This window comes from Scophthalmus maximus, chromosome 18 (genome assembly GCF_022379125.1).
Source record: "Scophthalmus maximus strain ysfricsl-2021 chromosome 18, ASM2237912v1, whole genome shotgun sequence".
Lineage (NCBI taxonomy): Eukaryota > Metazoa > Chordata > Actinopteri > Pleuronectiformes > Scophthalmidae > Scophthalmus > Scophthalmus maximus.
Genome location: NC_061532.1, coordinates 10,940,661 through 11,084,839, shown reverse-complemented (window position 1 = coordinate 11,084,839; position 144,179 = coordinate 10,940,661). Strand labels below are relative to the sequence as shown.

At 41.7% G+C, this 144,179-nt stretch overlaps 5 protein-coding genes across 13 annotated transcripts; 2 read left to right on the top strand and 3 right to left on the bottom strand.

Annotated features, from left to right (window-relative positions):
* Window positions 1–3,714: 3,714 nt before the first annotated feature.
* Window positions 3,715–10,277, bottom strand: LOC118290483 (dihydrolipoyllysine-residue succinyltransferase component of 2-oxoglutarate dehydrogenase complex, mitochondrial). Of its 2 annotated transcripts, none has more exons than XM_035618190.2 (15): window positions 10,067–10,277; window positions 9,195–9,228; window positions 8,831–8,873; window positions 8,322–8,386; window positions 8,152–8,226; window positions 7,968–8,023; window positions 7,762–7,870; window positions 7,047–7,199; window positions 6,525–6,598; window positions 6,333–6,430; window positions 5,976–6,106; window positions 5,762–5,835; window positions 5,582–5,665; window positions 5,286–5,453; window positions 3,715–5,130 (listed from the first exon to the last, which is right to left on the bottom strand). In XM_035618190.2, the coding sequence occupies exons 1-15, from the start codon at window positions 10,127–10,129 to the stop codon at window positions 4,996–4,998; spliced, it is 1,362 nt and encodes a 453-aa protein (XP_035474083.2). In that variant the 5' UTR covers window positions 10,130–10,277; the 3' UTR covers window positions 3,715–4,995. The 2 variants fall into 2 exon arrangements, with proteins under 2 accessions (XP_035474083.2, XP_035474085.2); XM_035618192.2 differs by having other exon boundaries at window positions 7,047–7,196.
* A 261-nt stretch (window positions 10,278–10,538) lies between these two features.
* Window positions 10,539–17,323, top strand: LOC118290482 (prospero homeobox protein 1-like). Its single transcript, XM_035618188.1, has 5 exons — window positions 10,539–10,728; window positions 11,065–12,367; window positions 12,761–12,862; window positions 13,325–13,519; window positions 16,199–17,323. Exons 2-5 carry the CDS (start codon window positions 11,069–11,071, stop codon window positions 16,364–16,366), a joined length of 1,764 nt encoding a protein of 587 aa, XP_035474081.1. The 5' UTR covers window positions 10,539–10,728; window positions 11,065–11,068; the 3' UTR covers window positions 16,367–17,323.
* Window positions 17,324–18,431: 1,108 nt separating this feature from the next.
* ylpm1 (YLP motif containing 1) lies at window positions 18,432–37,116 on the bottom strand. Of its 5 annotated transcripts, none has more exons than XR_004786422.2 (23): window positions 36,308–37,116; window positions 35,395–35,613; window positions 34,958–34,987; window positions 34,384–34,572; window positions 33,604–34,118; window positions 30,489–33,155; window positions 30,279–30,402; window positions 29,887–30,028; window positions 29,703–29,792; window positions 29,425–29,605; window positions 29,303–29,326; window positions 28,986–29,191; window positions 28,642–28,796; window positions 28,502–28,564; window positions 28,191–28,310; window positions 27,907–28,083; window positions 27,735–27,818; window positions 27,552–27,635; window positions 27,390–27,464; window positions 21,037–21,088; window positions 19,831–19,958; window positions 19,237–19,615; window positions 18,432–18,749 (listed from the first exon to the last, which is right to left on the bottom strand). XR_004786422.2 is itself a non-coding variant. In XM_035618185.2 (23 exons), the coding sequence occupies exons 1-22, from the start codon at window positions 36,836–36,838 to the stop codon at window positions 19,469–19,471; spliced, it is 6,003 nt and encodes a 2,000-aa protein (XP_035474078.2). In that variant the 5' UTR covers window positions 36,839–37,116; the 3' UTR covers window positions 18,432–18,749; window positions 19,434–19,468. The 5 variants fall into 5 exon arrangements, 4 of the variants coding, with proteins under 4 accessions (XP_035474078.2, XP_035474079.2, XP_035474080.2 ...); XM_035618185.2 differs by having other exon boundaries at window positions 19,434–19,615; XM_035618186.2 differs by lacking the exon at window positions 29,303–29,326 and having other exon boundaries at window positions 19,434–19,615.
* A 12,701-nt stretch (window positions 37,117–49,817) lies between these two features.
* On the bottom strand, window positions 49,818–143,834 carry LOC118289916 (steroid hormone receptor ERR2-like). Of its 4 annotated transcripts, XM_035617154.2 has the most exons (9): window positions 143,576–143,708; window positions 122,687–122,864; window positions 89,066–89,176; window positions 75,553–75,968; window positions 72,095–72,211; window positions 63,020–63,130; window positions 62,489–62,650; window positions 56,508–56,777; window positions 49,818–53,965 (listed from the first exon to the last, which is right to left on the bottom strand). In XM_035617154.2, exons 3-9 carry the CDS (start codon window positions 89,095–89,097, stop codon window positions 53,721–53,723), a joined length of 1,353 nt encoding a protein of 450 aa, XP_035473047.1. In that variant the 5' UTR covers window positions 89,098–89,176; window positions 122,687–122,864; window positions 143,576–143,708; the 3' UTR covers window positions 49,818–53,720. The 4 variants fall into 4 exon arrangements, with proteins under 4 accessions (XP_035473047.1, XP_035473050.1, XP_035473044.2 ...); XM_035617157.2 differs by lacking the exon at window positions 89,066–89,176; XM_035617151.2 differs by lacking the exons at window positions 89,066–89,176; window positions 122,687–122,864 and having other exon boundaries at window positions 143,576–143,834.
* Window positions 121,172–132,405, top strand: LOC118289917 (transforming growth factor beta-3 proprotein). Its single transcript, XM_035617160.2, has 7 exons — window positions 121,172–122,163; window positions 126,482–126,645; window positions 128,422–128,551; window positions 128,685–128,792; window positions 129,182–129,338; window positions 129,570–129,723; window positions 130,526–132,405. Exons 1-7 carry the CDS (start codon window positions 121,818–121,820, stop codon window positions 130,682–130,684), a joined length of 1,218 nt encoding a protein of 405 aa, XP_035473053.1. The 5' UTR covers window positions 121,172–121,817; the 3' UTR covers window positions 130,685–132,405.
* Window positions 143,835–144,179: the final 345 nt, after the last annotated feature.

The window sequence follows — 144,179 nt, the reverse complement described above, 5'->3', positions numbered from 1 at the left end:
TAGAGATACTGGAAATTTAAACAGTTGCCTCCTTCGATAAATTGGTGGAAAATCTGACTGTGATATAATTAACTTTAGTCCTAAAATGTCTGACTGAACCTTGACACTTACAGAGCTTATTTGAGCTGCTTCATATTACATTCTGTATTTTCACCATGTCAACACAACTCACCTCTGTCCTCCTGTGTACAGACTGAGTGAAGGTCTCTGCTCCCCCTCATTGTGATTGATCCCCTTGAGGACAGTGCAGAGGACCACCAGCAGCAGCAGCAGTCGTCCATTCAGTATCCCCCGCTCACAGGAGGTCCACCCAGGGTCAAGAGCAGGACAGTGGTGAAGAGTGAGACAAGGATCTGGAGACGGACGGTCGGTTAAAATCACCACAGTTCAATAACAATCGAAGTGAGCATCATGGATTTCTTCCAGGCTTTGGATAAAGAGGGAACCACGAAGGTTTCCACCGCTGCCTTCAGAAAGGCTGTAAAGGTCACACTGCACCAATAACATCATATATCAAAATCAAATCTAACAGCAAATTACTTACGCTGCACTGTTCAGTTTCTCTCTCGTGTCTGGATATTCATTAGAGAAGATACAGTTGTCGTGCTTGCAGGCAGCTAACGTACCTGTGGATCAGCGACAGCTTGATTGGAGCCAATATTTACCACGCAGAAAATATTAAAGGCATTGGTTTATTAAAAAACTAATTGAGGGTCAGGACATTCACAGATGAGACAATCTTAAAATAAACGTTCAAGGTTGTTATTTTGATGTTGTTCTTCATAAGGTAGACAATTACGTTTCCAAAACCAGTATTCTTAACAGCACAATTTTAAAATGTTGCATAATATAGCAGTACTTATGAGGAAGAGGAGGAACTGACGTCACAAACCCCTCCTCTTCCCTATGTAGTTCTTTACCCCGTCCCACTCTGGTGTGAATACTTGAACCTCTGACACCAACCAGCTGCACCCACCTCCATACCACCAGGTGTGTTTCTGCCGGCTGGGCCACAGGGTCCACGGCCTTGTTCGCTCAGTCCGAAAATAATCTTCTGGTATGACAACAGAACAAGAGGAAGAAAAAGAGAGCCGGCATCCATATCAAAGGGCCGAGAGGAGAGAAAGAATAGGGCCAGATGCGAGCTAGTTGTTTCGCCACCATCGGTTAGCGTTGAATGAAATGGGCCTGTAAAGGAAACGGTGCACTTATTAATATGCATGAGAAGCATTACTTATGCAGGCCCTGCAGAGTAGGATCATTAAGGGTGCACTGATGAATTGTCTCAAGGTGTGATGTCCAACAGCGCCACCAATCGGACAATGACATGATGCACACCCTCACCTACATATATTCTGTGCATCATGTCCCCTGTGATTATTAAAGGACAGCAATATTCAGATATAAACCTGATTAAGACGATAATCTGAATAAGGAATAAGAATACAGCATTTTCTGATTACTTGAACCAGAATAAGATCATACTCGGAATAAGCAATAATTGAATTCCGATAGGTTGAGTTTTCGGATCATAGTCCATGTATACATCTTTATGACATTATAACGTCCTATTGGACTTTTCACAGCATTTACCAGATGCTTGACGTCACAATCAGATTTTGTTCTTTAACATGTAATTGGGAATATGAATGGAATATTCTATATATAGTCAATAGTCTGAATATTCCTCTCCATGTAGCATGAGCTGTTTTCAGACATTAACTCCGAAATTTCATCCAGACATTTTTAGTTTTCAATTATTTCCGTTTCCAGAACATTCAGGAAAATCTCCGTAAGATTCACAGCGAGCGAGTTGGCGCTCTGCGCTTTTTCAGTGATCAGGCAACATTTGAACACAACATATCTGTAAGATAATAACATTAATTATTAGAAGAATGTTTGATTAGAAGTGTTAATGTATAATATTTCAATACTGTATATTATTTATTGTACATAACCATGTAAACTTACCTTATTGAATGTTGCTAGTCTGAAAGAAGTGAAAGTATTTCTCAGTGGAACTGCAGAAGCTCCAATGTGTTAATGGTATCAGGTTTACATTGTGGTTACAACGTGCGAGTGAACGGATTCGTTCTCATAACCATCAGTAATGTATAAATGAGAATTCACGGACGGGGAAATGGTGCTTTACTTGTTCGGCAGCTTCTATTAAAAGGAAACTAATGAAGTGTTTTCTGTCCAGTTCAAAACAATACACCCTCCCCAGTTGTGCTTTGGCCCATGTGTTGCTGGAAAGCTGTTATGTTTTTAACATGTAACTAAAATGATAAATTTTTGTCTCTGTGTGCATTCATAGGGGATGCATACGCACGAAAAAGATAGAATCTTCCAATACACCATTAACCACAACATGTTCCTAAAAGAAAAGTAACATTTTCAAACTCTTCATAAACTTCATGGGCGGTACTTGACAATTTAAAAGTAAAACTCTTTGATAGTAAAAGTCTAAAAGGAGAATTCTGGCTACTAGTTGTAGTATCATATTTTTCAAAACACATTTCCCCCCCAATTATACTGAAATACAATGCTTTATAAAATGGCATTGATATAATTACCTTATTTAACACATAACAGAATAATTTAGGTAAATGATCTCTCTGATGTGGCTTAATGAAAACAAACAGCTAGCTGCCAATTTCTAATAAGCCATCTTTCATGTGAATGGACACAAAGACTTAAAAACCCACATCTTGTTGAGCGGTCCAATTGGAAATTCACGGATTTGGCCAAATTTTGAAGACGAAACAAAAACCTGCCAACAAGCCCTTCAGATATCTATGCACCCACTGGCACACGCTGCCAATTAACATGATCTGGAAAGCGCTAATGGAATCTTAAGCAGTAATAAAAGTAAATAATTAAATTAGAGGAACCCTTGTATCATTGTTTGCTGTATTCAGGCGCATTAGGACCTCCAGTATTCTCATGGTAATATAACGTGTTGTTTTGTGTGTTCTCCTAATGAATTCTGTGTTTTTCCTCCAAACAGTGTCGCTCAGACATTTGTGTAGGTGCTGGCAGAAAAACAAAGACGTACATTAGGACCCATTGTCCCCTGTGATTATTAAAGTAAACAGAGATACTGAAGGGGGTATCATACACAGCTGCACACACTCGAGCCTGTGTCTGTGAAGTGGCGTAAAGGGCCAAGCAACCCTCAAGACTCTGTCAGAGATGATAACATTATTTGGAGCTTCTCGGGAGCCGAGCGGGAGGCCGGCTAATGAAGCTTTGAAGATCGCTCTCTGGCAAAGGATTCATCTGCAGCAGAGGATTCAGGAGCAAAACAGATTTGGCACGAGATAAAATGCTTCGGCCAAGATCGACCATGAAGAGGTTCCCTCCCTCAGCCTGGTGCTTTTATTCTGCCGTCGTCATATTTCTCGGTTCTTTTCGAAAAGACGAAGTCAGATTTTATAGATGAAAGTTGAGTTGAAATGTGCAGTCAACAGTTTCTCTTGTGCAGTGCATGTTTGGCATTGCATAAACCCTCATCGGGCTACACATCTATTATGGTCATAATGAAATAATGCGTAATCAGATAACAAATTGATTGGTAAAAAATACCGATCACAAGTTCCCAGAGGCCGATGTAACGTAACGTATTTTGTCTTGTTTCCCCGTTCGACAGTTGAAAACTCAAAGCGATTCAATTTACGATTATACAGTACAAAACAAACTAAAGCAGGAGAATGTGATTGAACATTTTAGAGTATGAAAACAAAAGATAACTTAAACAATTAATTATCTAAGTTGTTGCCAATTAACGGATTTATAAATTGACCAAAATCTAATCAAATAATCGTTTCATTGCCAGATAATCACTGTCGGACTAATGGTAAACAATGTTTGTGAAGGAAATGTGCAAGAGAAGTTTTATTGCTTTAAACTCTTGAGATGTTTAATGTTTTGAATTGTTTCTTTAAATAGATACAAGTGTTTTATGTAAAGGATAGCACATTGAAAGGAGTTTAACATAAAAACCTGCAAAGAAATTGTGCGTCTTGAGCTGATAAAGTAACAACATACTATATATACGTATATGTTTAAAAACAAAAAGGGTCTGGTTTGTGTTTTGGAGAGTTTCTGCTCATGAACAGTGAATTAATTTATCTATTTAACATCTTAAAGCTTATGATCAACATGTTTAGATGTCGGTGGCCAGACAACAGCAGGAAAAGTTTAAAACAGAAATAAATGCCATGTAGAATATGAATGACTGTGCGAAGCAGGAATAAAACTGAACTCGGTCGCCTCTAAACACGTGCTCATGGCACAATTGACAGGGATTTGGAGGCATGGCACTGACTGTTTCATACACAAACACAGTTTTCTGGTTTGCTGATCCTTTTTTTTTTCTTTCAGACTGCAGCTAGTGACGACAACTAGCAGCAAACCAAGGAAATCTTTCGTTCTGGTGTTAACATTAAAACATCTTGACCTCGTTTTGAGTGAGCTCTGCTTGGCCCAGCTGTGGAAAAAGCTGCTCAGGAGAGCACCGGCTAATAAGCAGGGGAGAAAGTCTTGCAGCCGACTGTTGCCGGGAGAAAAGCTACTTGTATTTTATGAGTACTGTGACAAGGATTCAGCGAATGTCTATCCACTGGTTCATGTGTCCATCTGAAGACCACATGGACACAGTGTTGTGGACAACAATTCTCTACCCTAGAATGCCAGTTTTTCTCCACTCATCTTTTTTGCTAAATCTAAATGTAGCAAAACAATTAGTCAAAAGATGATAAGAACACTTCCTGACTTTCTGCTTTGTTGACCTAGCGGAGGCGGATACCTGAACTGAATCTCTCCAGATAATACAGCGTGTTTCATGAGTGTAGTGTTGGAACACACAACCTCAGTATGACCCTGCCGTGTGACTTAACCGTAGTTGTGTAAGGGATTTTGTGCGACTTGTGTGTGTTTTTGTGACGGGGGGAGTTCATTTTATGCAGCCGAGTAATGTGGTGGAATAAAACATCACATGTCCAGAAGCAGCACTCGTGGATCTTCCACCACCGCTTTGATCTTGCGCAAGAAAGTGACAGCTTCTCTGCCGTCGACGAGTCTGTGGTCGTACGTCAGCGCCACGTACATCATGGGCCGGATCTCAACCTGCCAAAAGTACAAAGCAGTTTTATTATAAACTCATTATTTAGGAAAGCCAACACGCAAAACGTATACTTAATATCTCACCTTGGCCTTTTGTACCAGTTAAACTTCTACTAATCCCATAGATGAACTTAAGTCAGTCTTCAATGTTTTCTTACCTGGCCGTTTATGGCGACTGGTCGGTCGAAGATGCCGTGCATGCCCAGGATGGCAGACTGGGGAGGGTTGATGATGGGCGTCCCGAACATGGAGCCAAACACACCGCCGTTACTGATTGTGAAAGTTCCTCCGTCCATGTCTTCAACAGCGAGCTCATTGTGACGAGCCTGAGGGGCACAGCACAAATTATCATCATAAAAATTATTTGATGGTTTTAAATCAAAAAGCAACAATTTCAAAGTCTAAAAGATATAAAAAGAATACAATAATTTTAGGGTGATGGTTATCATCTTACCTTTTCTCCCAGCGCATTAATGGCTTTTTCAATGTCAGTGAAGTTCATGGTCTCAACGTTACGGATCACTGGTACAACAAGCCCCTGAAGGTGACATCAAGTGTTACCCAGCATTTATAGGCAACAGGTTCGACACCAAAAAATGAATAAATGTAGAGTTTGAGAGTAAAAACAATGTACCTTTGGCGTTGCCACGGCGACACTTATGTCCACATAATCCCTGTAGACGATCTCTTTAGTTGCATCATCAATGACTGGAGTAAAAAACATGTAGGAACATAATTTAGATTTAAAACAACAGCAAATTCAAAAATTATAACACCTGGATATATATAAACAGTTATACTAATATGTTAAATTTAAAGCTAAAGAACAAACATGGGCGTTGTCTCACCGCCATTGACAGCAGGTTGGTCCATCAGAGCGTGTGCGGCAGCCTTCACGAACGCTGACATGAAACCCAGTTTGACGTTGTGCTTCTTTAAGAAAGCATCCTTATGGACTTTTCTCATCTCCTGAATGTTGCTGAAACAAAAGGAATGAAATATTAGAGAACTTGCTTAGTGATGAAACATGTCAATAAAGAACCTTCAGTCAAATATCTTCTTTAATCACGTGACATTGGTGTGCACACGCATCTGAACACGCTTTATCGGGTTCTATTGGATTGAGCTTGTTATGCTGACTTGCCAAGCTTCAGACAAATGTAAATACTGTTAAATGAATAATCTCTTGTGCTGCTGTGTCTCACCTCATGTCCACCTCGTTGAAGGTGGTCAGCATGGCGCAGGTGCTCTGAGCCTCCTTCAGCCTCTGGGCGATCCTCAACCTCATACGGTTCATCTTCACCTGGACAGCAGGAGAACGAAAAGATCTGTGAAGCATCTTTTTCACAGCGTTGGTGAGTCGTGACACAAACTTCATCACTTCTAATGTGTGTTACCCTGTTTTCTCCTCGGCCTCCTGCTGCTGCAGGAGAAGGTGCTGGAGGTGCAGCAGTGGGCTTGACGGCAGAAACTAAACAGAGAGCAAAAGAGGGCAAAAATTTTAGTGACTAGGGATGGGTGGCATTAGGATCTTCACAGTAAAGAAAAGGGTTTGGGTTAAAAAAAGATAAAAGAAAACTGGAGCTCTTCAAGAATAGGCCAAGAAAAAAAACAAAAAACTATCCCGCTTACGTTTTTAAGTAAGCGGGATTAAAGGGAATATCAGGTACTCTGACTAAGTTAAAAACCTTTATTCAGACATTATATAAATCCTCTTCATCAGAGGCAAATTTGAAGATAAAATGAGCAAGATAACTTCTATGTAGCTATAATGAATAAAAAAAAAAAAAAGTCAAAATTATTCTCATTTTTAATTACTTAAAACGCCATTTGGGTATGGATGAGAGGCCCAAACGTTAATTTAGCAAAATATCTGCAGTAGTGTGGAAGGTAGTTTAATGATACACAAGGAAACAAACCAGGTTTTGCTTGGAGAGCATGTGGTGGCACTGGGGGCACTGTAGGCATGGCTGTGGGGGTTGAAGCTGGAGGAGATGGTGGTGGAGGAGGGGCTGCAGCTTGTGCCTCTGCAGCTGGGGAGGGGGCCGCTTTGGCGGCAGCAGCAGCAGCTGAAGAGACAAGAAGTAAAGACGGACAAATGTAGCAAGAGTCTAATGATTCACAAAATACACAATTTGCTTCAGTGTGTTCACTGTGCTGTCGTTGAACACTATTTTCGATGTTTCACCTCTATGTCGATTTAGATTAGGTTTTAAATCACGACTACAACTGGAGTTCAAAATGAACCGTGTGATGAAAAGCACATCCCGTCTTTGCTTCACAACTAAAGCACTGCTAATGACATTATTTTAAAGTCACAACTAATTTGATTTTTTGGCACCAACATTAAAAATTTGATCTGATATGCAGATATTTTAAATCATAACAATGTTAATTTTATATCGCATTTTATTGAGGCAAAACTGTTTGTAAAAAACAACAACAAAATGCCTGTCTACTTTACACATTGAATTATCACAAATGTTTTGTGTAATTGTGTTGTTAATTGTACTGACCGACAAAAACAAACCTATTCAAAGTGGCACCAGCAAAGAGAAATATTAACTAGTGCCCAGTTCTTCTGGTTGATTTACTTTAGTGAGAAAATCATAACTAATGTCCAGCTAATCATACCTCCTTTCCTGAGTTTGAAGAGGGGCGTTCCTCCTTCTACCTTCCCTCCGTCGGGCACCAGCAGTTCCTCAATGACACCGGCTGCTGGAGCAGGGACTTGTACTGACGTCTGGAAGAACAAAAGATATCATTTTTTTCTTACCCTGCTATAGTAAAAAAAAAAATCAATCAGATAATGTGAGGTTGATGTTCTTTCTTGTTCTTACCTTGTCAGTCTCAATTTCACACACCACCTCATCTTCTGCGACTGAGTCGCCCACAGCTGAAACATAAACATGAAATAATTAATGTTTTTCATATGCATAAATGTGAACTGTCATCATCTGGCTCAGTCATGATATAATACAGGAGACACTGTGACAGAATTTAACACCTCATACAAATACCAACCTTTCTCCCACCTCACGTCTCCCTCTGAAACAGATTCCGCAAATGCAGGAGTTTTGACTGTGACAACTTCATCTCCTGTGAAAAGACAACAACAACAACTGTTACTGTAAGTTTTAAACTTAACAGAGCTGAGTTTAGTAAAAAATGCAGAGGGCTGTTGCTCTACATACTGCGAACAGCAGATGTCTTGAAGTATCTGATGTGGAAGATGTTTGCTGATGATGGAAATTCACATCTACAAGTGAAGAAAAAAAGAAATTACTTACATTTTTACAAAAATGCAATTTTTACACAAATTACTTGAAGGGTGAAACTTATGATAATGTTTATTGCTAATTCGTTTTATTTTACTTTTTAGTTATGTTTACAAAAAGTCATAAAAAAATGTGGTTCTGGTTTTGTAAAAAAACAAAGATAATAAATTTCAGATTACATAAAATAGAAAAGAGCATCAAATAATCAAAGTAGAACAATTAATTGACTAACTGTTTCAGCACTGAATTACTTTTTTAAGTACACACGCTGCAGGCTGATATGCAGATGAAGATTAATCGCTCAATTATGAAACATGAATTTTAAAAAAACCTTTCACTGACAATGCATCATTGTGCTGAAGGTTTTCTACAGATTAAGTGATTTAATGCAGGACAAAACCCTCAAAATGGTAAGAAGCACTTACGGCAGAGAATTCCTGGAAACTATCCTGCTGCAGACAGAGACACCTTCAGGAGAAAAAATTAAGAAAACAGAGAAAGAAGAAAGAAAATCAACACGACCTTGAACTACTGCTCCTGCTCAGGCCCTAATGTGAGATATGACTGTGGTTCTCCGGCAGCTGCCGTCATTAACCACTCATGGGCTCCTCAGGCATCTCATGCCACTCATAAGCATTACTGATTGTGCTTTGGATGGCCCACTCACAGAGCTTGTCTATTCATGAGACACAGAATAAAGACAGTAGTCTTAGATGTGGCGTTACTGCCGAGGTTCTGGAAATCCAGCTGAAGGACTGGTCTACGTAGTCGGTGTAGAAGCACACTCACCAGATGCACCTTGTCGGAGCAGCACATAATTGGCCTGGACAGATGACAAAGGGAGAAAAATCAGTTAAGCATTTATTTTTCGTACGTGTGACTTTGAATTCTGGCTTTGTACTGACTTATATTAGTGTCATTTAGATGAACCGCCTTCCCCCAACTGTGATTGTAAACACGTTACAGGTGAGCATCAAACCATGACCTGCTGCTCTCCTAAACTGAACCTTCTCTTCTTCCTGCAATCCATAATCAGCGGACAACAGTGTCACCATGAAGCAGGCAGGAGGACAGAGCCACCCTGACACAGGTTGTTACTCTGGTGTTCATGTTTCAGCTCAGTTCACCTGCTCACAGCAGTGAAAAGAAAACGAAAAGAAAAAGACAGCTGAACTTGTGTTGTCGTCCCCTCACTGCGCGCGCGCGCGCACGCACGCACACGCACGCGCCTCACATGTCAGAACCACCCACAACATGCTAACTTTAGCCTGTCACGACCGGGCGTGCGGTGTCAGGTCCGAGGAGTAAAACAACTAGAACAACTGTGGCTCCGAAGACATGCGTGTTAGCTAGGAGTGCCTCGCTAGCTAAAGCTAACATTAAAAACGTTTATTTTTTTATTTTGTATATAATTATGTAGCCGTTCAACAGTCAAACAGTCATCGTGCTAAACGTGTGCTCGGCGTCCCGACGGAGCGGAGCTGCCGGTGGGCGCTGTCAGTGTCCGTGTCCTTGGTGGCCGAGGCCCTGCTCCACAACAGGCTAACCTCGGCGGTGCGCTCACTTCACAGCCGGTTGTGTCTTGTCGTGAATCGAGAGAAGCCGTTTTAAAGTGAACACACACAAATGCCAGTCTCGGCGCCATGTTGTTTTGTTCCTACCTGCTTCGCCGCGGACAGGGACCGGCCAAGCGTCCGGGACACGCATCGGGACCGTGATAGCATGATGCTAGCTGGCGGCTACAGCCCGTGTGGTTTGACAGCAGCCGTTGAAGGAGCGGTGTGCAGCGGCGAAGGCGGCTCGCGCCACTCCCAGGTGCTGGGGCGGTCCCGCCGCTGGGAGGAACCACTGCGGCCGGCTGGAGGAGGGGTGGGCCGGGGAACCAGGCGGCGGGAACCGGGGCTGGATACACACCAACACTGACCAGCAGGGACTTAGAACCCGACGAACATCGTGACCGGGTTGAATTTAAAGCGAAAGTCCACACGACAAAGTGATAAGAGTAATTTGAAAGAAATCAGGACTGTACCATTCCCTGCACCGGCGATGTAGTGACACTTTCAAAGTTACTTTTACAACAACCACAAGCACACTCATTAAAAACAGACAATGTCATTTTATTATGCATGTATTCCTCACACAGTTCAATGCTAGTGGGCTGTCAGATTGAAATAATGTGATTATCACGAGGCAGGTAGGGATGGGATAGGTTGGCAGGCTTGTTTGACCACGCCCCCCGGAGAGGGTCTCCACAAATAACTGGGTCCTTCTCCCTCCTGCAACTTGCAGACCTGCAGCCTCCTCTGGTCCTTCTCCACAACAGGTAGGTTGTTTCTCACGCTGCACGTCTTTAATATCTCTCAGTATGAATTATGTTTTCACTTGAGAGAATAATTTCAACATTTTGGATTGAATTCTGAATTGAAATTCAGGTATACGTCTGAAATTCTAATATAACAAAAAAAAAAACTAAACAAAAAGAAGAAAATATCCAAGAAGCGAGAAACTTCCAAGGCATTTACTTTCAAAAAAAAATAAAAATTTTGCAAGCTGTTGAAACCCGTTCAATCACTTTAACACTAATAATAAATAGACAGAAGAAAAATATTTTTATTATTATTTTTTATACATGCAACATGATGGTTTTTTTTTAATCCAGGAGCATGGATCCAAATGTTTGGAGTGAAGGCATGTATTCTTCCAGCAACATCTGCCTTGACGGCTGCACTGTAGAGCATCTCTCCTCTTTTCAACCCGACCCTGTGCCTTCCTCCGATTCAGATGCATCGGGTGTTTCTTTGACTTTTCACCGAGACAGCGAGAACACGGCGATGCTACCTGAGAGTTATTACAGGGGGGCCGGCGCAAGTTTGATCTGCTCGAGCCCACTGGAGCTCAATCTACCCAGAGACAGCTCCACGAGAAGGCACCCATCTCCAGCATCCAGTTCTTGTGGTCACAATGACTGGAATCTAAGCAGTGGCCATCAAGCAAAGCGTGCCAGAGTAGAAAATATCATCAAAGGCATGACCTGCTCTCCTGATGTGACCACAAATCAGCATGAGCAGACAGACGGCTCGCATGAAAGTGAAAGGATTCGAGAGCTGTCTTTACATCAGGAGCACATGGAAGGAAGTGGATCTGGCAGCTTGAGTCACAGCCAGACAACAAGAAAGCAGCTTGACAGTGAGGAGGAGAAAACCTGGAGCAATTCTCCCAACACATCCCCAAGGGACACGTTCGAAGATTCACACAGGGAGTTTGAGAGCAGCTCAGGTCGAAAACATCAAGGCTGGAAGAAGGTGAAGCTGCTGAGCTACTTCCAATCCAGACCTGAGAGAATTAAGCTAATGGCAGATGTTTTAAAGTATGAACTGTCCAGAGCCGTCAGCAGGAGTGTTGACTCGGTTTTTAAAAGCATGCAGCTTCTACAGGCATCGCCAGACAACGAGAGTGTGGAGACTGAAGTGCCTCTTCAGTCATCAGGGTCTAACGAGAAAAAAATAAGACTTTCATTTGGCGGGAATGCAGAGGTGCAAGTCCCAGATGTCCAAACCGAAGCACTGTCTCTGGTTGTACAAAAGCCTCGGCTGGAAAGATCCGACAAGCTCATCCTCCAGCCCAGGTCGAGAGCTCACCATCGTCCGAAACCCCCGGCGTCCTTCAGTCATGACCCAGCTCTATGCAACGATCAGCCGTCACAGAAGACTGACAACCCTGCCCGTCAACATGCCCTTAGGTGGTTGCGAGACGGAGGCTCTGAAGCTGGCCAAGCAAAGTTTGAGATGTTCGACGCACATTGGACTTCTGTCAAAGTGAGATCCAAGGTCAACTCCCGATCTGCGAGGAGCCCACTGCCTCGGTCTGCGTCTGTGGATCCGAGGCTTGTAGAAAGCCTGCGCTTTCCTCACGTCAAGATCGAGTCTGACAGCCTGGTCAAGAACAACCTGTACATGCTGAATGTATCCTTTGCAAGTTTTTTGATAGTGTAGTCTAACATTTGATCTTTTATTATACTCTTTCAAACCTTCAAGTAGCAATCAGCAGTGACAGAAAATATTTATTTTCCCCTTTGTATATTCTGAAACAAATTACTTTAGATACAAGTAATAATTTTTCTTCCTATTAGAGGTCCAAATAACAAACCTTGTTTGTGCTATAAATCCAGTCTGTTCGTCAACACCAATCATCTAGAGTTAAAAGAAAACTGCAGTCTCTCCTTCTGACCTGATCTGTTGTGATTTCTAGTGGAGAAACATGTTTGCAGGCTCATTAACAAAGAAAAGGTGAGACTGTTAAATTATGTGTGGGATGTGTGTGCTTGTGTTTTTTTCCTTAACAGTGGTGCATTACAGGAGGGTCTCACTACAAACCACCTGAAGAAAGCAAAGCTCATGTTCTTCTACACTCGCTACCCGAGCTCACTGGTACTGAAGATGTGTTTCCATGATGTGCAGGTGAGACAAGATTTGCAATATTGATAAATGGTTCAACTTTGCTGTAAAAAGACAGATTCATAGCATTCATTGTTATCTGGGAAAGTTGCAGCATTTTAGCAGTCTTATTTTTTGCTGTTTCTGGGGGGGGCTCAAATGTATATATTTTTTTAATGTGAATGCCATTTCTAACCAGTCAGTACAGTCACTACAGAATAAAAAAAATCAAGAGACAAGTTCAGCACTTTTGTATTTTATTTGTCAAACAGCATTTTAAACGCAGTTAATATAATTACATCACTAATGAATTTATGTAAAACACAATGTGTAAAAATGAAAAGACAGCAAAATTATTTTTATTTTAGCTGCATTACATCTTGTCCCACAAAGACTAAGACTGTCAGTCTTAAATTACAAAACAGTAATGTGATTTTCATAATAATCTATACATTTTACCTGCTCACTTACCTGTTTCATCCTCAGTTCACGCGCTGCATCACTTCCCAGCTCATCAAGTGGTTCAGCAACTTCAGAGAGTTCTACTACATCCAGATAGAAAAGTTTGCCCGCCATGCCCTCGCGGAAGGAGTGGCCGATGTGAGGGGTCTGACTGTGGGGAGAGAATCAGAACTTTTCAGATCTCTCAACATGCACTACAACAAAGCCAATGACTTCCAGGTGAGCTATACCTGAAACTAAACAGTGAGTATTAGTTGTATCAGAGGTATTCAAATGATCGTGTCATATTGCTGCCGTGCATAACATTCATAGTCTGATGAAGAGCAGGGATCCTGAAAGAGTCGCAATGTATTTGCAGTATTTGTTTTACTTTGGAGCTTTCAGTGAGGTCGTTTTACTATCACAAGCGCAGTTTAACAGAATTTACTTTTGTTGAATTTTTTAAATCCTCATTCTAAAGGTTAGCATAATTTTCTAATAAGTCTACTTCACTGCATCTCATTTATAATTGGTATAGATTTTTGAAGAAATCAATGGGGACAGTGGCAATACATTACAGGATTCATGTAATATATTGCAAGTTATGCAGAATAATAAACCCAAAAGATAGTACACAGAATTGCTGGAGTAATTTATTTGTTCCCAGTACAGAGTTAAAAAAATCAAAAAGAATTTGAATGCATGCCTCATCATAGCCAGAGTTCTTGCATGTTTCAATACATTGTTATTGACATTATTTTATTCATATTTTTAATGGGTTTACATGTGGAGATAATTCCAAGATGTTGATTAAACCATGGAAATGTATTTGTGCTAGGTGGGTTATTTTAATCAAATTATAACTCCAGTGGTTGAGTATTTACAGTACTCAACCACGTAAACTAAATATATCAAAAACACATATACTCAAACAATTTAGGGGGAAAAAAGTCAAAATCTGCTCATATACATTTAGTTTTCTGCTTCATTAAAAACTTTAAGAAGCCCTTGAGATGAATGAACAGCGACAAACACACATATGCACAGACACATCGTGTGATTAAATGATTGTGACAATGTGATTAACATTTTCTCTGTAATCTATGATTTTAATGCAGTTAGACAGTGTTCATGTTGTACAAAGTCCCCTGCTGGACAGCCAACATCTTACACATCTAATATATCGTAATACAAACCTAGTATCCATAAAATCTATTTTTATGATTCCCATATGTTAAGTTTTTGTTTGACTCTGTCATCGATTGACATATTCTTAATGAATGGAATAAAATTTGCCAATGAGCCTCTTGAGTATAGAAGCATACTTTGAGGTTTATGTCATAATGAGGATTCAGCTAAATAGGGGTGTCTACAATTTACACTGTTGAAGATGAAGAATAAAAGTAAGGCAGTGTCTCTGCGATATTTTATTACCTTTTATTACCATGCAAATTTTAATCAGTGTCATTGGAGTATGTGAATGCAATTAAAAAATACCCTCTTTTAAAAATTATTAATTAACAATGGAATCCCCATTTTAAAAAAAAAGGAAAGGCTTCACATTTAGGAAGGATTCCGTGTGGCATAAACATAGTTTCAGCAAGGTTCACCAGCTTAATTTAAGAACTTTTAATATTCTTTTAAACAAAAGGATAAATCATTTTGATAGTATGAATATAGTTTATACCTATGTTATGATCATACTGTATAGAAGTACAATGAAAAATGATGACGTACCTGCAAATTATATTGTATTAAATTACTTTTTCAATTGTTCCCTGCCATAATCGCAGTAATGAGTAATGATATAATTACTTATGTGTTCATTAAACTGGACCCAAATGAATATAAGTTTTTACTAATGACTAATTATGATTCACAGAGTTTGAGTTAGGAGAGACGGGCTGAACAGCCCTTCTGCTCGCGGTCCACTGTGACAACAATTAAACAACACATCTAATGATTTTTTTTATCATCTCCAGACAGCCTGCAAGTATGATATGGCTGCATGTGAAACTTTCTTTTTAAAACAGGCCCGAACATAGTTAGTGGTTAGTGCACCAGTTTGGCTGTATTGGATTTTGTTTCTTTTTCCTCAGTAAACCTTAAAGCTGTTTAATCTGTTTTCATTAAAGTTTTCTTTCTTTTTGAAACTACAATTTTATGTTTCTAACACTCTTCCACAACTCCTTGTTGCAAGTTTTCCTGCAGCATAAGATACATTAGTATTACATTATTTTATATTTCTTTCCAATGCACAACTGTTGCACAAATATGCCAACATCAACAGACCAACAATTCCAGTGGTTCGGACAATTTTTAACCGGTTCTTGTTTCCCAAACCAGGTCGTTTCTTGGTCAGAAAGAAAATAAACAAAAATCAATGCTGCATTATTGAATTGGCATGTGTCTCAAAATCCAGTATCTGTTGAGCTATAGTTTTCAGTGGAAGATATACGATATCATAAAAAGGAATATTTTCAGAATTTGCATCTCATAAAATAGCAAAATAAAACTAATTCTAGGCCATCTTACTCTACCACAAAATATGCCCTACTCCCTGGAAAATGGGCATACCGGTGATTTCAGCAAAGCATTACTATTCTACTGTAGGAAGGTTGTATCCAGCATGTTGGGATAAGAAGAGTAAGGTATAGGCAGCTTTTTATATTGTAGCTTGTCTAACTTGTTAATATTTCTTCTCAATTAATCATTGTCACTTAGTTTTTACTTTTTACTTACCTTAATAACACAGGCCTGATTCTGATTATCTCAAAAATAATGCAAATTATACAATACTTGACACAATAAAAACACAGACAATGATTGTGAACGGTATGTGTAAGGTTGAAATCTTTAAAAAAATAAAACATATATATATATATATATATAAATATATCTTCTCCTGTGAATTCACAGGTCCCTGACAGATTCCTTGAGGTTGCCGAGGTTACACAGAGAGAATTTTACATTGCCATTTCAATGGGCAAAGATCGTGATCCATCCTGGAAGAAAGCGATCTACAAGGTGATCTGTAAACTGGACAGTGACATGCCGACAGAATTCAAAAGTCATCACTCTGGATGAGCGCCAACAAGAACCTGGACTTACTCATGCCTTAATGATCAAGCCATGTTGTTTCCAATGATTGAGCACACTATATTGTAAATCAGACAAGGGTAAGTGAAGTAACCGTGGCAGACCAGCTGCGTTTATTTTAACAATTGGCTCCTTTTGTTGCATCATGAGCTAGTTTGAAATATGTATTTTTGCTATATCAGTCATATTCTATAGCAATGATACAAATTTTGTACAATCGTGAATTTGTTTTATCAAAATGCTACAGAAAACATGTTCTCAGGTTTTTTTTCTTAAATAATCACAAAATAAGGTCCACACCACATCAGAGAAAAGATATTTAATATTCAGCAGAACTCATTGTCCTTATATGTATTTACAAGATATGTAAAATGGAAATTACACAAATTTCAGAATGACTGAATCATTTAATACCTCACCCAGTCCTTATGAACTGTGAAAGTACTTCTTTCGCTCTTCTATACTTACCAAATGGCTCCATTCACCCACTTTCCCAATCATAATGTGGTTGTCTGTCCATAGAATATTAATGATCATCTTCATCAGCAGCGCAGTGTTTTCACTGGTAACTGATCCTTGCTTTGTCTTCAGTGTTGATTCTCCAGATCAAAATTTCTGATGTGTGAAAATTCAGGATTTTCTGGTGCAAAATTTTGCAGACGTTTAATTAATGAAGTAGAAAAAAGTAAATCTACTCATATTGCCATTTATGAACCTCGATAATGACACTAAATGAGACTGAATAGGATTCTTTCTAATATTTTTATGCAATGTGCACATAGGCATTTGCACTGACCACTTTTGTTTGAAATGGAAAACTAACAATAATGTGCCACTGTGTGATTAATGTTAAATAGGGTTCAAAGATAAATTTATCGTGTTGTTTTCTGCTCGATTAAAGGTGTAACCGACACTTTGGTCATATGTATGTCAACGAAAACAAAATCAATTTGTTCATTCAAAATTTGATTTAAAAAGGGGACATTTGCCCATGAAAATGAAAATACAAATCTTGTGATGAAAAGCGGCTCTGGCCAGACTTTAACCACATTTACTTCCTTTTCATTTACCAACAGACGATCTCCGTATCTTGGAAACCGACAATCCCATTAACCTTGAAAAAGTGCGCTTGCCCTCTGGGAATGTGTAGTGTCTGGAGTTATTTTGTATTTAATATAGTTTACTATTTTATTTGCAGTTCTTAAACATAAGAGTGAGGTAGTTTTGGAATAAAGTTCTTGTGTCACACCGTCGTGACACACAAACCCATTCAAGCAACAAGCTGATCCAAAGAAAATACAACAAGCACAAACTGGCTTCAAATTATTATGATGTAAACATTGCTGCAGTCTTCTTAACTCTAGTCACATATCATTTTTGTTCACAATAAACTGAAAATTATTTGAAATCTAAAAAATGAACATAAGGAATTATATAATTATATTGGACTGGGGGGAAGCAATCCACAGAGAGAAACTGTACATTTTTCTTGTTTATATATATATATATATATATATATATATATAAAAAATAGCTGCTTTCAGACAAGCACTGAAGTCTGGAAATTTTCCTGAACTTCTCCGGAGGGTCTGTATGTGTGAACACAAACGTTTGCATATATTACAGGCAGTTTCCGCAAATGTCAGAGTGAGCTCATGTGAGAATACAGCAGGAAAATTTTCAGAAAATTCACAGTGAGCGAGTGGGCGTGTTGATTACTGTGAACAAAAAAACACATTATCGCCATGTCCTGCCTCGTGCATGCTCTACACAGATGCCACAGAATATTGAACATGTTGAAATCGGACAATCTCCTGCTGTGGTCCAGAAAAAATCCAGACCCAATTATTGGGACTTTTCCCGGTCTAAATACAGCTCTTGTAAGAAAGAATCATCCAAACCAATGTAGACGTGACTGGACATTTTACATATAAATGAGCCACATCTCAGTTTTTCGTATCCGATCTGTGCTGTCCCTTTAATTCAAACAAACACTTATAGGGCTTCTTGTTGAGGGACAGATGACAACCTCTAGGACGACTCCCCCAGTTGGTGATTTTAAGAAATTTTTATTGAACTTTTTCCAAGTATGCATGGACCAGGAAACAGTGCTACAGGCATACAGTAAATAATACATGAACAGTATAAAAAACGTAAACGATTACAGGACACATGATCAGAAGTAGCACAGAAACCGAAACTACAAATTAATTGGTGAAAAGCAAGTGTCTTTAAAATAATGGAAAAAACTATACCAGTATCCATTTCCATAAATAACTGAGAATTTGATATCTACTGGTGATTATCACCTTGATGAGTCTCATGTTTCACCAGGATTCAGCATCATCGACACATTCCACATTCTGGACACCTGCAGAGGGAAAAAGAAATCACTGATGATTTGGCCAAAGACAGATGTATGTCTTATCAATATTACATTACATTCATTTAGCTGACGCTTTTGTCTTAAGTGACTTACAATAAGTGCACTCAACCACGAAGATATTCCCAAAAAGTGCAAGAATCATGCGAGTACCATTACGTTGATCTTAATCTGCTTCATTTTACAATTAAAAGTTGCAATTCATCTAAAATTCAAGTATATTCGGAAAATTCTACTAACCATACAGCGCGAGGGACTGTTACGTATAAAAGTTACTAAATCAGTAAAAATGTATCCTTCAATTCAAACTTTCTCAAGTTACTTTGACAAAAGGTCCTGGCATTTACTGCACTTAAGCTTGGAAATGTTAAAACATGTATTTCGAGGAAATGGCTTGCTAAACATTTGCCAGATGAAAAGGGACAAACCAAATGTTTTGCAAAATGTTTTATCATGGATCTTAACTTCATCTAACCTTTTCAGTCGAGGGCGTGTCATAAGAAAAGGTCTCAAACGTGTCCTCATCACATCATTTGAAGTGTATTGTTAAGATAATATTTCAAATTGTACAACTGAGATATTGATGATTGCTTGACATCAATTGGATTACTCTTCCAATCATCAGTAACATTACAGCCGTTCTAATGCTAAAGAAAAGAGTAAGAAACCTACCTTTCAGTGAAGGAAAAAAGGACAACATTTTCTTCTTAGAAATACTTGGTACGGTTGAGAGCTCTTTGTGCCAGCTTGCCACTCCCATCCGTTATTCTCTCCCAGTCCGTTTGACCCACCACAAAGCCGATAGCACGCTTTCTATCTGCTTCCTTCTGCTCTTCAAGATCAGCCCAACGAACCTAAACAAAAAGGAGAACAACCAAGGTGTAGGTGTTACGAGCAGAAAATGGATGAATGGGTATATTTCAGGTAAATCTGTTACAACACTAAGCAAATAGCATACTTCCAATCCCAAAACAACCCTGGAGAACCTGGATTTTTACATTAGAAAAAACCTTTTTGGCCTGACAAAGAAATTCACAAGAAACATCTGTAGCACAACTTGTCAAATTACCCGTTTCTTCCCTGGTTCGGACATGCGTGTGGCATAGTCGTCTGGCAGCTGAAGGTAGTCCTCCAGGTCTTCCGAGTGCTCCCCTTCACGTTTCCTCTTCCCACTGCTCCCCAGACCGTCCAACTTGTCTGTTTAAGTGGAAGATTACTGCTCAGGATCATTTGTCCTCTTTACGTTTACCTCATTTTAACTCTTAATAATCCACAAGAAGCCAAAATCAGATGATCAGAATGATCTGTTTCAACAGGTTCTCCATCAATGTCATATCATCTAAAACTATGTCCTCCTTTTTGGCATTATGTGCACAACCTGAGCTTTTCATTCTCACAGTACACCCAACCATGTATTATGACACGTTTTCTTAAAAGTAAATAAAGGTGTGTTTTATATAAGCATGTTAAAATAATTTAAAGTATCTTTTAATCTACAACAGCAACTTGAACAGTGTGTCAGCAAAGTCTGGCAACAGATAACTGTGTGATTCACTGACAATCTCCTAATTAGGGATGGGTATCGTTAAGATATTAAAGGGGCAGTAAGCAATTTAACTCAATACACGTTTTGTAAAATCAGCGACTATTTCCTAACAGTCCGCTAGCTGTCGGTTGATGATGTAGTCTGTTGAGTGATGGGACTAACATAAAGCCTGTCAACGGAAAAACGTAACACAACTCAATATGTACAGAGACTGTTGCCTACAGCCCTTGGACTCAACTGTTGTCAAGGGCTGTATGTCTTTCACTATGAACCGGGTCACAGCGAGTTGGCATCACCCTCTCCTCAGTCATCCTCCCACTAGCCGAACCTGTGAAGGGGCTTTGGGCTTGTCTATGATTGGACCCGCAGAAGTAGAATGTACTTTCACTAAATGTTTCGACAGATTGCTCTTGTTACCGCCTTTACTTGCAAAACATTTGTTGCACTTGTGGCAACAAGTTAGCTGCACTGATAATGACAGAGCTGATCAATACCACAGTATTTCACAATTTAGCCCCAGGGCGCGTTTGATTCCCTGTTTCGGTACCCATCCCTACTCCTAATGGCCCATTGGTGAATCACACAGAACATAATTCACATACATAATAAGTTAAAAAGATCCAATTATAAAACATCAGACCAATATCATTAGGCCTTGAATGCATTGTACCTGTATAATACAGAGGTGAACAAGAGTAATCGGTCAAAAAGATAGACGGAAATACCCACCAAGTTTGGCCTCAGACGTGTCCATCTCCCATTTGCTTTTTGGAATGTAGCCCTATATTATATAAAGAAACACTGCAATGGTTAAACATTTGGGTGATAAGGGGAGAAGGGGAGGAGAGAGAGAGCAAGGAAAAGAGAGGAGATGGGTTTATCAAGAAGTAAAACGACAAACAAAGACAACTGGAGAATGAGTCTAGATGAGACATTATCTAGTCAAGACAACGTAACACTGCCATTAAAAAACATCTTCATCTTTGCAAGTTGAGAAAAAGTAATGTGTTCAGACTAAGCCTTTGTTCTTGGTCACATACAAAAGGAAAGTAAGAATGGACAACAGCAACAACAAAAATTCCTCTCCCTCTTAAAAAAAAAGCATTTGTCTGCACTCAAGTCAAAAAAGACAAACTACTTGTTTTATCTCTAGGCCTGTAGTTTGCATGTGTGAGATGATGATCATGTGATCAGCCCATTTTACATTCTTTCTCACACCCAAATCTTCTCAAGTAAGGCTCCATCCACATTACTACATTTTCATTTTAAAACGCATCACTGCTGCTACACCACCTGTTGAACACACTACTCCGGAGATTTTGACCGCCTTAAAAGGACGAGTTGGGAAATGATGACACGGTCACCCGGATTCAGTCCCTGATTGGTTCTTATCCATCATGACTCTACAAACAGGAGCGAAAGCAAAACGTTGTAAACCCTTTCCATACTAGTTCCACCTGGTCATCGGCGCAATAAAAGAAACCCCAGCTCTTACTTTTCAGCATTGTTGTTTCTCGTTCGTAGCATTTTCTGTAACCAAGCAACCAACTGCTGAGAAGAAAATCTGTTTCCTTTTCAAACCGGTATGTATGAACGGGGAGTAATACTGATACGGACCTAAAACGCTTGTGTGGATGGAGATTGTTTAAGTTTTAAAACGAATATGTATTAGAATGGATGTAGCCCAACAGTACTAAGAACATTGCCCCTGAACCTGCAGTGCTGCTGCTGCTCAAATGTTCACAGGCAAAAAGTACAACATTTATTTTTGCGACATATCATGCCTTTTTTCTATCCAATCCTCAGCTGACAAGTTGCATTAATTTGTCTGGCTAGCTAACAGAAAAAAATCACTGACAAGCCACGATCTGCACTGGCCAGTTCCTAAGTAAGAACACATTCTTTGGAAACATTTTTATCAACTATCAACTATATTCAAATAACTGCATAATAGTTTATTAATCTTGAAGGTCATTTCAGATAACTGCAAACTCAAATGTTGAGAGAAAACCAATGTAAAAGTAAACATTATGATGAGCCCGCAGGCATTTTAAGAGTTTTCACCTTTCTATTGTTCCTTTAATAAGGAAACAGGTCAATTATTCAAAGGCAGCCTGAGCTCAGAACCTTTGCAAGTCATAACACATGTTTGCTGGTTTAAAAGGACATAACAAATCATAACAAAACCCACATTTAGGTAAATTCATCATTTCGTTTTACTGTAACAACATTAATATCTTCCTACCTCTCGGAGAAAACAAACTCTGAATTCTAAAAAAGAAATGATAGGGTGAACAGGGTGGACCCCTGCTTTGAATGATCTGACACTTTGGCAGAGTTAATCATTAAACATTAGAGTATCATGTAAGTGATGGCAAATTAATTTAATTAAATATACTATAATAAGATACTGTGTATTCTAAACTATATTCATGCATTCATTTTATTTTTTTAATGTAACTACATTTTTGTGCAAAAGTTCTATACACCCACACAGGTGTTTTCAGTATTTGTTCTGGTTTGACCTCTGCTAAGGTTTAAGATGGATGAAGCGTTGGTGTAACATGCACAAGTCGCTAAGATAAAACCAGTTTCAAGTCCACTAAATTCTAACAAAAGTTTAATCTGACGTCCAACTTTACAAAGATGAATCTCTGTGTCTCTATTTTGATTTTCCCCACAACCGCTCATCCAATCCATGTCAAACTTTTATTGTTGAGAACCCAATAATGTGCAGTGTCCACTGCTTTTTTTAGATAAGCAGTTCTTGAGAATCCCTTTTCCACAGGTTACTTGAACTTCACTACGAGGGCAGTGTAGCACCAGGACAATTCACAGTACGCAGTCACCAAGAAGGTGCAATGTTTAGTGTGAAGTTGATTAGATGATGCTCTCAAGAAAAGTGCAACCTGGATTAATGCAGGCTGAGTGAATAGCCTTTACATGTTTGATGTTTATTGGGCTTTATTTTATTTAAAGGCATATTGTGTATTTTTTAGAACCTCCCACAGGCGGCCAGAGGGAGATTGTAGTTTGCATGGTCCTGTAAAACACAATTCTTAGAGCATTAATTCTTTTTTTGCGGCACAAAGCCAAGGCCTCTGTCATCTGCTTTATCACTCTTCATTACATGAAATGCAATACATGTTGAGATTGCGCGTTGGCGCCAGAGAGTGGCGGGAGAGGAGCAGAGAAGAATGGGTATATCTAAAGAACAAAAAATGTACATAGTTCAAATAACTTAGTGTTAAGAAAGATTTTGTTCACATTTCTATAATTATAAATATTGAGGATCAATGTTTAATGTGTTTATTTGGCAACATTTTATGAAAACCTTTTATATTTTTCAGTACTTTTATCATTTACTATGGTTTATTGACTTACATAACCTTTTGGCTTAGGTTGTAGAGATATGAAGATACTCCAAGAAATCACATCACAAGGGTAAAAATAGCCACAGGGGGACAGTTTCTATTGCAGTGTTCAAAGGGTTTAAGTGGCTAAACCCCTCCTGAATATACCGGTATTATGGAAGACACTTTCTTACTGCAGATTGCAGACTTTCAATTGGATGAAAAAAAACCTATATATCTTGCTTGTTGTGCCAAGTAGCAGCTGCTGTGTGCTCTGTCCACACCCTGAGCAGTAAAGCAGTTCACTATACACTGCTGCGGTGCAATACTATATCACCATGATGTGGTCACAAGTGCAACAGACCACGTCTGACCACATCAAACTGTACTGCAGTGCGTGGTGAATTAAATTAACTACAATATACAACTGATTAACAATCTGCTTAGAGAGGAATGATGGTGCTACAGCAAAGTAACATGGTATAGCACCACCAACCCTTTCTTTCAAGAAAAACATTTTTAAAAAGTTATGTTTTTGATACAATCGTACCCATTTCTAGTAAAAACCTTTCCTGAAGTAACGTTTAGTATTTGTGAATTATATTTACCTCCAGACAGAAGGATTTTTGGTTAAAAACAATTAGCTTGAAGCCAACATATAGCGGCTTAAACAGAGTTGTAAGTTTAACAAAAGTTACATTTTTTGTGTTGTTTTATCCTGGAGCAATCAAACATGCACCACATTAGGGTACCTTGCATCAAGGGCACAGAAGGACCCATTAAGTGTTTCATGTCTGTTGCCCCTTGAAAGACTTGATGTTTATGATGTAAAAGTAAAGTTTTCAATTACAGCCTGTATTTTCTTGCTTCATTTGATTTGATTTTGCTCATCTGAAGCAACAACTTTAAATTTCAGTCATTTCAAACAGCCTTTCTATATTTTTTTATGCAATATATATATTTTTTTATAAATGAAGCAGAAAATGTGTCTACCTTTTTTTCCAATGCCCCCCACACCCATACCCACAGAGGCTGAGTTGCTAAGATATTACATCTTGATGTAAGATTGTATATGAGAAATTTTGACCATGTGTTTGTACCTTTCTTTTGTTGTAAATGGGTTAACAAAAACAGATTTTGTATAAGGGGAACTAAATAGGCTAATATATGTAATTTTAAAAAGATAAAAAGAAAAATAATTTCAAACATAAAATGGTAAAACAGTCATTTCGTTAGGACACTCCTTTTTTAAAATCAGCTCAAGTTTGAGTGTTTTTACATGATTCACTGCCAACCCTAGTTGTGATGTATAGGTTGTACTGTCATGTGGGAAATTCATTCCCACTATTTAAGTGTTAAATTTGCACTTCGATTTGAAGAACATTAAACAAGAGCCTTTCTCAATAACATCAAGCAAGTATAACATTTAAGGACCATGTTTATCTTGTTTAACACATTTGTTGAAACAAAAATGACAATTCCTTCAGTAAAAGTGCAAAGTTGAAGGAAAAGCAGATGTATTTTGTTTGTGTTTGGTTATTATGAAGCAACAGCACACAAGGTCGATGGCTGGTTGTTTTTGCCCTTTTCCTTTCTTTTTGCTAAAAAAATACTTGCCATTGAAACATGTGGCCCAGCAGCCCAGTTTGGGCACAAGGCTTGTAAATGTCTCTTGATTTAGATTACAGCAAAAGAAGGCGTAACACTCTTTATACAATATAAAACAGTTCATCACCACTACGTGGCATGTTGTATAATTACACTTTAAATTAAATTAGAAATATGTCAAAATATGGAGTAATATAGTTTTTGAGCAATTCAAGTATTATCAAACAAAGTTTTAAATGTTTGGCTTGATAAAAGATAGTTTTGACTCTGGGGTGTCACAGCAGCTATGAGCTAACGACAAACTAACATGTTTACAGTTCATTTGTCAACTTCCTCTTGACTCTTTTTTGGTGATTGCTGTGTTCTTATTTGGGATTCAAACATTGGAGATGCTAGAAACCCTCATAATGTTTTTGGAGGCAGTACTAAAACAGTATCTGGGTTTTAGAAGCTGCAATGGCTTCAGCAATCAAACCTGTAAGACTTCAAAACCATGCAATGTTATTCATCTAACAGATCCACAATGCAGCACTATCAAACAATATTCAATAAATAACCATTACCATCAATCATTACCTAAATCTCTAAAATCTCAATTTTAATCTTTATGTATATTAAGAGTTTTCTTTGAGCTTAGCTACATGGGTGCACTCACCTCCATCACTTGGGGATAACAAAAAAAACACTGATGTTTATGACTGTGGTTATGTTTTTTTTTTTAAATAAGGCATTTAATGAACATAAGAGACAAGTATGTACCTTGAGTGCAACGGTCAAGTATGTGATTTTAAAGCGACGATGGTCTACAAAGAAACGTTATAATTTCCATAGTGTAGTACCATATTGACAGAAGTATGGTGCCATGAGGCACTGCTGCAACTGCAATGGGATGAATCTCTGCCTTTATAGTTCACAAAACTAATGCAAATTATAAAGAGCAAAAGCATGGGCAAATGTTTTTTTTATGGATGGTCATTTGATATGAAAAACAAAGCCTACAAATGTTTTTGTTCTTTCACCTCACTGAAACCAATAATAGTTATTTTAAAATGCTGTTTTTGGTCTATGGATAAATAATTTTTAAATATTTGGTTGTTCATTCTTAACCACACATTAGTAGTGCTTGAAAGGGTGTTTTGCCCTGTTTCTGTGAAATTCATTTGTCAGACATTTTCTAATGATTTCAAAGTGAAAATTATTGAGCAGTTGATAACACATAAGAATGTTAGGCGCAACAACAATGCATAAAGGATTCAACCCTTTTTTTTCAATCTTTATATTTTGATTTTTGATATTTTATATAGTTAAAATCTCTTTCATTTGTTCGAAATGTGACTTAAGAGTAAAGAAAATGTAAACTGAGTAGAGTGGTCCTGCCTCATTCAAGTTGATGTATACTGGAATTTTGGAACTACAGCATCCAAATGAACTAACAAACCATCTAAAAAAAAATAATAAAATGTATTCGTTGTGTGATCTAATGAAATCCAACAAAAACAAACCAAGATAAACAGGAACACATTGATCGTCTCACCCCAACCGGTTGCGGATGATGGCCGCCCACAACTAGGTCCGTTTCTACTAGTGATTTCTTCCTGTTAAAAGGGAGTTTTTTCTTCTCCACAGTCGCCAAGTGCTGCTCATTGTGGGAACTGTTGGGTTTCTCTGTAAATATTATGAGGTCCTGACCTTGTAGTGCCTGGAGATAATGTATATCGTGATTTGGCGCTATACAATAAAATTTAATTGATACTGCTTCTTAAGTTAATGGACTACTGTAGCTGTAATTTGATTTTCTGATTCATTAGTGTGTTTTGACCCTCTCCACCTTGTTGTCTTCTATTTTTGATGTTCTCTTCCTCTTTGTAAACCTCATATTTACTACATATTCATATAACTAAATAAATAAAATAAAAACAACTAACCAATGAATGTTTTTTTTTTTTTTTAACCAGAGTTTTTTTTTGGTTTTAAATACACCTGGTCAATAAAACAAAAAAATTTGATTAAAAGGCTAATGTGTTATACTCAATCACTGTATAATGGGACGGATGGGAATACAAATAAGTGGAGATGATTCTGACAAATGTGGTAATGAATTTAAAGCTTTTCATGTCCTACCAGATCACCCTCTTCTTCCTCTTCTCTCTTGGGTTCCTTGGGCTCGTCATCAGGATTGAAGTCTTCCATTTCAACCTAATAACACAGGCACAGGTTAGTTTGGTTCAATTAATGATACAGCGCAAAAATAATTTGAAAACTGCCAAATCTTGATGACCTCACCTCCTCTATAGCAGCATCCTGAAGCAGGGACCGGACATCTAGGCGCACCATATGACGTGGTGAAGACTCCCAGTTGTTGGACATCTGTGTATAAGATGCTCCATTAATATGTGTTCATTATATATACAGTATATGTATGAGCTTTTGTGGACATTCATAAATGTATAAACTGATCTTGCAGACCTTCATTATATCCTTAAGCAAGCGTCCATGGACATTTCTCTTTGAACACGTCTGTGTGTCTGCAGTGATTTCAGCCAGATATACCTTTTAAATTAAATAGAAACCAAAACACTTTTTTAGCACAGAGTTGACTAGAACCACATTTTCTGACTCATTCATGAACACAACTCACCTCAAAGCCTTTAGTTTTGGCTGCACTCCAAAACTGATCAAAATGTTTAACCCTGTCATTAACAGTGTCTAAAATGATGAAGGGGAAAAAGCCATCATCCAGAGTTTTCTTAAATGTTTTAAGCATGCTGCTCCGGTAGGTATCCTCCATCTCAGGCTCGTACTCGTACTCGAGAACCTGCAAACAGATTTTAGAGTTACATTGTTCATAATATTCACTTAAGAAATACATTTGATGTAATTTTTTCATCAAATTGAATACTTCAGAACCACTTTTTTATTTACCTTGGTTTTGACCCTCCTGCCCGTGTCTGGGTCTTTCTCAACTTTTTCAACCTCCGTCATGAAATAGTCGTCCAAAACAAGAACTCTCGGTGGGGCACCACCACAATCGACTTCCTTGTCCTTAATATTGTCAATGAGATTGAAAAGGTAGGTTTTCATATTTTTCTAGTTGCTTTGTTACAAAAGGAAATACCAACTTATTAACATTTCAGGAGGACATATTAACTGGCTCTATGACTATTGTTCTTGTTGTTTTTTGGGGTTTAAAGTTCATAATAATGTTACTGATTTGCTGGTATAACTCCACTCACCCGTATGAGTTTTGCAACATGGCTTTTTCCACTTCCTGGAAGCCCTCTCATTATGATGACAATCTGTTAAAGACAAAATGCATTAATAATATTGTACTAACAATATGATATAGTTACAACCCTGCAGCAGTTATTTGTACCCTTTCAGGTCGAGATGATCTGCCAGGTGGTTTGAGGATATCGTCAATGTTCTTGATTTCTGGCTTCTTCTCGACTCGTGGGGGTGGCTGTGGTGGAGGTGGTAGGGGTGGTGCAATGGGAGGCCCTCGATCCTCTGGATAACTTCTTCTGTCCACTGTATGATATTATTTGCAGTTCAAGTTTTTCTCTAAATGTCCTTCCACACATAGTATCTTCTATCATGCAACAAAGCTCATTTTATTTAGTGCGAAAAAAACTTGTGACTTAACTGCAATGAAATCCTACCAAACGCAGTGGTTGTGTTTGAATACACGTCTGTTAAAAGATGTAGGGTGGGACTTACCGTACGGTGAGGAGCTATGGCCGTAACGCTCAGGCCCACTACGGTCAAGTCCAGCGCGCTCGTAGGGAGGTCTGTCGTAGGAAGGTCTGTCGTAGCCAGGTCTTCCATAATGTTCTTCTCGATCACGACTGCCACTTCGGTCACGATCTCGAAGATCCCAATCTCGGTCCCTGTATCCTGAGCGTAGAGATGGTGCCAGTGGAGATCTGCACAGAGGAGAAATGTCATTAAGTGTAATTTCCTCAACAGAATTTTCTGTTTTAAATTGTCACACACTAATTACCAATCACAATGTATAACACAATGTGATATAGTACCTTTCGTCAACCATGGACTGTGTGCTTGAATCAGAAATGGACAAACAGAAAAGAATATTACATATGTATGTAAGCGGCAAACTTCCCCATAGTTTGGGGAAAGATGGAAGGAAACATTTTACCTGTCGTCTCTTTCTCTTGGAGGATAGCGCTCCCTCTCAAATCTTTCTCTTTCATATTCAGGTGGAGGCTTATCTCTGTACAACTCCCTGTCTCTACTGTACTCCCGGCGGTCCATGTAAGGGTCTGAACGTCTTTCATAATATTGATCTCTGCCATAAGGATCTCTGGGACCAAGAGGTTCTAGGAAGAGAATGATAGTTAACCAATGAACAATGGTAAGAAAATTGCAGGAGGCTCTATTTGAGAAGAAAAAAAGTTTTAGAGCATTGAAACTCACCTTTTTCATAACCCCTGTCTGATGGCACTGGGTCAGGCCTCAGCACAATTCTTTCACCATAAGCTATCCGCTCAACAGTGGCACCTGGCTCTGAAATGAGTGTAAATATCAGCAACAATGTCTGGAAACTTAACTGGCTTCATCTGTTAAAATGAATAAATGGGTTCCTCTTTGCTGCTCATACCATGTCCATGCCCATAATCCACAGTCTTTGGAATCACTGATGCTGAGGGAGCAGCAGGGAGGACTGGTTGGTAATCTGTTGCAGTCTTAGTATCCCAAGACACTGGTTCAGTTGTGGCTGTCTGTGCTGCTGCAGTCATACCCTGAGGATCAATATTTGATTGTATATAGGTCTAACATTTAATTATGAAATTGGCAAAGTAGAAATTAAAATCAAAATAGAATCAGTGAAGACAAACATTAAGTAAAGTCTATTGGTCATGGTGATCTTTACATGCAATGTGGTTGATTTGTTTTGAATAAACTTGCATTACCAAAGTTCGTAGAATTCTTACAGCAATGCACTCATTAGAATGAGGCTAAGATAGTTAAGTGTTAGTAAATATGATTTACCTTCAAAACATTCCTGACGTCAGGTGGGATCTCCAAACCAAGAAGACCAGCAGGAAGCTCAGGCAAGATGTCAGCTGGTGCAGGCTGAGGTTCAGGACCAGTGTTCTTTCCCTCCTGCAGTTCCCTGTAAAGCCAAAATAGAGGTCAAAATGTAATTTGTGGCAGCCTAGCATATAAGGTATTAATCAATGGTAAAAATCTAGAAATCACCTTATAAATTTAAGCTCTTGAGCAGCTTTCAAGATGATCTCATGCTGACGTTGGGAGAGAGCAAGTACATTTGCTCCGCTTGGTGATGGTTCAACAGAGCTGTCTGGTAAGTTTGTGACAGGTGGTGGAAGTTTATCTAAAGGAGGCTCTTCCCTGTGCTTCTCATAGCGAGGTCTGCGATCTTCATACTCAGAATGATACTCTCTCTCTGGTGGCAAAAGGAGCCGCGAAGACCTATCCCATTCTGAAGAGGGTGGTGGTGGGTACGGTGTCTCTTCCTGGCGGTATGGTGGCTCTTCCCGGTATTCACGGATTCTAGGTTCTCCTCTCCCTCTGTCAGGCTCATCATATGGATAAGGGGGACCTTTTTCCTTTTCCCTTTCCTCTCGCCATTGGCCATCCCTGTAGGTCTCTGGTGGAGGCATGCGGGAGGGGTAGTCCCTCTCAGGTAGAGCACGATCTCTGTCCCATTCAGACTTATAGAACTTGGCCTCATGCTGATAGTCATCAGGAGGATAATCCTGTGGTGGCCGCCAGCGATACCCATCTTCCCCATGACCATAATCCTCGACGAAACCCTCATTAAATCCCTCTTCATATTCTTCATGTGTTTGACCTGGCCGCCACCGTCCTCTTGCCATTCCTCGGCCCATAGGTCTCCTTCTCAGCCCTCCCCTATCTATCAACTCATGTGGAGGCAGAGGGGGTCCTTTGCCGTGTGGTGTTTGCCACCCATCCATTCCTTCATCATACAAAGGCTCCTCCATAGGATCTATCATTTTGTGGGGTGGTGGCCCATGACGCATGCCCCTTCCTACACCAGGATGCATCGGATGGCTGTGAGGGTCATGTCCATGGTACACTGGGTGGCCTGCTGCATCAGTTTCAGTATCGTCAGTGTCCATTCCATGGCCTAATGGCTCGTGATCCATTGGTCCATGTGCTGGGTGAGGGGGGCGTCCTCGTCCTTGCTGCATGAAACCAGGATGACCACGTGGGGGGCGACCCCGGCCTGGAGGAAATGGGGGTCTCATTCCTCTTATTGAAGGTCCCCTTTCTCCCCAGTAATGGTCCAATTCCTCTGAGTACTCGGCTGATTGAGGTTCTTCCCAGTGCATGTCCACTGGATCGCCTCCTCCCATGGGTGGTCCTCCTCTTCCCCTAGGTGGTCCTCCTCTTCCCATAGGGGGGCCCCCTCTACCCATTGGAGGACCACCTCTACCCATAGGAGGACCCCCTCTACCCATGGGTGGACCACCCCTTCCCATTGGTGGGCCCCCTCTCATCATTGGTGGGCCTCCTCTCATCATTGGGGGGCCCCCTCTCATCATTGGGGGGCCTCCTCTCATCATTGGGGGGCCTCCTCTCATCATTGGGGGGCCTCCTCTCATCATCGGGGGCCTTCCTCTCATCATTGGGGGCCTCCCTCTCATCATTGGGTGCCCTCCTCTCCCCCTAGGCGGTCCCCCAATTGACTCTTCATAATACGCTTCCTCCGTAGGGAAGTGATCTTCCTCCTGCATCCACATTTCTTCAGGGGGCACCTCAGAATCCTCACCAAACTCCTCGTATGAAGGATCTTGCCAGTGATATTCTTCTTGCTCTTGTGATGCGCCTAAGTCTTCTTCAGGTGGCATGTAGTCATAGGAAATTTCTTCCATCTCCTCCCCCAGTGGGACAGTGTTTGGTCCCGTGAACTGTCCTCGGCCCCTCTGCCCACGACCTCGCCCATGCACTTGAACAGGTACTGGCGGCTGGCCTCGTCCCCTCCCAGGGATAGGCCTCGACTGCATTTGGCCAGAAGCTTGTGGCTCCTGTTGACTTCCTGGGGGCTTTGGACCTATTGGGGGTTTATTCTTTGTCAATGTTTCGTCTGGTTTGAGGGTTTTTTCAGCAGGAGTAGTTTTTGATGCCACGGAAGAAGCTGCTACTGAAGGCTTGCTGTTGAGAGGTTTGGTATTTTCTCTCTTATCAGAAGCATCATTGGCATCCAATTCCTCTGGATTTTTGTTTGTCTGTAATGTCTGAGGAATGGGGTCTTTTTGGACAAAAAAACCATCATTTCCAAGCATGTTGTCATCTGTCAAGTCTACAGCATCGGCCTTACCATCTGGCCCCACTTCACTTTTTCCTTTTTCAGATTGTGGTTGCACATCAGATTTTCCAGGAGTTTTGGAGTCCATTCTGGCAGGCTGTTTAGTGCCCATTTCTGCTTTAGGTTGCGGACCTTGCTGTTGTTTTTGCTGTGGCACAGGTGGGGGTTCAAAACGAGGCGGAGGGCCAGGATGCCTTGGGGGTTGTTCAAACCTTGGCTGCTGCCCAAATTGAGGTTGGTCAAATCTGGGAGGACCATCAAAACACTGCCGTGGTTGGTCAAATCTAGGAGGACCATCAAATCGCTGCCGTGGCTGGTCGAACCTTGGGGGACCATCAAAGCGCTGGCGTGGTTGGTCGAACCTTGGGGGACCATCAAAGCGTTGCCGTGGTTGGTCGAACCTTGGGGGACCATCAAAGCGTTGCCGTGGTTGATCGAACCTTGGGGGACCATCAAAGCGCTGCCGTGGTTGGTCGAACCTTGGGGGACCATCAAAGCGCTGCTGTGGTTGGTCGAACCTTTGGGGACCATCGAAACGCTGCTGTGGCTGGTCAAACCTGGGGTTGTTTCCTCTAGAGTGAGTAAGACAACGGAAGTTGTAACAAAAAACATTGTTATCAAGATAATAATACACACTTAGTGACAGCTTAACAATATAAAATAAAACAATATTGCAAATTTGTATGAAGTGCTACCTTACTCTGGTGCAATGCCAACTGTAAAACCTTGTCTTGACTGCCTATACTTTTCACCAGTCATTGGCTGCACTCTAGCCAAAAGCTCATAAAAAGCCCATCTGCAGTGATATATAACATCCTGTACCAATAAGATAGCAGGATTTATATCCAGGATATGAGGTCAAGTTGTAAAATTATATAGATTATAGTGGGTGGGGAGGGGTGAGAGGGGGAATATGGTATATTTGCATTCAACTTCAAATAAATATGATAGCAGCTACAATTCAATTGAATTTCTAATTAAAAATGACAATCACTGTGGTACAATACAATTTCTACTGACCGTGGACCTTGAACACTGTTGAAGTTTGGTGGTTGATTAGTGAGGGGACCTGGGGGTCTGACTCCTATTCCAGCAGGGCCCCCTCCTAGCACAGGGGGTCCAGCAGGTGACTCTGTATGTGGCCCAAACCCAGTGGGCAGAGGACCTTGAGATCTGGGACCAACAGCACCTGTAGAATGCTGTATACCCAGGTTTAGTGACTGCTGCTGCATTTGCATATCTTGTCCAGGGTACTGGCCATATTGTCCCATCATCCCACCAGTATACTGGCCTGAGGGGAGTGGCAGCATGGCAGTCAAAGTGGCCACCCTCTCTTGAAGATGGGAGTTGGTGGCATTCATCTGCTCCTGCCACTGCTTCCATTGGTGCTCATAGTCCTGCAATTGGTCTTTATGGGGATAAGTCTTGAACTGCTCATACCACAGGACAAATGAGCGATCCCAGTCTTGAAATAAAGGGGTGAACTGCTGCTGTTGCAATTCATAGTGCCTCCGTTGCATTTCAGTAGACATTGACTGCAACAAAGGACATTAGTGAAAGGATACTATTAATATATTGCACGTAGAACAAAGAAACTACAGAGACATTTCATGTAAAAATTGAAAACTCTTAGCCTCCTAGATGGTGCAGATGTTGAAGATTCCAGTTGTTGCAAGTATTTTGGTTCGACTACACCAACTATGCCTTCATTTCACCTTTCATTTGCTTTACAGATCATCTCCATACTAGGGGAAATAACCAGCAAGCTAGTATCTATCAAATAATCTACAAATTACCTACCTGGAGGTCTGCTGGTTGTTGAATCAGCTGTTGGTATTTTTCCAGGATGTGCTGCAGCTTTTCGTGCTGTTGCATGAGAGCCTGGTATTGTAAGCCTGCTCTTTGCTGTTGCACATGCTGCCACTGTGCTGCTGCAGCCTGTAACTGCTGGAGGCGGGCAGCCTCCACTGGGTCTTGTGGGATTTCAGTCTTTAGACACAAAAAAAAAAGGAAGATTGAAGCGAAGCATGGCCCTCTCACTCAAAGAATATTTGTGACATTACAGTTTATGATGTTATTGAGATGAAGGCAAGGCACCAGTGATATCCTATTTTACAATCACTAAATGTGTGACTTTGGTCTGGGTAAACCTCAATACGTCTTGTACTGCTCAAATTGCTTTCACTTCTGTAACTTACACTGAGATAATAAAATCAATCAAGTCATAATCCTTATTCATCATTAGAAATGAAAAGAAAAATGTGCCCCAGTTCTATGGATTTCAAACATTCATAACATGGCAGTTTTCACGAGAAACCGGGCAAACATTTATGGACGTGATGATGATGATGGTAGAGTTGGTTTTGAGACTTACTGTGTCTGTAAATGTAGGTGGTTTTTCACTCTGAAAATTCATGCAAACAAAATTAAAGGTTTTTTAGATTTAGTGCTAATAGTCTGTTACTCATGTTCATAAAGTGTTGTAGAGTATGTGACTGGCTGCCGTATAGGTCAGAAATCCTGTCCGCTCCATGTTAGTATATTGGAAATATACCAAACTAAAAAGTAAAAAAGTTAAATGCAATCTTTTCTCAAAGATAGCTTCTGTCATTCTACACAGTTCTTATCTTACCACACTGATGTTCAAGTGTTAATTTTTCCAGTGAATTAGTTTTAATTAGTTATTTGATGCTACAAAAACGGTGTGAAAAGACATGGGTCTACTCCCCCAAGACCCATAAACAGTTTTTGCATTTGTAAAGTCGATGGTTCCTTTTAACCAAGACAAGTCTGTCGTTTTTACGCACTTACCCGTAATTCGTCTGGTGGCGGAGGCGGTGCTGGGGGCTCGTCTTTTGGTGGTGGTGGAGGAGGCGTGCCTTTGGGTGGTTCTGATGGAGGAGGAGGAACTGCCTGGCCTGGGTGTGGCGCAACAGAACCATCACCCTCTTTTTGATTCTGTTTGGCTTTCTCTTGCTTCAACTTCTGTAGATTCTCAAGATGCCGTTTGTACCAAAGTTGCTGTTGTTGCTGGAGGAAACAATTACAAAGATGTGTTAAACAAAGCACAAGTAAGTATATATTTTTGGACAATTTTGCCTTTATTTGGAAAGAGAAAGGAAACAGGTGTGGTAAAAGGGGAACAAAACACAGTAAATGGTACAAGCAGCTGAGAGTCGACCCCAGGACCTGCTGCTCAAGTCATACGTACCCAAACCATTCGGCTACCGGGTTGCGTACATTCAAACTGATTTTAAGATATCTACAAGTGGCCATACCTTGAAATCCATTAAAACAAAACAAAAAAAAAGGTCTTATTGGTCCTGATCCAGTTGCTGTGGATGTGTGACATTACTCCTCCCACTAGCATTGAGGGTTTAGAGATTGAATTCAAGAATATACCAGACACACTGGTGATGATGATGCCTTTATCGATTAGTACATGATTCATCTCTCCACTCTTCCATGTGTGACATGCACAGTGTGAAGCATGCAAGCATTGCACTTGTTTGTAAAAGAAAAGCGTGTCCTGTCAGCACCTCACAACTGGAACAAGCGTGTAAGGAGCACAAACACAACACATTTCATGGTAAGTGTCAAAGCAAAACTTGCTTGATGACAATCAATCAATAAAAAAAAGTTTGCTACGGTGTTCAGAGGCTCCTAGTGTTCTGTGGAATATTGACCCACATGATCACAGTGATAAAGTGATGCAAGACATTACCTGCAGGGGTAAGGACTTGTCGTCTTCTGTCGCGAGGGAGTCCTTCTTGTGGGCCTCGTTGATCTCAGGTGGCTTTGGTGTCGGGGGTTCCGGGGGGGGAGGACACGGCTGGGGCTCGGCCTGGTGCGGCTGCGGTGGAGGCAGAGGAGGCTGCTGGTGACCCGGTGCTCTCGCCGGCTGAGCCGGGGGCTCGTCTTGGTTGTAGAAGGTCTGAGCTCCGGCGCTGTTGTCCAAGTGTCCCGACGCCTCCGGTTGCCACGGCGACCCTGGGTAGCCGCCGCCGTACGGTGGCCCGGCGTTGTTGCCGTGCTGCAACACCGACTGCAGCTGCTTCTGGTGCAGCATCTGAAGCTGCTGCATCTGCTGGAGGTGCTGCTCCTGCAGGCTGGAGAACAGCGAGCCGCCGCCGCCGCCGGGCGAGGCCTCGAAGCCGCCGAAGCCCGCGGCCGGCCCGGCGCCCGGCGGCTTCCGGGGGCCGGGCCCATAGTTGGGCTGATGGGGTCCCCCGTAGTTCCCCCAGGACGGGTACATTGTTGGTGAGCGAGTCCGTGCGCGTGGCCTTTGTGTTCACATGCAGCCCGGCCGGAGTGGCTAGCGAAGCTAGAAGCTAACGTTGACCAACCGTTTTAAAACCCCACAGCTGCGTCTTCATCTCCCGACAGGGGCGGACCTCGCAACACGGGGACGACGAACACCGCCTCCGCGCAGTGACTCGTGTCTAACGGAGACGTGGACTTCTGTCCTCGTGACAATATGTTGCAGACGTTCACACGGCGGCGTCCATGAATGGCCGACGCGCGTCAGTTTCTGATGGCGGAAATACGTCACATGTCGTCAGGTGACCGCGTCCGTCGGCGCTCGTGCTCTATGTTTGTTTATGGGTTAAGGTTTATACATCAGCATTCATGTTATGATGACAAATATTTATTCATAAGTGCGGATTTGTTGTACATTTTCAATATGTAGACTACTCTTTCTGTGTCAAGGCTTTACATATTTGATAAACTCTGAAAATACATAAAAACTAGTAAATACATAGTTTCTTTGGAAGTGAGTGCATTTTTGAGAACACATTTATTTAACTCACTGTAATTCTCATTTAATTTGTTCTCCGTTTTTTATTTTTCACATGCACATTTAATTTTTTGCTTCCCATTTACATTGTTGAATATTTATCTTGTAGTGAAATTGAAGGGGTAAATGTATTTTTATTAATTATTTTTTCGAGAAAATTTTTGATACATGTTGTTGTTGTTGTTCTTCTTCTTCTTCTTCTTCTTCTTATTTTAATATTATTCCCATCTCTTGCGTTATAGATAATGGATGGATCGATTATTATTATTACTATATTGTTTTATTTATTAATTTAATTTGTATTATTGTATTATAGTCGTTGTTTTTGTTTAGTTGCAGTATATCATTTGACTTTGTCAGTTTGATGTCTACACTGTTTGCTGTACCAATTAATATGTTATGCTAATAACACCTGTTCTTACTAAAGTCACAATTTCATGCGTAAAAGGGGCAGAAGATCAATTAATGTTGAATGTGTATATTATCTTGCGTATGAAATACAACAACACAAACGTTCAAAGCTTCAAAGTTGTACAGAACGCGATGCCCGACAGCTGACCCTGGGTCTGTGATTTTACCACAAGAGGGAGACATTTACTAAGACATTAATACTCAACAGGGAACCATTGGCTGAAACAACAACAACAGCAACAACAACAACAGTAACAACAACAACAACAACAACAACAATCATAATAATAATAATAGTAGATCAAGTTATAAATTCCAACTAAATTAGAGCTCTAAAAACATTTCTTGGACATTGCAATTTGTCACACTGCTAAGTGAAGAAATATTACAATATTCAAATAAACAACAGGAATGTATGTAGCAAAATAATTACAGTAATTTTTATATGAAACAATACACCAAACAAGCCTGAAAACATTTGAAGATAGACCTACACTATGTGTGTTCATACATGCTCCACTAGTTTGTTGTCAGAGACTCAGGGAGCAACTGTGTGAGTTCGGACTGTGTTTAGAAACGGAAAGGGTCGGGTGGGAGCAGCAGCGGTGGGAGGCAAAAGACCAGTGACTTTTGGTTGCCCTTGAGGCCTGATACACATAAGAGTATTTTTGTCTTAAGATCACCAGTAAATCTGTATTAATTTTGACCAGAACCACTTAAAAAGAATCGTTAAAGCGGATTAATCAAGCCCGTCCTGTTTAATGTCTCCCGTTAATTAGTTTGTCAGCAGTGTTTTAATATCGCCTAATGACTTCATATTTCACTGATGACATTAAAGGGGTGTTAAAAGAGGGGAAATGGCCCATTCAGGATTCAGTTCTTTCGCTTAAGATGCCCTCGATGAATAAGACAAGGTCACGGAGGCCTAGCCTTTAGGGAGAGATACATTATCAGGGGATGGGGGTGGTGAAATCCCATAGAGGAAGCTCTCTCCCCTCTAAAACAGCATGACGGGCACAATGTGATACAGTTCTCTCTTAGAACAATACACTGCACAGGGAATTCATGGTGCAGCTTAGGGCAGCCACGCTGTATAAGATGGCAGGATAGCCCCACAGTGTACAGCACTGATACTGGGGACTTATGCCTAATGACTAATGCCTGCTGCTGTTTGGAGGGGAGGGGTGAGACTGACTGTAATGATACTCAGTTTTGCGGTGTTTTAATAATACGTAAAGCATTTCGACTGATTCTCCCCCCCTTTTGATGAATATATGAGAAGGAAACAACAGCCTAATAATTTCAAACGCACAAGAAGTTAGCCGTGTTCAATCTCCATCAGCACTTTCCAAAGCTTTCTAAGCAAGAACAAAGAAATCAGAAATCGTAAAGTTGTAGCCCACAGTATTGAGGACACTGCATTTTCTCTGTGATGAAAATCCTATGTTAAACAAAATGCTCAATGGAGGCTAATGGATCCCGAATCAGTCCATGCGCTGCTTCCAAAATGCTTTGTTTGACAAATCAATTTTCCCATAACCCGGTGAGGAGAAAAGTGATGCGGATTGATCGCCCCCCCTGACTTTGTTTCCAGAATATTGTTTGATGGCTGGATAGATTAATTGGTATGACATTTGAAAGCCTTCTCTTGACTGTCAGCACCCAAGCCTCTATACTTTAATCGAACCCCTGTCTAATTGTCTCCTCTATAATACCTCACTTCACAAATTAGTGACGGTGCCTCTATAAACTATTCCCAATGTAAGACCCAAACAACAACACCCTGCTCAATCAGACACTGGTTTGAATAGAGGTGATGCTGGGTTGATAAGATAGAGCGCATTAAAGGGCATCACCCTGAGCGCTGTGTCAGCACATCTTCCCCTCAGCAAAGTGGATCTGAAATATACAAATCAAACCGCAGCAGCTGCTCCAAGTAAACTGGCTCGAGACGCGTCAATGTAGAAGAGTTCAGACTATATGAATCGTAATTTAGGAGCCTCATTTGAATTAGGACAACTGCAGAAGAGAGAGGAACACAAAGGGAAATCATCTAAATCAATGACCTTGCAAATGCTGGTTAAGCCAGACATGTAATCTTTAGATAGGGTATTTAAATGCATTTTTGTTAAGTCTATATTATGACATGGAAAAGTAAAACACCTTTATTACATGAAATACTCAATCTTTGGCACAGGCCTTTTGGCCTGAACACATTTTGAGTTTAGTTTCAGATTCTTGTTTTTTTAATACTGGTTCTCACATCTCAACAGGATATTTGAATAGAAACAATCATCGTTAATGTTGTAAGCAACATCTTTTTCTACATTGAAATGTCCAAATGCTTTGGAAAAAGGCCTGTTATGACAAAATACACTGTAAGAAAATATTAGTTTGTGCAGCTGGGATTTTTCTATACAGCTTATGTTGGTTGCATTTGTACATTGCAGGAGATGTTGTCAAGAGAACAAAATACTTTTGAGCAGGAACATTATGTATTCATATGATTCTTGCATTGGATTGTATTGAATTCATGAGATTTGCCAAGAATAGACATTTCTGTCTGTTTTTTTTGTCTTTGAAGTCTTACTCAAAAAAACATAATAATATATGGGAAATATTAGGCATAATGACTTCTAATTATACTATAAATATAATTAGAAGTATATATAGTTCTATTATATAATATTCTGTTGCAGGGATAAAATATGCCAAATCATGCCGAACTCCAGTTGTAGCTCAGTACATGGATTTTTGGATTAAATCATAGCTGACACTGAGAACAGATGTTTTAGGGGCATATTAAGATGGTGGCCTTTTGGTGTAAAATACTAAAACAGCCAATAGTTTATGGTCTATTGTTATTTTTCTGCATAAAAAATGAACACATTTCCTTGACTCATATGCGACTATGTAGTTATGGAGTATCTGCCCCCCACATTTCCCCACCATTTATTTATAATTCACAATGACTAATTGCCTGACTTGACTTCAATTTTGTGGGCAGGGATCTTCACAGAGCAAGCTGCTCGGCTACCCACCTCCCTTGACTCGCCGCACCTCCCTATCACCCCAACACACCCACTTGCCTTTGAAAACTGTAATTGAATGAGTTTATGTCGTCAAATTGATTAATCATATTAATTTGTACTTATTAGTGGGATGGTGCAAAGCGATGACAATTAGATTAATGAAATTAGTTAATTCTTCCTACTCACACCACCCAACTATAACGAACCCCGCCCCCCAAAAAAAGCATAGAAAGGGACGACTTATGACAAAATTGGCAATCAAGATTTGGCTGCTAATTGAATGTCCGCTTTTATTAATGATGAGGTTTATAAAGGACCTTGAGAAAGAATATTAATTGATTAATCAAAGTGCTCCAAATTAAACAGGGAGTATACAAAGCTGAGGTCTGAAATTGTCCCTCATATTTGATTGTGAAGAATGCTGCAGTGTCTTTCACAGGATGCAAAAATACCTGATAATAAAAAACAGTTACTGTTTGCTGGTGATAAAGCTGTTGCAAATAGTAAAGCTCAATTGTCCTCTCATTCTATTTCAGCATATTGTGACTGAAAAAATTGGACATCAGTTGTTTGTGTATAAATAACAATGTTTTGCAAAGAGATTTGTGAAATCATTTCATGTTCACATTATTCTGTAGAGCAGAGGTTTTATTTGTCAGTAGAAAACATGTTGAAAATGGTCTCCACTAAAACAAAATGTTGTGCAAAACCCGAGGCCCTCCAGACTTTACAGTAAAGTATGGAAGTTGCCTGACCACAGATCAGTTCTGCAGGGAGCCACATGTCCCGGCGGGACCGCAGCCATACATTCATCATGCCTGTTCGCCTGTTGTGGAAAAAAACAGAATCCACATAAATATATGTAAATCTGAGTAAACAGAGTGTGAGATCCCTCGAGCCGATAGACTGCTGTGAATTTCAACAAGCCGCCTGACGTTTATAAATGATGCTTATGAAAAGGAAGTGATTGTTTGATATGATAAAGATGAAATGTAATAGTTTACGCCACCATGAATCTGATTGTAACGTCCACACTATTAGAAAGGCTGATAAGAGCATTTATGACTATTTGCTTTGTGTGATAAAGGGAAGTGGGCTGTTTGATTAATAAGAGCAGCTGGCTGGCTCCGGGTTCAACAGATTGTGAGAGTGTTGTTGCATATAACTTACAGTAATGGGCCAGTTTATATACCAAAACGTGAACTGTCACACATGTGAGATAAGCAGAATCATGACTAACACATTCTGCATTTACAAAGTATAATGTTTGATATGCAAGCCGTGTAAATGTGGGTGAGTAATGTTTTTGTTTTCACGGAAAAAATATTCACGTCGATGGCAAGATGCTATCTGTTTCTGTGGGCTACACAAAAGTATAAAATAGGTTTCCGCATTCAAAAAACATATAAATCTTGCTCATAGTTATGCTGCTGGAATGGATTATACCACCTCTTCACCCATTCAGTCAATGTATTGGGTCAGCATTTTTTCTCCACACACACTTCTGTAGCTTATATCCTTTGCCCAACCCTTCAATGGGCCTGTTCAGCTGAACCACAGACTCTTCTTTTGGGCCAAAATCTTAAGTCATTTAACATATTCGTTGTGATTCTGTGTTTGTGTGTGTGTGTGTGTGTGTGTGTGTGTGTGTGTGTTTGACTAGCTTTGCCGGCATTGTGAAGTCTTGCAAAAAGGGTGAGAAATATTTAATTGACATTTGCACCTATCATAATTGGAGGTTGTTGGAAGCTTCATTGTATTGCATAACTCCAAATACTGTTTATGGATTTTCACAACTATAACATCCCATAATCTGTATCTGAACTTGGATGATCAATTTGACATTCCATCTGTAGATCTCATAATCATCAAGTCTCATCATAACATGTCAAATCCTTTGATCAAACGTCTCTTTTTTCCATCTTCTCTCGGAGACAGCCGAACAACCTCAAGATATAGAATTTGAAATGGTATAAAAGAGAAAAGGACAGCGAATCCTCACCAACGAGAGGCTGGACCTGAGGAACGTTTGATAAATGACTAACAAAATAATTGCCAATTAATTTCCTTTCGATCAACTAGTCAAGTATTTGAGTAATTGTTGCAGATCTTGTTGTGATTAATGTTAGCTTTAATTATTATTAAGAAGCATGTTAACAGGACAAACAGGAGCATCGGCCGCTGTGAACTGAAAAAGGTGTATCTACACTCTGGGCACCCATGGGATACCGTTATTGGATCCCCCCTTTTCCAATACCTTCATGCAACTCTGGATCCATCATAGCCATCCTCAATTGTAACACTCAAACAGAAAATAGAAAGAGAGAGTTGGCCACTGATCTTCGGACCCCAACCAGACACATTTCAAGAGCTTGATGTCACACTGACAGGATCCAAACCGCTCCGTGCTGAATGTATTGACAGCCATCAATGTTTGACTTGATCAAATACTACCGCACCAGTCAGAGGCCATCAGTGGTCAAGGCATCCTCATCGGCAAGATCTATCGTCTCAATTTACACAGTCCATCCTCTTTAAACTGTGTTATTGATCTTGGCCTAGGTCACGGAGGTTTGGCATCAAGGTAGGGGAGCTGCGTAGGGTGGGGGTGGATGGGGAGTAAGGACACAGAGAGGAAGAGACTTCCCCTGGGTGCCTCTAGTGCCAGTTTCTACTTTATTAGCATTTGACCCTGGTCTTGGCTTTACTGCTCAATGCGGTGGCCTTATTTTCAGCATATAGTCGATGGCTGTCAATATTTTGAATGGAGGTTTGTCACTGCTCTTCAACTAAAGCTTAAAAATACTTTAAACAAACAGACTTTTGTCCATTCGAGGTCAAAGTTTTCCAGTTTTTGTTCCACTCTCCCATTAACCCCAAATTCCTTTTCTTGATTTTCGTCAGGGAAACATTTGAGTGAAAATCTATATCAAACAACAACAACAACCCTGGTTTCAAATCAATTGTCCCACTTTTTGATAACGTAACAGGTGCTCTGTATCGCCACACGCGGATGGGCGCTCCTCGCGGTCGCCTGTTGCTGTTGTTATTCCACTGCTCCGTGCTTCAGTCCATTAGCAACACCGCTGCCAGTGCACAGCCGATAAACCATCTGGCCAGGCTCCTGAAACAGATATCCGCCTCTTAATGGAGTGAAAAAGTAAAAGCAATTAATGTCACATTAGCACATCACTAATAAGCCCTGCCCCCCAGTATGCTGCAGTGGGAATAATGGGTCGCTTCAACCTGAGTTGCGTCCCAACAAGCCTTCACTGTTGTGTCCTGAACAAGGCCTCGTGAGGAGGATTCATTTCCACAAGCAAATGCAACACTTTCAGGTCAACTCATTTTTTACAATTGGCAAATAAAGTCAATGTCTAAATTAATTGATTTTGATTTTGGCCACTTGGGGGCAGAGCAACAAGCCGTCATAACAATATCACTTGGATTAAGGCGACACATGTTTCAGTTTTAGAATGCATCAGTTTTGCTGCACCCGGCATCCATACTAGCCTCTTAAACTTTTAGGAACGCTGCTGCCCCCTTTTCAGTTTGAAAACATGTTGATGATGACATGTTTACCATCAGTTCAGCATGTTCGCGTGCAAAGATTTATTAACTAGCACTAAATACAAAATGCAGCTGGTGGGAATTTCATTCGTTTTGCAAAGCGGTAGAATAACCGACAGACATTGTACATCCCTAAAGACCGACACTGGTATGACTGGAATATTAACCACAGATGCAACATGAATTAAATCTGGAATTATATCAGCAACAATAAGAAATATAACTCATCTGAGGTGTTTATGATACTGAGAACATTGTGTTGTCATAAAAAGACAACAAGTTATCTTGTTCTCTGTTTCGGTGGCAGCGCTACGCCAACATTTGGAACATAATAATCTGTGCTAAAAAGAAATTGTTCCAAGAAAAAATCATAAGAACCAGGCCCTCGCGTTTTCCTCTGACATTTACAATCACTCAGTTCTATAAAGTCAACGTGACACCTAAAGCAGCTCTGTGTGAGTCTTCCTCCCTCCCATCGTCGCCGTGACCTCCCTCACTTTCAGCTCTCTCCTTTAGACTGTAAGTCAAACTGCAGCGCCGTCTCAAGAGCTTTCCCCGGAACAATTCATGTCCTCTGGCTTGAATGAGACTGCGGCTTTAAGCTTTGGTTTAATTGTTGTCTTTTCCAGCGTTTAATCATAAAAGCACCAAAGCACTGTCACTGCCGCTGTCTAATACCAATGTTCCGCTAATTATGTCTGTCGATAGAGCTTTTTTCTGTTGTGGCGTCACACTTGTAAGCTCAGCGGTGACACTGCCCTTAATTGGATAAGAGGCCATGAAGTCACTTTTCTTTGATTAAAAGAAAGACTGTCTCCTTAAGATCACCAGCCCCGACACTAACTGGTTCAAAGCATATGAAGCAACACAACACGTAAGTTTCATAGATGGTGTTGCATTAAAGACATCAGAAAAAAAGATCAACTCAAACGTTGATCTCTGTCAAATTTCTAAATGTAATGTTGCATTTGAAGGCCGCACCAGAGACTTCTTGCCATCAAAGCTGCACACACCAACACAAAGAAAAACGCCTGCCCACAATAACTCCTTCCATACCAGGGGAAATGTGTCAGTTGTGCTGCATGGTGTTGTTGCAGAAGCAACACAGCTCTATGCTGCAGGTTTAATAAGGATCAGTATGGAAAGAGAAGCTGCAAAACCTCCAAAATGTCAGACACTGCAGTATCATCACTCACGGCAAATGGCCTTCTTTTCTCCAGCTTCCCCCTTTGTCTTTTTTGTTGTGATCCTCCTGGGCCCCCGGTGCACAGCGGTGATGCCGCAAACTGATTATTCAAAGCAGCTTGCGAGCTTTCAGGTCAACTAACAGAGCAGCCAACAGATAGAATGAGAGAATGAAATGCAATACAGTTAATCTATGTGGAATTCAAGTTTTCTGATTTAAAGCTAAAGCTGACCATGCTGTCGAATCGTTACCACCACAGAGTTAACATCAAGCAGACATCCGTTTAGCGTAAGGCCCAATAGAGACAGACAACAGACTGACACCACCGCCGGTTCCAGATCCCCCGGTGCCCCCGTTCCCATACCCACACATGCCCTCAATTACCCTGCGAGCGCCACATGTGCAACGCCGTTAATAAGATCCACTAATAATGGTGGCGAGCTCCATTGGCCGTGAGTGAGATTTGACTAATTACTGTAATTGTATTGGAGTCATGCTCATTAAATATGAAAATTGTGTTCTGTGAAATGAACGGGGTTTCATGATCACTCTTGTATGGACAGGCGAGAAATAAATTAGGGAACAGTTTCTCGTTGCGCAATTAACGGCTGCACACACAGCTACCTGCCACACCTCCCGCTCTGAAAACCTAATGTGTGTGTGTGTGTGTATGTGTGCGTGTGTGTGTGTGTGTGTGTGTGCGTATTTTGTGGATGTTTGCCAACGTGCCATTACTTGTTGCTTATGATTCTCCTTACACATACAGGATGCATGACCTGCTTTGCCCATGAAACGTGGAAATGTTAATATTGTGCACAGCATATAATTGCTGTTGTACTGATTTTTTTTCTTCAGTTTTTTCAGCTTCATTTAATTCTTTTTTTAAATTGTGTCTGATACGACTAGTAGCTTACATCAAGTGCTTTCTCTTTTGTGTTATAGTTACCGTATGAATGTTGGACCTGGCGTGAGGCAACATTAAACATCATTTTCATATTTAAAAAACAATATGTGTTTCTGGAAACCTGAATGTTGAAATGTATTCTTTTGTTTTTCAAATGGACTGAACGATCCCATTACGCAGCTGACAAAAGCACAGATTGCACAAACACACCTCAGACCTGTTTTCATCAGGCAGTTCTGCCCATGAACAACCGGTGGTTCCGACCTGAACACGCGACTCTCCTCCCTTCACACAACAGGACGTGCCAGTGACTCTTTACTGTAACTTTTGTTCATACTTCTTTGTACCATCTCTTGGGATGGAAGCAGCTGTCAGGACTCCGGAGCCGAGACGACAGCGTCTGGGAGTGGCTACGTCCCCGGGGAGCGGAGCATCTTCCCCCCCCCCCCTTGTGTTTCTGCATGCTCAAGTTGTTTGAGAAATCTTGCAATGCAAATGCGGTACTTTACCTTTACCGCCCAGCAACAAAACTGTGTCACACCGAGAGCTTTCCCGTGAAAGCCCTGATTTTGTCTGAGGAGATATGGAGGTGAGGAGAGGCAGGTAAACAAAGCATAATGTGGAGGTCAAATGCTAATGAGCGCTCCATTTGTTACGTCTGGCTCCCTCCAAAGGCAAAGTAACGGCGTCAGAAGCACCCAGACACAATAAATCATCCGAATAAATAATAAAGATTCGGAGAAGACTTGGAGGGGTTCATTGTGCCACCTAGAATGAATTTACAGCCCAGACCTGATTTCTCTCATGTGACCTTATTTGAATTGTCCCATTTTAAGCTGCTCGCTTGAGACGGATGCGGGTCCACTTTCAGGCCCAACACCCGACCATATCTTTTCCATCTGCTCACTTGTTAATAGGGTGAGACCAGAGAGAACCCCACCATGAACTGTAATGAAACCTGGTCCAGTCGAGATACATGCCATAATGCTGCGAGACTCGAACAGATGCAGTGCCATGCGGGGTTTGCAGCTGTTGCGGAGGCCTTCGAAAAAACCCACAGCTGTCCCGTCTCTGTCTGAGTCCCCCCGAGAAAAAGGAGACGGCGAGAGACGGACGTGACTGATGAGGTGAGGAGAAATCCACGGGGGCAGGTGGACGCAGACTATCCCAGGTAGCAGAGCGCCTCCGTTATACTGCATATCTGATCATTTTGTTTCCTCCTCCTCCTTCCTGCTCCCTCCTGTTTACCATCGCCGCCTATAGATGGCGCTCAGTTCATTTTGAAAACAGGGGCCTTACTCAGGGGCTGTCCATCACCGAGTGCCACAGACTGCATGGTGGTGGGGATGAACTGCGGAGAAAGGCACCCTTACCTGTCCTTGAGCCAGGCGAGGGGGAGAGAGAGAGGGAGAGAGAAAAGAGTACATTCAGCATGTATGTGTGCTGTAGCTGGGAGCCATAAATCATGACCTTCTTCAATTTACACTGGGAGCATATTGATGGTTTCCTATCTCCTTCACTCACTTTCACCTAGTTACATTGTCTGAGACAACACCACTCTGGGTAACCATGACTGACACTTTACAAGCAATTCTCGGTGGACCCTCACCTCGGGCCGCTGAATAATCCCCGCGCGGTGGCAAACGAAGGAGTGTGACGGTCGAGCAGCCAAAGCCGGCGCGGCGACAGCACAAGGTTGCACTAACAGTGTGATCATAGATTTTCGGAAAAGGGGAAGGCAACAAGGTTGGCTGATTAACAGGCCACAGTGCGACAGTGTCAGTGCCCCGTCTTGGGCACAGACAGCTCTGACAAGTGGTGAGGATTTAAGGAGAATAAAAGATGGTTTACAGGATGCATAGTCACTCTGAGGACAGTGGGCCATGGCCTCGTTCCCTTCCACATGACTGAGAGCAAGGGAGAAAGCACTCGCGCTTCTATGACGGGAGGGCCGCAATTATGAGGAGTTCAAGAAGCCAGTGATTACACATTCTCTTCGGTTTCTGAGCTGCTTTTCCTTTCCTTGGAGTTACACTGTGCACAGTTGTTACTTGCAGCAATAATGTGGAGTGGATGGGCGCAGCCGTGCCAAGAGGATAAATTAAAAAAAAAGAAAACGCGACAAGCCCATTTATTTGTTTAATTCAATCTCCTGTTGAGAGATCTTTTCGCTGGACATCAGAGTTGATTTTGTTTAGGGGAAGGGCTTGTGGCAGGCTGATTAAACACAGACTTACTCCCCCAACCCCCATATTGGCTGAAGTTGAAAGCCCAGTAAATGAAATGACTTCCACAGGATTGCACCACAAAGGAAGGGAGTGTGTCAGATGTGCATTCAGCCAGTGTCGTAGCCAACACAAGGTCAAACGGGACATTGTGTAGACTGCTAACCAACTGACAGTCGGGACAGGAGGATGCCGTCACCCCCCCCCCCCCCCCCCCCCCAAGGCACCGTCTTGCTAAATGTACAAGTGCACACAGACATGTACGCACAGATGCACATGCACATGACCGGTCATACGAGGCACCGTCTGACTGTCCACTTCTTATACGTGATGAGAGATGAGGACAAGGCCGGACTGCAACACAGGATACAAATGTATCTGATCAGAACGTGGGTTTTCTATTAATCAATTTCTTTCTTTTCCATAAAACAAGCCAACACTCCGGTGTACAGAGGAACTCACAGCCTGCTCGCTGTGGAGAGAGTGATTTGTTGTCACAGAGAAACATGAAAGTATTCCTTATTTATGAAACTTAAAGTATCTTATATAATCTAATTGTCATTTTATACACTTTTAGTATTATCATATCGTAGGGTGTCAGTCTTATGATTGTAGGGCGAATACATTGTATCTCATCATGTTTTCTTTTTGGTCTTCTGTATTTTCATAAATGTTTTATAAACCCTAATGATACAGCAGCATTAATGTGACCGTGCTGGCAATCATCCTCATCAACACAAACCCCAATCCAAAAATCTTTGCAGGTGCTACATAAAAAAAGTGAAAAAATTACCCACAAGCTTATTTCTTGTTCCCGATTCTTCTTTTATTCTACAACGACAACAGCATGTTCCGAACACACAGGGTCTTCCTCAGGTCTGAGGGTCTGGGTTGTGACCTGAGGAAGACCGTGTCACGCAGAGTAAACCAGATAGAAGTGCATTGGTACCCCCCCCCTTCTGTTTTTTGATATCCAGAAGTGATATGCAATCCTAAAAAAAAAGTTAACCTTGTCATTAGACGTGGTACAAACCCAATTCAGTGAACCAATTTTGAAGATTTCTTTCAATACTCCATCTTATTTAAGAAATCACGTGCAGTGCTTACATAAACCATGTGATTTTTTTATTGTCACTGTACATTCAGTGCACCGTTAGATCTGACTCACTCCAAAAAGCTTATATTTACACATGGGTACAAGCATGAACACAACAAACAAAATACAAGAAAATGGCACACGATACTGTCCGGTGAAACCGAGCTGTGGTTGGCTTTTTGCTTCTTAGTTCATGTTTCATATTTTCTCCCTCCCCCCCGTCTTCCCAGCACATGGAGCGTGTGTGCGCAGTTACCCTGTCGTTCTGCGTGTAGGGTAAATTCATAATTAAAATGAACCAAAGCTTCCTTTTAACTTGATTCATATATCACAATTGCTAACATAATGTTTTGGAGGGGAGTAAACCTCCTGGGTAATCATGTCTATGGTACATACACCTAGCAGGGTCCTTCATACGCCGCGGACCAGAGCGGCCGGGGAGGTTCCTCCATGCTTTATGTAAATCTCGTCATCTCCGAGTGCACGGAGATAAGATAAGTCCACAAATGGAACAGCCAATAAGCAGCTTCCTCCTCCGAGGAATGTGTTCCCCAATTGCAGTACGTTCATCTACATTTTTTTTTTAATACCCAGTCAGTGATGTCACTTTATTTCTGTGCCACTGATTCCCAGGAGGAACCCATGGCCCGCTTCCAAACCCAGTGTAATTTTCAAAATATAAAATTGAGGTACAGGGTCTCGATGACTTTACTCGCTACCTGTCCCGCTGCTTTGACAACAGAAATCGACGATCACACGCAGCGTGTGTTTCAGCATCGAGGGGCAGAATGATGCCGGAAAAAATAAATAAATGAGAGAAAAATCACAACTTAGACAAATACAATGGACTTGTTCTCACTTGAGTAATTACCGTCCGGCTCAGTACAGTGATTTGTATCACACAGCTTTTCAGGTGGGCTCTAAGTTGGCGTTAAAGTCGCAACTCCATCATGAAAACATGAATTAAACGGGCAAATCAAACAGATGATCAATGTTATATCAATGCACAGCAGCTACAGTATAGTATAGGGAAATATGCACAATACATTTGCCGTGTACAGCACTGTACAGTAGTTTCATGTTGTAAACAAAGCACAGCTAAATGTCAGTCCGATGCTCCACAACACGAGGAACATAGGTGGCCATATTTGCCTTGCATAGCCCAGTGATCGCTCTGTGAGGAAACTATTACAGACACCCATGAAATCGCCTTTGTGGAGGTTTAGACAGACCCTCCCCGCCAGCCACCGAAATAAAACCTCTCTTGTCCCCAAGGTGGAACCACAGCAGAAACGTAATTGCTCCATTTCTATTGAGAATTTCGGCTGAGGAGACAATTAGAATTAATTGGATGTAGTCGAAACCATTTTAGAAGTCTGGAAATAAATTTGGCATTTTTCCTTTTTATTTTCTTACATTAATTTTTGGGCGACGGGAAAGTTGTGAAACAATTATCTGCCATGAGTCTTTAAAGTGCACGGAGGAGGGACGTGACCGAACTCTGATCAGAGGAGGGAAAAAGGTCCGTTTGTCTGCTATGGAGAAGTTTCTGTCCAGAGCATGACGACAAACACTTCACACAACCAGCACAGAATGAACAGATGGATTAAACGCTCTCAACAGGAACATTATCATCATCATCTTCATCATCATCATCATAGGCTGCTCGAAAAGAAGGGACGCACAGCTGGACTCTCAGCAGAGTGAAGGTATCACTATTAATGAAATACTGTAAATAAATAAGGTCCGACAGCGGTCAAGTTAACAACTGGCTCAAAATGCAGTTTCATGTCAAAGTATTTGACGACACTATGCTTTGGTTTGCTACTGTACAAAGGTGGCACATCCCCAACTGGGGACGGATTAGCTAGTTATACATTTTAGGGGAAGTGTATCGTGGGAACTGTATTCTCTACTGTATTGGGTTATAATTATCTATGCATTACATTGCGGTGAATCCATAGCGTCTGCTCCTGTGGGGATTGTCTGTAGTTACTGGTCGCTTGGCTTTTCTCTTTTTCTTCTTGTTTGGGCAGAAGCTAATGGCACTTGACACTTTCAAGACACGGCTGCTGTAGAGTGTTCACAACATCTGTCTCACTAAAGTCCTAAGAGCAGCTGATTAATCTATTATTGTATTATTTTGATCTTGCGATAACATAATCATTATTCTGATCGCTCTCTTTGAATAATTTGGCAACTGGTTTTTGCGACAGATAGATGTTACGCAAGTCTAGTATCACTTCTGGAATATGCTGGATCTGTTCACTTGGCTCGTGCACCTCGGTGTGTCGGTGTTTGTGGTTCGTTTGGACACAGTCACAGCCCGAATGATTCATTTCAAGACGGGCTGAAGAAAAAACCTGAAGCAGAAAATCATTGCGCTGCGATCTGACGTCTCATATATTCTGCCATTATGGATGCAGTTCAAGTTATGCTCAGAAACAAGTGTCATGGTACCTGACAAAGGCCTAAAACATCATCAGTCATAAAAAAACAGTACATCAAAAAGTGCATTGTATTTCTTTTAAGCTCGTAAGCATCTCTATGTAGCCGTGCTGATATAGTTAGGAAACCTTCAAATTTGTCAAATGTCAATAAAAGGTGAGAAATGATGCCCATTTAAGACTGCGACTACTTATTACTTTCATTATTCAGATACGAGTAAGGACTGATGTGTTCAGTTGTGGAACTTTTGCTTTCAATATAGTGACACTGGTTTGACAGAACAACCTAAACAGAGGAGTGTTGGACACACATACAACCTATTGCAATCTAATACGGCACCATCACAACACATGGACTCAAAATGACCACAGAGCTGAACCTATGTCACACAGCTCAACATTACAATCATCACGAGGTGGTATTTATTGCCGGGGTATCAGGTTGGATGAATGGGGGCGTATTAGATTGCATTAAATTGCACAGCTGCTATTGCTGCCCTTATCTGGATTTATGACAATCCACGCAGTTTAGTTTAAAAACATTCTCAGCACAGAATATAGCTTAGCACGTGTATGTTTCACAGTATGTTAAGTTGCCAGTATTTTGTCAGCGTGCGACACAGAGAGAAGTGACGAGCGAGTCTCTCAGAAGCATAAAACCAACGGCCGACACTCAGACGCTACCAGACAGAGCTCCGCTTGCACAACACCCATTATTGCCACAATTATTCATTGATGCTTAGTGCAAACTCTTTGTGAACTACGATCACCAGCCAACCACTGTCCCCCCGTCAGCACCGAGTTGACCACAGAGTCGATGAAGCTACTATGAGGTAAATATATCACGAGGAAATCGAGAATCGTACACGCCCCCGTGGCGGGCAGCGCTTTCTTTGATGACGAATATAAGAATATGTCTTAACAATTGTCCCCCTCCCCGCCCAGTGCAATTTCACACAATATACAGTACACGTATTATATGTAGACCAGTTAGAGACTATTGCTTTCACAACTGAGATTAGAAAATATCAAAGGAAGGAAGGAAGAAAACAAAAACAAAAAAAAACAAACACATTATGTGGCTATGTCGCCACACAGTTCTTTAGGACATTTATATTAACACACTTCCATTTTGAGATGAAAATAAGATAAGAAACAAATTCACAGAAGCTTCAGGTGATATACAGCAGTGGGTCTCTGGTTATAACAAGACCTTAGTAGCCTGATTTCTGTACACAACATCTTTATATACATCATCGTGATCCCACATCTATCAGGTTGATATTCGCGCCTTTCAAGTTCCTTTTTCTTTTACGTTTATTACAATTTTAAAAGTGTTAAAATGATTCAGCAGTCCAAAGCTTCATCCCTTCACTGTCCGTAGGCACGCTTGCCTTTATTTTTCGTGGGCTGACTCTCGCCTTGCATCGGTTTGATGCAGTTGTCTGTCAAACATCTGGCCCGGGTGTCAAGCCTTGGCCTCCAACATCTCCAGGAACAGTTTGTGCATGGGGACCTTGCCCTGCATTTTGATGCTGTAGAAGTGCTGCACCGCCTTGGTGGCGGTCTGACGGAGCAGGGGCAGGGTCATTAGGAGCTTGCCCGCCCGCCGAGGGTCCTCCGGGTGCTGGGGGCCCTCAAAGTCCTGCAGGGCCTCGTGGAGAGAATCCTGGAGCCTCTGGACGGCCTCGATATTCTCTATGTGCATGGAGTCTGGAGCGGGGGGAAGGCGGTGGGGGAGGGACGAAGGGAAGAAAACATTTTTTAATCATTCATGCTCTAAAGCGACATATCAGATAGCAAATGCATTCAATGAAAGGCAAATGTTCTCTACCGGTCTGCATTGGACAGCACATCTACATCATCCACCACCACAACAACAACAACAACAACAACAACAACAAGCTGGTGTTTTCTGCAGCAGTGTCCGCTGGCTTTAAATTCTACATCGCATCTTTGCAAACATGCAATTTTGGAGAGAGGTTTTCTCTTGTTAGTGGTTAATGACACTCCTTAAATAAATGCCTAAGCATGTAGCCAGGACCCTGGGGAGAGGCAGGAGAGGGAGATGTACTGTAGGTCTGTATAAATATACAGTGGGACGGGAAAAAGATTCATTTCTTTTGGTATCATGGACCACATACATCCCCCCCCCCCCGCTAATGAATTCAGATGGCTGCATTACTAGGATATCGTTCAGCTGAATGATGGCAGCAGATGGCCTTCATTTCCATAAGAAAGAGCAGTTGGCCCCCTTATGTATAGGCTCTAAAATAAAACCAGTTGAGACTTATTAAAATCTGCTATCTACGTATAAGTCTACGAGTCAGAAGAAAAAAGAAGCAGGCGTGTCCTCTAAAGGACACACTGACAGAGAGCGTTTTAATGGACAAGCAGTGGTTTGCTTTCAGCCAATTCCACTGCCCAGACGCACAGTGTCAGGTCTAATCTGTGTACGCATCATATCCACAATTCATCAAGTGATAAGATCAAATTGTTGCACAACAAAATGTGAATTCAATCCAGTGTGATAATTGAATCAAAACAATTCATCTCGGCTTCGTCCGTCAGAATAGATTCGACTTTGTTTCACCCTAAACACACTGTTATTACCGCGGCTAAACCGAACGTGGCGGCTGATTGAGGAGCGTGAGTGAATTAGATCAGCCCCGACTGAGCGCCGCGAAAAGTTGTGGCGTGAAGTGCGACCGCGTATGAACATGTAAATGAGGCAGAAAAAAGGAAAGTACAAGGCTAATTATGTTCCTAACTGACTGATTAAGTCTCTTTTACCAGTCGCCTTCTGTGTAAATTGCATTTCTATCTTGGGAAATTAACTAGGCTATGTGGACCGCACATGTGTTCCAGCGCTCTCCATTTGAAACCTTCATGTTAATACCGATCTGATCCTCGTTTGGCCGTGTGAGCCGTGTGTGCGCGTCAGACGGGGAGGGAGAGAGAGGAGGGGAGCGAAAAGAGTATGAGTATTCAAATGTGTGTCAGAGTGTGTGTGTGTGTGTGTGTGTGTGTGTGTGTGTGTGTGTGTGTGTGTGTGTGTGTGTGTGTGTGTGTGTGTGTGTTGTGGAGGAGGTTAGGGGAGGAATGCAAAACTAACTTTGAAGAAACAATTTCCATGTAATCCGTCAGCAGCCTGGCGTCAATCCCGTCGATACTCCGCTAATTACAAAATCAATGGCCATGAATTTCCACAGCTGTCACACCCACAGGACCCCCGGAGCCGAAGCTCCCCGAGACCGCGTTCAAACGAGCCGAAGCTGCCCCCTCGCCCTCCCTGAGCCTCCACCTCGACCCCTGCCTTCCTCTCTCACACTTCTCCCTTACCTTTACATCCCTGTCTTTCCATCGCCCCTCCCTCCCTCCCTCCCTCCCTCTCCACTCTCCCATAGAGAGTTTGTCATCAGAAGACTAAAGCTCTGGACTCAGCATTTTTCATTTTTTTCAGTCAGGCAGGAGAAAAGACTCCTAACAGGCATTGATTAGCGGGGGGACAGGCCCGGCCTCATGAAAAGCAAACTGTCGATACGGGCACAGCATCTTCACATTGGAACAAACGAGGCCCGTCGCTCCCAAACGCTCATTCCACTCCACTTAACACATTTTATTGACAGCCCCTGTTTTCCTAATGAAATGCTAAATATATCTCCCTCGGCTGTGGCGCGCTGGCAGCTACTGTTATGGAGATGGAGAGAATGAGAGCGCAATGTGACAGTCTCTCACACACGCGCGCGCGTATCTACACACAAATTAAAATATAGACGCACACACCCTCTCACACAGAGCGGGTGTTAAATTTAAACAGCCACGCGCTCCTGACCTTTTTGTCCCTCTCTTATCAGTCACCCTTCACCGTGGAAGTGATCAGCTCAGCAGATCTACAGACAATCACCTGACATCTTTTTTGTTTTATTTCTTTGTTTGCTTTAATTAAATGCCAAACCAATCTTTGAGATTTAACACAGCGATCTACCTCCTGGTCAGGCTCATGTCATCTATGTGTCTGTAGGGCAAAAAGTAAAAGGATATGATCTATTGTAAAACATAATTTTTTGATGATGCCTTAAAATAAATCTTGTGTAGTGTCAATTTAAAAAAAGAAAAGAAGTTTGTACTTTAACCAAAAGTAATTTAAAGGCTTTTAAAACCTGCCCAACATACAGTTGTGTAGACTATTCAGTATATATATATATATAGTATCATCTTGACCTAACAGTGCGATCGAGGAGGTTGACTTCACCTGAGTTGGCGAGGGCGATGGCTTTGAGCGTGACAAACTCCTCCTTCTCCATGCGCAGCTTCTTGTAGCGTCGGACCAGTGGCAGGATGGCGACGTGCAGGTCCAGCAGGCCCGAGATCCTCGCCTGCTCCTCGTCCACCACGTAGTCCTCGGCGTACACGATCTCGTCCTCGCAGGGCAGCGAGCGGAACACGATGCTCAGCACCAGGATCTCCATCCAGGCACTCTGCAGTAGACTCATCTGGTCTGCCAGCGAGAGGGTGGAAAAGCCTGCAGGATTAAAATACATGTCATTTATTTTTTTAAGATTTTGACTTCCAAGTATCACTGCACAGCCACATGACACAGCGCGGGTCAATCCATTAATGCCACTACACTTTAATTGGCCATTTCAAGTCCTCTATATGTTTTATGGGCTGTGTCTACAGGGCTGTGCAATCCCCAGAGAAGCCCTACTTGAAACAGAGGCCGACCACTGTATGCAGTGGCTTAAGAGAGGAATATAAATCAGTCAAGTGCGGAGGTCTTTGAAACATGAGCCGGAGCTGCTTCACCCATCAACCGTCAACACTTCTCCCGCGACCCACTGCGTAAGCACATGAGACAGCACTTAGTGAGGACAAATCCACTCCTCACCCTGACCACTTCTCATTCTACAGCAGAAGTTACCCAGAAAGAACATAAATTGAATTCTTCTTTGCAACAGAGAATGAATTCTGGATTTTAAAACTGACTGAAGCCTTCGGCCACACGACTGTTGGTTCAGGTTTGTGTCGCCATCTGTTAATATCTAAAGTCGTTCATCATAAAGTCACGAAACTCTTCTCCAGTATAACATCCTTTTATTCCCTAAAACATTGTTCAGCCACGGTGTCTTCGTGTGGATAGTTTCTTTATGTTTAGGTTCATCAATTAGTCATGTGAATATTCATAATTAACAGCTGAAAATGAATTTAATTTAATGGGAGGAATATATTGAGGTCGACGTAGGATAAATTATGCAATAATTACGTAATTATGTAAGAAATCTCAGTATGAAATTAAAAGCTAATTACAGTTTACACAGTATTTTATGAAAATATTTTTAATATTTTTTTTTTTACTGGTTGTAATGTTATGTGATGTGTATCAGTTTTTGTCATTTATGTTTCTCTTACATACTATACAAAACGAAAACTGAAAGGAACCTCATATACCACTCGCCACTACACAACTTTTTGGGAATAAATTTATATATTTAAACTCACACTGATCTGCCTCTTGTTTGGCGTCTTCCCTCAAAGTTGCTTATAGCATGAAGTTATGTCTGTCACAAACACAATTATTGGAGTTGTCTTTAAATATTTTGCATCAATACTACAGAGTGGCATATAGGTTTTATGATGGGAACGATTTTTTAAAACAAAAACACAATTATATTCCATCTGATAGGCTCATTCTTTATGCTCTCGTGTTCAACCTTACACTCGATACATCCAGGATCTCGAGGTCGACCCATCAACTCTGTCCTTTAACATTCTCACACACACACACACACACACACACACACACACACACACACACACACACACACACACACACACACACACACACACACACACACTCACACACACACACACACACACACACACACACACACACACACACACACACACACACACACACACACACACACACACACACACACACACACACACACACACACACACACACACACACACACACACACACACACACACACACACCACATCATCAAACCGACAGACACCTGAAAGGACCTAAACCGCCACAATACCTTTCACTACTATATGGTGAATGGGGAGGTGATGGAGGTATTGACCAGGGTCTTGAACCCACCACTCTGCTTACTTAAATCTGAGCTTTTATGGACGGGAATGGGGCAGGTTGACTTAAAAGAGGTTCCCCCCGATGGTTGTTATCAAGCAAATAGAGGGGCCGATGGAAAGGGAGAGAATGAGGCGGAGAGAGGAGAGTACCGGGGGTGTCATTGATTAGTAGATTGTAATCAGTCCACCAAATGCGAAACGGGGATCGATCCAAGCCTCAGATCTGACAAACAGACAGTTGATGGAGGACATCCGGTACATGTTTGGTGGGGGGATGGGAGGACTCCGGGATTACAGAATCTAAATACTGTATAGGCTGATTTAAGAATTTACTCTTATCACCAAAAGACACTTTTCGGAGAAAATTAAAGGGGGGAATCCTCTTGGTGTATTTAGGATAATGTCACAACATGCTAGTTGCTTGGAAATCCTGTTCAGACATAAAACATAAAGCATAATACTAGTGTTGCAATCATCAAAAAACAAATTGGCTATTAAATCTATGCACCATCGTTTTTTTGTATTATTCTTTTTTGGCAACCCTCCCTCTCCTAAGACATTTTCTGAAGAACTGACACAACGGTCTCTTCATCGTCTTCGTAGTTCTTTTCCTTTTCCCCAGCCTCCGTGTTTTTTTTTCTTTCTTTCTTTTTCACTCAATTTACTGAAGCAATGGAGTGACTTCCCGGCTCCCCGGGGGTTGCCCCGGAGCTTCAGATATGTCGCCCGGAGGTGGCCGAGTTAAGTGTCGCTGTGGAGGGTGATTCCCCCCTGATGAAATATCAATATCTCACCCTAGTGTTTTACTGCCGTTTGACCAAACATGGCACAATATTGAGCAAAACTGGAGAACGTCTGTGTCTCCGTCTCCGCGGTTTCCTCCACTTGCGATGGCAAAAAGCACGACGGAGAAAAGAGATACAACAGGTATCCACTGCAATATGAAAAAAAAAGGAATAACTATCTACTAGTTTGCCCCACCGAGGCAGAGAACAGTAGCTAGAGAAACAATGAAATTGAAAAGGTTTTGGAGTTTTCAGAATGGCGGGAAATGGCGTAAGAAATACAAAGAAATCATGGTGAAAATACATGATGTCTAAGAATGCCATAACCGCAATTCGCCTTGGACAGGAGAAGTATATTTCTGTGACGTATGCAATCTGACACACACCAAAACCACAATGTTAGTGGTTGCTGGCAGGAAATAAAAGTACTATTGTCTATGCAACAGTACAGTACAGGTAGAGATCGGATAAGTAATGGAATCCCTATTCAGTAAAACGAGGAGCCAGAGCGGGTTGGCAGTGAAGCTCGAAGCTGTCATTGAGAGCCAAGTCTAAAACAGACAGCAGTTCACTCTCTATTCATTTAGTATCATTACAGGCCTCCTAAGAGCCCTAATGGGCCTAATAAAAAGACAGAGGTAATAATGAGACTAGAGGGCCCTATATGAGCAGGAGGAGTCGGAGAGGGAGAGCCAGGGGAGCGGGAGAACAAGGAAGCCGGAGAGTGTGTGTGTGTGTGTGTGAAAGATACGATGGTAGAGGGAGAGAGAGAGAGCGAGGCAGAGAAAAAGAAGAGGAAAGCGATGCTCTGAACTGAGTGAACATTAAATACCAGAGGGCACTAAATGCTGCTGCCTGGAATATAAATCTACACATGTTGTGTGCATTTACATGTCTAAGACGGTGTGTGTGTGTGTGTGTGTGTGTTAACTGCTGCGCAAATTAGCGGCCACCTCCGACCTCCAGATAACTGTGCTGCGCGATTCCATTACCATCTTTATAACAGTGTGATGCATACAATCAGTGGCTGCCTGGTTACGACCATCCGCTTTGACGTCTCTCCGAAAAATGTTATCTGTTACTCCAGTTATCTTTTTATCAACTAAAAGTCTTATTTTATGTAAAACAAATTTGCTCTTCTTTTAAGAGAAACTAAACTTGTACCCATTATAGTACACCAGCATGAGATGCCCCGAGTCAAATCCAGAAACGTGTAACAGAAAATCCATTCAACTTTGCACGTTTCCTCCCAGGTCTCCACATCTCTGCGTTGAAGGACTTTTGCATTAATGGAGCGATCCGCAGTAATGACTCTTATTACCTCATCGTTAGGGCCATTTGCGAAGCGGCCTATGAGTGTAATGGAGGGAGTGGACTGTTAAACTGTAGGGACCCCTTTTGTCTTAATCGTTACTTGCTGACACTCTGACCCCGTGGCCCCGGGTAAAATGTCCCCAGAGTGTCACATGCCCCTTTAATAACTCTGTCAGGTCTGGATTGAGATCCTTGCGGCATAAAAGATCAATAGTTATACATACAGAAGAAAATGTAAAACAAGATTGAGGTCCAAAAATATGACAGTCAATTTCTTGAATTTATTTCCGCACCCCCATGGCTATGATTAAAGAGACAAACTATGCTTTTTTCAGTGTTTCCCTTTCCTCTATCGTGTTATATAGTTTTTTTTATGTATGTGGAAGGTCTGCAAAGTTAAATGGGCCAAAGTCAGCGGGAAAGGGAGAAAACACTGCTCCTGAAGCTTTCGGAAGTAAAGGAAGATGGTACCGAAGTGTATCAGGCAGCTGGCCAATCAGAGCAGACTGGGCCTTAAAGAGTCAAGAACTAAAACCAAGTTTTTCAGACAGAGGCTGACAAGAGGAGTTGAAGGAATGGACAAAAATTAGAGCATGTAAACCTTTTCAATCAATAACCCAAATTAAAATTATCGACCTGAATATGAGAATAATACGTCTCCTTTAAATTGAAGAATTTGATTGTAGTTGCCCTGTTTGGCCTCTTTGTCTCTCTCCAAAAAATATACCTGAATTAGAAAAGAGAAGCGACGCAAAAAAACCCCTGACTTCAATTGGTAACATACAAATTATCAATCAGTTGTGTTATCTTCCAAACGTCAATTTGAACAAACTTAATTCATTTGTCTGTTACTAATTGAAGTTATTTTTCCAGGTTGGTACAACAATTTTCTTTTTTTCAATGTAGTTAAAACATATCCTTGTTCTCAAGATGTTTGAGGAAAAAAACGTCAGGGGAAAAAAAAACAGAAAAGCTAAGCAGCTGGCTAGTGTTGTTTCCAGCTGGGAATAAATCCACAACAAGGAAAAAATATCTCAAGTTGCTACGTTTCTGGTTGGGAAGGAAAGGCAGCACAGCTGATTATGTTACTTTAATAACTGACTAATAATTTCAGTAGTTAGAAAAACATCCAAGATTTTTGCTCAGTTAAATAAGCTGTATTGGCAACATGTACAACTTTGTACGTCTTTTAATTGATTGAATCAATAAGATGCATCTTCTTGGTTCTGTGCTCCCTTTTAACATACTGGGGTCCAGAGTGTGTCTGTATGTGTGTTTCAACTCACTGAGATGAGACGAAAAGAAGATCTAAGAACATTTGCATAAAAAGCCTTATTTAAGAATTTGTCAACAAGGTCCAGGGAAATCCGTCAGTATTTCCCTAAACAAATCAATTTGACCACAGGCCCTGTGTTGTCCTCTTAAGTAAGTAAGAGGATTGCTTTCTTTAAGTCTAGGATTGAAATGGAATACATTGACATAGGGGCGGACCCCCCCCCCACCGCCCCCCAGACTCTCCCACCCTACCCAGTCAAATCAAAGGTTTCAGCTGCTCTTTATTGATTAGATTTTAGAATATGGGACTAGCTTTTCCCTTAGGTGCAGATGAGTAACAGATGTTAATTATCCTGTGTGTGCGCATGAATGTGTGTGTGTGTGGGGGGGGCGGTGTTTATGTGTGTGCGACAGTCAGTGAACTACTTCAGTAATCCCAAATTGTTTCTTTTCAGCAAATTAAAGTATAAATGTGGCTTCACATCCTGGCCTTTCCTGAATCACACATGTGATACATTTTTTACAATCCTGAGAAAATATTTTTCATGTTGTGAACGCACAGCTTGTCGATAAGACTAGTTCTGTTTCTTGTGCCATATAGTTATTCTACATTCAGCCATTTATTGATTTTTTTTTTTTTGTTGAGAGAAAAAACATTTATTTAATGCCGCGCCATGTATGAATAATTAAGAAGCGAAAAAGGTTCAGATGACCAGATACCGGACAACACGGCCATTCATTGGCAGTCACGTCTCCCTACCTGGGATATGTTTGGCCCAGCCGATGATGACCACCAGCTCGCGGTCGGCCAAGTCGCACAGCGTGGTCAGGGCCTTGATGTCGCCGTCAGGCATGGTGGGATCAGGCATGGCATAGATCTTCTCTGGCTCCACCACCAACAGATGGGACACGATCTTCGTCACTGTGAGACAGGACGATGGATACAGAGATAGAGAGAGAAGAGATAGAGATGTGCCGTGTTGTGTGACAGGACACACAAATTTGTGTTTAAGGAAGTAAGAAACAAGTAGGCAGGAAAAAAAAAAATGCAACAAATAAATGAATGATATATTTTGGAAAGTGTTGATTAAAATAACGCTTGTCACGTCATCATTTCCAAGTTACAATTTCAAAACAGGTGACAGGTTGGCCTGGTGAATTTGACTAGCATGAAAAAATTATTTATAAAAACTTAATAAAGATTTTCTGTAATGCTAAAGTATCACCCACATTTCAACTGACAGATATGAACTAAAAAAAAAAACATACAAGGAAAAACTGAGTGACTCACATGGCTTTTTGGCGGGAGGGGGGATGGTGAGGCCGAGGTAGCCACCGTTCTCTGCGTCCAACCTCCGTTTGTACTTCTGTCGCCCGCCTCTCACCCGGTCCAGACGTACACCTGCAAAAAACAATCATACATGTACAATGAAAACAGAACCAATCAGAGTTCCCCACCAAGTTGCAAAAACTAAACTTACATATATTGTTTGCTGATTCAGTATTTTTTTTTATCAATCAAGAAAATCAGACGTGTGATTCAGTTAAAATGCCACATGAGCAATGTCATGGTATTATAGCTACTTGTAGCTATCACATCATCTGCTAATTATAATATTGTAAGATGTTGTAGTATTGCATTATTACATTATTTATTATTATTGGTAAACCTGATTTCTCTGCATATATTTTGCTTGCTATTTTGGATTTCAATGATTATCATTTTGTAAAACTTTATCGTGACACATCTTGGACCAAACTGTGGATCAGTTTATATACAGCACATTATTTTTTAATTATAGTATATTTAAAAAGATATGTCTTGATATAAAGTACATTAAAGGTACATTAAAGAGTATGTGGCATGTATATTATTACATGTATATATGATAACTTGGACTGTTTCATTCCTTTAATTTATGTTCAACCTTTTGACTGAAAACTGCTCGATAACTCCTTGTTGCAGACAGTAGAGTGTAAGTATCTAGTTAGTATACAAACGTGACATATCTGGGATTATCTTGAAAAGCCATCTCAGAGGACACAGGCTGCATCAGAAGCAGCTCGTGTGCTGGATTTACGCGCTCGTATGAAAAAGTTGTTTGAGGATCGAGGCAGCGCAAACAGGTTTTTACATGGTCAAGTGGAATTGAGTTGTGCGAGGTTTTCCCAGTGACTCATATAAATTCCTTTGATTCCCCTGGAAACAAAAGAATCCGATTAGTATGGTCTTTCAATTTCCTGACACCGACTATCCACTAACCTAATTACCCACCGTGCCCAGAGGGAGCTCATTCTTCCCAGCAAACACAGTGAGATCATTTTATGCCTGGCAGATTGAAGCTAAATCGAGAGCCCCTCTCCAAACACAGCTTTCCATTTGTATGCCTTAAAGTAATCAATAAGGCTCGCAAATAGACTTCTTGTTCTTTGAACACATGTGGATGCCGTTTTAATTAGTCAGTTAGGCAGCTAGGAACGGGGTTTTGCGACAGATGGAGCTTTAATGGTTGTTTTTACCATTACTCAGGGTTAAGGTAAATTTAAAATTACAAATTGCGCTTCGGGAAACTGTGCACATGTTCTCCCCGTATTAAATCAATTCGATAGCTTCTTCCTATTTAATGACACACATAGGCCTAATAAAAGGCATATGCAGTTAGTAAAGGCTTTCACAACAATAAGCTTGTGCAATGAAAAAATATATTAAGCAGGTGAATACCCTAATTTCACTCCCCACAGACGCACCATCAGACTAAGTGACAGTGGATTGTAGCTGCTTTTGTCCCTGACATCTACCACCACATGCACGCACACAGAGGCAGACACACAAGTGTATAAATAAGTGCACAGTGGCACGCACACACGCACACACGCACACACACTGGTTTGGTTTTCCTGCCGCAGGATGCAGGGTCATGTGGGTGCGAAAAGCGACAAGTGACCATACAAGCCAGAGTTAGAATTCCAAGATCTGCGGGGGCTGTTTGAACTAGAACATCAAACTGGCCCTTAATTAATAGATACTGACAAGAATTAAGAGCTCAGCGCTAACCAGTTTCAGTTTACAGCTTAGCAGCGCCGCAAACGGCAGAGACCCATGGCAGGAGGGCAGAGAGAATGACAGAAGAGGGGGGGGGAGGATTAGATAATGCTGAAGAATGGGAGGGTTGGGGAATAAGACAAAACAAGCTGCTGCTTTTGGCTGAATGTATCAGTTTTTCTGCAAGATCTGGGTTTTCTCTTTCTCCCTTTCTCTCACTTTTCTGTCCGTCTGTCTCTTTTTCTCTCACTTCATACGGCTGTACATCTCCTCCCTCACAGCCCCTGCCGGTCCCAGCCAGCGCCTGATCTAACCAGTGCAGGATTATCTCCTCCCCATGTGATACAGCACAGTACTGAGAATCTGACCACAACAGGACAGCTGGATGAGGCCCCTCGTAGAGAGCCGGGGAGGCGGGGTGGACGGGAGGTGGGGGCTTGGCCTGTGTCATCGCCGACACCACATTCCACAACCAAGGCCCAAGAACCACAGCAGCATCCATACTTCAAGAGACAATCGCGTTCAGAAGACAGCGCGTGTCTGGGCAGTGACATGGGGGACAGGCAGGTGCACATATCATCTTAAAAGCATCCAGGTCCTTTTTTAATTTTGTCCCTCGGGTGCTGGCCCCCTCATAAACGTGGCAGCCAAAACATGGATGTGCAGGGGGTGAGGTTATGTGGTAAAAGAGTGTGGGGAATGGAAGATGGCAGGAGTGTGTGTGCTGGATATTATGAGCTTGGTAGGATCATACAGTACAGTACAACATGATCATAACTTATTCCAGACTATGAGGGAGAGGGAGAGCGGCTGAGACACAAAGATACTGCCTGACAGTCTACCCTCACCGTGCGTGTGTGTGTGTGTGTGCGCGTGCGTGTGTGTACAAAGACGATGAGGCATGTTTGCATAGGAGCAATCTTTATGGCCACCTGACCCCAGCTTCCCTTTCACATTCAATACCATTATTGACTTGTGCAACCTTAAAGCACATTCCTGATTGAAGCGGCCGCGTGTTTCATGTGGATTTTCTTTGTTCTTTATAACTATATATCTATATATCTATATAGATATATATATATATATATATATATATTCAATCAGGACTGTGTTATTTGATTCCTATTCAGTTGTACAGAGTAATTGGCTTGGTATTTTAGGAATACTCCAGTAATGATTCACTAAACTCACTTCAATGTTGAAATTATTTATATTTGTCATATTTACTTATTCTGTCAATGGTGTAATAACATTTCAGTCAGCAGTGTCTAAATGTGCTTTCTCCAAGCTGCCAAGAATAAAAATCTGGTGGGGGCATAATGAATAATGTATTTATATTTGAGTGGTCCTCACATTTAAAAAAAAATTGTTGAAATAAAAAAAATTCAATATTGGAATTGGACTATTAAATAATAAAGCTTTGAGTTTGGAAAACAACCTCTTTTTCCACACTGTGTGACAGAATCATAAAATATATTTTCTTTATCATATTGACATTAATATTAACATTTTCTTAACATATGATATCACGTGGAAATATTTGTAGATGTCTTGAGCATTTATTTATAGGTTAAAATTTTTAAAATCCTCAAATTCCCAGACAAAAACATGACTTCACTGTCGTCAGTGTTTGCTATGGGTCACAAACACATAAATTCATCTAACGCTAATGAAACATAAACAAAAGCAATTAAGCGCAAAGAGTGAGCAATGAAATTCATAGATCAACAACAGTGTCCTGCATAAAATGAAGTCCAAAACAAAAAGTATCACGGATCACATCTACAGGGGATTGATCGATTCTTTGCAAAAGCAGCTCTGTAGTGAATAGATTTCATCACGCCAACGTGAGTCATGTGTTCGTGTTCACACAGTGCGTATCGAGCTCGTGTGTTACCACATGATCATGTCCATGTGTCTCTCGCACGACTATTTCCAGCCACTCACCTGTCAGAGGCGCTTCTTTCTGGAGAATGTGTCAGAATTGGCCGGCTCTCGAAAGCTGCCAAAGGGAGATTAGGAGCTCCCTATTTTAGCTGGGAAAAAAATCAGAGGGATGCAGCGTGTGCCCCCCCCCCTCCCCCTGCACTGTCACTCGCCCTTTACAAGGCGCAGGGAACTTGCCCTTCCAGAGCTACTTCTGAGGGTCGAGTCTGTAAACCTGCAAAGAGCTAAAGGTGTTGGACAGCTTTTGTTTGATCGTACAGAGAGCGGGTGGGCTGCAGAGAGGAGGGAGTCTCTGAGAAAATAGATATGGGATAAGAGGAGGAGGGGGTGGGGGGTGTCAGCACGGCGTCCCACCTGCTCTAACCCCTGATGGGCTGACAAGACAAAGCTGGAGTTGTTCTCCCACAACCGCGCACACTGGCTCAGCTCTCTTTATCATGTTTTATGCTTTTCATAAATCTGAGCCGGCGTGTCCATAACGGGTAATACATTGTATTACAGAGTCGCCCTGACCACAAATGTGGCTGTCATCGAAAAAATCTGCACAGCCAGAGACGGCCGGGTCGATTCAGGATCCCCGGCGTTTTGGCGTGGCAGCCGTTTTCGGTGTGTGGTGTTCGCGCCGACTGTTTGTGTTGGAGCGGGTGACGGAGAGAGGGTGCCGGCGGGGGAACATGTACCTCAAGGTCCGATTCCATGTCACTTGTCAGGGGTGATATACATTTGGCATGTGTGTACATGAATGTGTGTGCTGTGAGTCGAGTGTGTGTGCGTGTGTATCGAGGGTTGTAAAGAGGTCAGCACTTCGCCAAATCCCCTTCCTCAGAGGAACACGTGTTGGCCTCCGTGTCTGATCTATCACCTGCCAGACAGTGAGGACAGGCCAGGGCTGAGCCTCTGGGTGGGCGCTGACTCTCAGCTGCGGGCCGCCCGCTACTCTGACACCCTGAAAAGCAAACAAGGCCCCGAACACGTGAAGTTACATATACGAGTTTGTGTTACAAGAAAAAAGCGACACAGGGTCAGAGGGTGTTTCGTCTCCCGTGCATCCAGGGGTGTAGTGCTATTGCAGCGTCGTACCGTGCGCTGTTTAAATGTATGGGCCACGGCTTTTAAAGACGTTTGCTATATCGTTATTTGGATGATGTAATCTTAGCCTATAGATTGGTTTCTGATCCAAGCCTATTGATTGGCAAGGGACCTGACAGTCTGTGATATTGGATATGGCTTTACTAATCTTTTGTGAATGTGGCTGGAGGAAAATAAGGCTGTAACATTACCCCGGTAGCCACGTTCGCTCAGGAAAGACTGCTGATCGCTATCTGTGGTCGGGCGAGGGGCGAGACAGCGGTGGGGCTTGCCAAAATAGTCTGGCAGCTTGAATTCATCCACCACATTACAGTGGTGTCAGAAAATCCCCACAAGCAAAGAATACACTGCAGAAACACAGAGCTGACAACGGAATTCATCGACTCCAGAGGATGCTCGTTGGATTCTTTTATTGAAACTGCTAAAAATGTCAAATTGATGACAGAATTTCAGCAGGTCCACAGGGTGTTAGCTCCCGTTTCAAACTTTTAAAACATGCTAATGTGCTGACATGATAATCTGATGACTCGATCAAAGACCTATGCACATTTTACTGCAACATGAACAAAAAAATTCCACTTAAAATTATTACAGTGACTCAAATCCCCAAGTCTCCAAAAATGCAAAATTCAGTCGGGAAAACCCATGCATCATTTAACACCATACAGTAATGCTATGGGGGTATTATCGCTGCTATTAGCTGTGGGCACTGACTCCTGGCAGTAGTGACTGACACCATACCTTCCGCGAGTTGTAATTACGTGAAGGTTTTTCCATTGGACCTGTGACCTTTTATCGGTCTCAGCTGGAAATTTAAGGGCTCACTGAGCGAGGCGTGTCTCCTCCAACAGACGCTACCGTCCGCCCAGCTCATCCAGGCGCTCTGCTGTGACACAGCAGTACAGCTGGATCTGGAAGCGAGCCTGTCGTCTGCAATAATATTCCTTAAGCCTCTTTGATCTAACTCACGTAATGTGCAAGCACAAGTGAACTTGTGTAACGGACGAATATCCCTGTGTCACTTAGGGACAGGAGGGTTGTCATTCACACAGATAAACTGCACAGTATGTGTCTACAGACACATTTTTGTTTCCTTGCTTCTACTCCAGAATGGTCGACTCGTTTGATTCCAAACAAACCTGAAGCCACCAGATCAGGGGATTAGAAATTGAAGTCAGCTGATCAGAGGCGTGTGTGTGACAGGGAGGAGGGGTTTCCCCTGCCCACCAAAGGTGCTGGTCTCCCTCGCGCAGCTGGCACTCCAGGATGGCAATGCTTAAAGTGGAACTCAGAGGGTCCTGTTGGAAATATTAGACACTTTAAAATCGACTGATCAGTTTTATACATTTTCCATGACCAGCCCTTGGCCGCTTGTTATACGGTGAGGTGATCTCATTACACGAAGTAGGGCAAGCCGCCGTTCCCCCTACTGATACCACGATCAAAGTTCCCCCAAGTGTGTAAGAGGCCGTGCAGCAGCACTATGCCACGATTAAATGCCCTTTTTCCTTTTAATTGAATGCCATCACTTTCAGAGAATCACCCACTGTGCCACATGTCGCGGTGGCTCTGACGCCGCATCTCGGGAGCGGCAGGTGGTGGAGGCCACGCCGTCAAATTCCCCCTCACACACACGCACCGACTGTCCACATCAGTGGCTTAGCTCGGCCCGCCACAGACAATGCCCTGCTGTTTTTCCTTTAAGCATGCGCTAATAGGTTCAGCTTTATTTCTGAAGCAACAGTGATTTTTCTGGCCGAGAGTCAAAGCCTCGGTGTGAGATATTTGGGCCGGGATGGAGACATCATGACTGGGATATAGTGGATATAAATAGAGCTGTAACAGCAACACAATGGACGACCCTTCAGCGCGAGATGGACGAACACTGCCACGTCAGTGAAGTTGTTCCAGTGGATGTGAACCAAAAGCCTGAGTCTTGTGTTACCAGTACCGTTTACAGTTAACTGCTGCTGGCTTCTAAAAATGTGCTGCATTCATGCTGGCACAACGCAACAAAACTGTGTGACCGCAGTTTTATTTTTAGAAAGTTTAGGACAGTTGTGTCTCTGAGTGGATAAATATCATACGATGAGTGTGGATGGAAGTGGGCTGAACTCTAGAACGTGACCTGGTGAGACGCTGTGTTTTGACGTTGTAGTGCGTCTCATGCTGGTCTGTCCGCTGTGTACAGATGTCAGTGCCATCAAAGGTCAAATAATGTCCTATTGAATAAGTATTAAAAACAACACTTTCTTCTATGAAGTGGCTATTTGTGGACTAAAATCTACTCTACTTTCCACCTTGCTCTTGTAGGTGTACGCAGGGTTTACAAAGTCTGACATTTAACCCCATTTCCAAGTTTATTTATGGACATTTATTCACAATGAATATTTGGGATAATGCACTAACTAACTAACTTAATCGGAAGATATGTGTAACATTTCTGTGTCCAGATTTGACTGAGTCATGGTCTGCCTTGCTCAAAAAATCCATGAGCAGTTTCCATATCCAGTGTTGCAACTCCAACTCACAACCTATGTTGATAAGGAAATAAGCCAAACGGGCCAAATTCACGGGCAAACAACAATCACTACCTCCCTGTTGTTTTCAATGCACCTGCGTGCAGCTGTTCCTTTCACCTCATGCAGCGCCTTTGCCTCGGGGAGGCAAACGTCTGATTCACAGTAACTGAAACCCAGAGTAAAAAATGTGCAATTCATAACATGTTGTTCAGCAAATAGATGACACATAACACCGCCGCGATAATTCAGTGTGCATCAAAACATTTATGCACGAAAACAAAAACAAAAACACAAATAAAAAGTACTTTTATAATACTGTAGTAACTTGACCAAATAGTTTCATTTAAATTTTTGATAGATTTATGGATCATTTATTCTTAAGCATCTGTCTGCCTACAGTTTTAAAAATATTATACATTATTTTATAAAAATAAATAAATAACATTCGGTATTTTTGAGGTCTGTCCATAAAGATGGAACCCAAGCAATGTACAGTGAAGTCCTATTTCAGCAGTTAAAAATCTTTGCAAAATAATAAACAGACTAAACTTTTATTCTATGGAAAAGGAAAAAAAAGAACAAAAAGGTCTATCGGCTAGGTTTTCCCCTCTGTGCTCCCATAAGGTCTCTCGGTGGAGGAGAAACAAACACATGCAGGAAGTGAGGTGGGATGTTCGGAAAGCATTTAGTGGATCAATATGCCAGGCAAAGAGAGGGGAAGGGAGATAGACAGGCAGCTAGAGTGAGGGTGAGAGAGAGAGACACCCAGAGCCCATGGGAGAGAGAAGTCTTTGGGGAACAGCTTGTGCCTTTTGAAGAGTACTGTTACACATCTCAGTCGGTCTTGGTAGGAACATCCAGCTCAGCAGCTTTTTCCAACCGTCGGAGCCGAACACCGAGAGGCTCGAGGGAGTGACGCGAGGTCAGCGAGGCATGTGGGTGATGCAGCGAGTGACTCTCTGAGCCAACAGCTGGCTGAAATATCTGATCACTGTCCAGTAATTCAGCCCTTCGAGTCCAAGAGCTAAAAGATATGGGCCTCCATTTTAACGATTTAGAGAGCGTTCAAGAGGCGTGTCCAAATCTACTTTTGCTAGTTTAATAGTGGAAGAAAAGGACACTGATGCACGGTAGCTATATTCGGAGGAGAGGAGGGATGGGCCTGACTGAGAGCTCGTCCACTGCGTCCACCTACACCTGCGACCTGCACCCATTGGACGGTACTAAATGTCAATCACAGTGTATTCACGCCCCAACGCATGTAGTGCTTTATTGTCCTTTTATCTGACTCATTTATTTTAATGTTAAAAACTGAGTAATAGACCTTTATTTGATTCCTTGTGCGCCCATAGAGGAGAACTTAATTCTTCATATTCGAAGAAAAGACTGAAGAATGAGTTTAAGATTTATCCACAGGACAATAATTTGTTGTCTCTTCAATGCTGGGTTTGTTTTATGTATTATATTTTATTATTAAAGCCAACAAGCTCTGTTTAAAATGTAAAATAGAAGAAGAAAAAATGCCTCTCAGTTTTCACGGGTCAATTGTTTAAAATGCCTGTTTTGTCCGACCAATCTTAAAACCAAAGACACTGAATGATATCATATGAATAATAAATTCTACACAGACTAATTTTCTTTTGACCGATTAACTGTAATTGTTTCAGTGGGTAAATCTCACACGTGATATCGCAGAGGAAAATAGATAATAGGAAATATGAAATATGAAAACCAACAATGACGGTTAAATGTAATAAGGGCTCACCTTCTTTTAACATGCCGACTTTAAGGCATTTCATGAAGCGGCAGGCCTGGCACGATTTGCGTCTCCTTTTGGTGATCTCACATTCATTGGTGGCCGGACAGCTGTACTCAATATTCCCTGCAAATAAAAACAAAAAATGTCGTCATTCATTCTGTGCGCACGTCAAAGATTGAGAGGTTTGTTTTAAAATGATAACCAAAAGTCAACACAGAAATGGTAAACATAGATCATAGAAACACAGTAAAAGACACGATGCACACGTGTGCTTACACACACACAAGGGCGCACCTGTACCAAGGTGACCCCGTGTGACACTCCTGAGGGAGAGGAGAGTTTAGTGGTATTTTGATGGGACATGTAAAAAGCACCGACCCACCCAGGAGCCCCACCCCCCATTTTGATTCTCAGATAAATTAGCTTCATTAATGCAGAGCATCCTCTCTGAGAGGCTCACCACGACCCCGTCCAGCCCCTCCTTCTTCACCTAAAGGATGATGGGAGATCTGCCCTCCCTTCAACAACACAAGGGCTAAGAGACGGATGCACAGCGGAGCGTTCTGCATAATGTCCTCCAGTAAAGACCAAGAGCTGCTATTTGATTGGCCAATCCAAGGCTCCCGTATCATGTAGCAAAACTCAATGTATTATTCAAGTCCGTCTCGACGGCTGTTGGCTCACAGTGGAAATATTTCCTATGCAATTTAATCACTCGGGTCCAAAAACAGCCAGAAATGCAGACATATTGAATCTGCTGCCATGTCACTGCTGCCTGCCTTTCGCACCAGGTTCCGGTTAACAATTTCTGCCTGGATCATTACACGCTCACTTCAAAAGTTGACGTGAGCCCCCCCCCCCCCCACCGAATCCAATGACAAAACCTCCCAAGTATCCAAATCCCTTGATTGAATGTTTAAGTAATGTCCTGTAAGTCCAGAGATGTATTAATGGTACCTAAAAACAGCAAACCAGGTGTTGTCTGCTGCAGAACTGCCAGATCTGCTCCGCCCCCGCCACACACACACACACAAACCCCCTGTTGGACAAGGAGAAGGTGCCAACATTTGTCAAGATCGCTGGAATGGATGGTGCCAGCAGGGTCACATGCACAGTGAGGGGCCCGGGGCACCGCGCCAGGACGTTGGCAGAGGCCGCTGCTGGTTTCAGGGTAGCTTAAGTCTTTTAAACTGAGAGGCAGTAGCAGGGGAAAAGTATAGCACACTGCGGTGCACATGTGTAGATAAAAGGCACATGCCCTGTGCCAGCTCTGTGCTACACACTAACCGTATAGAGCACGTACAATAAAGTAAACGTCCATCCAATCCACAGTGCCCTCAAATATTTCCATTCTCCAATGGTTCAGAGAAATGTACACTACTTTTTGCTAAAAATCCATCAGTACAATTATTTACTTTTTACTGTTAATTGAAGCTAAAGTTGTCTATGACGAGACTCAAAGTACTCAAATTCTCAGTTTACTGCTCACTACAGATTTAACAGTGTCTATTATACAGAACATTTAGTGAATAGTGGTGATTAGTTTTCATTCATTCTGACTTTTTTCTTTTTCATTTTTTTCTGATGATATTAGAATTGGTCATTTTGTCAGTTTAGAATTCAAATTCATTTACATTTCTTATTTTTATTATTAATGGATCAAAAATACCGTGTGTGTGAATGTGTGTGTGAGAGTGTGTGCATGGTGTGGTGTGGTGTGTGTGTGTGTGTGTGTGTGTGTGTTAAGGTGGGCTAGCGTTGGGGACCCAGAATAGTCTTAAATTGCCTACCTCTAAAAGCTCACTGTCGGCGTACCCTCTTAGTTAATCAGGTCTTGTGTCCACCTTTATTTCTCAAAGGACATTTCAACCACTCTAATATCCTTCCTTAACCTCTCTTATTTTCCCTCTAAATTTTGATATATTATTATGCCATGCTATTATCCACACGCTCATCTCCACTCAAGCTGGACCTCTCCTTGTCCTCCTCCTTTACCGAGGCCGGGACCCCCCTTCCTGATTACCATTCCATTAAAGCAGCTTCTCCTTTCAGTGAATGACCATGTCCCCTGTCCCTTGTCCCCCAGCCTTTTATTTAGAGGACTTCTCAGCGTCTCTCCTCTCTTTCCTTCCTCTGTTATTGCCCCGGCAACACGTGCCTGAGCTTCTAATTGGCCCCCATCTCCTCTCCCCTTGGGTGGAGGGGCCCGGGGGCACAGAACAGATCCACACCTCCCACCATTCTTTCTTGACTTTCTCCCAATGAAATGCCTGGTTCTTAATTACAGTCACCCAACACTGATTGTTATTGACTGAAACTCCCGTGGCTCGGGACGAATGACGGACAGATTAGGTTCATTACGAGCCTGTCCTCCACGAAGGAGGGCGAGAGGAGGAGGAGGAAGAAGAAGAAAAAGAAGAAGCGCTGGAAAACAAAGTCACACTTGAGCGCTATTTACAGTCGGTACTGTTGCTGGTCAGATTGGGACACGTGCAGCTTTTAAACTGCCAATAATTAAACACTGACTGGTATTCAAGTTAGGACTACAGGGCAAAGAAATATCACTGCTTTCCAAACTTTTATCTATTTAGTAAAATTGTCGCCTCAGCTTTTATTTTTGCTTGTGTAATGTAACTTCTAGAAAATGTTGTCAGTTTTTTATACTGTCCGCTTTAAGAAATATCAGCTTATCAGTATTTTCGATAAAAAGTTACACTTCTTTTCCTCTGACTTCCTTTGAATTGCTTGTTTTGTATGTAATCATACACAGTCAAAAAGTAAACAGCTGTTGTCATTGATATATATTTCTGTTTCTGCATTAGTACAAACTATTGAGTATCTAAGCAGCAGCTAAGGAAACATTATAAACAGTCAGTTAAGTGATTATTTTATACTTGTTAGGTTTTTGCCAACCACCAGTAAAATTAAAAAGGGGAATGAATAAGATACTTTGATAATTCAGAGGAAAAGTTTTTGTCAATGTGGCCATGGCGTCACTAATGCGCCGTCTGACTTTATGTCTACAGACAAAATTGCTGCGGACAAAATACCAAATTCTGCATCTCATTTTTTGGCATATTATCTCTGTCCATGTGATTATTGTGGAACAGCCCCCGCACATGGCAGAGGCCATGCCAGACGCACGATTCACATGCTCACACACAAAAAATAAAATCCTAACCCAGAGCGGATTTACAGTCTGGGCCTAATGTCTGCTGTAGACACTAGTAATCACTACACGGTGCGACCAGCACTGAGGGACAAGTGGGACATATAAAAAAAAAATCTTTTGAATTGTGACAAAAGTGAAAGTACACCTGGGTTAAATGGGTAAAACCTCAGGATATCCAACCACCTCAGAAATTACATGAAAATACAATATTCCCAGGTTTAACTGAGAGCATAAAGATATTGGAAATGAGCTCAGGTGAGCTGATGAAAAATGAAAGAAGAGTGGGAAATACCTTGTATCGTCCTTTTGAAAAAGGCTTTGCAGGCCTCACAGGAAGCCACCCCATAGTGGTACCCTGAGGCAATGTCGCCACACACCAGGCACACCCGCTTGGGAATGGCATTGAGCATGTACTCGCACTTGATTGGCGAGTCGTCCGCCATGCCGCCGGAGCACTCCTCGTAGCGGCGTAGGCAGGCGCCGCCGCCTGCGAGCATGCCTGGGTTGAACATTGGCGGGGAGTCGAGGACGTGTGAGCGTCCGCCGTTGCCGTTGATGTAGCCGCCGCTGGCGTCAGAGTTGCCGCTGGGACTGTGGTGACTGCCGGTGTCGACTAGTGAGGAGGAAGGACTGGAGGGCTCGGTTTTGACGTAAGAACCACAGCTCGAGGACAGATGTCGGTCCTCTGTGGGCATTCTGGTGAGCAACCTGGGTAAACACATACACAGGGCCAGGGTCAGGGTCAGTTTCGGCAGTAAAATTCACTGTTAGTACATCGCAAACCAGGGAGCAGCTGAGCCACTGTAAAACTTTAAAGCGACACACACTGTGCAAATGCTCAGACACCTCGAATCACAGACACAAATCAAACACTTGGATTTGTCAGTGACTGATTTTACTTTCAAGAACGGGGAAGACACACTTTTCTCTGTGAATATCAGCACATCTTCAACATGATTTCAATAAGGACTCAATGAAACCAAGCGTTCAGAAAAACTCCCAAATTCTTTCAGTGGCCGTGGAAGAAACCGGCGAGACGGGGCTTTTAAACGACAATCAGCAATATGGAAACGGTGCCTGTTTTTACCTCACAGGCAAATGAGAACCGACATTGCAGAGAACGGAGAAACACAGAACCTTTCATGTAAGTCAATACAAATCCTAAAACTCCAATATCAATGAAAATACAACCACTAACAAAACTGGACACAATGCACTGAGCGTTGCTTTCCTCCATCCTCGCCTGATTATCCTGCGAGGGATTCATCAGCTGTGATGGAGCGCGGCGGTTTCGTCCGAGTTTGATAGATCATGTTACAGACACGACCATTAATGTGTTGGAATGCCAAGTGATATACGTACTACAGTAGCTTATTTCTCTCAGGCAAAATGGTAACTAATGACCCTGTCAACAGATGGCCCATACATCTTGCAAACAATGCCCACACAATGGGTCGGCTGCCAGGGCTCAGTAAATGAATGAAACTTCAGGAGACTGTTAATGGACAGAGGAGAGGTGTCGCACTCAGCATATGGGGGATCATGGGTGATACACGGCCCTGATCAATAGTCCTGGTCAGTTTGCCGGTGGACGGTGCCGGGTTACGAAGGAAATAATGGAGGGCCGAGGAACTGAATCCCAAATTCCATAAAGAAGATTGGGACATTAGTTAAAGGAGTTAAAGAAGGATTTTACTTTTAGAATAAAAAAACAAGAAGAAAATTAGAAAGAAAACGGAAGAGAAAATAATAAAAACAAACATCAGTCAAAATCAGCCGTTAAAAAGGCTTTCATATATATATATATATATATATAAAAATGTTATATGCAATGAGCTAAGAGCAGGTAAAGTCCTGGCAAGTCTAATCTCCTCAGGTAAGGAATTCGAGGACTCTGGGCCCTGAAGGTAAAAAGCCTGGTCAACCTTAGTTACCAGCCTTTACTTAGGAACTACTAGAAATGTACTAAAAATCATGATCTTAGGTTACGGCTTGAAGCACAGGGAGTTAGCAGCTCTGCAATGTAACTTGGGGCCAGACCATAATGAGATTTAAAAGTGATACAAATAATCTCAAAATTATTGGCTGTAGGGATGTCGTAGAGAATGTAAAGCCTTTGCGGGCGAATTCTGATATCAGGCTTTAGAAATTGCCTTGACTGGAATTTACAAAAATAATGTCAGGATATGACCACATATTATATTATATTAGGATTTTTGAGGACTTTTTTTCCCCATTAGTACAGAGTTTGCTTAACAAAAACTTGAGGAAAGGAACTTTATTTGTGACAAATTGGATTTGTAGAGCTTTATTCTTAATTTGCCATGTTTTGCGTGTTGTTGTAGTGGCAGCGGCTTCAGTAACAGCCTCTCGACAGCACGAAACGTGGCTTCTTGGGTCTGTGTTAGAACTGCGGGCTCCGTCTGTCCCAGTTGGTGCTGATCTTAACACAACTTTAGTCCTGCATGCTTGTAGATATTGTGTGAACACTGTGGAAAGCCACGCTAAGTATCCATGTCTGAAACTAACATGGAGCTAATGCCGGACAGATTGCCCCTGAACTTGTTGTGTTCTTGCTGCCAGGCTGGCAAATCTGCTGTTGTGGTTAGAAAGGCTATTTTCCCACTGTTGCCTCTTTGCATGAGTGTTTATATAAAGCCATGAAGTCATCAGGCCCCGACAACATGAAACCTCTCTAACTGCTACCGGGTAGCGGGGTGGAGTGAGGGGGAGATAGCCTCTACCCCTGGGCCCAGATCAGATCTATTGATCCTCTGCTTCCTTCCTGTTCCAGATGAGGCATGAAAAAATAAAACCCTCCTGTTACGGGTCCCAGACATTCCTTATGCATTTTTAATCAGCCAGGACTGTTAACATAGTGTGAGATAGAGCGATAGAACATAATGTTAGTTCTTCGTTCTGCGGCTGTTGCGGTTTATAAAAGATTCACAGCTCTCGTGTGTTATACCTTGTTAGCCATCGGCAGCGTGTACCTACAGTATCGTCAACTGGAAGGTATATTTTCTCCCATCTGAGGGAAAGTGGAGAGAGCGGCGCGGTAACAGTTAATACATCATCGCAGCCAGATAGGGGGATTCCCGCAGGAATAGCACATTGTGGCATATGTAAAAAGTAGTTCATTCCACACTTAGCACACAGTAACGCTGGGGAGATGTTTTTTGTTAGGGTTTAATGGAAATTTCTAATAGGTCCTTTCAAATCTGTCGAAATGAAATAATGGCACCCACCACCAATTCGTGTGGACAGAAATAGCTTCATAGTTTCATAATTTGGTTTCCCCCTCTTAGTTAGAGTTTCCTAAGTGCAGCCCGACTCTCCACAAACCGCTCCCGCTACCTTGGTAACACACACACGGATGCACGCACACACACACACAACGGTGTTGTGCCTCACATCTAATGGGGTGGTGTTTGCTCCGCTGCGCAGAAAAATGGTACAAACCGAGCAGACAAGCAAGACTCATCAGACGGACGTGAAGGTCACCTGCCGTCTCTGTTCGGCTGTTCTTTGAGGCCCAAGCGCTCCCACGATGGTACGGCTCGGAGCGGCACGCACGCACAGGCTTCTGTCGGTCCACCACACAGTAGAGAGAACGCCGGCGTCTAGACACAACTCCATGTAAAACTAGAGCGCTGTCCAGAATGTTTAATACGACCGTGACGCTGCCTGAAATGCCCGTGACCACTGCTCTTTTTATCAATATTCTTTTTTAAAAAATTTTGGTGCCAAAGAGTGATGGGTGTGAAAATGTCCCGCTGAAGCAGCTTAAAATCTGTGTGTGTGTGTGTGTGTGTCTGTGTGTGTGTGTGTGTGTGTGTGTTTTGGCATGTCTCCTCATGCTGGCAGTGCTGCAGATCCGCTGCTTCCCTACATAAATCCTGAATCCATCCACCTCTTCTCTAAACCATGAAATACGTTTTCCAGGCTCGGAATTTCAGCAAAATAAATTTTAACAGGAGTAACATTTAAAGAAAAAAATATAATAAATCTAAGACGCATATTCAAAACAATCCTCCACAATGACCTCACGCTATTCTTTTCTTGTTGAGTGAAGGGTAAAAAAAAGAAATAATAAAAAATCTGCTTCTCGATATTTTATTATGTATTTTGCCACTGGGGGGAAATATTATTGTTCAGCTTGGGGTTAAGCTTGTAGCGAAGAACACGGCGTAAATCATGGTGCTGAACACACAGTCGGACATGGAAGCGCAGAAGGACAGAGGCAAGGAGCCATGCATGAAATTAGTTCATTAATCTTTCTATGATAGGCTGTCCTTGTTTGGGGCGAACTCTATCAGCTTTAAACTGAATGCCCCTTTCCTGCCTGACACATAGATTACACTGTTAGTCCGCAGCCGGGGTGTCTGGGAAATGAATGGTCATGCGAGCGGGAAAATGGGGTAGTGCGTGTCGCCCGAGTGTTAAGTAGAAACAACAACATGCGCGTGGCAGCGCAGCGTTAGCACAAATGAAGGTCATCAAAAATTGAGCGCGCGCTACAGTTTCAACGCACGATGCGGACGCTGCTGTGGGGGATTCGGTTGGTTTTTAGAGAAGAGATGTTAGGTAAAAAGCACATTAGGATAAAGTAATGATTTTAGAAAAAGAAAAAATTATATTAATATCTGCAACCGGTGTAATTTCTTCTTGAGCTGCCTGTCCAAAAGCTGAGGTTTATCACCCCGAGCTTCTCAAACATAAACTGAGATTTTACATGTAAAATTCTGAATTGTTGTGTCCATAACGCCCCATCAGTCCTCTCTCTGCTGATCAGTGTCAACTGGAAGAGGCGATGCATTTGCAATGTGTTTGCCTTAAACCTGAATCAATCAGCATTCAAACAAGAAACTTCTACAGACTCTTAATTGCTCTTTTTTAAACAAAATGTTATCTCCAGTCTAATAATATTTTGTTTTATTCCATTCTATTTCATTATGCTTTACGTATCTTATGTTTAACTCAGTGTGTATTCATGTTTTTAATTGGCTACAAAAGAAATGTTCCTTCTGGGAAACAGCTCAGGCAAGCAATTAATTGCTGTTTTCACTATTGATTAATCATCAGATTCTTTTTCTTGATTAATACACTAATTATTTGCTCTATAAAATGTTAAAAAAAAGTAAAGAAATGTGCACCACATGTTCCGAGAGACCAAGGAGATGTCTACATATGTCATGTTGTGATGAGATATTCAGTGTATTATCATTATCAAATCGATATCGCGTGCATAATGGTTGCTGATTAATTTTCTACTGCTTAAATAGATGATTTAGATTTATGAAAGTTAAAGTTATGTTCGAGCTTTTATTGTCAAGGTATTTCTGTGGCAGTTACTCTAAATCGTGCGTTCCACAACATGAGCAAATACCATTTTTTTGAAGAAGACACCGGGATTGTGTCGAAAGGCTCAAAGTCAACATCACAGATTTGTGTCCCGGAGGTGGCAAATAGAATTCATGCTCCGGTAAATTTTGGTTTCGAAAACAACATTTTTACTTTTGCACTAAATCTTAATTTTGAAAGTTACAGAACAGAAATGTGTTTTTACTGCAGAGATATATTTGGTATCTCGTTCTCTTTGTCTTTCTCTCTGTCACACACGCTTGTACACAGACCCTCCAGTATATGGCCTCTTCAATGTCACTGCCACGAGGAGAGATGGCATAGATTTCCCTCATGGATGATGTCTCCTTACCTGGAGTATCCCCCCCCCCACCACCACCATCCCCCATCTACATACTCGTCCACCACCTCCAGGAAACTGCTCTCCCTGCAAAGTCAAACACTCCCCTAACTGCCTTTTAAAAAGAGACAGAAGGAGGAGGTTATGGGGGAGAAGGAATGAACGAGCGGAGACTTAAGCCGTCATTGGGAATCAGAGGGGGACTCATGAGGGACAGTTACGATATTGATTTCATAAATAAACAGAGATGGCCATCGATCCTAATGTTATTTTGCATTTCAATTACTGCCCAGAAACATAACCTTCAAACGTCTGCCTCTCCACAGTAATAACATCCACTGATAATCACAAGCGAGTCTTGTCCAGCGCAAATTGGCTTTTCTCTCTCTCTCTCTCTCTCTCTCTCTCTCTCTCTCTTTTTTTCTTTTTTTTCCCCAAAATGTGTAAATGACACAACTTTGCATTTGCCTAATGGTATTAGGGCATGGGCTGAATTTCAAGTGGGACTCGAGCTGATACAGTAAGCACTCCAGTCAATTGACACAATGCAAATTAACGTGGTGAAGAGGAATTAAGTTCACAATGTGAGACGTTGGGAAGCTACGATGAGGCCCATTAAATTAAACATGCTGGCTGACCCACACTCCATGATTAGAAGTACTGCTTCTCCCTCTCTCTCTGTGTGCGTTAATTTCATCTGATCAATAAAACAAACTCATTCTAAGAAGTCCTCTCTGCTGCTTGGATTCAGCCTGAGACCATGAAAGCCACATTCATGCTTTGATTGAATAGTGGCGGAAAAAACAGCGTCCATCTACATCCTGATGAATTCAGAGTCCTTGACAGGCTGCCTAAAGGATATATCTATATCAAGAGGGGGTCATGACATGTAATGAAGTTAGTTCTCCTCTCGTGCTGTCACACAGCACCACTCTACCATGGAGCTGGCCTGTACCCCCATATGCAGCAGCCACCGCCATTAATAAACATGACAGTCTGAAAATAGTGGCGTGACAAAAACAGCAGCGAGATACTGCGTTTTTAAATTGTTTTTTTTCTTTATCTCTGGTAAGTTTTTTTCCCGCTAACTCAAACCTGGTGGTGAAAGAAGAGTTGAAGCGAAGCAGCATTTTTTTCCCCACAACTAATGTGAACACAACACTGTCCCACCAGCTGCTGCCTAAATTCGTTCAGTTCCCTGCCGATTTCACCGGTCCCATCGGCCAAGAATCCAACTTAAAGATGACACAACTTGACCACACGACTTAAAGTGCAGTGAGAACCGTTTTAAAGTAGCTACAGACATGTGAGCTGGAAGTAAAAAACTTCTGTCCTGACTCAAAAGTAATAACACAGAGCACGGACGTAACGATAAGACCAAAATTACAACATATCAAATATCGCCTCATGAATCTGTTCCTAAATACTAAAAAAACAAAATCCAGTTATTGTACATTTATAATGCCCTAATCTGCACCTCTACTGACGCACATCAACCAACAACTCACCGAAATATTATACACGTAAATAAATTCAGCTGTGATTTAATTTAGATTTATTTTCTGACACCGCATATTCATTCTTTTTGTCTTGAATAATGTGGCACTTGTTTACCCAAAAAAAGATGTTATGTGCTATATGTTAAATATAAATCAGATATATCAGAAGTGTAATTATTTTTTCATGTTACATTAACATATATATGTATATTTACATTTACATACAAACACACATAACTAGCCTTGTATAAATGCAGATGCAACGCATGACAACATGATGTTTCTCTTAACAGACACTGTCAGGTGTTTCCATGATATGGCTTCACTAAAATTAGATCCCAGGTCAGTGTGTGATTCTTTGGTCTCAATTTGTATGTGCGTGCACGTGTGTGCATGTGTCTAAGATTGTGTCTTGTTGTGTGTGTGTGTGTGTGTGTGTTTATACGCGCATACATTTGACCGCCTGTGCTTACGCATTCCTGTTTGTTTGATTGTGAAGGGCAGCAATGGGACCAGCAGGTGTAACGGGAGAAGAATAGATGATGATTTATTGGCGAAATCTGAAAAGAAACTACATTTAAACTTGACATTTAAAATGATTCACTCGTCATAACTGATCATAGTGAAACCATTATTATTATAGACACATAATAAGGTTGAACATTTCAAGAAAAACATTTTAACAAGAGGAAAATTATGTTTTTCATAATGAAAAAATTCCATGTGTGAAAAGGTGTATCTAATTTTAAAAAACTTGGTGTCATGACCTCAATCAATGAAATGTTGAGTAGGCAGATTTAAAAAGTAAAATGTTCTTAAAATGACATTGATATTTTAAAATAAAAATCTAAGAATAAATTCCCAACAATAAACCAGTTTAGCATTGTACTGACATGTATGTAAAATTATATTTTTTACATTTTTTTTTCCCCACGGTGGAAAATCACTGTGGCATAGAATTGTCAGTGATGTCATGTTATTCTTGGAAAGGGTCATGGGAGGACAAACTATCTATCCATTTAAATATAAATATATATATGTGTGTGTCTGCATATACCTGTATATCAAGAAGTTATTTCTAACAATGATGTGAGATGCCTGATAAGTTCATATTATTTTGCTGGTAGAGGAAGATGTCTGCCTTTAGCAGAGACGTGGCGTGAGAGTGGGACACAACACTGGTGAGACATCTCACCTCGGGCCAAAAGTCCTCAAGGGGTTAATGCCATTCCCCCAGAGCCAAACATAACTAAGTAGAGCTTTATGTGACTCCAAAGACTCAGATTTACAGTATGACAAGTACATTAAGAACTACGTCTACTTCCAGGTGGTAAAGTGTCTGACAGTGTGATTAACAATATTTAAAGGTGAAGACAATTAATCATTTACAGTATATCACACATTGTAGCCTTGGTTTTTTTATGCTCTTTTGCTTCAGAGTGTGTGGAGACTCACAGTTTAGAGTCATAATGGAATTGTAATTACATTTTATTATGGTTTGCTTCCCATAAATTAAATATAATCAACTTAATGAGTAAGGGTGAGTTTGTGAAACATCAGCATTTGTGGGTTTTTTTGTTGTTTTTTTTACATTTTTTTGAGTAATTCCAGTGTGAGTGTGTCATGAAAAGTGCTGTCCTACTAAATGTGACCAAACCATGTGACCATTTATAAATGTATGTGCACATGCATGCTGATATGTAAACAGATACTGCCCAAACACACATGCATATTTTTGAAGGCATCCATATATGCTGGATATACATGTAGATTTACACAAACATAAAGTATCTCTCTCTCTCTCACACACACACACACACACACACACACACACACACACACACACACACACACACACACACACACACACACACACACACACACACACACACACACACACACACACACACACACACACACACACACACACACACACACACACACACACACACTAAGACCCAGTCCAGGGTCACTATAAGTTAACAGCAACATATTGTCTTTTTCCAGAGCTTCAAATTCAGTGTAAAATGTTTTTTTTATATTTTAAAATAATACAATAACTACAATAACTTCAATCGATGTGTATTAAATGCAGTTTTACAGATAACTGATGATTGTGCAAAAGATAAGAGCTCATGGTTGTGGTTTTTTTCAGTTGCACTGGAATCTACACAGGAATTGTAACATTGAAGGTTAAAGCCCTAAAAACAATACATATAACTGATATATTTGAACACATTAAAAAGAACATAAAAGTCACAGGTCTGTTAGTTTGATGTGAGATATCATAGCAACTGACATCTTTGAATACTTGTGGTTCAGCATTACAAATCTATTCACAGAAAAATCGGTGTAATTTGATTGTTTTAATTACATTAAATTCAATTCATATTATGTTACTATACGGTTAAAAAGTTTGAAAAACTTACACTTCATGTGTTAATTTGGTGTTTCTTATGGCAACAATCTAAAACAACAACATCTATATGAATGCAAAATCAACAAGATGTACATGTCAACGTGCCGTGGAGATTCTGCAGTGCATATAAACTCTACACGACTTTAAATAATCCCTTCTTGTGAATGCAAAGATGTTTTATCATTTCATCTTGTTAAGCAAATATACAGTGAGAAGTTATTTCACTTTGGAGAGTTTGAATCTATCTGGAGTGGCAGCTCAGGTGCGGTTGCGGCCTACTAAATTAAAATAAATGTGTTCAACATTATTGAAAGACGTTCGCTGCGTCTTTTTTTATTTGCAGAGTCTTGTCACGGCGCTGTGAAAAGTGCTAAGCATGGTTAAATGGTTAAACCTTTCCTCCAATCCCATCTACAGCTTAACATTAAGAGGATCCCAGTGAAGGGTCTCCACCGCAGGTCAGTTGGTTACTAGAAAGGCATCTTTACAGGTATATCCAAGGAGTTCAGCAGTGAAACACGAAGGGGCCAGTTCTCCAGATGAGATCTCAGACTTTCTTTGACTCTTGATTGGCTGTGAAACAAGCTGCTTGATCCCACAATGTGTGTATGCGCCACTTTAATCTTATTGAAATAGAATTTCTGTACACACACACACACACACACACACACACACACACACACACACACACACACACACACACACTGCCACTTAAGAGATTATCCAAAACCTCCCTATCACTGTAATTTCAGCATGACACAAAATTAAGTCAAGCGTAAAAACATAAACAACCTAAAAGTCATCAAAGCTATAAGTAAACAGCCAGGTATTTATGCGCCCTCTCTTTTTGGGGCTCTAAGGAACACACGCTATAAAATACACCGGACAACAGAGACACAGTCACAGTGCTCCTTCTCTGGGACACCGCCGGACATCGGCTGCAGCTAGAGGATAGTCGTCTGGATATCGCCCGCATTAATCTGCCTCTGGCTCTTCCCGTGGCTGAGGTTAAACCCTGGATCCTGCAGAGCCAGACAGCTGTGGGGCAAACAAACGACCCGCACTCCCTGCGGGCTAAACGCTAGCGCTACCGCAGCCTCACCAACACTACTGAGCTGTGCTGTCCCGTACAAAGGGAGGTGGAGCAGAGAGCACGCGAGGAACTACCCGTCCTTTGGAAGAGTTTACTTTATGTATGAGATTTGTTTTAAATTAATGAACGATAAATATAGGTCAAGACGTGAATGAAATTCTGTCACATGAAATGTAAACTTCCCAACAGAAGAGAGGAAAAACAACATGCGGAAAGAGATGCACCTACTGGTTGTGGTAGCAGAGAGGGTCAGGGATGCACAGTTCGGAAACATCCATCAGTCCACGTTAAGCATTCCAGGAGTTGCAATTAAAAAACAAACAAACAGACAAACAAACAGCTCGGGGGAGATCAGTTCCTAAGTCTCCACATATCTTGATAGAATGTTGGTCAGGTGTTCCTGGGTGTTGTCTCCTCTCCCTCCACTGTTCAACTCACACACACACACACACACAGACACGCGCGCACACAAAATAAAATAAAAAACCTTGTGGCTCGGCCGGACAAACTCCAGTCGGCACAGGTGCTGCACACTCAGGCTCAGGAGGAGTACAGTACGTGTGGGGAAAAAAAGAAGAGTGGATTCAGTGATGATACAGAAAGAGGATAAAGGGGGAAAAAAAGAACCTGAGGTAGAAAAGAAAAGAGAAAAACAGGAAGCAAGTGTGCAAGGGGAGGAAAAACCGGAGGAGTGGCGGAACAGAGAAAGAGAGACTAAAAGAGAAGAGACAGATGGATGAAAAGCAGCAGTGGCGAGAGCGCACTCGGTGAGGGGATTGAGTCTCCATTGAAGACGTGGGGGCTCTTTAAGAGTGGGAGGGCGCGGTTTGCTGCATACAGAGCGGCTGCTATTGGTCGGTTTCAGGGAGGCTGTCCTGGGGGGCAGCCAACGGGAACGCACGAATACTGTGTGGGGGACGGGCCGGTGGACGACCAGTCGGTGTCCAGTCATTCACAAGGGAGCAGTGCAAAAACATAGAGACACAGGAAGAGCCCCTTCAAAACACTCAGAGACAGAGAGAGAGAGAGAGACAGAGACAGACAGACTGAGAGACAGATAGAGAGATAGATAGACAGATAGATAGATACTGTATATAGATAGATAGAGAGATAGATAGACAGATATATAGATATAGATAGATAGAGAGATAGATAGATAGACAGATAGATAGACAGACTGAAGTGGTCCGTAATAACTTGACAAGCTTCAGAAGTAGCTGCATGTCACTGAGGATGATTTACACAGGTATGTTTACTGTGCTCTAAAGGGCTCAGTGCCAGCTTACAGAGCTAAACTGCACCCTTTCATCCTGTCCACCACGGATCTGGTTTCTCCCACAGCTCAACCTCCTTTTAAACTAATGGCAGTTGCTTCCCACAGCATTTCACCAGTCACACTGTGGAGTGGGAATCTACCAATCCCGCAGGGCGCAGCAAACTGAAAAGTGATAATGACCTCGACATGCATGTTAATAATGACAACGACGGAAAAGTCTGAGTGCACCTTTACCACATCTGTGTAATCTGGCTGCCATCAGAAAAAGCCCCCCCCCCCCCAACACACACACACACACACACACACACACACACACACACACACACACACACACACACACACACACACACACACACACACACACACACACACACACACACACACACACACACACACACACACACACACACACACACACACACACACACACACACACACCCTCCAACCCACTTCATCAACCCACATTTTCCTGATCGATACAAAACCCATCACACGCTCTTATTGATCACAGCGTTGCTGTGTCGCCAGAAGCCTCGGCACATACCCTTGTTTTCCCAACCGTCTTTTAAATAAAAAGGAATTACAAATTTGAGCATTTTCTTTTCATGTCAGTCTGTATCAGAGTCACGGGAGCAGAGGTTGATTGCTTTAATAAAGGAGGCATTGCATTCTGAATTAAATTCTTGATCAATATTTTGACATTTAATGTACTTTCCTGCTAAGGGGGGGGAAAAAAAACAGGATATTCCTGCTGATCTGATTAAGACATCCAGACGTAATCAATAGAGAAGATATGCTTATGTTTTTAATGAGGCAGAAGGAAAAGACTAAGACTATTCAGATGGCATGTATGAGTTCACATTAGGGTTGAATACTGGAGCAGACATTAATTCAGTTAAAAAGAAATGTGCAAATATTTAATTTCTTTAGATTTTAAAGATTTATATAAGTGAAAATATCTCAGCTATAGGACTTTTCATAAAGGAAAAGCTTCTGATTTGGTTAAGTAAAGAAAACATTCTCAAACATCATTGTATGTATTTGTCCCACTATTTAAACAATTCCCTGCATTTAGTTTGTCCTGGTCCACTGTTGTTCTCGTGTTGGCAGTTTCCTGAGGTGGGGCCATATTGTAAGTCCGAGCCTCATCTGCCTCCCTCCCACTCGGTTGGCCAGCTTACCCAGCGAGGGGACACCGGGTTTCATGGCTTCTGACAGGAAATCTATTGAGCGCACAGTCTGTAATCCCTCTATCACGCTATCCCCTAACGAAGGAACAGTAATCCAATCATTTAGTCTGTATTTAAGCAAAACAGATTTCCAGCTTTATGATCAAGAGTGTGTCTCTTTAAGCAGATCACACCCAGCCTGGCATGTAACCACGGTGTATTTTGAGACAGACGTTAACGTTTTTATAATAGTTTTCCTCTGATTTGCTTGAATTCTCAGTGATGAATTGCCAATCTGCAGTGTCTCTGAGTGCTGCAATTTAGCAGAGAATAACTAGAATATAAAATGGGTGTATTTTTGCAGTGAAATTTAGACTTATTACACAGTATGCACAATTGAATATGTGGGCACTCAGGAATAAAAACACATACAACCAGAATTGACTGAAACGTTTCCAGAAGCAGATCAGAAACACTGTGAGATTTAACTGTCTGTGCAAATCAGCAGCTTGTTTCTGAAAAGTGAGGGGGAACCAATCGTTATCCGTCAATACGTAGTAATTACACATTGTGCTGGGTTGAGGGACACTGGGTGTATGTAATTAAATTCCTGATTCATGAGCAAACTGGTCTTTTATGTCTGACCTTCTGACCTCGGCGCAGGGACTTTGTGTCATGTGCGGCTGGAGGCTCAGCAGGAAGCGCACTGTGTTCTCCCTCCTGGCTGTGCGCCGAGGATTCAACTGTTGACGACGGCTGCAAGTTAAAAAAATGCTTAGACAGAATATAATTGAACTGAATTGTTTCTGTAGCATTGTCAGTAATTTATTCATTGACAAAACTACAAAGAAAACAAAACCCAAATTGACTGAATGAAGACAAAACAGGAAATGATTAGAAAACCATTGTGTCTGAATTATTGAGCCATATAGTTTTGCAATGAAACTGAAGGCAGTAAAGTTTTATTTGATCTATATTTCACATCAACCAAACACTACTCGTACAGCAACCACTTCTCTGGTTTTAATGGAGTCATTACGTGACCTTTAGCCGCTTTTGTCAAAGAACTAATAGTTATTTTAACAAAACATCAATGAAATAGAAAATGATACGTTTATAGGAGTAGGAAGAAAAAACAAAAGTAATTTTCTTTCAAATTGATTTAGTCAATGTTTTTTCTTTTGTAAAGTTTACTAGTTAGAGAATTACATTTTTGAGTAGTAGTAGCAAAAGAACCATTGTATAGGATAAAAAACAGCTAGGGATTAATATTTATCATATCTCTTATTATGTTAAGTGCTGTGAGTTGTTAGAAAAGCACTATATAAATCCCATGTATTATTATTATTATTATTATGTTGAGGGCTATGACCCGAGATATGACAGAAATATTACTATTTAGGTATAGGCATGTTGACTGCTCTTATTTATATGAGGGAATCAATATGAGGAGAAGAGTCTTATCATGTTTGTGTGTTGCACTTTTCTGGAAATCATTTCATTATTAGCTTTTTATTATCAGCATTAGCAAACTATCACATGTTATCTTAAAGGTGACAAAATCCAGAGGTCAGGGTGACAGATTATTAATGACATTTTACTTGTGCTACTAATCTGCTGTGTTGTATTTAGCTGCATTCACAGATTTGATTACTTTCAAACCAACTTAAGTTAAACCAAATCAGTATTTTGAATATATAAATGTTATCATCTACGAGTGAATATCTAAAATGTGAGTGTAGAAGCTTGAACTTCTCCGCAGTCGCGAAAAATCAACCAGCTTATCTAAAGACATCCACGGAGCTCACCACACAGAGCTCGAATCCCGCAGATCCATCACGTCCACATTCCCCTCTCGCTGCCACACACTTGTTTGGCTCGTCTGCTGGAGGAGTGTGGAGAGGGATAATTACTATAGCCACAGGGCTGCATTAATCAGCTGGGTGCATTTGTTGGGTTTTATTATGTTCCACTCCCCTCTCTCGGCCACGCTGACGGAGCCACCGGGACAAGACGGGGACGGCGGCGGGCCGTGGTCGTCCCCACTGCCCGTTCACGCTGGGTTAATAAATGCCATTAGCTTCCATCTCTTGCCTCTTAATTTCCCATTTAACCGAGGACAGTGGAAAGAAAACTAGGCGAGCAGTGGCGTTAATCAGGGTCTCAGATGTCTTGATTGAGAGAGCTGGACTCACACAATGAGGTCGGGGAACGTATGCTGAGATCTTTAGCATTGTGGGTGGACTTGTTTTTTGCCGCGACACTGCTTCATCATGTGTGGTCCATTCACACTTGATTATTTATTACAGTTGTGGCGTGGTGTGTTTCCACTGACAGCGGTAGGCAACAGGATGAGTTTGTCCAGAGATCGTACATCGAAGTATTTTCTCCTAAACTCTCTTTGTACTTAGTGTAAAGTCCTGAGGCTTTTTACATTGTGGATATATGTACGGCGATTATATCAAGATGAGGAGTTGATATGAATGTCAGCTAACCAATCTTCATCAAATCATTTGATTACACGAAGTTCAGTGACTGGAATATCCCACTTAATCGTGGAAATATCTGTTTTTATAAACTCCACCTAAAGTGTTGTCAACTTGCACTGGTGCTGTTCCTTGTTACTGGACCAACACTTTCATGATTGTTCCCAGTGCACACTTCATTATTAAAATGTTTTCAATCACGATAAGACACTTTGGTTAAAGGCAATCGCCAAATGGCATATATTATCTTGAGGGCATTTCTCTTACATGGGTTATGCTCCCGTGGAAACCCGTGATTGGGATTCCAGAAACAGCAAGTGGTCCCCACTGCGTTTAATCACATCAGATATAAACAAAATCAATTGTACCCCCATGCTCTAATTTTAAATAGCTCCTTGACACCAGTCGAATCCTCAAGCAACTCGTCTACGTCACCTGCATAACACAAGAGGTCTGGACGGAGTCACCTCTAAACCCAAGCTAGGTTGTGTCATTGGATCAATACATTCATCTCAAGTTCATTCCAATAAGGCAGCTGGTAAAAATGGCCCTCGTGGTGTCAGCTGTTTAAAGCTCCATCACGCTTGTGCGTACATGGCAAACCTGCTGTGTCTGGACACTGCAGATGAAACCGCCAGCACCAAGAGAAAATTGGTAAATTAACATGTTTGCTATGAGCGTTTCCTACAGTAAATCCAAATTACTACATTCTCTTTTTTCCAACGCATTTTTGTGGCTACGTAAACAGTTTGTTCAACGTTTGAGTTTAAAAACTGCAGGGGAACATTGAAGTTCGGACGGGCTAAAACTGAGTCGTTTGGAAATGATGATGCACCCGCATTCGCTTCCTGATTGGTTCTTATCTGTTCTAACTCACCTACCAGCGATGAAGGCATAGCATTGTTAACAGTTCCTGTCAGTAAAATTTCCATCCCGTCAACGGTCCAAGAAAAGAAATCTCAGCTCTTACTAACTCTTACTAACTCTCACCAATGTTGTTTATCGTTCGTAGTATTTTCTGTAACCAGGCAACCAACTCTGTGTGTAGGTACACTGATCTGTATAATTACAGTTGTAACAAACTTGTACATCTGTGAGCTTTACCAAAAATGTCAAAACCAGGAGGAAAAAAAGCTGTTACTGTATACATTTCCTCTTTGGGATAGAGGAATAGTCAAAATGGAGAATCAGTGGCATATCCTGCGAGACAAAATTCATCTAAACCGCTGAGATTATTTTAAAGCATCATTTAAATAGCTACCAACCACACACTCGCTTGGAAACATCCGGTGTAGTCGTACAAGAAATGTGGGGGAAGGAAAAATGTCCAGTGGATTTTAAACTGCAGGAGTTGCAGTCTGTTAACACAGTGCTGATGAATATAATACCAAAAACAAACATTTATGTAAAGCAGCCTTCGTTGGCAGTAAATCTCATTTTGAAGAGAGGCTTGGTATTCCAGACTTGGCTCCCCCAAGATCCAGGGATGACTTTCATTTAGTCTCACCTCTCCATCCAACCGGGGTCACCCCTGTTGGTATAGCAAGCACAGCAGTCACATTGCTCCGCCATGCGCGCAGATTGCTTACTAGAACCGCCTGGAACCTTTCATATTTCCCAGTCAGCATTTTTACAGGATAATTTTGGCAGCCTTTAAGGATATCGCTGCCTTAATAGAGGATAAAAATAAACGGGTGGTGGAAGGTCTATATCAGGCCAGTATAATCTTGTATTCTACACTGTGTGGAGCTAAACGTCTGGCTTTGGCTCCATTCAATGAGATTAAACTTCTCCCCAGTTGATTCCAAAAGACCATTTGTCCTATTTTTAAAACTAGAAAAGAGAGTTCTGAGCCAAGTATATCTAGAAAGGCTAGTTAAATTGATTAAAATACTATGGTGTAAATGGCATTATAGCGCGGCTTCTAAGAATGTCTTGGGTCTATATCCCGTTGAGCGATTCTGGTCAGCAGATTCCTACAGATGGTTTGTCAGATTCAGTTTGCTTTTGTACATGTGTGCATGCCTCTATGTGTCCGTCCGGATATGTGCCAACATAGACAAGGATTTGTGCGGGGGTGCCGTTTGTGCATATTGGTATGGGTCTGTGTATTTTAAGCAGTGACTGACTTCTGTGTAAGAAAAGCTTGTCAAAATGACTCAAAGAAGGAAACAGCTTAATGCAATCAGCGCCACCGCTTTCAAGACCACATGGGAGCTGGCTAATAGTTTTAGAAACTTGAAAAGTTGGAAAAATAAGCTTGAGGAAGTTCTCACTACCTGGAAAAGAAGTCTGTTCCTTGAGGCTTTCCTATACTGTATGATAGTAAAAGCTCCACTCTTCTGGGCCTTGTTGCTTCTCTGTAAGCTCAAATGCTGGATTTTAGTTTGTGCTCCTCCCATGAGGGGCAAAGCTTTGCAAGAAGTTAGAAAAGGGTTATATGAAGTTCAGTGAAAATGTTTTTTCGAGTACTCAGCCAACTTTTTAATAAAAGACAGGAATATGGATCGAGATGTTCTGCAGACGCATGTTTGGAGGTGAGCGGATGGGGAGTTGGGAGAATATACAGGTTTAGTTAAATGGGAGAAAGTAACCCTCCTTCTTAAATAGGCGTCCTGTGGGCATTCACTTTCAGAATTATGAGAAAGAGACAAATGTTATGCCAAAACCTTGAGAAAACATGACAGTCTGTGTCTATGGCTGTGCAGTGTGGGGGGAAAGGTGTGGCTCTATACGGCACGCACCTCGTTTATTTTATGCACCCTTCCCCCTTCTCCGACATTGACCCACATTAATTCCATGATTGTGTCTTCCTCTCATTTTCTCCCTCGTTATGCATTTAATGTTTCCAATTTGCCGTCATCACAGAAAAACGCCACAAGACGCTGTAAATTCTTTTCTAATTCCAAATAATTAGGATTACACGGACCAGTGGTTTTCAATCAGCGAGATCATCTCAATGATAGATGGGAGGATAACTGGTCATTGCCGAGACATAAATATTGTGTCGTTCAATTAATCTGGTCTAATGAGGTGTCAAAACTGCCACTCATCCATCAAATACAATTAGGAATAAACACATATGCATGGAGATGGGTAATTAATAATTAGCAAAGCAAAGAAAACAGTATTGGTTTCAGCAGCCACATCCGCAGAGCAATTTACTACAGCTCTTTCTTCGTCTGATTTTTCAAGTGAATGAGACAATGCCCCATCAAAGGAATTTGAATGAATTTTTTTACCCGTTTTCGTGGCTGATGTTTGCTACGCTCTGTGATTCTGACGTGTGTCTGTTGAGAAAGCAGTTACCTTACATCACCTTCAACGGCAGTCCAGTCTTTTAAAAACTTCTAATTCAGGCGCCTTTCCTCCTCCAAATGCACAACTACCAAAGGACACTTTTTGTTAGAGAGCTCCTAAAACTTAATGATGGATAGAGTTCGTTTCTGGACCAAAAAAAAAGGAGGGAAACATTTATTTTAGATCCTGGGAATTAGGGACCGTCCTCAACAGTTTGTCTTCATTTCTCTCGAAAGCCCACAAGGCTCATTGTCCTAAAAAAAGACGTTTCGTAGCGAGTGTTCATTGTCTTCCATTTTCAGAGGCCAATCAAGCATCCTGACAGAATTAAAGTGCAGTGCTGGGATGGGATCTTCAATATGAAAATAAGTGTTAAATTATTTATTCTCCAGTTGTCAAAAGCTTTCATCAGAACCTGTCACGCAGAGATAGACATATTTTTGACCTACTCGTGTCACTTCGCAGCCAAAGATCCTGCTTATATTGAACCGGTCAAACAGGAGCTGTGAGAACCCGAGAGGAACATGACACTTATAGTACATTCATAAAATAAAGAATCGAGCGAAAACAGTTAGCTACTGTGCTATGAATATATCAAAAAAACATCTATATGAATGAAAAAAAAAAGGAATTATAGTTTTTATTTACACAAAAAAGAAATTATTTTCATGAATGTATTTGGAACGCTGTAAAATGATCATGTGTACATGTGATGTCAACGTCCACTTCTGCACCACTGAAGACAATATATCTGCAGATGAAACAATCAGATATGTGTGGACTGATGTGGAGACTGTTAACGTCTTTGAATACATTAAAAACAGAAAATGCCACATTTCCATCAAATGTTTAGATTTGATGGAAACTGTTGTTTCATGACAGTTTAACTGTCCCATTTTATTTCATTTCTGCTCATGCAAAAATATTATCCAGTTGTAGTTATGGATCTGTTTAGTTATTCACAGCACTTCGTTGTAGCTAAATGGTAAGATTGTGGTCTCGGTGATAGATTGAAAAAGTCAAAGATTTGTGTGCTGTATTTAGACGTTAATGCTGAACGCTGATGTTTTCATAAATAAAACGATTAATGACATTGTTATTCCAGTGATACAGTTCACGACTTCTCAGTGTACAGTACAGGGTGTCAGCAGTGTGCATCTTCTCTTGCTCCAGTGCTTCCTCCTGAGAAAGTTTTTGTGCAGTGCGGCCCTGCAGTGTCCCGGCTGGTGACGGCGGCGACACGTGACGCAACAGAAGACAGCGGTGTCTTCTCAGTCTAACACAACAGGCCGGAGACACAGAGACACCCCGACGGTTCACTTGAGCTGGAGCAGTAGCAGCAGCAGCAAAGAGGCAATTACCCAGAGGCATCGGGGCGAAAAACAGGAGGAAAATCAATACATAATTTCAGCATTTCAGAGGGTGTTTCCTTCAACTGAGTCAATGTCTTAATTCACCGGTGTGAGTTTGTTGGGTTTCTTTTTTTTTTTTTTTTTTTACCTTAAGCCCCTTTTGTATTTCATACTGTACAATGAAAATGTTAATGAATAATGATTAGCCTATAATTCCTTAACCTTTTGTGGCTTACATAAATCATTTTCAAGCGAATGAACGCGAATGCAGTTGAAACTGTACCTAGTGAATGTGAGGTGACACCTGACAGTGCACTGCCAGGAAGCTTGAGTCGAAAAAAGTTGATTCTAAATTCACCAAAAAAAAAGAAGAAGCTTCTTCAGGCACCTCTGTGCATCCTGTGAGTGGCGCATCAGGAATTCACTTCACCTGACCCCCGAGGTTAAGTGTCTGAGAGGAATTTCATCTCGTCCTAACCGCACAGGAGCGTAGTGTAAGTTCACACAAAGTTTACAGCTACCACACCGCACCGTTTTGTACCCTGTCACACTCTGTTATAGAGATGGGCAGATGGGCAACCCCTGCCGGCCCAGCACCGAGATGCCATGGTGAAGTGACAGCAGCCAGACACACAAAAAAATGAAACAAATCAATAGTGGCGTCTCTTATGAAGAAGACCAAACCACAGCACAACCACGATAATGACCACAAAGCCACTGGAGCGTTGAGGCTACCCCCAGAGAGGCGCCTAAATGAATGTAGGTTAGTATAATTGACTTGTCGCCCACCAAATAGGAAAAGACAATATCATACGGCTTGTGCTGCTTCTCAGAGCTTTGTCTGCTCTGACACATGGGAGCACCTATGGCCCATGATGATTGTTCAACATAACGGTACACCTTCTTCCATAACCTGGCAATTATACCGCCTGCAAAAACTTCAGGCATTATCTCCTTACAAAATAGTTAAAGAGCCATTTTTTAGGATTAAAAATGGTTAACTTTTATGTTGAGGATTTGAATATGAAAAGGGGTCTGGTGGGGAGCGCAGCGAGCCCACGGGACCCAAACACAGACTTCCTCTAAAATGTTAATCGCTCGGCTAATTGAAGGTATGTTCTTTGTCGGCTCGGTGTTTTGGAGGGTCCCTTCTATGGACTGAGCACAAGGTAGAGGGGGCTTTCAGATGTAATTGTATTTGACTGCTGCTGCACTGGGGTGCCAGTGGATTTAGCTGCTTTTAAGATGAGTTACGGGGACAGGCACGCACACCCAAAGACGCGCATGGAGACGCACGCACACCTGCACGTATACCCGCCCAGGCGCACAGCAGCAACACATGTTCTCACACACACACACACACACACACACACACACACACACACACACACACACACACACACACACACACACACACACACACACACACACACACACACACACACACACACACACACACACACACACACACACACACACACACACACACACACGCATGCCAGCCATTTGCATTTCAAAAGAGCAAAATTGCCCACGGCGGTGGCAGGGGGAGTGTGGCCTCAGGATTCCCCAAGAGCGCCTGTGAAGTTAACGAATCACGAGTCTAGACTCAACTGAAACCCCTTTTTCTATTTAAGCACATTCACATTGACATCCTCCAGAGTAAAAGACAGGTAGAGTAATCATACACCGTTACCCAGACAACCCAGTTACTGCTCGCTGCAGTTCAGGTAACTTTAAAAAAAGAAGGATTTTTCCTTTCCCCTTGTTCAAGGGTGATTTTAATGTGTGAATGTTGAGCTGATCAGCACTATTACATGCAAGCAAGAAACTGGTTTTGGATGAAACCAGGTTGAGGTGTTTACAAGTTGAAATGGGATCTACAGATGTGTGTGACTCCGCACACTGGAAAAAGAGAAATGCTGATCAACTTCAAGTTCAATTGGTGACACAAAGCTTTTTCAAGTTAGAGTTATCAGCTGTGTTAACTTGTTAACTTCTTAATCTGTTAACTTTAAGTTGAACATACTAAAATAATTTTTTGTGTTCCTAATTGATTTTTTGAAGTTGTAAACCAATTTGCTTTTTGTGATTTTGCAGTAATCAGATCATCATCATAGTCTTCCAGATTATCATTATTTAATTTCTTATCATTAAGTAAAACTGTAATAGATTAATATGGTTTATAAAACACTATATAGAAGAAAGAAAGAAAAAACGTTGTAAATTAATATTTTCCGTCATATCACTTAAAAAAACAAAAACAACATTTAGCTTATAGTTGAAGTGACCAGAAACACACAGCCTGGGTAGCCGGGCTTCTGTGAACGTCTTCTACATTCTGGTCAGACTCATGTCAGTCCAGAGGGGATGGTCAGGGAATGATAGAGGAAGCTGGGATGATGCTGAGTCTGGTGCTACACGGACCACAGTCAACTGAAAGCTAAAGCTGCCACGTTGCTGGAAAGAGTGATGGCCTGGCAGAAGTGTTATTTGTCTTGCATTGCTGGGTGAGGCCTCACGTCCACTCAGGAAGAGATGAAAAAGGGACGAACGGTCTGTCTGGGAGAAGTGCTAGCAATGTGGTGGAGGACAATCTGTCACCAGCAGTCATCACTTAACTGAGCCCAGAGCTGCTGCACCACTCACTCAATGAGAACCTCACCAGACTTAAATGGGAACGCTGGCCAGAGTCAGAAAATGACATGATTAAAAATATGCATGAAAATGAAATGAAATGCAAATTCTTCACTCTTTTACTTCAGCATTGAGCTAAACAAAAAAAAAAAAAAACGAATGTGAGACAACAGACACATTAGAATTAAAAAAGAAAAGAAGCACTCATGTTCAAAATAAGAACACGAACAACAAAGAATATCAAACTACATTTGAATCTCAATCTTCCCTTTTTGCAAATAGTCATATTCTCCATGTTTCTTTTATCCCATGTTAACACCGTGGTGCTCCACAGAATAACACACAAGCACACTTTTGTTTCTAATAAGAGCCGGCATTGCACGAGGAGATGAAGGGCGTGTGGAGAGGCTGCCCTGTCTCATGACACAATAAATGACTGTGATTCAGGTTCCAGCAAAAACAAGGACTGCTTTTCAATTCCACCTCTTTTACACGAATGAATGATGAACCCTGGGTAGGAGGTGCAGTGTTGTGGTATTAATATACATCAGGGGCCAGAGCGCCACACTAAATCAGGAGCCCCAGAACATTTGTTATTCTAATGACAAGCAATAACCGTGGTCTGGCTGTGCGGTGTTGGGAGATCCTAAAATGTGTGAGGACTAAAGTAAAAAAAAAAAACCCTCAAAGTTAAAACAAGGAAAGGTTTAAGGGAGAAATGACTTGGAGACTGAAGGGCAGAAAGGACCTAGAAATCTCACCCACATGAAGCCACAGTCCAATCAAGAAAAGACACATTTTAAAATAACATTATAGGCTCTCCAGTTCGAATCACTTTCACTCATCTGCGAGGTGTTTTAACCAACAGCTGCTCATCTGACCCGATAGACCATAAATCAGCTTTCAGGAGAAGATCGAGCGCAGAGGGGAAGAGAAGACGGACGATTCTGGTGAACTCTGTGGATTGAATAATCAATACTGACAAAAATAAATGGCTGGACTATTTATCAAAGTCTGTGTTCAGCACTATCGCAGAAATCCTGTAATGTATATTTCATACACTTTTATACCCATTGATTACCTGCCCTGTAGTTTGTAAATTACGTGTTCATTGATCTGCTCATCATACAGTTGTGGCTTTTACTGTCGGCAATTTGTGCCACTGATAAAGAGATCAGGATTGAACTGTGCTATATAAATCTTGAGCCATTTTCTAGGTATTATCAGATAAAATTGAAATTTTTAGTGTTTATACTGTAACAATTTATTGGTTTTCTGCTGTAGTTTATTATTGGTAGCACCTGAATATTAGAAAAATAGGTTGCCTGATTGTAGAACACGGTTCCTTATTTACATGGTAAACTGATCGAAAGTGTTGAACACAGAAATTATAGTTTTGGCTTTATCGTACCAGCATGTTAGTACTGGTTGTCCATAAATCTTTACTGATTGAAAATCAGACTCATAGAGACAAAGAGACGTGCACCATCACAAGGTGATTCCTGCACTGAAGTCCAAAATATAGATCCGAGATGATAAATCAAACATGAAAAACGAGGCAAACCAGCAGCAGCCATTTATTCTCATTATCTGAGTTTATGTGTGTATATCCCGTGGGGAGAACGGAGTCCGAAGATGAACAGGAGTGTCCCTGAGAATCCGAACAGATTACAGGCACAGAGGGAGAGAGAGGGTAAGGGGTGGGGTGGAAAGAGGCAAGGTTCGGATCAATGGCGCCAGATCAATGATCAATAGGCCGCTTACACCAATACACTTCCTGCTGACGCTCAGAGCTCTGGTTACACAGATGAAAATGGGTGGGCGGGGCCGGAGTGTGATGATGATTTATGTTAGCGGGGCAGATGTGTTATTTTGGAGAGGGTGTCTCATGGAGACACCTGAATGTCACTGCCTGGACGAGAGAGTGAGGGAGTGTTTCAACATTCATACCAGTGGACCAGTGCTGGTCTGCAGTTGATAATAGGGAATTACTGCAAATCATGATTTCCAGATAAGGAGGAACAAACATACAAGGGAATTATTGAGGGAGTAATTCAGAGCAGCTAATTGAACAAATAAAAACACTCAGAAATGTCAGTGTGGCTCAGTTAAAGGACAACTGGAAATCAGAGTTTGATTATCTGAAAAAGAGGAAGAAGTAGAACTTAAAGCCTTAGTTTGGTACATCTCACAAGTAATGGCAATTCATTTTTAAATATATAATCCAAAGCGTGTTGTTACAGGCCAACATCTCTTCTCTACAGACACTGCACTCAGTGAGGAGGATTCAGTAACTGAAGGGGCGAGATAGGGAAAAAGATCAAAATCAATATCAAACTGGCCGGGCAAACCAAGAACAAGGCAATACATCATTTCCCCGAAGTAACATGGATGAAATTTTATCATTATAGATTATATAAATACCAACACGCTGTGTGTTTTAGAATTTCTCCAATGTTAGGTCTTTTTATCGTGGAAGAGGAGAAAATGTGATTCAATCAACCTAAAACCTGACGAGTCTCTTATGATAAAACTGAGAGATCTCGTGAGTAAATTAGATGGGGATACAAAGAAGTACGACAAAATAAGTTGCCATATCCATTTATGTTGTTATGAGCTGTAAACATACACATTTTACAGGAGCAGAGGCTTAAAGCAGCCCACATACTACTAAATTACTAAACTGAATTTGTTGTTTATTTCATGGGATGAGTCAGAGAAGCTGTTTAGTGCCTTCTTTTTGTTCCTTTTTTGCAGCAGTGAATTCATTTGTAAAATAAAATTGGTGAAAAGTGGTGTCACACACCTGCTGCAGCTTATGTCACCTAATGTCACTCTTGATTCTGGTTCACACTAACAGAGAACAGTGACAAAACCATCCCCATCACACACACACACACACACACACACACACACACACACACACACACACACACACACACACACACACACACACACACACACACACACACACACACACACACACACACACACACACACACACCTCACATCATACATTCCTGTGCACATACACAGAGGTGAGCGCAGATCACATGCGCGCACACCCCCCCGACACACGAGGGCCCCGCTTCGACCTGTCACTCACCCATGCCTCTCACAGCTCAAGGTCTAGTGACAACTGTTAAATCAGAGCACGCCTCCCATCGGCGCCATGGCTAATACTGTTAACTGTAGAGCAGCATCTCAGCGAACGCATCCTGGGTAACTCTAATTACCCCCGGATGAGTCGCGCTCCTCTTCCTCCCCACATGGTGCCCACCTCGACACTGACACACACACACACACACACACACACACACACACACACACACACACACACACACACACACACACACAGCGACCATCGCTGAATGCTTTTTATTTCTTGTCAATCTCATAGTTAAGTGCTACACTCTCCTCCTGAGCTTGAGTCGTGTACAGGCTCAATAAAGACATAACTGCCCCCCCCCCCCCCCCCCCCCCCCCATGCCACCTTAAGTTACCCCCTTGCAACTGTGTCCACCTGACTCTTAGCCGCAGTAAATTGGGTTAACGCTCACTAAGTGTCCCATCGTTAGCGTTGTTAATTGACTACTGCGTGTGATAATTAACAGGGAGCGGGGCTGCCTACCTCGCTAATCTTATTTAGGTCATTTGCATTTAAAATGGTTTTGGTCTCTCTGGCAAGTTGAAGAAAAAAACAAAAACCCAACACGCTCTTCAAAAACATGCCTGATGGACGAGTCAGTCTGTGCTGCCACATAACGTAAAAGGCTTTGAAATCGTGGTTAATTTTGTGTCAACTACTTTGTGGTTTTAAAATGAAATACAGGAAATAAGTAAAACCTTATTACGATTAGAGGATCGGCGCAGCACAAAAAGATGATGAAGTTCTGTAAAACTGCATCGCTTTGTGTTTACCAAAGGCGACCTGTCCCATAAACGTCCCCATCACATCCCATTTCTCTTACTTACTGGAGCCGCGAACTCCTAATGTATGAAGGTTGATTTTGCTGTCGTGCTGTGATACCTCTGGATGAATGTTTCCTTTGTTGAAGCACCTTCTGTCCTATTTTGGCAATGACATGAGCGCTCGGTAGCTACAGGGGAGACACGAGGCGGAGCGGTCCTCCTGATTCACACAGGCATTAACACAGCACATTAGCTCGGTGGAGTAGTGGGAATGAAAGATGGGCTAACACCGCTGCCCCAGGCAAAGTGAAGACGTACACTAAAGGCAGCTGCCATCTATTATGGATAGCCAGTGCCGACCCCCACTGTTGGTGTTGTGGGGGTGACAGTACTGTCCTTGCCGAGTCGTTGACCTTCCTTGGTGAGGAGAGGGCACTGGGCAGATTAAAAGTGGACTGGCTCACCGTGCAGTCCAGGCATGCCCCTGATGTTCTGCCCAGATGGTAACCACACACACACATACACACACTCTTGAACACACACAAGTAAATACACACACACATACACACACACTCTGCTTCATCCTGGGTGGGCAGATGTGGGGTTCGAACGCAGCCCCTCCTAAGGGTGCTCAGCCTTCAGAGTTTATACGCTCTGCTCCTGTACACGACTCCATTTTTTCCCACACACACACACACACAAATGGGGCACACACACACACGTGCACGCAAGCACACACACACACACACCCCGTGCAGTCCTCAGAGGTCTAACCAACCCTCACCTCCTCCACTCTCCTTCTGAGTGTTTCTCCATCACTTAATTCTGGCTGTATGTATGTGAATCATCCATCACTCACTCAATCAGTCCATTGAATTTCATTTAGAGCGGCGTTACACAGGGCATGTGATTGATTCACTGGTACCTTTTCACTGAAGCTTGAATGACACACAATGCTGGTTTGTCGACGCTCACGCGCACGCGCACACCCGCACACTGCTAGCTTGTACACTGCTGCACTGGGTCTCCGTTGCCAGGGGGGAGAGTTGGGTGCCCATGCTGCCAAAGACGACCCCTCTGAGACTTACTCAAGGTCGCCATGTCCAGCTGGCTGTGCCAACATCTGTTCAGAATGGCCTCAAGACTGGCATGAGAGAGGCCCGTCTACGCTGCTTGACCTTGGATCAATGGCCATATTTTGCAAAATAAATGTTGCCACAATCACCGCTGGCCGATGTTGTACGACGTCTGACAGCAGCAAACATTTTGAAAGAGAACTTTTGTAAAAACTAATCAGAAGTGTATGCAGTCATATAACAAATTCAACATTAAAAGGGGAAATGGGAAACTCAATTAAAACTGCAATAATGAAATACTAACACAGATGCTTAAAAGGAAAGATTTTAATTGAGATTTATAGATAAAAAGTCTCAGTTTCTCTTGTTAATGTGGTCAAAAGAATCATTTTTACTAACAGACATACAGATGCACCTCAGCACGCACGGAGCTGATAGTTCAGAAGTGCACACTGGAGTCAGACAACTGACAGCTTATTTATTAACTACGAGAAAGCTAGTGGAGACCACGGCTATCTTAACACTAGTGATGAGCGACATCACTGTCAGTGCAAGTGTGTGTGTGACGCATTTATAGAGCAGTAGTTTGTCTTACTCTCACAGGCGGAAGTAGAAGTGCATACAATCCAGCAGGTAATAGATCCTGTTCATAGCGTATCACAAAGAAGTAACTTTCAGCCATGATTAGAAAATCTCACATTTACCCCCAAAGGCATGGAGACAATTTTAAACATCAAATGGCTTAATTAAAAAAAAATTTAATATCAGGGCTGAACAGAGCCATTTATCTCTTCACCAAAAATCCAACTTAGGATCAAATATAGTAAAAAGAATAAAAGTGTATGTATATTCATATTTTGTAAGTGACCAAAACACATCTGTCTTGCTTCAATTTGAAGGTGTTAAACAATTCCTCCAATGTCAGGGAGACAGGCTACATCCACACTACTATGTTTTTGTAGTAGTATGGATGGCAGGCGTAAACGTAGCAGTAGTGATGGATTTAAAAAATTTGTATAGTAATGTGGAGAGGAATTAAGATAAAGGAGTGTGTCATCTGCATAACATGAGAGAATTAATATTATAAAGTGTATACTATAAGGATGTTTTCAGTTGATGCAGTAGGCAAGACAAGTAAATTACATTCATAGGCATAAGTTAAAGTAGTTGTTCAATTCAGAGTCAAATCCAGAAGTTCCTCTTTAGCATGGAATAAAAGATGAGTTTTAGTTGTAGCTTTGAATCAAAGATAAGAATAAAGGTTTCATTGTCACCACAAAATAAAAATATATATTTTTTTAATGATAACACTTTCACGTTTTCATGCAACTCATTTTAGTGGATGTTAGATTTGACATCAGATTAGAACCAAATATTTCCTGCATCATGTCTACTTTTTCTTCTCTCTTTTTATTTCAGGGCGAAAGCAGGTTTCTGTAAGGTAAATGACATTTATTCATGGCCGCCGCATCAGTAAATGTAGAGTTGGTGGACAGAAAAATGATTGACCGCTACCAACGCTTTCCTTGTTTTAATTCTTCATGGAGGCTGTTCTCTGCCAGCAAGCCCATCGATTTTTCTATCAAATACGAAAACAGGCATTGTGGAGAGGCCGCAGAGGTCAGTGTGAATTAGAGCAGAGGTGTGCGTGTGTGTTTGTGTGAGTTTGTGCGTGTTTGTGTGTATAGGTGGGTGTATATGTGTGAGCCCCCCCCCCCCCCTCTCCCCAACATCCCCATTGTCACTCCCCAAAGGCCTCTCTGTTAAATTGGCTGACAGATAATAAGATCATACAGCAGAGTAAAGACACAAAGACCTTTGTCCCACAATCCAACAGTCTTATTTCTGGTAAAGCTCCTGGTCCGCATCACAAAACAACACAGCGAGTACAGCATGGACACATCTGGGAGGAAATAAATTCAGCTTAACTTTGGCTGATTTTTTGGGGGGAGGGGTGAGTCTAAATTGTCTCGATTTATTTTTGACGAAACTTCCATGAGATTAGTTATTTCATTTAAAAAGATATATACTGTATAGAAGTCTATCCATCTCTTTCTCTTTATAGACAATGGTGGAATTAGCATGGTTTGCCTACCATCATTATAATTAAAAGGATGATGAAGGAGTGGCTCTGATTTCAGTGTGGACAACAAGCATTTAAATGTTAGTGTGTAAAAAAGAAACCATTTGACACATAAACCGTTTTTTAAACAGTACAGTGTAAGTCATCTGGCTCATCTTTTTGTGGTCTTTATACAGTATAGCAGTAGCGGCTCCGGCTTTTTCTCATTATCTCTAAATCTCTTTTGCTAAAATCCCAAACGTGCCAAATTCAATTCAACCACTATCTACTTAACATTTATCAGTGGTATTCATGTTGAGATGTGCAGCACTCCCTTTTCCCCACATCACCCCTCAATACATCCCCATGGCATGTCCTCGGGCCTTCTGCCCCAAGGGCTCATGGGATACGAATACTCCCTGGGGCTGCCGTTTTCACAGCCTGTGAGAGAAGCACTCAAGAGAGAAGGAGAGGGAACAGGAGAGAGGCGGCGGCAGCGTTTCTCTGTTTGCTTGATGTCACTATAATGGAAAATATGCATAAGTGAGAAAAGGCATAGGGGGCCTTTGGGGCCCGAGAAGTACAAATATTTTAATAACAAACACTTTCAGTGTTTGCCTCCTGTAACGGCACCTGGGTATTATTTCACATTGAGTGCAGTCAGTCAGTCAGTGCCTGAATTCTGTATGCATAAAGATATAGATGTTTTCTCCCTTTTCTGGGAGTGATTTTCGTGCTGTTGAAAGTTTTCCTGGTGATATGTCCTTTGGAGAACTGTCATTAATCAAAAGTCAAAGTCACCTCAGATCTCACATTAGAATAGACCAGTTTAGCAACGGCTGAAATTGCAGCTGACCCCTCTTGCCCTGAACACTTATTCAAAATCAGCAACACGGCCATCGGGGGGCTAAAACAACTAAATTGAGTGGGGTTGCAAGAAGCAAGTAAGAGTACTGGGGAAAAATACCCAATAAAGCAGTGCCAACTTGCAATCTCAGGGGTTTCTTTCAGCTTTCTAATGTCCTGATGGGTGACTTATAGCTTTGTGTACGCTATAAATGTAAATGACAAAGGGGTTACACTGTGGAGAGAAAAGAAAAATGGACAACGTCGGTCGTGTTTGTAGCAAAATAGTAACCCTACTTTAGATCCAGTGCAAACCTGCGGTCAAACACTGATCTGAAGAGCATCTGACAGAGGTGGCAGCTTCACAAGGTGAACAGCTAACTGACAACCAAAGTGCAACATTTACAGATTACAAAACTGTGTTAGAAATCAATATCTAATTTCTTAGTAACACTGGTCTTGAATTTTGTTATTCTTACATTAGAATTTATATCGAAGTCACAGAGAATTAAAGGCCTTAGCATTAGTAGACATTTGTGTCAGTGTATTGATATTGGGGGGAAAAGAAAAGAGAATACTGAAAAAAAGGCGCAGCTGAACAAGTTAGACTCCCTTCTCGGATTTTCATAATGAGCTGTCAGTCATTTCTCAGTGCCCAAGAACTTTCATCTGCCCTGATTCCTCCCAACCTCCCCCATTTATCACTCCTTTCTCTCCTCTGCGACGCGCTCCTCTGACGCCCCGTGTCGTTTATCACGTCCGGTGGAATAGAGTTTCTCCAGCTGTCAATTTAGGAAATGGAGTGACGAGCGAGACCCCCGGGACCCTGCACTAATCTCAGACTGCAACGTTACGGAAAATGATGTACATCTCCTGTAGCCAGTTACACTCGCATCCTCGGGAGCACATGTGTAAATCAATTACCTGTCCTCGCCCAAAATTCATCCTGTCAGTAGACAAACAACTAATCAAACGCAGCGGGAATAAAGTCAGCCCACCTCAGGGCTGATCTCTCATACTGCTGTGTCAACAAGATCACAAGGGCTTTTATCACATGTATAGAACATTTGATTTTACCTTAAAATTATAACCAAAGGTTGGAAAAATCTAGTCCCCTACTTTACTACTTTTTCAAATCGCTTTTTCACCTCGGTAATAGTGTTCAATAAGCTACTCCCTGGCCCGGGGCTCTAACGGTCAGTGGCACTGTGAAAAATGCCAGTGTCACACAGTTATGCATCCCATGGGGAACAGACGTCATAGTCGGTTACATGACAGATGTGGCAGATGAGCAGTGAGTGAGACCTCTGCTCATCACTCTGATGACCGGTTCCGACGGCGGCGGACAGTGTGTGAAGAACGCTACCTTTTCTCTGGATGCATAAACACCTCCGATCCACTGATAACAGAAATAATGTTTCTTGTAAATTTGTGGCAGGGATTGACAGATTATGGTCAAGTTTGTCTTTTTCACAACCTGCAAAAAAAAGTTACTAATTAATGTTATTCATTTCGATAAGATGCATGAATTTAGCAAATTTCTTGTTTTATTTGAGGCCGCTCAGAGATCCTCTAAATCAACGACTACAATTCAGCCACAGTGTGAGGACGTGTGGAACAGTACTGTAATGGCCATAGTATAGCTGTTATTCCATTGGCTGGTCACTTGTAATCACCCTTGTGGTTTAAAAAAGGTCGAGGGGTCAGGGGTTATCGGAGATAAGGACCCGAGGGACCGTCATAAAACACTTGCGACACTTCAGCCCTCATTTGTCATGCCAGAGCTCGATATCACTCATTCATCTTGGTTAGGAAAGTCTTTTCCTTTAATGGACACCTCGCGTCATAATCCTGCACCGTGGCCACAGTATGCAGTGTCTCAGACCAGTTTTTAGATTTTATCTTTACAGTTATGTTTAGGGCAGGATGGTTTATTTTTGCACCGTACAAATATGAAAAAGAATATCTGACGTGCTGGAAAGGTGTGGGTTTCAGTCACGTGTGTATTTTCATGTGTGTGTGTCATGAAAGATCCTATTTAAATCTGTAGAAGATTTATTTAAACACTCTTCCTGTCCAGCTGCGTCATAGGTTTAGGGTTTTCAAAGTCACACTTCCTCAGATTAGGTGGTAACAGTCACTGCTCGCCCTCGTCCACATCTGCATTGCATTTTCCCCGAATTTGCCGGTGCAGAAAGGAACAATCAAACAGCCGACACAACAAATGAGATTCCCTTACATTACGCAAAGCGTGTAATCACATTTCCCATGTTGTGTCTTTCCCTATATGCTACGTCCTGAAGAAAGTGGAGCCAAAAAAAGCAGGCGCTGCATCAGGGAGGGTCACAGTGCAGCCCGGTGCAGGCCTCCCTCCGTTAGCTCTGCATGGTGAGCCGCTCCGCTCCCGCTGAGACATCTCATTTAGTGCATCTGCAAACAACATTACAGGTGGAAACGCTTTAGGAGATGTCTTGCAAGCATTAATCCCATTTGTGTCCTAACCCACTTCAAATGTGCATTCGGCTGCACTCATGAAATGAGAGCGACGCGGCGCCGACCAAATGGATGCAACGCGAACATTTCCAAGGACTTCGGTGGACGCACAAAGGAAACGTCATCACTAAGAGGATCTGCTTTTAGTGCAAAGAAAGGAAATAGGCAGTGTTGAGCAATAAGAGGTTGATTTAATAAAATATATAAGGCAAATATTGACTAATTTAGTTAAATGTTGGTGTAAAGAGACAGAAACAACGTCGGTTAAAGTTTTAAGTATACATTATATTGTATAGAGAAACATGGAGTACCGACATTGGAACCAAATCATGTCCAAAAATCCCGAAATTCAATATTGACAGCAGTAGGCACTGATGAAATCATAAAATATTTTCAACAAATTGCTCCTCAATATTAAGTAAATCAATTGGCAATTTCATGTGGCTCCCAAATCCAGGCTCTCTGAAGGAGAGTTAATAAAAAAAACCAAGATTTTGTGATGTTTCAACATCCTCATAACAATAAATGGGAGAAAACATGCACATCCCTTCGCATGTGGTGGTTTGATGAGTACATCACAAACTTTGATAATTGATTAATTAATAATTTTTACGTTCTCTAATTTCAGCTTCTTGAATGTGAATATGTTCTGGTTTCTTTGCCTCCCTGACAATAAACTGAATATCTTTGGTTTGTGGACAAAACTAAACATCAACTTGGGGTTTGAGAAACAGGATCAACATGTTTCACCATCATATGACCTTCTATGGACCAAAAAAAACGAATCAATTAATCAAGAAAAACACAAGACATTAGTAAGTTAGTTGCAGCCCTACAGAATCCTGCACACTTTTTGCTCCAGCCTTGTTTACTGGAGATCATTTTGAACTTATCGAACTCGACTCGATGCGGAGCCACAATGCACAAGACATTAGAAATGAAAGATACAGTTCACCTTCTGTTCATCAAATCATATGGAATAAACACAATCGAGTTCTTGATTCCAAGTGTGATTGTTTAAACTAATTAATGCAGACAAAAATATAAACTCAACAAACCCATACAGAAAGAAACACAAGCCATGAATACAGCCTGGATAGCAGAAAGCATGAATAAATATGAAACGCTGCCTGTAGTTAAATACTACCCTCTAGTGGAAACCCAAACAGGAAGCTTTTTATTACATGAGAACAGAGGTACCTCACAGGTTTACTGGACTTTATTGTTATCCCAGCCTCAAAAAGTCAGAACAAACACAGAAATATGATCATTGCTAAGATTTATCTGTCACTTTTTAAAGAATCTAAATATATGAATTCAGCTAAATCTGACTCACCCAGGAGGGGAAATGATGCCGATCTGCTCAGATTTCATAAGTGAATACCGGTGAGTTAGGTGAGATAAAAATTAATACCTGCTGTGCTGAAATGATAATCAACTTTTTGTGACCGATTCTTGTGATATTGATTTGACAATTTTGTTCCGATCTATAGAGAGAGGCACAAACTATAAATTCAACTGTTCATAAATTATACCAGGAAAAAGACTTAACATGGAGCCAAGGCTGACCAGACCAAATTATGGAAATTATGGAAACACAAATGAAGAGCTGCGATTGATTATTGGATCGATCGATCAGTCGACTGACAGAAAATTATTATTGTTATTTTGATAAGGGATTCCTCCTCTTGGTAATATTTCAAGAAAATGTACAAAATTTTCCAGGTTTTAGATATAAATGTAGGTCTAAATAAGTTTTAATACTGTTAGCCAGGCAAAACAAACAAAGCGAAGAAATTACAGTGGCCTCTGAAACTATTTCATTGGACAAAATCCATTGATCGAAATATAAATCAGTGATAAATAATAAGCATCAGTCGCAGCCCTAAACACCTGTACTCTTCGCCTTCCTCCCGACTTTCTTTATGGTTTTACTTCCACATTACAAAGTTAAACTACTATTAGCTGAATGACATACGCCACCCAATCCCCCATCTCTGCCTGCTTTTAGCATTCTCCTCCTTGGTCACGTCCAATTAGCTATCCCCTAAACACTCTTTCTCATTAGGCAACCCATAATCCACTCATCGTGCCTTGATTCGGCAAATAAATCACACAGAGTTTTTTCAGACTCCTTCCCCTCCCTCCCTTCCCCTGCCGCTGTCTTTTTAAACTCTGTCTCTCCCTCAGCCTCGTTAAACCTGTCCAGAGTTTCTACGGCGACAATCTCCACCAGGCCTCCTCATTGGACGTGGCAGCCGGCAATTTGCATGCCAGACTATTTCTCTTCATCATTGGGCCTCTTTCTCGCTCGCTCCCATTCCTGCCGCTCCCTCTCTTTCCCTATGCTAGAAGAATAGAGAATAACTCAGCAACTGACGGCAGACGGCATGCACGTCCTTGTCCTACAAGGTTACGAATCCATTTCATCTGTGCAAGAGGGGAGTGAATTAAAATAAATGATGGCTGGACATTTATTGCATTCTGGGGGTGAAGGAGGGATTGGGGAGGAGAGGCACAAGTTGCGGAGTGAGACTTGTGTCTCATACTGAGTCCGACTGGCAGACAGTTTGATATTGACTGGCAAACGGCATTGGCACAAAGGATGAAGACAATACGAAGACAATAAAATTATCCTGCGCAGAGTTAGGTTTCAATCGGTTTGTCTCTGTGCAGACTGCTATTCATTCTGAGCTGGGGCTCGGAGCCCGTACGAGTCTTCACCTGTCGGTGCATCCAGCATTACCAGTCAGTGCCGGGGCAAGTCACGGATAACTTCTGCTTCAGACTCCAACACGTTGCTCAACATTTGTTATATCACGTTTCATCATATTTGCGTCTATATTCTCTGTTTATTAAATTTAACACGGGTCAAGTGCAACTATGTTTTATTTTTGTGCATTAGTGGTAATGCAGTTTTACAACATTAAACAAGTACTTTTAGTTTTCCCCAGTCATGGAACATGTTGTGGACTAGTTGTGGGTATAATATAGTCTTTGTATTTTATAATATAAAATTGCCTACGTATAAAAAAGGGAGCACTTTCTATTGGAATATTTTTCATTTGTATCATGGGATAGTGTATTATTATGCCTTTTTTATTTGCTTTCATCTACCAAGACTTACTGAGAGTTGTTTGATTAGGATAAGAAACATGTCGACACTGATTAGACCTCCTTGACTGTTTTTATTTTTTTCTCTGAGAAGTGGATCTTCGATCAGTGCTTCTTCTCTGTGGATCTGGATGAATGAAGCCTGTTGTTATTTATCCAGTATGACAATTGTTATTATTATGTCAGTGGCAATAATGCTGGTGCAGAAAAGGAGAATTAGACAAAACGACTACACTTTGTTAGTTTTCTACACTCTCTGTTGTCAATCAGCTTTTATCCAGCTTCTTTTTTTTGATATAGTTTGCATCCTCTTCTTGAGGAGTTGTAAACCTTCACTTGATAACTGCTGTATATACGTCTACAGTTGGGTTGTTCTTCTAGTAAGCCATTATTGTAAGTACTGTACGTGTGAGGATGTGCAACACCTGTTTTGTCCACATCTGATCTCTTTCACGGTTTGTAATATTTCTAACCTTGCTTCCGTTATAACATCAGAACTGTGATGTTGTACAAAACACAGGGATGGTGTTCGTGGGCGTCACTGGTGAGCCGCTGTGCATTACACCGAACTGCTTCTTGTTTCCGTCTGCGTGTTTCCAGAAATACATCCTGGACCCAAAGGATCCCCAGCTAAGTGGCTTTTTTTTCCTCCTGTCGACCACAAAGCTATCAATATGTCTGCCTCTTGACACTGCCCTCTGGACACGGAGGCCGGACTCGCAAATGCTGACTGCTGCTCACTGCACAACTCTGCTGGACCTCTTCCAGGACACTCCATTGTAATACAGTTATTTTTAGACAAGTCGACGCAAATAAATATTTATAGTTGTTTGCAGGTCAGGGGTCCCAATGAACTGCAGGGCGGATGGCAGAGAATAAACTACAGTATGTAACTACGTAAGCACGTATGAGAGTTCAGTAAAGCAAGGTGGGAATAAACTGATATTTAAGGATTGGCACATACTTTAGAGCAAAAAAAAAACATGTGCATAGAAGTTAAAATCTACAGACACAAGTTATGTTGAGACAATCAATTCTAATACTAGTGAGGCTTCAAAATAACTTGAGTAGAGAGCTTCCTGGTGCCTTATTCATTGCACCAGGGTGTTAGATTTTTGCTCACACTTTCCCTGAATGCAGCTTTCTCATTTTCCCTGACATCTGGATGCCTGTGGCGCTGATCACTTTTACATTAAAACTTTGGTGGGTCAGTGGAAATTATTACACTTGTCACTTCACTTCCTTTCAAATTTTTTACTTGCGAGAGGATTTTTCTACGCAGAGAAACCGGAATGACCTGGACAAACCCTTTGCTCGGGTGATGGAGAAGTAGCACAAGAGGGGGAATTTCAAGGTTTGAGGAAATGGATAAATGCTGAAGAAGCCACAATGGAGATTGAATAGTAACATTTTCCTGTGGTCTCCCCACTGACCAGAAGCCTGGACAGAATATGAGGGATTATTGTTTCTGTCATTGTTCGTCTAGCATAACTTTGAGTCTAAATATAGGTCATGTAGGGATAGGCTACACCCTTGCGCACACACGGACGCACGCACGCACGCACGCACACACACACACACACACAAACACACACACACACACACACACACACACACACACACACACACACACACACATGTTGTCATAGCACGCACAAACACACAAACACACAGTGTCTCACACACACACACACCCTGACATAAAATGTATCATCGGGGAAGTGACATTAGTATTATTTTACTACAGTTTTTTTATGTTTAAATTGACTTACAAATAATGATATCCATATATGAAAAGAAAATGACTTAATACCAACTTAGACATATTAATTCTGTGATCAGCTTCACTTCAATAATTTGAATAATGTCTGGTAAATCAGGGTAAATCAAGTCTAGACTGTGATGCATACAAATAAACCAAATAAATCCATGGATACCAGATTACTCCTCTGCAAAAAAATTCCGAAAGTTGAGTCTGCTCTGTTTCTTTCTCAGTTATACATCATACAAGAGATTGTTTTCAGACAGTGCAAGCGGTCAGATAATACCAACAGTACAAAGAAGTCATTTCTGAAAGTAATGTTGTTCCCCTCTATCTCTGGGACCACATGTACACATAATGGATCAAATTCCCATTTTTCAGATTTTCTCCGTAAAGAAACGTAATATGTTGGACTGCCCGATCTGCTTGTCAAAACAATGTCAGTATTTGCCATTGTAATCAAAAGGCTGTACTACAATTAGCAATCTCTAGTTTCAAGAGCCCGATGTGCCAGACAGTGGCACAGTGCGACCTTCCTAGCAACCACCCGACCAGGCGTCTGTCAGTCAAGGCCGCACAAGTAACCGGGCTACTCAAACACTTGTCATCATCGCTCATCAGCATCTTGATTGTTGAGGAGGACAGATCAGAGGGAATGTCCACATACATCCAACAGCCTCTGATGTGACAGCAAGGGTTTATGGGCTCGCCGCGCGCGAGACCCCACCCGCTTCACCTTGACCCCACTGCCCCGCGTCCACCGCCACCACTCCTCCCGTCTCAGGCTCACCGGTCTGACCTCATCTTCCCGGGGCTTCTGGCCTCGCCTCTTGACGGCTGAGTTATTACCATAATTACCCAGGAGGCATTGCAGGGAGCGGCCACGTGGCAGAGGCCGCCCATGTTTAACAGAATATTTGGGTGTTTTATCGGCTTTAACTCAGCCCCTGGGGCAGGCGAGTGGGGGTCTAGATGATAAGAAAACCACTCATGTGGGAAATGAAGAGGACCATTTCACAGACGGCACCAAGAAGGGGATGAAATATACTGTTAATGCAGCAGTGGCCAGTGCACATATGTCATATATTCTCTCAGACAAGGTGTAAATATGCTCATATATTCAGGCGCTGTCACACAGAAGGACTTGGGAGGAGATGACTGCCATCAAAAACTGGGACTTTAAAACTTAAATAATGAAAAAAGTACTTTGATGGTTTTGTGTCAACATCGAATATTTCATGTCCTGAGTGTGCAATGCAGGCGGATTAAACACATAATAGATGTTGTTTATATTTCATAGCAGATCTTCTGAAATGACAGACTGAAGGGGTTCAGTGTGAGGGATTTTTTTCTTTTTTCCAGTCCAACTTACAGACTACTTTTTCATATCTGTGTAAATTTCCTAAAAACAGAACTTCAAACTGAGCCCAGGGTCACAAAAATTCACCCCAAACTGAACTATTCCTTTAAGGAAAGTTTTTTTCTTGCTTTAACAATGGAAAATCAGAACATATTTTGGAGGTAAGGTGTTTTATTTCTGTATTTATTTTTTGTCCATTTCTATTGTGTGTCACATAATGAGTCAAGCACTGGAGTCAAGTTTTCAAGCAGCGTATCTGAAATGCACAGCAGCCACTCATCATTTTTAGTTTTTGTTGACATTTATGTGAAATAGTGGGCCTCTTGGGACACATTTCAGAAGAGCATTATCTTAACTTATCTTATTACTATCCTGCCTTGTCCAACAAGCCAGGAGGTCATGCATATTCATACAGTTTGAGTGAAAAGTACAGCCCATCCTACCGCAAACAGGGCACAGGGGCCATTGGCCTCACGCCAACTATACGCACAGAGGGACAAAGATTGTGTACTGTAAGCGCACACGTCTATTGGTCTCCATTTATACTTAAAAGTTCAGTCAAACCCATAGAGAGAAACAGAAACACACTCACATTCACACACGTCCTCACCTGCTCAGAAAGGTCAACATATTAGCATTCCAATATGTACAGTATTCAGACTTCCCTAGTCCAATAAAGCTACCCATCAAACATGTCCAAGATGGCACTTAGCCGTGTGTGCCCGTGTCTTATTATGCAGACCCATCTGTGTGGGTTCAAAGGTCATGGCCAGGCCTGGCAGGGGCTACAGGTGAGCAGATGAGAACAGTGGGGGCTCGGTTTAATTTAGCTAAGCACTACAGGATGTGGTGCGCCCCTGTACCTGGGAAGGACAAGTTGAACTTTTCACACTGCTCCTCAGACTCGTCATTTCAACGGATGGAAAGTCGAGGAAAATGAGTCAAAAACAAAAAAAGCTTTTGACACCGAATCTGTGTATTTTTACTTTGTGCGGGAGTTGTTCAGACAAAGACAGACAGACACATAAACACACACCAACATATGCACAGGTCTCTGGCACGACGTCTTTGTTTTTACCTCCCTTTCTTTCTTTTTTTCCCCTTTGACATACATCTAGTGTACACACACACACACACACACACACACACACACAGATGTGTGTGTGTGTGTGTGTGTGTGTGTGTGTGTGTGTGTGTGTGTGTGTGTGTGTGTGTGTAATGGTGTGAGGGAGAAAATCCCAAATCTGGCATGGACAAGCTTCCTGTCTAGACTCTGCATGAGGAGGCCAGTGCTGTGTGTGTGTGTGTGTGTGTGTGTGTGTGTGTGTGTGTGTGTGTGAGAGAGAGAGAGAGAGAGAGAGGCACACTCCATTGTGTTTGTGTGCATGCTGCTAATGTGTGTGAGTGCACAAACCTACATTATATCTTGGAGTATTTTCACACTATCATTGTTCTTGTCCAGACCAGAGAACAGACATTAACCTCTGCCCTTCCATATCTACTGTCCAATGTCTGTTTTTAATTGGACACTTTCCAGTAAAGCTCCTTTTTGTTTTCCCTGTTATTTTGACACTTTCTCTGCCATGCGTGCCAATGCTGCGGCGATTCCAAAGGCCAATTTCCTCATTATCCAACTTGCAGCACTTACGGGAATACAGAGGTGGGGGTGAGGAGAGTTAAATTTGGAGGGAAGTGGAAAAAAGCCTGATGTGGTGTTCTCCGAAAATTCCATACAAAGAGAGAGGATGAGCTTGAAAGACTCTCGGTTTTTCTTCCTTATTCTCTGGAATTCCTAAATTCATCTTATCAGTGTTACAGCAAAACATATGGTAGTGGACGTTGTGTATCTGAGGCCAAAGAGCATAAAAATACCACTATAAATGAAGAGAGTTAAGTTACTGAAAAATAAGACCTTGTGGTTTTGTTACATGATTAAACTGAGCTGGATCATAACTGCAATGGCTGACGGCCCTTTTGCCATCAATCATTCGCACAAACTTTGCCATTAGTAATCGCCACAAACATCACCGAGCACAGCGACTTTCTGCCGTCTTACTCACACGGAGTGCTAATCAAAAAATGCTAAGTGTGTTTAGCCTTAGCTTTGACAGTATTTGTCTGGAGTGTGAATCAACATCATGGGCGTCGCTATTTCATATTCATGCCGGGGCCCAATGACACCTTGTCCTCTGCTTTCCAAGACTCAGCAGATCCCCCCCCCCTTCCCAGATGTAAAGTGAACAGTCTTCACCTCTGTGACATCCGACTGCTCCAATATGCCATCTAATGGGACCGGGCCGTCACAGAGGCCTGCCAAAGACCACGGCCACGACCACCGGAGCCAAAAATCCAGGTAGAACAAATGACAAAGGTATAAACAACTCTTGCTTACAAACTTTTGCTTTAAAACTCCATTAATCAATATGCATGTCTTGTAGCTCTACAGATTAGATTTTTTTTAGTTCCTTTTTTATTGCTAACATTTCCACTTCAAAGTTAGCAACTATAAAACAAGCTTGTTGTCACTAAGTACATAGAACCTCCAAATGAACAAGAGTTACATGTTAAAACATGAAGTGCTTCTGTGCAACTTTTGTTGGTGCCACAAGTGACGAGGATGGAACACTGGTATATAGGAAAACAACAGTTTCAAAATTGGAGAAGCGACACAAAGTTAACAAACTGGTCTAGAAATGTTCGTTAAAGACCAAACCCCACAGTTTGTGTTTGATCATGACCTCACGCTATAGGAGGGAGCGGTTTACGTCACTGCCCTCTAGGCTTGCGCCACTGGGGGACCCGGAGGAGAATCCAGAGAAATGAAAAAAGAACGCCAGCCAGAATAAACAAATTGTCCAGCACTCAACATCCGGCAATAAAAAGTTCAATCCATTTGCAGCTATCATCAAGTTTAATTGCACACTAGCACACTTTAAATGACAACATAGTCAGACACAACAACGACACAGTGACAGACAGACTTTTGCCGATGCCACGTGACCTCACCTTAAGTCATCGTCTAGCCGGCGTGGTGGTAGTCCTCTGCTATGAACAAGTATTAAGAAAACCGATGACTAACACAGATGTGGAATCAAATGAGTCATTTTGAGTTGTATGGCTATGACATATACACATCATTGTCTCCACTGGTGTGGGTTTAAGGGGTCTCCTGTTAGCAGTCCTACCCAGCTGACTCTCAAAGTATGACTCATAGGCTTGTTACCCCCAGACAAAGCAGACTTTAACTGTGCTGACTTGTCACTGTGGCTGTAGTGGGGAAATGTGGGAGGATGCTTTTAGTATTTGGGGTTTGTCTGAGTCTGTCTAGCCAGACTTAAGCACTCTGTGTATGTGGCAGATAGTTCCGTTTGTCTACTCTATGGAATGACGATAAGATCTTAAAAGCCCCCAAAAATATGTTTTAATGTTTTATAAACACAACAGTTTCCAATCACCCAACTGCTAGAAGAGCATGAGCACCACGGTCGCATGTTACTACTCAGTCGTGTAGTCAGCAGGAATCTAACCTACATTACAGGAAAAGGGCGACATATTTCTCCATATGGCCACCAGCATGTGTTTTTGTTTTCATCCTCAGAACCGTAGCTGCATTCCTTCTCTGTGTGTTGCGCTAGACGGAGATTGCCGGAGAGTGACTCACTAAAACCTGACCCAGCAGTGAGGTAATCACTGGAGGATGCTTGGAGTAAAAGTGAACGTTGTTGGTGATGTCTGGGATCATGTCTAGGAATCCCCAGACAGTATGAACTAATGCACTGTGTGTGTGTGTGTGTGTGTGTGTGTGTGTGTGTGTGTGTGTGTGTATCTGATGTTGGATGAAGATCCATTCCAGAATCCCTCCACACAGCCTTGATAAGACAAACCATGCTCGACCCAAGAACTGGTACTTAATCATTTTTTAATCCTGCCTTGATTTTCTACGTTCCTGATCAGACAAGGGAGGATGAATGGAGTTTTACTACTGCTGTGGTGTTGACGCATGAATCTATATGTCATTTCACATTTAACTTTGTAATGATGTACTGACAAACTTAGTTTCATTATTGTAGAAACTTTCCTGGACTGTAGAATGCAGGGCACATTACATAGACTTTTTTTTTTCTTTTTTTTTGACAATATTATCCTCTTGAACTGCAGAGTTTTTCTCTGCTCTTGTGTCTGTGTACAGACATTGTTTGTTATGTAGCATCACCTGCTGGCTTAGTGGAGAACTGCCAACATTGCAGAAATTGCCAAAGGATGGCACAGAAACAACAACATTGCAGAAGCAGAGGAAGGAACCTTGTTTATGCCAACACAACAACCGAGAGTTCAGTTTTTAGCAAATTTCAACTGCAAGACTTAAGCTGCAAGATCAAGTTAAGGTAAATGTACCGGGGCTCTCCACATATACATGAAATGAAAGATTATCCTCAAGAACAGCTTCAAAAGTCTTACACCCTTGACGAGAGAAGATAAATCACAAATTAATTTCCGTTGAGTCAAAATTTTCCCAAAACTATGACAACATTCAAACTACTGAGATAAGCTTTGAAGCAGAGCAACAAAGTAGAGGACTGTGGGAAAGTGGCTGAAGGATACCAGGGACCTGAATGCTTGTCCTTAAATAGTCTGACAATGGCTATGAAGACATCTCATTCCCTGCCCATTATTGGATTACAGAAAGCCGGAACACCCATTTTGGTCCATTTTGGGTTTGGAGAGCTCATTCATCACTGAACCGAACTTATGAATGAAGACATTTCAGCCAGAGCCCAGCGCGACACTACTGGAAACCAATTTCCAAACATAAACAGAAAAGCAAAAAATGTCCCTGGGACCAAAGAAAGCAGATACTATGGAGCTTAATCGTCAACAAACAAAACGGCACAATGGAGCTTTATTGCAACATGAATTTACTGTATGTGGGGCAACATGTGGCTAAAACCCTAAATACTGAATAAAAAGAAGTCACAATTATTCTGCATCCAGCACTGTTCACAGATATGGTGACGCTGTTAGCCGTTAGTCTGACAAACTGTGGAATTATATATACCTCACCTTTTTCAATCTCCAACAAAACAAACATTAGCGAAACATCTCTATACAGTATACTCAGACACCTGAGTACATAATTCAAAGTTAAATATTTACCAAGTTTGGACATCCTACAAAACCATTCTTGCGTCGCAAACGCGTGGTGCAAAGGAAACATAGTGAAATAACAGACCCCATGTTTGGGTACGGGGGCCTCCAGTGGTTGAGTGAGCTTTGACCTAAAATAGGTCTGAGAAATGTGGATAAGGTCTATGAATAGAGATAAAACAGACGGCAGAGGGCAAAAGATAAAATAACTTAAGGGCCTGCAAATAAACCTCCAGACATCAGCGCAGAAAAATGAAATTTATGTGGATGGTGGTTTGCAGAGGGCATGGGAAAATCTGCCTCGACAGTGAGGAAACGTCGGTTCTTTTGAACAGTAATGCAATTATGTTGCCAGAATGTGAAGTCTGAAAGGATTTGTGTAATTTGAGAGCGGCCTTCTGACAACAGGATTTGTCCAGCATTGTGTGGGTCTTCATGAGAAGGCTCCAGCTGAAGATGTGGAGACAAAGGACCCAACTGTGAACTATCACAAGTAACGTTTATGGAATTTTTGTGTGTAAAATCCACAAACCATTGGATTGTTGTTTTTTACGACAGATACTGAATTTTTTCGGAGAAAACCCCCCCACTATTTTTTAGAAGACGTTTGAGACAAAATCGAACATCTAGAACAACATTACATTTTAGTTAGATTGACTCAATATCTTAAAGCCTATAGGCTCAGATTTCATAAAGATGAGGTTGTGTTGGTCTACAGTAAGCTGTCCTTAAATCAGCCAATGGGAGACAAAGGAAAAGTTTCTATATTTCGGAGTCAACTAATTATCCCAATTAATGTTATTTAAAATGAAATATCACTAAACTCTGAAAGAGAGCTCTTGGATGGAGGAAAAAGAAGAAATTCTTCAAGCCAGAGCTTTTTGAGGCGATGACTGCGAGCACCGCAACCTGCCACTAGAGGGTGGACGACCCAGGCCATGGGCAAACCTACAGGAAGGTGGACCCGCAGAGGAGGCATCAGCTGAGACCTCAGTAAGATCTCAACTGACCGTATTATTAATATTCATATGCGGGGGGGAAAAAACGCTTACAGACTGACCATTGGAATAAATCTGTACACCACCTCAGACGCGTCAATAGGGTAAATATTGGCTGGAATATTAGAGCTTCCAACTTCACACCAAAAAACACACACGTGACAGCAGAAAGTGAAACAGCAGCATCTTTTACATGTTCGTCGTCGGTCGGAGCTGGTGTGTGCTGCGTCGCAGTGTGAGCCCTGTTGTGATCTGGGCTCTCCCGGTCCCTCCTCCTCCTGCTCCATCACGCGTCAGAAACGACCGGTATAAAACACACGTGAGGCCCAGGCGAGCGCACACCAGTCGCGCGCGCCTCGTTCGACCTGCGGTCCGCCCGCCCGCTCACAGACGACGCGGAGGCTCGAGCTGTTGAACGAGACAGAGAAGGAGGGGAGCCATGCCGAGCTGCGGGGCGACTTGAACCTGCACTGGACTGAGCACCAGAATGCAAACGGCGAGTCTCGAGTGTGTGCTTAGTGATATTTGCGCCGGATAAGTTCCACACACGCGGGAGACTTACTTCTGGCTCGGGCACTTTGGATTGGCGACTGATGGGCGAGCGCACGCGCGGATTTCTGCTGATAACAACGGGGACCGCCACGCGAAAGCGCACGAAGTGAGGAGGGTGTTTTCCTGCCCCCCCCCCCCCCCCCCCCCCCCGCCCCATCACTAGCACCAGGGGAAGTGAAGAGAAACACCCGCAGCGCTTATCGGCTCCATCTGAAGGCTCACTGACACTGACCTCGGCAGCTGTCGCGCGGGGACTCTGCGCACATTTTCTGCCGAGCGAACCAAATGCGGAGAGAAGAACGATGCATTTGGGTAAAGCGTTACTGTTCGTCCTCCTCCTCAACTGCGCAACTCTGAGCTCCTGCCTGTCGACGTGTGCCACCGTGGATATTGACCATGTGAAAAGGAAGAGGGTCGAGGCGATACGGGGACAGATCTTGAGCAAACTCCGCCTGACGAGTCCGCCGCACTCCCTCGGACCGAGTAAAATCCCGTATCAGATCCAGGCATTGTATAACAGCACCAAGGAGCTACTGGAGGAGCTCGGGAGGAATCGGCAGCAGAGTTGCGGTCTGGACAACACAGAGACAGAGTACTACGCCAAGGAGATATACAAATTCAACATGGTCTACGGACCGCCAGAGAACAGTAAGTATTACAGCTCTTTGTGCACCCCACGTTTCTGCTACTTTATCGTGACATGTCAGCAGTCAAGGCGTCCGTGGTGCGTAATTACGCACCGATCGATGGGGCAGGCGCGTCAATCTCGGGCTGCAGTTAGGTCGGTACAAACTAGTTTCAAAAGATCCCTTTAGACCCTTTTAAACATTAAAAAAACACGTTGAATAATAATTTGTGTAGCTGCTAGGTGTAATTTTATGAATATTAAGTAACTACTTCTCCGTTGAAAACCCCTGAATATATGAATATTCCAAATATTCTTAGGTTTAACTGATGGATACAAAATGTCTCCTACTTCATGATGTGAGTACAGACAAACTTTTGTCCTTTTGCAGTTGGATGTGAAATCAACCTTCTCGAAACTTTGCACTTACACTCTGCACTTTATTAAAGAAAATAAGTCTACGTCAGAGCTTCTTTGGGTGTTGTGATTTAAAAGGTGACCTTGTGCACGTGGTAGATGTGCTTGGCTCCTGTAATTCTTACCAACCTGTTTTAACCCCAGTACCAGTGTTCCAGGAAAGTCACTCTCCTCCTACTCCTGACTCCACTCTTCCTCCTCTTGTTTTTTTTTCCTCCGTGGATCCTGTCCCTCTCCCCAGATGTTCCCGTTTCCTTTCCAGTCAGGCCCAAATGAGAGGGACATCTGCCCAGGCAGAGGGGGATGCCTTTAAGAGAAGGAGTAGGAAAAGTTAAAAGAGGTGGACAGGGAAAGTTAGATGAAGGAAGGACCTCCCCCCGTTAGCCTGAGTAGGGGGATCCCTCTCTCTCCTGGAGTCTGACAGGAGCAGTAAGCCCTCATACACGCAGACACATCATTACCACCCACCTCTCCACCGAGACAGAGCTTTAAGTGACCCCACTGCCTGCCTTGGCCTGTGAATCACCCACACGGGTGGCCCTAGAGCGTGACAACACTGTACTGCAATGCTCAGGTTTAACTCTGCTAAATTGAGTGTGAAACTGAGCCACCATCCATCCGCTTAAACAGGAATGACTTCACGGTGCCAACATTTCATTGTACATAATCAACATTTATCTGCCGGACCCTTTTTGGTTAGTTTGACAATACACTAATCAAAATCATCAGTAAAGTCCTCACATTCTTTTTTATATTTCTTTTGCACAAGTATTTCCTTTGTAGAATGTAAAGCTCTGAACTGGAAGAAGAAAACCTGCGATGAGAGGGACATGTGTCAGTACTTGAGGGCGATTCATACAGCATGTGGTCCAACTGAATCTGGATTACTGAGAAAGTAGAATAGAATAAATGCCGTGCGTGTGTGTGAAAGCCGGAGAGGGCCTCATGGTCTAGAGGAAAGCCAAGACCATTGCATCACAGTCCCTTTGAAATCAACAGGTGTTTCTCAAAAGACCCATTTTTCCCTCAGCAATGTTCTGTTTTGAATCTCACAAAATGGTTTGGACAAAAAAACGCCAAGCAGTAGGTACCACAAGTTTGCATGGTCACCAGTGGGCTTTAAATGCAAAGATGTAAGACATATTTAAATACATGTTCATTGGATTATGAATATCTGACAGAAAATGTTTGTAAAAATGTCTGTATCTTCATCATGTTTGCAGTTAAATCTACGAAGTTAATGCGGTCCTAAAAGTTTAGTTCCGAAAAGTTTTGCAACCTTTCCTATCAATTTCAATTTTGATCACAGTTGTATTTTTAGATACACATTTCTAGAGCTGCTTTCATTTCTCTTATCAACAGCTCAAGAAACATCATCCCCTACAAACGATTTACCGCTTTTTAGATTTCCTAACATTTGTTTAAATCAATTTAATTGTGTTTAACTAGTATAGTTAGAGTGGGCAGATGGTGACTGACCCAAATCACCTTTTTAAAAACGTTCAGAGGATGTAACTCTCCAGCAAGTCTTCCAAATGAAATAACCGTATAAAATAATAAGTGTTTTCGGATCTGATGCTTCATATCAGCAGGACAATATTTCTCCCAAAAAGGGTTATTTTAAGATGTGACAATGCTATGATTTGGGATTTCTTAGGTTGGATTGAGCCATTAAAGGGCTTTGGCACTCGAACGTAAACATAAGCTGATTTCAGGATGACCAGGAATCTTGCTAGACATTGCCTGGAGAAGCTGTATGTGTTAATGCAAATGTCTAAATCAGTTGAACAGGATATTAAACTTTACCCTGCCAACTACCGAGTACAAATTCTGTAAAATGTCAGATTGAGTCATTGTGTGACTAGAGCAGGTCGTTGTCCAGAGAACTGACAGCGAGTGAGAGGTCGTGTTGATTATGTTTCTACCTTGCCTCCTTGTGTTACCCCTCGCGTAAACCAAACTGAGTATTTCCATGAGGGGAGAATGTGTCTAACATGGATAATTTCCAGTTGTATGCAGCCCAAATTGTTGAACTATTCCCTTGTAATCAGGTAGAAACTGCAGATTGAAAGTGATGGTCGTGGTTATGAAAACACAGCCACCTGAGGGTGTTGCCCTCTGATGTATAACAGGACTAGAGTGCTGGCTTTGTGGAATCAATTTTTGATTCAGAGCCAGTGATTCTGCTCTCTTTCCCTCGGTTAATGTGGGCAGCGAACACTCTCCTTTTGAAGGTTTCTGAGGGGTAAACTGTTGACCTTTGGTGGATCTGCGGCAGCTCCATGAACCACCACAAATCTGTGACAGGTGCAAATGAAGCAGAGAGCTGATGGAAGACTGGCAAATCACTGCAGTGAGAGACTGGACAGCAAACATTGGAAAGATTTCCTTTTATAGCATGGTACGCATACAATCTGGCATATGTCAATGACTTGAGTTTGGTTTGTGGAGACGTCATCATGGTCAGAAGTCGTTTGGGTCCAAAAAGTTGTCAGTGGGATTGAGGATATGGGTTTGTGATATGCGGACACCAGGAAGGTGAAGTCATACTCTGGTCAAGAATACTGGTATTTCAATTACAACATTTTCATCTCCACCAAATATAGACAGAATGTGTTGGAAAAACTCTGAGGAATGTTGATAAGGCAAGCAACAACACTAATCATTTGACTGTGGGCAGATAAACGTAGTGCCAGCCAGTAAAAAGTCAGAAAACCCAAGTTCATATTCCAAGCGTGAATAATTTTCTGAGTCGTCCAGTATATAATAAACATGTAAATCTATACCTTTATTTTCGTATTCATGTTTTTAAAACAGTTGAAGCAATATGGTGTGTCAAATGAAAAAAAAATACATATTGCATTGCCATCTAGGGTTTGCAATTGTTACATCTACTGCCAACTCAGTTTGTGATATTTGATCAAAACTACACATCCTCCGAATCGCTCCTCCTTCACTAAGTCACTCAGTCAGAAAGTAAATCTCATAACTGTGTTGTGGTTGAGACTGAGTGTGAGTAGAGCTGAAATGAGTCGATTGAGAGAAAAATAACTGTTTTGGTCATTTTCAAGAAAAACCCAAACCAAGTTCAATAGTTTCAGGTTCTTGATTGCAATGATTTGATGCTTCTCTTTGCCTAATTCAATGGTAAAATATGTAAAATGGTAAAAATTGATTATGATTGGATTTTTGTTTTTGAGTGGTTGGCATTAAATCCTGGACTTTAGGACATTTAGTTTTGTTTTCTGACATTTAATAGACAAAAAATATGTTGATTATTAGAGAAAATAATTGAAAGATTAACTGAGAATGAAAATAATTATGCATCCCAATTATTAACTTTTGAAAAATAATTTCATGTCAAATTCAGACAAGAGTGATAAGAACCATAATGACACAAATCTGTAGTTTTACACTACATTCTTTAAGTAATTTCTAACAAAGTGAAAATTCTGAATTACATAGGTGAAAAATCTTTAAAAAATAATTAATTGGTTTATAAATTGATTGACTGTTGCTGCATAATATCAGATAAAGAAATATCAAATACGTAATTTCCCCCCCACATAAATGACTCGCTACATATGGCCAAAAAAGAACTTCTAATAGCCATTTTTGCAGAAGACATTTTGATAACGGCAGGAAAAGCACTGACATAAATAATAATATTCTGAATTACATTTAGCTGCTTCAGTTTCAGATCTTGATAATGATTAGTAAAAAATGTCGGCTGCAAAAAAGGCCAACAGCTGAGAAACTTTTTATTTCGTCTGTTACATGCATATGAAGGAGTTTACAAAGTGAGTATCTGTTAATACGTTATTCAGAAGGGACGTTGCAGTTGTCTGGACATGCACTGCTAATCCTGATAAGACTTTCAGCCTGTTCTCTCACTGAACTTTTATTTTGTTCTCTCCGTTCCAGACGATCTGCTCTATTGCCCAAAAGGCATCACCTCTAAGGTTTTCCGCTTCAACGTCTCCGCCATGGAGAGGAACTCAACCAACCTCTTCAGAGCAGAGTTTCGAGCTCTGAGGGTGCCAAACTCAAGCGCCAAGAGGAATGAACAGCGGGTTGAGCTCTACCAGGTGTGTAAAGATACAGTATCCTTGTCCCTTCACAAATATCAAAGGCAAAGCTTTGTATGCAAAAACATTATTAGATTCAAGTCTGTCAAGAATGCATCTTACATAAGATTTTTACTTGTTCTCCACCACATTATTTCAGGCCCTAATTGACAAAGAGAGCCAACGACAACCAGATTGTGATTGCAGGCGTGGGTAAAAGCCAGGCCAAAAGCCAAAAAGCTTAACAAGCCTGCAGAGTGTTTGCAGAACTGGGACAGGGTTACTGTTAGCGCAGTACTGACAGGCCAGATTTATTACGGTCCCCATTTTGGTTATATGGAGGTCTTTACCGTTCAGTCCTCAAAAGAGATGCAAAGTTAATTAGGTCGTTAAAAAGAGGCTTTGGTCTGCTAAGTGATGAAATGATGCAACCACTTTTCTAAGTTGTAGAAAACGTCATCAAGTCCCCGTTATTCTGTCCTTGGCATTATAAACCCAATACAAAGATTTCTATTAAAATAAAAGTAATAATAAAAAAATACCACAATACTCAAGTCAAGAGTGGCATTGTATTACTCTATGCCAATGGATGTTGTTGTGTTACCATCTAACACAACATGGATGTGATGCAACATCTGGGCCATACACAAAACCAAAATAAAAGTTCTTTCATTGGTATCAAGCAATGGGTGTCAAGGCTGACAAACATTGAGTGTCTTGCTATGAAATTTTGTCCAAACATTCATGCTCTCCTCAGAATGAATCACTTTTGGTGATCTCCTCACTTTTTTTTTATTATCTGGCACCACCATCAGATCAAATCTTCTACTTGTCCAGAACTTTGGTTAATGTCCAAATGCCTGCCAAACATCAGCCTCACTTTGTGTTAAGGGCAAATTTTTGGCATGTAAATATGCTAAACTATGATGGTGAACATATGAAAGATTATACCTTCTCAAAATTATCATAATGAGCATGTTAGCTTGCTGCATTTAACTAGGGATATTGCTGTGCCTGAGGCCACATTCAAGTGATAAGGGAGTATTATTATTATGACAAGAAAGATTTGCATGTTTCTGACTTGCAAGCATTCACATCATCTGACAGCCCATGACAGCTGCAAGCAAATTATTTGCTATGCTATACTATACAGGAAGGTCATTTGGGTGATGGTAACAGTGTAAATAATGTTGAGTGATGGCTGTTTTACTGCATGGTTTGATATGTGAGAGTTAAAAACACTGTGCATAGCACTGTATATTAGATTTCAGTGTTTTATTTCCTTTAACAATGGACCTTGGCTGACTGCAAGCATCCACGTTTGCTTGCTTTTGCAGGCACATCCACACTTTTTACTTTTTGGGATATATTGCAGCTTCAGAAAAATGTGACCTTCCCAATTGTAATTACGACTTGGATGTTGACATGAATGTTTTTTACAAGTTGGAAACCGGTAGTTATGGTAACTCCAATATGACATGGAGGTGCCATAAGCAGAGTCTCACAAAGCCATTAGCATGGCCTTAGGCTCTTAGTCTTGTTTTATAATTTTTTTCCCTATATAATCTGTTTGTGTGTTACAGTAATCACATTATCTTGGCTCATGGCAAGATTCATGACAAGTGATCAAAACTGTCATTGGATAATTCGAACAAGACATGAGTTGGACAAGCAACCGCTTCATCTCATGCCAGTAACCTTGTCTGGTGCCTGCTCCATTCTGCAAGTTATTTTGTTGAAACTGTTTCAATGTTGAGAGAAAACTTTACAGAGTGACCATTTATTATTGCCTTGCAGATTGTGAGGCCGAATGAACACATCAGAAAACAACGCTACATTGCAGCCAAGAATGTGCTGACCAAAGGTACTGCAGAATGGGTCTCCTTCGATGTGACTGAGACAGTGCGGGAGTGGCTGATCAACAGAGGTGAGACTTAGGTTACGGTCATTTCTCATTTCCAAAAAACTATTAGTCCCCAGTATCATCCAATGTTTGACTTGTATTTGCGTACAAGTACTGAGACAAAATAACCCTTTTTTCTGTACTTGTTTGCCATCAGGAACTAATCTGGGCCTGGAAATCAGTGTGCACTGCCCCTGTCACACCTTCAAACCAAATGGTGACATCATTGACAATGAGAACGAGGTGCTAGAGGTGAAGTTCAAAGGTGGGCATCAACAATATTTTATCATATAGTTATTTATTCCAGGTGTTAGTTGCTCTTTTGATCAGTCTAGAAGCTGGGGGGTCACATTGCATTTTCATTTAGTCCTAAAATTTATAGGATTTATTCGTTATTAATTTAGGTAAAATTATGACAAAAAATTGGGGAGTTTGGTATAAGATGGAATTAGTGCTTACTTTAAGTGCTGAGTTTGTCTTTGTTTGTTTTTAGAAACAAAATATGAGACAAAGTGGAAGTTTTTTTTACTAGCGTTTTAATTTCTGCATTGTGTAAAAATGTAATGGCAATGGCAATTAAGGGAATTTATAAAAGTAAAGAAAATTCCACTGGATAATTGGTTTATGTGCACCTCAATCATGTCTATAAACAAGGCGTGGATGGAGATGAGGAGCACAGTCGCTTGGATCTGGATCCCCTGAATAAGAAGTACCTGCCTCACCTTATCCTCATGATGATCCCACCCCACCGCTTGGACACCCAGCACACGCGCCGACGCAAGAGAGCACTGGACACAAACTACTGTTTCTCGTAAGGGATACATAAATTACCTTTAGCAATTAGCAAATTGCCATTACTTGTGAATATGCATGGGCTTATGCACATATTGGAATATACTAAATATCATGTAACATATTGTATCCAAGTGTGACCAAGACGGTATTAAATGTTAGGAGAGTTCAAATGTACATCCTAATGCATTATTACAAAAATGTTAATGTGGAGACTGATTTTGCTGTTGTTGTGTATTCGTCATCATAGAAACACGGAGGAGAGCTGCTGTGTTCGCAAGCTCCACATTGATTTCCGGCGTGACTTGGACTGGAAGTGGATCCATGAGCCCAGTGGTTATGATGCAAACTACTGCTCTGGACCCTGCCCTTACCTAAGGAGCTCGGATACAACACACAGCTCGGTAGGGAGGACTCCACAGGAATACTAAACAAGAGAGTTAGTGCGAAACATTCTCACAGCGAACAGAACAAAATACAAAACTGTTTTTTCTCAGCCATTCAGGTACATGTGGCTTTCTTTGCCTAGATTTTAAGATATTTGCCTCTGAGGCCTCTGCCTCCATCTAGGGGTCTTCACAGGATCAAAACCTTGGACTTGATCTTAGATTGGACCTGTACCTGAACCTGACAAGGACTAATTAATTCACATAATAAAAGAGTGACCAGATAAAAAATTAACCCGATGGTAACTAGACTCAATTCAAAATGTGGTCAGACCAAACTAGAGAGAGAACATTGAAGAACCATGTGCCACCAACTAACAAGCGGCAGCTCCAAAAGTATGATTTTTACTTTCCTTCACAGACCTTACTGTGAACAGTATTCAAAGAAATTCCTTGTATTGAAGAAATTGTCCCTATGAAAACTGTTGACAATTTGAGGTTTATTTTTGACCTTGGTAACAAGATTAACCTGTAGCGTCTTTTAGCTTCATGTTTTGGTTCTTGAGCTCACATATGGACTTTATGGCTGAGCTACAACACCTTTATCTTACAGAAAATGTGGAAAAAACATGATATTTTTGCCTGTGAATTCTTAATCATGTATATTAGTATTTACAGATATTCCACTCATGAAGTCAGGCTGTTACAGTGAACTGCAAGATTTCATCTCTCAAGATATTAAATATAATACAATGTACCAAGTTGTTGCACAACTGTGTTGTTGTCATGTTGTTTTCATCTCTCCTGTGTTTCCCAACAGCTGCTGAGCCTGTACAACACTCTGAATCCAGAGGCATCGGCTGCCCCCTGCTGTGTTCCTCAAGAGCTGGAACCTCTCACTATACTCTACTACTCTGGGCGAACCCCGAAAGTGGAGCAGCTCTCCCACATGATTGTCAAGTCTTGCAAGTGTAGCTGAGAAGACATTGGAAGGCGAGGTAGTGTGGCACGATTTTACTAGGTACTGACCAAACCCATGCTTGTTGACTTTTGGACTCTTAGCTGTGACAAATACTTAAACTGACCCTGTGGACTCGTGGCTTAGATCTGAAAACCACTCCGGAGGTCACACTTTGTTTTTTCAACGATACAGATTTTCTGAAAACTTGAGGTCATCCATTTCTAGTTTTGTAAATGTTTTCCCACCCACTCAGTCTTTTCTAAATTACTAGTAGTTATTTTAATCATAAAAGGTCGAACCCATACCAAACGCATTATTACAATCAAGGTATGATCTTAAAATATTTGTCTAGATTTACGAGAATGGACAACATGCGTCTTGTTAAAGCTAGATTACGGAGTCTGGTACAAATCCATCTGTGACACAATGAATGAATGAAAGAGACTTACTCTGTGTTATATTTTCTACTTCAGAGCGCGAGCAAATATTCCACAAAGTTCAAGTCAACACTTTCGGTAGAGCAGCTTTCCTGCTTCTAACCTTGGAACAGTATCGTTAATAGTCACAAATATAGACGGTGCTCTCCTGAATGGTTGAAGAGTCCTTTCAGACTGGATTCTAACTTGAACTTGCCTTAAGCTCTCTTCCCTTCAAACAGTGGGCATTATCTTCAATCACAAAAGGAGAAAGGACAGACTTGCTGCTGTATCCAAAGCCATAGCTGTGGTCAGGGAAAAGGAGAGCCGAGAGAGAATGCCTGTTGGATTTGCAATGGAAAGTGAATGAACAAAGGAGTTGAGCCAAGCTTTTCTTTTTTTGGCCAGCCAGCAGCAATGGCCTTTTTTTTCGGTGCATCTATTAGAACGGATGGAAGAAGAAAAAGAAGAAGAAGAAGAAGAAGAAGAAGAAGAAAAAAAAGAGGGGACATGTATGCAAGGGAAGAACTGCGATGGAAAGAAGCCATGAGCACACTTCCTGCCATTCACTGGAAGTTTTCATCCCTAACAGGTTAAAATTATTTTTGGGACATCACACAATATACTGGAAAAGAACGAGTGTTACACAACAGTTTTGGGTTTTTTAAATGAGATTTCTTTTACATTAATAACAGATTTTGGTCTGTTATGCAACTCGTCATATAGTGATTGTTTCACTAACTGGGATGAAAATTGACGGATCTCCATTGGTGGAAACACTTTTGTATTAAACCATGAGTACTGATACATTTCCGTATGATGTAGAAAGGACATGCAGCTTTTTTTTTTTTTTGTGCGAAAAGAAATTAGTTTGACCTGTTGTATTTGATGTTTGACTAGAATCTTACTGTATTAAAAAGGTGACTTTCCCCAGAAAGGTAGATCAGAGCATTTTTCTCCAGCATTTCCAGGAATGTTTTTCCTATCTACTTAACTGTCAACTTTCAGGACAGTGGTAACACTGCAGTCTTGTCTGCTCCATCTCTGTTTGTTTTGGTGCTCTTTTTCAGTGTGAAGCCCTGATAGAACAACAAAGGGAAGAGGGAGGGAGCAAAGCCATTATGTGACAGTGGCTGGATGTACAGTTAGACCTCATTTTTCTCTGAGTCAGGAGAGCGATTCTGAATCCCTGTACTGTTTGACGTTGACCCTGTCAGAGTCTTCTTGCCTTTAGGTGACATTTAGGTGATGTTTTTGGCAATAATATTGTTTTATGGTTGACTTATTGATCATGATTGTTATTAAAAAACACAACATGCAGAACCTGTATGAGCCCTTCTTATGCCCACAAGGATCAGACACAAAATAATCAAATGTAATAAATCTGTGAAAACATTTAACTCCAAATTTGGGGATGATGAATTTACCCACTGGCCTTGTCTGCCATATTGAAATGCCATTTAAAATGCTATTTTCTCATAATGTTTTGGTTCCATACGAACATAATTTTTCTTACTTGAATCTCACCAGTCCCACCTGTTTCCTGCAGGCGCATGCAGAGGCCCTTTTTTTCTACCAGGGTAATAAATTCAACTTTTCTTTCTCTGGAATTGCTGCTTAACAGCTTTCCCAGGCGAAAAGCAATTACTCTTATTTGCAGAGCATATTAATGTGCAGACATCTCTTTATTTTCTTATTTTTTACAAAATGGTGAGCATAAATCACACATAAACCTGAGAAATGTATTATACATTTTGATAGCACCTTCCAGGTGTTTATCCTCCTCCAGCATGACCCCTAGCTTCGTCTTTTTAGACCTTTAATTCACTAGTAATACAAATCCAAAGCGCAGTTAAACCTTTCACCTTCTGCAAAAGAGCTGAGGAGCACCTGGACTGAAATTAATTTGCTTAACTATTAAAAGTTTAAAAATAGCTGGATGTTATGTTAGAAAGTTACAGCCATTACACCTTGACCTTAATGAGTTTCTAACTTTAAAACGGCAAACCTTGAATGTTTAAGATTTTATTGAGTAGAAAATTGATGACTTATGTGGAATATATTTTAAAATTATTAATGAAGAATAAAAACCAGCCTGGTTCATCACCCTAAAGCTAAAGTTGTTGTTAATAATGGCTTACAAAAGACATGTTTTGATAACCATAAATAAAGTGAGTAGTTACACTTTATAAAGCCTTTATTGAGACTCATATATTGGACATTGTGTGGCACAAATGTTGGTGATGTCATGTTTGCCACTGTATTGCCATCGGCACAGATAAGAGGCGGGGGCTGGTGGTGGCGAGGGGGCATTTATTTGAGCTAATATGGACTGACAAGTAGGCAGAGAGAATTCCCTTTCTCTGTGTGCCCGTTATTGTTCCCTGTCACAAACAATCAGAGATGAGCCATGACGGAGACAAAAAGACCAGAGGGCATGGCGAGGTCTAAAAGCAGGGGTTGGGGCTTTAATGGCTTTGCAGACAGCCCTGTACAAACAAACACACATTACTGGTAAAGAGCAGCTGGGCCCCCATGCATGATTGAATTTTAACCTTCAGCAAAAGTCACTTTCTTCAATTCAAGTTCACGTGTCCCTGCTAAAGACAAACCCAGGAGGTGCAGACACCCACTCCTGTGCAGCTAGAGTTACTTCTGCAAGTCAGTAAATGCAACCGAACTGGGTGGCTGCTCACTGGGTGGACTCCCAGTAAGATTAAGATAATATAGCTTATTCTTCCACGGAATCTTTTCCCATGTCGGTGTAATGGAAGCAGGCTGAGGGGGTTAGCGATGGCGAGGCCTCTCCTAACAGAGGCTGTAGATTGGCTTGGGTCCTTCTACTGACGCAACAAGTCATTTTGGCTCCCGTCGTTCAGGAAGCTCACAGTGCGAGACATACAGTGAAGCTCATGAAGTTGTGATGGGAAACGCTCATCAAATGTGATACTACACGTTTGTCTTGAGTAATTGCTGCTACAATGTGTACAAGGTGAAATGCACAATCAGCAGCTACAGCGTAACATGACAAATGAATATGGTTGTTGAGTAATTCTTAAGTTGCACCACCTGTCTCTGTTCTTTACACCTTATGAGAAACGGCTGGACTTTTATCTATAGAAAAAAAGATACTGACAGTGGTAGTTTGAAGATGAAGATAAGAACATTGTTTTGCTCTTTTTGAGGTGACACTGGCCAACTCAACTCCAAACCTGCAATAAACCTATTTCCAGCTGCCAGCTACTGGATGAGCAAGCCACAATCTGATTCAAGTTCAGGGTCCACTCCTGGGTTGGAGTCTGACTTTCTCAGAACCCGTAGTCTTCCAAGACTTACCAATGATGAATTGCATGACACGTAAATGCACAGAGGTTTGGAAAACTGTCTGCTGCTATTCCCTGAGCAGATTAACAGATGTGGAGGAAGAAAAAAAGGAGAGGGGGAAGTGAGAGACAGAGAGAGAAAGTAAGTGTGTGTGTGTGTGTGTGCGTGTGTGTGTGTGTGTGTGTGTGTGTGTGTGTGTGTGTGTGTGTGTGTGTGTGCGTGTGTGTGTTTGTGTGTGTGTGTGTGTGTGTGAGTGAGTGAGAGAGAGTCCTCGAAAGGACTGTTGCTGCAATAAAATCATCAGGTCACATCAGACTAGTTCTCAGGCCCCAGGGTGGAAAGAGTTGTGTAATTCAGCAATGGGAAGAGCATTGAACACACACACACACACACACACACACAAAGTCAAGCAAGTGGCCATAGTTACTGGAAAAGAGTGAAGGGGTGAACAAATATGTAAACACATATCAACTTCATAGACCTTTATAGCTAAACAAATGAATGGGAGGTCTGGATCAAACTACAGCATTATATTACAGCAGAGTGTGTGTTTCCGTGACAGTATTCCAATAATAGAGGGACGGTGTGTGCAAGAGCGAGAGAGAGAGGGAAAGAAAGAGGATTGAGAGGAAAGCAGAGAGACAGAGACGGTGTTAGATTCTAATTTACAAACCCTTCAAATCAGGGTACAACAATATGCTAAACGTATTACTCTCTGCAGAATCAAGCCAAGTTTGCAAGTTTGAATTATGTCAACGACTACTGGTTTCGAGATACAGACATGTACAAAAAAGAAAGAAAAAGATGTGTTGATGAGATGCCAGCAAAGCAAAACCATGGCTTCACATACACATACACATGCCTGTCTTGATTAACTTTTTAAATGCTATATTACTGTTTACCTTGTGGTCATCATGATGATAGCAGACACCCTCATGACTTTCCTCCCTGTCCGTGAGTATTATAAACCTGCTGTGCAGTGTTGTAGTGTCTGTTAAGGCTTTAATCTGTCACTCAGCCTGTACCTCCGTATTTCATATGTCTCGGGTGGCAAGTTGGTTGGCGCAATCTTGGTTTTTATGAGACCAGAAGCAACAATATTTGGAGGATAGGGGGCTGGGCCTGACTGAGGGTTCATCCACTTCGTATCCACCGACACCTGTGACCTGCCCCCATTGGACCGTACAGTAGCTGACAGTCACACAGTATTCACACCCCTACTGTAATTTTTCATCACTATACTCTAAATGGGACGATAATTTACTAAATGAACATCTTTCTGTATTTAAGGAAACTTACGTTCTAATGAACAGATCTGCTGAGTTGCAAAATGCTGATACTGAACGGATCTGCGAAACCTTGATTGACAACGTGACATATTTTCCTTACAGTATCTGCTTTTGACAATATAACATCTACTCGCAGTGCTTTTTTGCTTATGTCAAGGCACTCGCAGCACTTGGTTGAGTTTGGGGGAAGATCTTGGTCTTCATCAGACTGCAACAGTGATTTGAAGCACACGACCAGATGTGTTTCATTTTTCAATAAGTTTAAAGTAAAAAAAAACAATCTCTTCCTTTTTGGTAGCGCGAACTGAACGTCGGATGGAGACTGAACTTCAGTCTCTGGCGTGACAATCCTGCATTTTGTACTTTTAGTGGTGTATTATATTTCTGGAAGTTGTTACATTACATCAATCCTACAGTATCATCCGTACCAACTAATCCTTAAGAAAGTGCATAAATAACGGCAGTGCTCACATCTTGAGACACAGGGAGTCTCAGTCACATAGACAAACGGTCAAACAGTTCAACATCCGTACAATAAAATGATAAAAAGGACTCCTTTGTTTGAAGACTGTGTGTAACACGGCCAGCAGTGTGGTTAAGGTTTCCTCTAGCTCATTTATTTTGTCTCTGTAGCTGTAAACACCCGCTCCCTTTATATCACGCTATAGGCCCCAATGCTTTACCTGCGACTATATAAACTCTCAAAGAAACATGAGGCCTGAGGATAAAGCAGGGTGTCCTTGTGGCATTTAAAGTATCCTTCATGTGCAGCATGTTTGTTCAGCTGGTTCGATGTGTTGCACATATATGGCTCGTGAGAAAAGGGGAATCTTAAATCATGTGGACACCTGAGCTGTAATACTTTACTTTAGACTACACTCTAGGTAATGGTAACACGGTCCTTCTCCCCTGTACTCATCCCAGAAGAGCAAAGCAGACTGATGAGGGAAGTCATATCTTTAACAGCCTCTTATGCAGCTGCCTCCTCTCAAACAGGTAATGGAGACAGTGTCAGCGGGGCGCTTCCTTCTGCACAAGCTCCAAAAATGAGGACTTAAGTGGTTCTGCTAAGTTTATTGTCTTTCTGCCTGTCTGCGCACACTGTATGTTCTCACAATAACCGGGGACTAAACTGGTGAAGACAGCCATGCAGCGGCTCCTCCACAAAGATGGAGAGATTCATCGCACTTGAAAAATGGCTGAGGGACACAAAGCTTAAAGTCAATGAGGCAATGACCCAACAACAGCGGATAGGTTCTGATCTGATGTACATCTTAAAAAAGAGGCCCAAACAGCCGCGTCGTGAACGGGAGCAGTGGCGATATGTTTGTTGTTCCTCAAAAAGTTCAGCTATTGTTGAGATTTCATGTCCCGTGGTCGTCTCGCTTGAGGTAATAGCTACACTGCCCCCAATGATTTCAGGTGGAACTTCTCCATTTCATCCTATCCGTAAGCTTTCAGAAGACCTGCACAAATACGGACGACCATCTACATATGCATATCTAACTTCGAGCAAAAATTTGCATGTAATTATTCACATACTTGTGCGTAACCGAATACAACAAATATGAAAAAAGGTTTAAGATGTGTCCACTTCTAAATCTTAGTAATAAAACCTCATATAATATGCATGATAAGTTGGTAATGAGTCCCCTTCCAGACCAATTATCAAGGTCTATATTTAAATTTAGACCATGTGCACTCAGCTACATGGCCTGTAGCTGCACTATGGATGCCACAGTTGCATGTCGAACATTTGTAGTGAAACGCAATCAGAGCAAAGGCAACAAACCCAAATGAGCACTGAACTTTCCTGTAAAAGAAGTGAAGGACGGTATTCCAGTTGTAACAATAACTTGACTGTTCAAATGTTCAGCCTGCTCGAGCACACACGTGGATACAGGAAAACTGCACAGTTGGGACTTTTTGACCATTAACATAAACAACTTAATGCCAAAATTACTCAACAGAATTGGAAAAAAAATGTCAAATTTGTACATTCTGTAATTACGGTTCTATTAGTAACAAGATATTTCAGCCCCGGCGTTGCCAAGTTACCAGCAGAAGCAGAGACACGCTGTTCATCCACAAGTCAATGAGAAACATGTTTGGTTTGTGCCTCCCCATTAATCTGCACGAGACCTCATGACTCCTTTGGCTGGCAGCGCTCCATAAGCGACTGGCTGCTTTACGTCTCACAATGTGCGTGCGTGCGTGTGTATGTGTGTGTGTTGTAATGTGTAGCAGACCTAAAAGTCCTCCACGGAGGTCTATATGTGTTTTGCCTGTATTAGTGTTTGGGAGTTAAAGGGTCAGTTTCATTTACAGGGTGCTATTTTGATTATTTACATAATCCACAATTTAGTTGCACTGTGATCTAAAGAGACGCATCATTTAACCTAAATTGGAAACGTGATACTTTGAAGATGATATCACACAATATATACGTCCAGTCCTTCAGGATCTGCCGCACAGATTTCTTTGCAAAGTCAAGAGTGAAATCCTTTGCGTGCACAGTGATGCGTGGGTTTACTAGTGAGGTGCCAGTGTCGCAGTAATGGCAGCTTGTCTACTTCCGCCTTCAACCCCGGATTCTTCTACTGTAATTAACGCCCTGACAACAGAACAGTGGGCCCAATGGAGGCTTTCATAAACGCCATGTGGTCGCAGTGAAATGAGATGAAATAGCCAGTGTGAGAATTATCCTTTGGCTCACAGTGGCCTGACATGGCAGGATCACAGAGGACACTTATTTCAAAGCAGGGCTGCATTAACGCAACATTTAGGATTTATACACTCTAAGTCCCTGCGATATTTAAACAAACTTAAAATGCTTAGTTTTCAAGCCACATCCTGCCCTCACTGTAAACAAAAACTAATATGTGCAGCCCCCCCCCCACACACACACACACACACATTCCCACTACATGTTCCAACAGTCCACAGTGAGATTTGGCCTTGTCGGGCTGCACTCATAAATACAATCACTGGAAATGGCCTCACAAGGAGCTAAACTGTAAGCATCCGTTTGTCTTATGAAGGTGTTTCCATTGAAATGAAACGCCTCTAAACAAACTATCGCTGGTTCAGTTTCCCTTTTCCTAATGCTGAGATAATCGTATTTGTCCAGATGGCCAACTCGCATCTGTAAACGTACCGAATAGGATGCCTCCTTCCACTGTCACCCGCCTTTTACCCCCGTCTGCAAACCCCCAAATCCGATTTCTCCTTGTGTTCCCCTCCAAATGAAATAGTGGTTTCACTGTGGCTGTAAACTGAGCTGATCAGCTTTGTTTTGTTATGTTTGCACAAGGCAAACAACAAACATCCTCGTAGTCAAGCTGTGAGCCGTCCAGCGGTCCACCTCTCCAGCCCGCTGACTAACATGTTTCTTTTATTACACAGATTAAGATGTAAATTTGGTTTTATCTTTTCAACACCGCAAACATAACCGAGTGTAATGAGAAACAGAAACCCGCCCTGCGCTAAGAACAATCGCTTTACTATTGAAATCTCCAGTGGAGGAATAACAAACAACGTTTGTCAGTGGAGGAGCTTTATGGGGCAATACAACTATTTTTATTCATTTCTCACGTCAGTGATTTTTATTCTTACAACATCGTATTTTCCCTTTGGCACATTTAAAAATGGGATCACTTAACCTCAAGAATGTGGATTTGCAAAATGTTCACAGCAAGTAAATTGATGAGACCAGCTTTTTTTCTAGCTGTAACATCAGTGACCAGTTTCCTGAGGAGTGTATGGTCTCAATTGCTAGTGTCGCGTCTTCTTCAATACAGCATGATGTTCCTCTCGTAAATGATTGTCCCATTCAGAGCAGAATATATACAGCGTCAGTCAGGCCCGGTGTCATCCTCCGCTCCTCCAAATGCGGTTCCTTCCGGTTTCTAACAACCGAGATGGCGCGAGACGAAATGCTAGACTTGAGGCTTCAAAACTACTCACACACTAATGGCCGATGTCACGGTGGGTTTCCACTCCGGTTCATTTTAAACCTTGAATGAATCGCTAAACAGCGCTGACAGAACGGAGCAGCTCTTCACAAGACGAGGACAATAGGCCTCAGCACGAAACATCCCCACAGTAAGTGTCGTCTTCAGCGGACCACCACCACCGGGGCCATGCTCACGTTCCTGGGATACGTTCCGGTTGCTCTCTCCCCCTCTGCTCTCCCACAGTACACGCGTTGTCTCAGCACGGCTAGTTTGAGGCGTCGACAAGAGAATGTTTGCCACCGCACACGCTGCGAAAGATAAGCAACACTTTGTCACGTGGAGTCAACACATCGAGTTTGTCTACAATGAATTTAAGTCGCAGGGACACCAAAGTAATCACTGGCAGCTCGTTGTCAGTGCGGGCAATGAGCGGAAGGCATGTGCCGCAGATCCTGTATCTTTGACGACTGTATGTGTTCCCACTTGGCTAATTTCACACAAAGGGAACATTGTGCGGGGCAAATATACTTACCTACGGTATTTTTACAGTGTGAATTATGATGCCAATTTCTAATATTTATTTCTATAGCAATCTGAGGACCAATCTACGAGTCTTAAGCAAACCGATCGGTGCCTTTTGAAGAGTCAGATGTTTATGAAAGTTCAGGATGAGTCTTAAAAACTCTCTGTAATCTCCAAAACACAGCATAACCTGCCATTGCGCAGCGCAGTCTCACACGGCCTCTGTTCTTGTTCATTTACTTTCCACCATACAATTAACTTTGCCCAGAGCTTCCTCTTTTAGGTGTCTTTTGACAGTTTGGATAATTATAAACCAGGAAACTTTTACCGTAAATGCATATTTAAAAGACATTTCTGTTACAGCAGCACTTGTTGTATACTTGAGCAGGATCCAGTATTCCTTTCAAACCTCGACCATTTCACCTCATCTCTCCTGATTTCATCAGATTGGTCACACAGGGTCGGCCCCTTTCATCGTGTGTTGTAAATGTAGGGCAGAAACCCCGGGGTCTGACGATTTTAAAGTCCCGCGACGGCCACAATCTCAATTTGTGGCTTAAATTTCACTCCATCCATTTAATCTGATAAGAACTCGGGGCTACTAAACAAAAGATGGGGATCTAACAGCGATCCTCCCTCTTTTAATGAAATAAAACAGTCCAGAGACACTTGAGTTTATGGTGCTGTGTGTCCGGGGGAATTTCCAGAGAAGAATCCCCCTGCTCTTCAACTTCGCCTACATTCATTTGTCTTTGGACAAGAAATGCTTTGAGATAAGAGCTTCCCATTTTATTATTTTTGCAAAGCACTGATTTACTGTAGGACGCGGACTCTAAAACAACTTGCCACTGAAGTCTGCTACTCCTTAGAATAAGTGTTTATACCAAAATCTATGTCTCCAGTTTGAACCTCTCAGCATTAGTGAATTAGAGTCAGACCTCCAGTGTTCAGTGCCCCCTCACTCAGGGGGGCAGTAAGAACATCTGTTATCATTTTTTTTTTACGTTTAATGACATAATGTTTTAATGTGGAGGGGGCTCAGGCTTCACCCACTCATGAGAAACCAACGCACACTGCACTGATTCACCAACCTTTCTTTTTTTAATGAACAATTGAGCGAGCAGGTCAACCATCAAACACAGAGAAGATTACAAACTCACTCTGTTATTTCACGAATGATGAACCCAGGCCCCTTCTGGAAGAAAGGCAGTAAAGATTTATTTTAACTCTTTAATCTATAGAGCTCGAAGCAACCAAGCGCTGCCATGAAATCCAGACTTTTTTAACACACCCCAAACATTGTGAAGCATGAGTCAGACAGTGAACGCTATCTGTGGTGAATTTCCCAGCAGCGGTGGTGTCCCATGCATGTTCTGCATGCATGGTGGCTGTGACATTCCCAGGGATATTCTCTGTCACTCATAGTTTACTTGCTATTGATATGAAAGAAAAAACATCCATCAGATTTATTTGATGAGTAAATCCCAAAGCACAAACGTCTCCTACCAAATGTTCGGCCTCACACAAAGCTCGCTGTGCAGGGAGGCAATCAAATGCAAACACGTTGTGGTTTTACTGATATATTCGAGTCAAAAATGTGTCATCCTGCTAATACGTGCCTAAGTATCAAAGAAAATAAAAACCACTGTCTTACATAATCACAGCGCCTCCGCACTAATCAATCGCAGCTATTCAACTGCAACTGGGAGTGGATCCCAAATAAAGATTGCAACTTCAGACTGAGACATTGACAATTACGGCACACGGTGCCAGAGCTGCTGAGAGGTGGGGGGGGGGGGGGGGTAAAGAACATAATCTGGAAAATTTGTTGCCCAGTTTTGCCCGAGAGACAGTAAATGTGGCGCTTGCAGGCTGGTGTCTGCCCAGAGCAACGGCCCCTGTCCAACCCAGTCCCCGGGTATCATTAGCATGTAGCTGCTCACCGTGATCAGAGCTGTCTTACCTTGGGGGGATCAGGGGTGCAGAGCCCCTCATCTGGTTCTGATTTACAAGAACGAAGGTGGAAAAGAGTTTTTTTTCCCCCTCCCCCCCTTTTTAGAGGGCAAAAAAACCCCAACAACCGTACTCTTCATTTCGACACTGCTTCTCATTTCAGCTTCTCAATTAGCTCTCTTGGATTGTCAGCCCTTTTGGATGCTTAGGGGAGGTTGCATGAACCCAACCATACAATTGCCAATTTAATCACTGCTCAATGCCAAGAATTCACAACAAACGCAAGGAGAGAAAGAAAAGGGGAATTCAATTTCATGTCCAGCTTTCATCTTCAGAAAAGATCCATTACTGTATATAAAAATCAACTGTACAGGATTACGTGACAGGGCACATGATTAATGCATTGCTTTGAGGAACTAAGAATAACCCTGTGAGAAATTATTTTCTCTCGCCATAACTTTTGGATCCCTCACTCAGTTTCCGAAATTTTAACGCACTGTTCCCATCTGAACTCCTGCCGAGAAAGTAAAGCAGCACCTAAAGGAACTTTACAGACAAGGTTTCCTCTTTGCACACATTTTTAAAGCCGCTCCCTATGATCCCAATACTAAATCGTACCATGTGCTCCGAAAATTATTCTTCGCAAATGCACATCCAGCAGGAGTTAAAAATAGACACCAGGGAAATTTGGAGGTTGTTCAGGTATGTTGTTGGTTAGCTTCATATGGTAGATCCATTGGAGCCTCTCTATTATGATCAAGTATATCTACAGATGTGTTTGGAGAACAGATTTATAACAGACTTGTGTAAGGGTTCTTTGGACGAAATCAGATCAGATGTTAATCTCCAACTCAGAGCCATTACCCAGAAAATGTGGGGTGTTTTTGAGAAAAAATAAATGGTAGCCTATTCGTGTTATGAATCCAAGTATGAAAATATTGGGGCACGCACGTCCAGTGGTTGTGCAAAGCTTCATATGCACATGTAGATACATGCAGACTTTACTATAATGCACCAAACCATAATTACACTCTTTGGAGATTTCAGGAAATGTGCTTATTAGCTTCCCTGCAGAGCTAGAGGAGAAGAAGAAGAAGGATGCATTACTAAACTGTCATCACTGAGCATCCGCCATGATGCTGAGGACAGGCGTTAGTTAGCCTAGCTTAGCATAAAGACTGGAAACAAGCGGAAACAGCTACCATGGGTCTGTTCAAAGCAAGGGGAATTTGTCGAACTCCCAAACCAGTAAACTAAAGTTTTCCAAACGGGGAGGGGAGTTTACATGTGGTGACCTGAACAGGTGCACGCCGCTGTTTTAAAAACAAGGGGGAAGTTAATGTAGTTCCGCAATGTGCGCTTAACTTCATACTCCTTCGCGGAGTTCTTATAACTCAAACAGATGTAAACACACAGACACGACACACATGCTTTCAGATTGTGACTTACAGTTTCCGGGTGTCCACCTCTGAACGTCCGTAAAATCCATTTAGAAACCACAGAAGAAAAAAGGCGCTCCTTAGAAAGACAGAACTCCATTGAGAGTCATCGCGTTTTAAAGTTTTCTTCGGTATCAAAGTGAACCAGTCACGAATGTCTGCATATCCACTGGTGCATTGCAAACTAGAACTGCTAATGGCTATTTCGGCATACTTTTGATGGTGCCAAAAAAAAAACGGCAGGAGAAAGCATGAAACGGTGCTCAAGTGGAAGCCCACAGCGATCTAATTGGCGCTACAGCTCACCTTCTGTTTACATCTCCCAAAGCATGATGGGAAATGTAGTTCTGGACTGAAGTCATGTTGGGTCTGGTCCTATGGTTTGGTCATAATAAGGTGTCCACAGACATAGATCTCAGTATGGTGATGTATTACTTAGTACAGCAGACCTCTCTTTTTTATGAAAAGCAGGAGTGCAGGCCAAGCAGATCTGGAATGTGCGAAATAACTTTCTATGTCCAACCTTTGAGTCAGAGTCATACCTTTGAATTACTCCTTTTCCTACTACTCTGTAACATTGAAAGTGATTTTTATAAATTCAGTAAAGGCTCTGA

Coding starts and splice junctions, on each gene's coding strand:
- LOC118289916 (XM_035617153.2), bottom strand. CDS start 86,253: ATGGATGTTTCCGAACTGTGCATCCCTGACCCTCTCTGCTACCACAAC. Junction 72,212..75,552: donor TTTCAAAAGGACGATACAAG/GTATTTCCCACT, acceptor TTTTATTTGCAG/GGAATATTGAGTACAGCTGT. Junction 62,651..63,019: donor CCCTCCCGCCAAAAAGCCAT/GTGAGTCACTCA, acceptor CCTGTCTCACAG/TGACGAAGATCGTGTCCCAT.
- LOC118289917 (XM_035617160.2), top strand. CDS start 121,818: ATGCATTTGGGTAAAGCGTTACTGTTCGTCCTCCTCCTCAACTGCGCA. Junction 129,339..129,569: donor GACACAAACTACTGTTTCTC/GTAAGGGATACA, acceptor TCGTCATCATAG/AAACACGGAGGAGAGCTGCT. Junction 129,724..130,525: donor CGGATACAACACACAGCTCG/GTAGGGAGGACT, acceptor GTTTCCCAACAG/CTGCTGAGCCTGTACAACAC.
- LOC118290482 (XM_035618188.1), top strand. CDS start 11,069: ATGGATCCAAATGTTTGGAGTGAAGGCATGTATTCTTCCAGCAACATC. Junction 12,368..12,760: donor ACAACCTGTACATGCTGAAT/GTATCCTTTGCA, acceptor GGTGCATTACAG/GAGGGTCTCACTACAAACCA. Junction 13,520..16,198: donor ACAAAGCCAATGACTTCCAG/GTGAGCTATACC, acceptor GTGAATTCACAG/GTCCCTGACAGATTCCTTGA.
- LOC118290483 (XM_035618190.2), bottom strand. CDS start 10,129: ATGCTATCACGGTCCCGATGCGTGTCCCGGACGCTTGGCCGGTCCCTG. Junction 7,871..7,967: donor GTGAAATTGAGACTGACAAG/GTAAGAACAAGA, acceptor TTGTTCTTCCAG/ACGTCAGTACAAGTCCCTGC. Junction 6,431..6,524: donor GAGGCCGAGGAGAAAACAGG/GTAACACACATT, acceptor CCTGCTGTCCAG/GTGAAGATGAACCGTATGAG.
- ylpm1 (XM_035618185.2), bottom strand. CDS start 36,838: ATGTACCCGTCCTGGGGGAACTACGGGGGACCCCATCAGCCCAACTAT. Junction 34,988..35,394: donor CGCCACCAGACGAATTACGG/GTAAGTGCGTAA, acceptor ATGAATTTTCAG/AGTGAAAAACCACCTACATT. Junction 34,573..34,957: donor CACCTACATTTACAGACACA/GTAAGTCTCAAA, acceptor TTGTGTCTAAAG/ACTGAAATCCCACAAGACCC.